General features: G+C 48.0%; 1 protein-coding gene across 5 annotated transcripts; it reads left to right on the top strand.

Moving 5' to 3' along the window:
• The first annotated feature begins 61,587 nt into the window (after positions 1-61,587).
• CIC (capicua transcriptional repressor) lies at positions 61,588-140,836 on the top strand. Of its 5 annotated transcripts, none has more exons than XM_073570731.1 (22): positions 61,588-61,700; positions 73,592-76,362; positions 116,515-116,664; positions 116,748-116,955; positions 117,208-117,337; positions 117,674-117,856; positions 118,077-118,242; positions 118,348-118,547; positions 122,898-123,093; positions 123,169-123,266; positions 123,349-124,489; positions 124,572-124,780; positions 128,140-128,303; positions 130,266-130,450; positions 130,600-130,893; positions 136,279-136,468; positions 136,583-136,853; positions 137,116-137,360; positions 137,473-137,627; positions 137,728-137,859; positions 138,202-138,333; positions 138,960-140,836. In XM_073570731.1, the coding sequence occupies exons 2-22, from the start codon at positions 73,623-73,625 to the stop codon at positions 139,235-139,237; spliced, it is 7,467 nt and encodes a 2,488-aa protein (XP_073426832.1). In that variant the 5' UTR covers positions 61,588-61,700; positions 73,592-73,622; the 3' UTR covers positions 139,238-140,836. The 5 variants fall into 5 exon arrangements, with proteins under 5 accessions (XP_073426832.1, XP_073426830.1, XP_073426831.1 ...); XM_073570729.1 differs by having other exon boundaries at positions 122,865-123,093; positions 137,476-137,627; XM_073570730.1 differs by having other exon boundaries at positions 122,865-123,093; positions 137,473-137,612.
• Positions 140,837-144,179: the final 3,343 nt, after the last annotated feature.

Raw genomic sequence — 144,179 nt, 5'->3', positions numbered from 1 at the left:
CAGCAGGCAGGATTTGCATCAGAGTGCAGTAGGCAGGATTTGCATCAGAGTGCAGCAGGCAGGATTTGCACTTAGAGTGCAGCAGGCAGGATTTGCATCAGAGTGCAGCAAGCAGGATTTGCACTAGTGTGTAGCAAACAGGACTTCCACTGGTATGCGACCTTACACAACATAGACTGTAGTAAACAGGAAGGTTGCTCAGGCACCTCCTCATTGGGGAGGAAGCAATATATACATAATGTCCCACAGCCATTGGCTGGGGAGGAAATAGCAAGAGCACGCGCTGACCCTTTAAGAGGGCGGGAGCGCACGTGCACGTGCCCTAAGGACATGACTATTGGCTAGTGAACCGGCTGGAAGCATGCAGAGCATGGGGAAAGGAAGAACTGTCTGCAGCATGGGTGAGTGAAGAGACATGCCGGAGACCCTGTCAAAGCAGGGATCCAGCGTGGTGCTAACAGTACGCCCTCCCCTTTATGCCCCCTCTTCTTCAGGCCATCTAGGAAGTTCTGGGGAAGAAACGGAGCGTGAATATTCTCCTTAGGCTCCCAAGATCTTTCTTTGGGACCAAATCCTTTCCAGTCGACCAGGAAGAAGACCTTGCCTCTCACCCACTTCATGGCCAAGATGTTCACTTCAAAAACATCATCTGAGGCAGTTGGCATGGGTTTGCTACTGGGATCCTTAAAGAAGGGGCTCAGGATGACCGGCTTCAGCAGAGATACATGGAAAGCGTTTGGAATCTGGAACGAAGAAGGCAACTTCAGTTTATAGGAGACCTCATTGATCCGCTTCATGCACCTCGAAAGGCCTGATAAAACGAGGACCCAACCTGTACGAGAGAACCTTCAGCCAGACATACCTGGACGAGAGCCACACCTTGTCATCAGGGCGGAAGCACTGAGGATCCAGACGCATTTTATGCTTCTAAAGTGGCTTTGGTCTCCTTCCACAACTTTACAAAATCCTTGGAAAGGATACCTACCCCAGGGACATCAGAATGAACAGTCACCGGTAGGGGAACCTCGGACTGCCGACCAAATACAATGTAGAATTGAGACTCTCCAGAGGTTTCACCAACGTGATTGTTGTAGGAGAACTCAGCCCAGGGATGTAATTTCACCCAATCATTATGGTGGGCATTGACAAAGTGTCGCAGGTAGTTCTCCAGGACCTGGTTGACAGGCTCCACTTGTCCATTGGACTGAGGGTGATAGGCCGAGGAGAAATCCAAGACGATATCTAGATGTTTCCAGAGCGCTCGCCAGAACCTGGAAGTCAACTGTGAACTTCGATCAGATACGATGTGACAACGAAATCCATGCAGACTGAATATATGCTTGATGAAGCTGTCAGCCAATTCAGGAGCAGACGGAAGAGCAGACAACGGGGTAAAATGCACCATTTTGGAGAAGCGATCCACAACTACCCAGATGATGGTGTGGGTCGCCCTCCCAGGGCTGTGGGGTACTCGGTACCGGGCCGGTGTCAGGGGAACTTGTCACAGCAGCGGCGACCCGGTCCGTGGCCCTGGGCACCCAAGTAATGGTGGAATGTGATGTAGTTTATGGAATGGAATAGTTCGTGACGCCACCTGTGGTGTTTGGCAAGCAAGATGTTAAGCCAACACTGCGTGCAGATCCTCTGGGGCTGATGGAGTGTTGCAGCATAGATGGTGTAGCTCCCCACAGGTGAAGCTGTAACCCCAGGGCAGTGTATAGGCGCAGGTAGTGTGAGGAATTTTGGTACACAGATGTAGCGGTGCTGACGGTGTTAGTGCACAAATGAATGGAGGACACCAGGGCTTGTAGTTCCAAAGCTTTACTCACAGTCCGTGGTACACACTGGTGCCTGCCTCCGTGCCGTGTCCTCCGGGGCAGAGACTCAATCAACCTCCCGGGCAAGTCAGGATTCTCCTCTCCAACACTCCGCCAACATGTACCTTTCCTGAACGACTCCTCTATTGCGCCTTACAGTGTGAAGAGCTCCAGTACCGTGGTACTCTGAAGTTCCTCCTGTCAGATGTTCCTAACAACTCTACTCGTATGGCAGACAGCTGTAGCCTCTCTCGGGGACTCCCTTCTCCGGAGTCCTGGCTCTCTATTCAGTTGCTGTTGTGCCCCGAGTCTTGGATGGGAGTAATGCATTTACAGCCAACTACTCCACCGGTGTCTGCTGCAGAACCATAAGTGTCCATACAACCTCGAGGACCGGGCCCCGGCCTTGCGCTGAGAACCTATAGGCAGGGTTCCTCTTCCAACCCACAACTCCTCTCTGTTCTCCTACTCCTTCGTTCCGCACTGTTCTTTCTCTCTCTTATGGAAGCTTAGGTTGCAGTTCTACGTCTCTCTCCTTCTGTTCCTTTCCCGTGCCAGCTGGCTCAGGTCACTGAGGTAGCTGCAGCACTCCTTCCTCCATCCCTTCTTCCAGAGATCCCCACTCCTCCCGAGTGGCTTCCTTCCTCGCTGACCTCCTGTCAGACTGACCTGTAATTCTAAACCTTCCCACTCTTTTATATGGATCTCCACTCCACCCACCTCCCAGCACATCTCGTGTTACGAAGCAAGGAGCCACGAAAGGTGCTCTGCTACCCTCTAAGCATGAGCCGCAATGTGGTCAGTGCTGAACTATCCTGTGTGTGGGGTGCAGGTGTTGGAGTGTGGAAAGGAGTTCCCAACTTACCTAGGTGGTGGGGCACTACACCTTAGGAGAAGGTGCAGTACCTCTGTGGTGACTGAACCTCAGGGGCGCCACAGTCAATCCTCAGAAACTAGCAAATCCGTAATGAAGTCCATTGCTATGTGCTGCCATGGACTAGATGGTATGGGTAACGGCAGGAGAGAACCGACAGGAAGTCGTCTAGGAACTTTATTGCGGTCACAAATCGGACAGGCAGCCACATAAGCATAGATCTCCCTCCTCATGGATGGCCACCAGTAGTGAAGACAGATCACTTGTAATGTCTTCCTTTGTCCCGTGTGACTAGCCACTTTGGACGAGTGGCCCCAAAACAAAATCCGCTCCTTCTCAGATTCACCCACAAGGGTCTTTCCTGGGGGAATTTGTGACAGGCTGACTGGGGCAACAGTAACCATCTTGGAGGGTTCGATGATAAATTGAAGGTCCTCCTCTTGGTCCCCTGACAGAAATGAGCGAGCGAGAGCATCAGCTCTGACATTCTTGTCACTGGACCTGATATGTAAAAGAGAGTTAAAGCAGGCAAAAAACAAAGACCACCTAGCTTGGCTAGGATTAAGTCTCTGGGCGGACTGGAGACACGCCACGTTCTTATGGTCCGTGTAGATAACTACTGGATAGACTGCGCCCTCCAGCAGGTATCGCCACTCCTCCAAAGCCATCTTAATAGCGAGCAACTCCCAGTCCCAAATGGAGTAGTTACGTTCTGGAGTGGAGAAGACCTTGGAGAAGAAACCGCAGGACACGCGGCAACCCGAAGAGGACTTCTGAGTAAGCACCCCTCCGGCCCCTAGCGAGGATGCATCTACCTCAAGGAAGAACTGTTTGCTCAGATCCGGTGCTGTGGAGAAGGACCGTTTAAGAAAGTGGAAGGCCTCTTCAGCCTCAGAGGACCAGTTCTTTGGATCGGCTCCCTTTCGGGTCATAGCAGAGATGGGAGCAGTCAGAGTGGAGAAGTGACGAATAAATTGCCGATAATAATTAGCAAAGCTAAGGAATCTTTTGATTACTTTGACTCCTATGGGCAGCGGCCATTTAAGGATGGATGAGACATTCTCAGGATCCATCCTGAGTCCGTTATCTGAGACAATATAACCCAAGAAAGGAAGAGAGGACTGTCCAAAAACGCATTTCTCATACTTGGCGTAGAGTCGATTCTCCCTAAGGTGCTGAAGAACTTGCCGAACTGCTCATCTATGGGAGGCCAGATCCGGGGAAAATACCAGAATATCGTCCAGGTACACCACAATGCATGAATAAAGCAGGTCCTGGAAGATATAATTCACGAACTCTTGGAAAACGGCTGATGCATTACTGAGACCAAAGGGCATCACGCGGTATTCATTATTTCCGTCCCTGGTGTTGAAAGCCATCTTACATTCTTCTCCGCGGCGAGTGCGGATCAGATTGTAGGCGCCCCTCAAATCTAATTTGGTGAAGATCCTGGCACCTCTTAACCGGTCAAACAACTCAGGAATTAATGGGATAGGGTATCTATTCTTGACCGTGATCTGGTTGAGGCCCCGATAGTCTATACAGGTTCAGAGTGATCAGTCCTTCTTCTTAACAAAGAAAATACCCTGCCCCAGCAGGAGGGAGGATGTTGTGAGTTCATTTTCCCCTTCATTACTGAGGCCCGAGGAACTCCCTCTTCTGGTAAAGAAAGGTAGTGAGCCTGATTATCAAACACCTGAGGCTGATGATGATGACTGGCTGAGTGGAGTTACTGACTGGATATAAGGCTGCCGACGCCCTTCTGCCCTGCGGGTGATTTCTCTGTGGGATCCTTGGAGACCAGTCTGAATTCCTGCTCCTCTAAAGCTAAGTTTGCTGCTCGGCCTTTTGCTTTTGTGCTTTGACTTTGTTTTGCTTTGTTTTTCTGGATTTCTGCCATTCCCTGCTGGGGTGTGCTGAATTCATTTAGCTCTGTCTTCTGAAAATACCTGAGTGCTGATTTAGTTTTTGAAGCCTAGCTGCTTCAGGGCCTTTTTCACATCAGCTTGTTGGCTCATGTCTTTGATAGGGTTTTGGCAGATTGCAGACAGCAGCCTTCCTGTCCTTTCCTATCTAGGTAGTTTTGGGCCCCGTCTTTGCTCAGTCTATCTTTCTGTCTGTGTTAGTATTTTCATCTTGCTTCACCGTCATTATATGTTGGGGGCTGCCTATTGCTTTGGGGTCTGCTCTGGGGCAGTTTAGATTTCCCCTTTCTTTCTTTAGGCCAATGTAATTCTCCGGCTGTGATCGAGGGGTCTAGGGCATCGTAGGAACCCCCCACGGCTACTGCTAGTTGTGTTGATAGGTTCAGGGGTCTGCAATCTGATAGTTGCCAACTTCTCTGGTTTTCTGAACTTAGCTTGTATTTCTGCTTTTGCCTCCTACGGTGACTCATTCATAACAGAATCACCCGCCATAACGCAGATTTTAGGGTACTCAATAGCAGGAAAGAATTGTAAAAAAAAAAAAAAAATGTGTGTATATTTTTTCCTCTATATCTCTGAGGCCGTAGGGGGAATTTTTTTTCTCTCAATGGAGATAAAGCAATTGTCTGATCGTGTGGAACAGCTCGCTGCGGAAGTGCGGGGAATTTCCGCCTACCTTGCTCATTCACATGCTGCTGAACCAAAGATTCCTACACCTGATGTATTTTTTGGGGATCGGTCTAAATTTTTGAATTTCAAAAATAATTGTAAATTATTTTTTGCCTTGAAGCCTAACTCGTCAGGGAGCTCCGCGCAGCAGGTTAAAATTGTTATCTCTTTGCTGCGTGGCGATCCCCAGGATTGGGCGTTTTCTTTGAAACCAGATGATCCTATTCTGACTAATGTGAACGCATTCTTTCAAGCTTTGGGGATGTTGTATGACGAACCTAATGCCATTGATCAGGCTGAAAAGACCCTGCTGGCATTGAGCCAGGGTCGTGATTCTGCAGAATTGTACTGTCAAAAATTCCGAAAGTGGGCTGTACTTACTACCTGGAATGATAATGCCTTGGCTGCTCTCTTTCGGAAGGGGTTGTCAGAAGCCGTAAAAGATACTATGGTGGGATTTCCTGTTCCCTCTGGTCTTGACGATTCTATGTCATTAGCCATTCAGGTTGATCGGCGTTTGCGCGAACGCAAAGCTGCACGAGAGGTGTTGCCACCTGTTGAACAAATGTCTGAACCTATGCAATGTGATAGAGTTTTTTCCAGAGAGCAGCGTCAGGAGTTCAGAAGGCGTAATAAGTTGTGTTTTTTCTGTGGAGATGCCTCGCATATTATTTCTGTCTGTCCTAAACGAGAGAAACGCTTTGCACACATGTTTTCTGTTGGGGGTGTTCAACCTAAGTTTCTTCTGGCTATTACTCTGATCTGCTCCCTGTCCACATTTTCCGCCAAGGCTTTTGTGGATTCGGGAGCAGCCCTAAACCTAATGGACTTGGATTTTGCTAAAAGTTGTGGATTTCCGATGACACCTCTGCAGATGCCTATCCCTTTGAGGGGGATTGATGCTACTCCTTTGGCTAAAAATAAACCTCAGTTTTGGACCCAGGTGGTAATGCGGGTCGCCCCAGACCATCAAGAAAATTGCAGATTTCTGGTGTTGCATAATCTGCATGATACTATTGTTCTGGGGTTTCCCTGGTTACAGATTCATAATCCAGTTTTGGATTGGAAATCTGTGTCTGTGGTGAGTTGGGGTTGTCGGTGTGCCTTTAGTGAGGCTCCGGTGTTTTCCACCTCTCCTCAGTCGCATGATGTTCCTGATTATTTGGCGGACTTTTATGATGTATTTAGTGAGAATGAGTCTGCGTCTCTGCCTCCTCATAGGAGTTATGACTGTGCAATTGAACTGAGCCCAGGGTGTAAATTTCCCAAGGGTCGGCTCTTCAATTTATCTGTACCCGAGCACGAGGCTATGCGATCCTATATTAAGGAGGCGTTGGAGAAGGGTCATATTAGACCATCCTCGTCACCCTTAGGTGCCGGGTTTTTTTTGTAGCCAAAAAGGATGGATCATTAAGACCTTGTATTGATTATCGTGCCCTCAACAAAATTACTGTTAAATATCAGTATCCGTTACCCCTGATTTCTGATCTATTCTCCAGAGTTAAAGGTGCTTGCTGGTTTACCAAGCTTGACCTCAGGGGGGCGTATAATCTTATTCGCATTAAGCATGGGGATGAATGGAAGACGGCGTTTAATACTCCGGAGGGACATTTTGAGTACCTGGTGATGCCTTTTGGGCTCACTAATGCCCCTTCTGTCTTCCAGTGCTTCATGAACGATATTTTCCGAGATTTTGTCGATAAATTTTTGATTATCTATCTGGATGACATTTTGATCTTCTCCAAGGATTGGGATTCTCATGTGGAACATATTCGGACTGTGTTCCGGATCTTGAGGGAGAATTCCCTGTATGTCAAAGGATCTAAATGCCTTTTTGGAGTACAGAGGATTTCTTTTTTGGGATTTATTTTGTCCCCGTCAACTATTGAAATGGACCTGGCCAAGGTACAGGCCATTCACGATTGGGTTCAGCCCACTTCTTTGAAGGCCCTCCAGAAGTTTTTGGGTTTTGCTAATTTTTATCGGAAATTTATAGCAAAATTTTCTAGTGTTGCCAAGCCATTGACTGATTTGACTAAAAAGGGTGCTGATGTGTTAAATTGGTCTCCGGAGGCTGTTTCTTCCTTTCAGGAGCTGAAGCGAAGATTCACCTCCGCCCTGGTTTTGCGGCAACCTGATGTCTCACTTCCATTCCAGGTAGAGGTGGATGCTTCTGAGATTGGTGCAGGAGCTGTTTTGTCCCAAAAGGATCCTGTAACATCTAAAATGAATCCCTGTGCTTTCTTTTCCCGAAAGTTCTCTCCATCTGAACGTAACTATGATGTGGGGAATAGGGAACTGTTGGCCATGAAATGGGCATTTGAGGAGTGGAGACATTGGTTGGAGGGAGCTAAGCATCAAGTCGTGGTCCTCACTGACCACAAGAATTTGATTTACCTAGAGTCGGCTAAGCGCTTGAACCCTAGACAGGCTAGGTGGGCCTTGTTTTTTACACGTTTTGATTTTGTGGTTTCTTTTCTTCCTGGAACAAAGAATGTCAAGGCAGACGCCCTCTCTAGGAGCTTCTTTGCTGATTCTCCTATGGTGACCAAGCCTGCTACCATCTTAGGCGAAGGGGTAGTTCTTTCTGCCATCTCGCCCGATTTGAGACGTGCTCTGGAAGAGTTCCAGGAGGACAAACCTGAGCGTTGTCCCAGTGGAAAGTTGTATGTTCCTGACCAGTGGAAGAAGAGAGTGATGTCTGAAGTTCATTGCTCTGCTTTGGCTGGTCATCCAGGTATTTTTGGTACTAGAGATCTGGTGAGTCGGTTTTTTTGGTGGCCCTCCTTGTCTCGTGATGTCAGGAATTTTGTGCAGTCCTGTGGGACGTGCTCCCGGTCTAAATCGTGTTCTCGCTCTAGTGGGTTGTTGATGCCTTTGCCTGTCCCCAAGAGGCCATGGACCCACATTTCAATGGATTTCATCTCTGACATGCCTGTCTCTCAGAGGATGACTGTTATTTGGGTGATTTGTGATAGGTTCTCTAAGATGGTTCATCTTGTACCACTCCCTAAGTTGCCGTCTTCCTCTGAGTTGGTGCCCCTGTTTTTACAACAGGTGGTTCGTTTGCACGGGATTCCTGAGAACATTGTATCTGACAGAGGAGTCCAGTTTGTGTCTAGATTTTGGAGAACTTTCTGTTCCAGGCTGGGAATTCAGTTGTCCTTCTCCTCTGCTTTTCACCCTCAGACCAATGGGCAGACAGAGAGAACAAACCAGACCTTGGAGTCATATTTGAGATGTTTTATTTCTGCTGATCAGGATGATTGGGTTTCATTTTTGCCCTTGGCCGAATTTGCTTTAAATAATAGAGCTAGTTCTGCCACTTTGATGTCACCTTTTTTTTGTAACTTTGGGTTTCATCCTCGATTTTCTTCAGGGCAGGTGGAGCCCTCTGCCTGCCCAGGTGTTGACACTGTGGTGGAGAGAATGCACCAGATCTGGGACCAAGTGGTGGATAAGTTATCTCTCTCCCAGGAAAAGGCCCAGCGGTTTTCCAACCGACATAGGACCATTGGTCCCCAGTTTAAGGTTGGTGATATGGTGTGGTTATCATCAAAAAATATTGCTATGAAGGTGGCTTCTCCTAAGTTTAAGCCTAGATTTATTGGACCTTACAAGATTGTGGAGATTATTAATCCGGTCTCTTTTCGTTTGGCTCTTCCTGTCACATTTAAAATCCATAATGTGTTCCATAAATCTTTGTTGAAGAGGTTTGTTGAACCTGTTGTTCCGGGGTGGCACCTCCAGACCTGTATTGGTTGAAGGTAACATGGAATACGAGGTAGAGAAAGTACTGGATTCCCGTCTGGCTAGACGGAGACTCCAGTATTTGGTTAAGTGGAAGGGTTATGGTCAGGAGGATAATTCCTGGGTCTCTGCCTCTGATATTCATGCCAAAAGATTGGTGCGTGCCTTTCATCGGGCTCACCCTGATCGCCCTGGTGGCGTAGTTGAGGGTTCGGTGACCCCTCCTCAAGGGGGAGGTACTGTTGTGAGTTCATTTTCCCCTTCATTACTGAGGCCCGAGGAACTCCCTCTTCTGGCAAAGAAAGGTAGTGAGCCTGATTATCAAACACCTGAGGCTGATGATGATGACTGGCTGAGTGGAGTTACTGACTGGATATAAGGCTGCCGACGCCCTTCTGCCCTGCGGGTGATTTCTCTGTGGGATCCTTGGAGACCAGTCTGAATTCCTGCTCCTCTAAAGCTAAGTTTGCTGCTCGGCCTTTTGCTTTTGTGCTTTGACTTTGTTTTGCTTTGTTTTTCTGGATTTCTGCCATTCCCTGCTGGGGTGTGCTGAATTCATTTAGCTCTGTCTTCTGAAAATACCTGAGTGCTGATTTAGTTTTTGAAGCTTAGCTGCTTCAGGGCCTTTTTCATATCAGCTTGTTGGCTCATGTCTTTGATAGGGTTTTGGCAGATTGCAGACAGCAGCCTTCCTGTCCTTTCCTATCTAGGTAGTTTTGGGCCCCGTCTTTGCTCAGTCTATCTTTCTGTCTGTGTTAGTATTTTCATCTTGCTTCACCGTCATTATATGTTGGGGGCTGCCTATTGCTTTGGGGTCTGCTCTGGGGCAGTTTAGATTTCCCCTTTCTTTCTTTAGGCCTATGTAATTCTCCGGCTGTGATCGAGGGGTCTAGGGCATCGTAGGAACCCCCCACGGCTACTGCTAGTTGTTTTGATAGGTTCAGGGGTCTGCAATCTGATAGTTGCCAACTTCTCTGGTTTTCTGGACTTAGCTTGTATTTCTGCTTTTGCCTCCTACGGTCATAACAGGAGGACTTCTGAATGAACCCCCGGGCCAAATTCTCCCGAATGTAGTCCGACATGGCTTGAGTCTCGGCTGGGAACAGAGGGTAAATTCGACTTATATGGGGTGTAGATCCAGGAATTAAGTCGATAGGACAGTCATATTGCCTGTGGGGCGGCAAAGTATCTGCTTCCTTCTTGTCAAAAGCATCAGCAAAGGACCAATATGCAGACCGCAAACCAAGCAGCGATGCTGGAGAAGATGGGACCTTAGCTGGACTTACTGGAACCAGAAATCTCTCATGACAGGAATTTCCCTAGCAGAGCACCTCTCCAGTTGCCCAGTCCAACACAGGTTCGTGTTGTCGTAGCCATGGCAAACTTAAGAGAAAGGAGTGAGACATGTGCGGAAGAACATAGAAGACTATCTTCTCTGTGTGAAGTATCCCAATACGGACCACAAGTGGCTCAGTAACCAGATGAACCGCCTCCCATAGAGTTCTCCCGTCAACAGATCAACAGAAGTTATGGCCAGAGGGTATTGAAGTGGACGGACTGGAATTTGGATACGATCCACTACAGCCTGGAGGACAAATTTTCCCGCTGCCCCGGTATCCACACACGCTATCTCAACAAACTGGGATTCACAGTTGTCACGGCCACAGTAAGAGTTAGGGGTTGAGAGGATTCTTTCCGTCTAGGAAGGCCTCTCCTACTGATCCTAGACGCTGGAGTTTTCCGGCCTGACCGGATAGGCGCGAATGAAGTGACCTGTGTCACCACATACAGGCACTGGCCTTTAGCACGGCAATCCTTCTGTCGCTGACTGGCAAAAGCAAAGCTGTCGACCTGCATGGGTTCTAGTGAGGCCTTGACAAGGGAGGGAGGAGGAACAAGCGGTCTCTGAAAGGACGGAGCCAGATGCCATGATCATCTTTTACGTGCCACCTCAGGGGTGCACTCTTGGAAACAAAGGTCTATACGCATAGCCAAGGAGACCAGGTCATTGAAGGTAGTTGGTAGGTCATGACCTGCTAGCTCATCCTTACCAGAGAGCCCCTCCCAGAATGTAGCCACTAACGCTTCATTATTCCAACCGCGCACGTTTCGCAAACAATACTTCTGTTAGGTGTTGGGTTCCTGCAGCTGCACAGCAGGAATCCAGAGCCTTGCATCCAGTGGTCTCCCATTCTCCACTGACCGCTCTTGAGCCTGCACAGCAATCGCGGCATCCCAGACACTCTGCTCAGACCAGCTCCATAGGACTGGTTGTTGCTGCCACCCCGGGTCAGCAATAGCAGCGCAGGCTGTCCTACAGCAAGCCACTCCAGAGGCTAAGTCCTCTCGTCCCGCTACTGGGCATGCTCACGAGACGATCTCCCATTGGAGATCGGGAGTCACGTGCTCAGGTCCTTCTCCTGATCTGATTGGTCCATCTCAGAAATCTGGAAGGTCCCGGCAGCGCACGGCTTTTAAAAGCCTGCATGGCCGCTCGGCCATGCGCTAGTATAGACTCTTCTTGATAGATGTGTGAATGATGATGGATGTATGATTCTGGTGACTGACTTATTAAGATTCCCCTCCCTCTGATATTACGCATGTGGGTAGGGAACCATAGAAAGAGTCAGCGCCAGTCAGTGGCAAACCTTAGGCCACTGTGCACACCGCACCTCTACACTAGCGTCCGGTGGTGTCACGTCTCTCACGGCACTATCGCATAGCGGCTGTGTCTGCCGCCGCGCTGCATTCAGCAGCACTTACCAGCGTCCGCAGTAGCGACGCCGCACGCATGGTAGGTCTAGATGGACACCGTCCCCTGTCTTGGACCCTGTCCTGTCACCTGATACCGTGCGTGTAATTTCGCTGAGACCTGTGAGTCTAACAGGCTCGGTGTTTATGTTTATGCTACAGCGCCTCTGTGAGTTAACAGAGTCCGCTCTGCACACATCGAGTGACGTTGAACCCGTGTGCATTATACCGCCATATAGCGCGTCTGCCATTGTCTAGCAGCGGTTTTAACACCTACTGCACGGTGGACCCCGGGCGGCGAACGCACTTTCTATTATTTAATATTTAGTGCGTTCCGCCGTCCCTAACATTATACTAGCGCCAGGGTCTGGCTAGTAATGGCGGACCAACAGCAGCTGCGGCAGTACATTCGGCAGCTGGAGGGCAGATTGGTGGCTCTTGAGAGTCCCAACTCAGCTGCGAATGCTACTGCGGCCGCTGTTCACGCAGTCGCAGAGGCTGTCTCACGTATGCCCACGCTCACACCGGCACTGATATTATGCCGCATCCCGCTGCCCGGCAAGTTTTCGGGTGACAGCGCCACCTGTAGGGGATTCGTGAGCCAGTGCTCTATTCAGCATGAGCTACTGGCCGCACGGTTCCCTACAGAGAGGGCTAAGGTGGGGTTTATTGTCTCTCTCCTGTCGGGCAGGGCGTTAGAGTGGGCTACGCCATTGTGGGAGCGTGATGACCCCGTGGTTCTGAGCGCCGCTCAGTTTCTCACACCCATTAAGCAGGTCTTTTTGGGACCACGGGTCACTCACGACACCTCTCTCCAACTATAGCCCTAACACAGGGGTCCCTCTCGGTCAGCCATTGCGCTCCATTTCCGGACATTGGCTTCTGAGCTGGAGTGGCCTGATAAGACACTCGTCCCTGTGTTTTGGAGTAGGTTAGCGGAGCATGTCAAGGATGCTCTAGCAACCAGAGAGGTCCCCACAACTCTGGAGGAGTTGATTGCCATTTCCCCCCGCATTGATCTCCGGTTTACGGAGCGCGGGCTGGAGCGTGCGCAATCCAGGCGATGGGTTATGTTGGCTCCCACCTTCTCCGAGCTGCTACAATTTCCCGCTCAGGAGCTGATACCTTCTGAACCTATGGAGGTGTCTCACGCTGGTTCCAACCGCGTCCGGTGCGAAGCTCCGCACGTTGTTACCAGTGCCGGCAGTTTGGTCACTCGGCTAACACGTGTTCACTGCGGTTGAAAAAACGATCACGTCGTAGGTGGGGGTCTATCAGATATGAAACCTTTCTCTCCCAAACCGGTATTCCGTGGGACCTTAGATAGCGGAGCTTCCACCTGGGAGGCAGAGGTCACCGTGGATTCCGGGGCAGAAGGGAACTTTATGTCCTCGTCCTTCGCCCAAAAGCACGCTATTCCGCTGGTGTTACTGCCCCAACCCTTGACCATCAGGGTGGTTAATGGTGCACCTTTACCATCTCAGGTTACCCACCAGACAGCACCACTCGGGCTCTCAATCTCACCATCCCACCGTGAGATTTTGTCCCTGTTCATTTTGTCAGATGGCATCGACCAGGTGCTTCTCGGAGTTGCCTGGCTCCGTTGCCATTCCCCTCATATTGATTGGGCTTTCGGGGAATATACTGGGTTGGAGCAAGGACTGTGAGGGAAGGTGCCTGAGGGCAGTGTTCAGGTAGCCTCCACTGAAGTGCCCGTGGATCTCTCTGCGCTTCCCAAACCATACCACCAGTACGCGGACGTCTTCTCTAAAAAATCTGCGGAGACGCTCCCGCCGCACCGTCCTTACGATTGTCCGATAGATCTATTGCCAGGCATGGAACCTCCTAGAGGTTGCGGGTATCCGCTATCACTCCCCGAGATGGAGGCTATGTCTCAATATGTCCGGGAGAACCTGGCAAGAGGTTTTATCAGAAAGTCGGTGTCGCCGGCTGGTGCAGGGTTCTTCTTCGTGCAGAAGAAGAGTTGGAGAGTTACGTCCCTGCATTGACTACAGAGGTCTCAACGCCATAACAGTTAAAAACAAGTACCCTCTTCTGTTGATCTCTGAGTTATTTGACAGGTTGCGAGGGTCCCGGATCTTTACAAAATTAGATCTACGGGGTGCGTACATCCAGATCTGCATTCGCGAAGGAGACGAGTGGAAGACAGCCTTTAATACCAGGGATGGCCACTATGAATATCTGGTCATGCCCTTCAGCCTCTGTAATGCGCCTGCTTTCTTCCAGGATTTCGTTAACGACGTCTTCCGCGATATGCTCTTTACCTCGGTGGTGGTCTATCTGGATATCTGGATGACATCCTCATCTTTTCGCCAGATTTGACCTCCCACCGGAGAGACGTCTGCAGGGTCTTCGACCGTCTGCGGGCGAACTCTCTCTTCGCCAAGCTGGAGAAGTGCCAGTTTGAGCAGGAGTCCTTGCCATTCCTGGGCTACATCATCTCGGCCCAGGGGTTGGCTATGGATCTGGCCAAATTGCAAGCGGTAATGGACTGGCAGGAGCCCCATTCACTCAAAACGGTGCAGCGCTTTTTGGGGTTCGTCAACTATTACCGCCAGTTCATTCCCCACTTCTCCACACTGGTAGCTCCTCTGGTTGCCCTCACTAAGAAAGAAGCTAATCCCAAGGCTTGGTCAGAACAGGTCTCCAAGGCCTTCTCGTCTCTGAAGACCCATTTTGCCGGCGCTCCCATCTTACACCGTCCCGATGTGGATAAACCTTTTATCCTAGAGGTGGATGCTTCTTCCATTGGTGCAGGAGCAGTCCTTTTTCAGAAGGATGCTCAAGGTCGGAAGCATCCCTACTTTTTCTTCTCAAAGACCTTCTCACCGGCGGCGGAGAATAACTACTCTATCAGGGACAGGGAGCTGCTAGCAATGAAGTTGGCCTTTTCAGAGTGTAGACATCTCCTGGAGGGAGCCCGGTTTCCCTTCCAGGTGTATACGGACCATAAAAACCTGGTCTATTTACAAACGGCCCAGCGCTTGAACTCTCGTCAAGCTAGGTGGTCGCTCTTCTTCTCCCGCTTCCACTTCACCTTGCACTATCTGTCTGGAGAGAAGAATGTCCGTGCGGATGCTCTCTCTCGCTCGGTGGTTTCAGTGGAGGAAGAGGAGGCTGAGCCTCGGCTAATTCTCCCTACTGAAGTTTCAGGACCGTGGCCCCAGTTGCTCTCGAGTCAGTGCCGCCGGGCAAGGCCTTTGTCCCTCCTCAGCTACGGCCGGAGGTTCTCGCGTGGGCACACGCGTTCAGGGTGGGTGGTCACTTCGGCAATAAGCGGACCACAGAACTCCCGGCAAGGTCTTATTGGTGGCCGCACATGGCCCGGGACACGAAGGAATACATACAGGCATGCGTCTCGTGTGCGCGGAACAGGTCCTCTAAATAGAGGCTGGCTGGGTTACTGTATCCTCTGCCGGTGGCAGACAGACCTTGGGAGATGGTTGGCATGGATTTTGTGGTTGGCCTGCCCAAGTCTGGTGGCAGTACGGTCATCTGGGTGGTCACCGACCATTTTTCTAAAATGGTGCATCTGGTGACACTCGCGCGGCTGCCTTCCGCTCGTGGTCTTGCCACACTGTTCATAAAACATGTATTCCGCTTGCATGGCATGCCGGACAAAATTGTTAGTGACCGAGGTCCCCAATTCGCGTCTCGGTTTTGGAGGGAGCTCTGCAGTCTACTCAGTATTGAGCTAAATCTGTCCTCCGCTTATCATCCCGAGACGAACGGGTTGGTTGAGAGAGCCAACCAAACTCTAGTCACGTACCTGCGACATTTTGTCTCTGCCAGGCAGGATGACTGGGCATCCTTACTACCATGGACCGAATTTGCCCTGAATAATGCAGTGGCTGATTCCACTGGTCAGACGCCGTTCCTTCTTAATTACGGCCAGCATCCGTGCGTCCCTGTCCCGATGCCAGTGTCCTCCACTGATTCTAGGGTGGCAGACTGGGCAGTGGAGGCTCGCGACATTTGGGATCACACCCAGGATGCTATTCTAGCCTCTAAAGAAAGAATGAGGGCGTCCGCCGACACAGATCGGCGCCCCGCTCCAACCTTTTCCCCCGGCGACTTGGTGTGGCTCTCTGCTCGAAATATCAAGCTGTGGGCCGAGTCCACCAAGTTCGCGCCGCGATACATCGGACCTTTTAAGGTTCTCGAGCGAATCAGCTGGGTGGTCTACCGCCTTGCTCTTCCACCACATTTAGCCATCTCTGACGTCTTCCACGTGTCCCTTCTCAAACCTGTTCACATGGCCCGGTTCTCCGAGTCATCTGCCGGGTCATCAGACTTGTCTTTGGATGAGTTTGAGGTTAACGCCATTGTGGGACGCAGGATTGTGTGTGGCAAAAAATTTTATATGGTGGACTGGAAGGGTCATGGTCCAGAGGCCTGGACCTGTGAGCCAGTGGAGAACATCCACGTCCTGCTCCTGATCGCGGCCTTTGAGCATAGCGAGGCACTAGGGGGGTAATGTTAGGCGTCGAGTTCCTGCAGCTGCACAGCGGGAATCCAGAGCCTTGCAACCAGTGGTCTCCCATTCTCCACTGACCGCTCAGGAGCCTGCACAGCAATCTCAGCGTCCCAGACGCTCTGCTCAGACCAGCTCTGTAGGACTGGTTGTTGCTACCACCTCTGGGTCAGCAATAGCAGCGCAGGCTGTCCTACAGCAAGCCACTCCAGAGGCTAAGTCCTCTCGTCCCACTACTTGGCATGCTCACGAGACGATCTCCCATTGGAGATCGGGAGTCACGTGCTCAGGTCCTTCTCCTGATCGGATTGGTCCATCTCAGAGATCTGGAAGGTCCCGGCAGCGCACGGCTATAAAAGGCCCGCATGGCCGCTTGGCCATGTGCTAGTATTGGCTCTTCTTGCTAGATGTGTGAATGGTGATGGATTTATGATTCTGGTGACTGACTTATTAAGATTCCCCTCCCTCTGATATTACGCATGTGGATAGGGAACCATAGAAAGAGTCAGCGCCAGTCAGTGGCAAACCTTAGGCCACTGTGCACACCGCACCTCTACACTAGCGTCCGGTGGTGTCACGTCTCTCACGGCACTATCGCATAGCGGCTCTGTCTGCCGCCGCGCTGCATTCAGCAGCACTTACCGGCATCCGCAGTAGCGACGCCGCACGCACGGTAAGTCTAGATGGACACCGTCCCCTGTCTTGGACACTGTCATGTGACCTGATACCGTGCGTGTAATTTCGCTGAGACCTGTGAGTCTAACAGGCTCGGTGTTTGTTACAGCGCCTCTGTGAGTTAAGAGTCCGCTCTGCGCACATTGGGTGACGCTGAACCTGTGCGCATTATACCGCCATATAGCGCGTCTGCCATTGTCTAGCAGTGGTTTTAACACCTACTGCACGGTGGACCCCGGGCGGTGAACACACTTTCTATTTAATATTTAGTGCGTTCCGCCGTCCCTAACAGCTTCCTCAGAAAGGGCTGGCACCAACCCTTTCTGAGGAAGCATTGTTTGCGAAACGCACGTAAAAGGGTGTGTATTGGTAAATATATGTCCATGCTTGTCATCTCATGAATACTATGTCTTTTGTTTCTTTGCCTCTGATATCTGCCCCTGCAAGTGAGCACATGCTCTAATGGTTGAAACACTGGGGGCATTTATTTGATATAAAGGAAACTTATTGTTCTTTATGTTGTGTGTTTTTTTATGCACTGCCACTGTATAACAAATATATATATATTCCTGATGTGATATATGTAGTGATGAGCGACGAGTATACTCGTTGCTCGGGTTTTTCCGAGCATGCTCGGGTGTCCTCCGAGTATTTTGGCGTGATCGGAGATTTAGTTTTCACCGCCTCAGCTGCATGATTTGTGACTGCTAGACAGCTTGAATACATGTGTGGAATGCCTGTTTGTTAGGGAATTCCCACATGTATTCAGCCTGTCTACAAGATGCAAAGCATGCAGATAAGACAACGAAAACTAAATCTCCGAGCACGCTAAAATACTCGGAGGACACCCGAGCATGCTCGGGAAAACCCAAGCAACGAGTATACTCGATCATCACTAGATATATGTATATTGATTTATTTGATATTCTCTTGTCTTATGCACTTTATTGGTAACTTTTATGCACTTGCACTTTATAGAATATAAATCTATGTATTTCTATGGTATCCAATATATTGCAGTGCTTCTCTCTTTTCTCCACATGGGCATGTGAGATGTTTGTAACCAATTGATCATGTGATTTTTGTGGTTACTAATTGTTATATTTAGCATTTGTTTCTTTTCTGTATGACCTCTACTTTTTACTTGCTTTTATATCTTATTGATTCAATAAAATATTTTGTTTTATAATGATTTTTGTTGATGGGAGTAATTTTTGTAGGTTTTATCGCCACCTATTGGAAGTAGCATTCCTAAAAGTCAATATTGGTCCTTTAACAAGACTAGCCATCAGGGCCGGTTTTAGACAAAGTGGGGCTCCAAATGCTAACATTGTAAAATCATACATTTAGGTTACATTACATGAACAGTTGGCAGAGGGGCCTGGAGCCAGTGCTGACACTGTGGCCTCCATATTCAGGGGCCTTATATCGGCCGACGGGTCTGCCACTATTAGCATTACACAGGAGTGTTGCTAGGGTCAGAAAAGATTGGGGGGCCCAAGCCCCAAAGACAAAGAGTTGTCCCCAAACCCCCTCTTAATTTTTTTTTTTAACACTGCAGAAACACTGCAGGGCTCCCAACCATCCCGGATCCAGCGGGACAGTCCCAATTTTCACACTCCCACCTGTGGGATTGTAGTTTTCCCACACTGAAAATCAGCCGCCACGCCCACCTGTCATTTCATAAGAGACTGTGTACCGATCGCCATACAATTCCCTCTATGCACAGCACACTCCAGAACAGAAACCCTCCCCGGCTCAAGTGAACCAGTCACATGACTGTGACCTCATCCTATGTAACACCAGAGATAGCAGTGATAACTCTCTGAGAACAGATAATATAGTAGATGTCACCTGCAGTCCTGTGTAACACCACAGATAGTCTTACTCTGAAACGCTATGGCTATGTTCACATGCATTTTTTTCAGTAGCCAAAACCTGTTCTATTGGCAGTAAAAATGTTGAGTTCAAAACACCTGTTTTTCAGCTTGTTTTCTGGTGTTCTTTACACTTTTTTCAGCTTTTTTTGAAAGTGAGGATGTTTGCTTTGTCTACAGTATGTTTAAGGCCACGTTCACACGTTGAGTATTCAGTCAGTATTTCACATCAGTATGTGCAAGTCAAAACCAGGAGGGTGAGAAATCCAGACGTGGTGACGTGTTTCTACTATACTTTTCCTCTGATTGTTCCACTGCTGTTTCTGCATTACAAATACTGATGTGAAATACTGACCAGATACTGACCTGTAAACGAGACTTGATTGTTTAATTCACCAAAAATTGCAGCGAAAAATGCTGTTGCAATATCTGCAGCGTTCTTTTTTTATATTCTTTCATTGCTTTCTACTGGTGAAAACACACGATTTCAGAAATCTCATATGTTTTGCTGGCTCTTTAAAAAGCAGCTTTTGGCCACGTTCATATGCAGAATTTTTGCAGCTTTTTCTTCTGCAAATAAGTTTACAGCATTTTATAGCAAAAGCAAAGACTGAGATTTTCAGGAATCTCCCGCACACCCTTTTATTTTCTCCTGATTGAATTTCACAACTGCAGCGTTTTTTAAATCTGCAGCGTGTCACTTCTTTCAGCAATTTTTTTCACCCGTAGAAAGTAATGAAAAAGTTATAGAAAAGCTGCAAATGTCGCAACGTTGTTTTTCGCTGTGTTTTTGGTGAATAAAACGAACTTTATTAAACATGTACTGTAGACAAAATGAATACTATACAAAAAAACCAGCAAAAGCTCAAAGGGTATGTGTGTCCACAATCAGTAAACTCTGGATGCTGCGTACATCCGCAGCATCCAACCCGCAGCGGACAGATGTTACAGCAAGATGGCAGCACTTTAGATGGAGCACATGTCCACTGCGTCCAAAGTGCTGCCATTTCCGGATCGTCTGCACATACCCTAAAAAATGGGCATTTTGAAAGCAGTGTTTTTACTTCCAAGAGAGCAGGCTTTGGCAGCAAAAAAAAAAAAAGCACCAAAAACCCTGATTCAAATGCACACCTGTACTATATATATGTATGGTTTACCCTTATTATTTCACATGGGAATTCTTTTATTTCTATAACATAAATCCCCTGATTCAGCAGACAATATCCCTGTCTTGTGTCATCCAGACAGTAGTGACAGGAGGTCACCCTGTCACATTACAAGCAGTGATTAGTGACTGTGGTCAGAGCTGATGCTGATCTCTGCTGTATGTGGCTGTGAATCCTGATGCTGCAGCGATCAGCACAGAGCTCTGGGACCACAGTGAGTAAATCACTGCACTCTGACCTGTTATAGCTGCTCTTACCAGGTTCTCCGGCTTCACTTAGGCATATCTATTCTCAGGTCAGTGCTAGGAGCAGCCATGATCAGGACTCAGGAGGAGACATACAGAGCTTCAGGCATCTTCCTTGCTATCACTGTGCTGTAATCGCCCCTTCCCCTCACTCTTAACTTTTAACCTAACTGCAGGGAGAAAGAGACAGGGGGGCTCAAGGGGCTTTGCGAGAGACACTCCAAGACTTCAGAGCATTGCACAGCATTATTCACTGCTGTACACCCTCTGGGCACTTGATAAATGGGCTGTAGATGCAGGGGGCCCCCTTTGTAGGTGGGGTCCCAGGCATCTGCCTGTCCCAAACGCCAGCCCTGCTAGCTATATACTTAGAATAAAAGCCAAACCAGAATCCTAATTTTCAGACACGTTTCAGGTTTGTTTCCCTTCCTTAGTGCAAAGTATGAAATCTGATTTAGCAGTATAAAATGCCTGACTGGGGTCTAAGGGGTAACATTTCTCCTCGTGGAGAGTGACATGCCTGACATACTAGTGTAAGGAGACTTAAAGGCCATAAAATGTTTCTCTGGGACATTGAATAGGCAATTTGAACACTTTTGGTATCAGCAATTTCATGTCCATGATGATATGTCCAGGGCTACAAAAATATTTGGCCACAGGTAGATCTATTCTTTTTTGCTTTTATTGTGTGACAATGAGAATTTATCCTTGTTCTAAGTTTTTGCCCTTTCTCTCCCACATACAGACCCCCAGTTGGACATATAATTAAGTACACCCCACTAGATATGGTGAGGCTGAAGGAATCAGGAATCTTGTAATCCTGATGTGAGTTGGATCTTTATCTTATCTGTTGTCATTATATACTCACAGGTTTTACTTTTTTTTTCTGGTTGCAGGGAAACATACTTGTTGTTATTGTTGTGGACAGAGAGATCCTTACATTCGTGCTTCTTAGATTTGGGGGCTGCATAAAACATGGAAGGGGGGGGTTGGAAATATGGATTTTAATTGTGCATCTTTTTGCATTAACAGTTGTAATTTCCGTGCAGCTCCCCTTAGATGTGGATTGTAGATGACTAGTAAAGGGACAAAATTGCTTTCTTCTTTAGTTTTGTCATGTAGAAGATGATGCTTTGATATCAGGTTGACTGTTGAATTCTGGTTTTCACTTTTTCTTGGATGGCAGCTGTTGTAACTAGGGACTGAGGTCACTTACCTGATCCCTCGAACTAGGGGGCGCCCTAGTCTATACCTGCCCCCCTGATTACCCCCGATGGTGGTGATGCCTGGGTCACGTAGTCACGTACCTTGCTATGCTCTGATCTTAGCCCTTATCTGTTCCCTCTCTCACCCAGGGAGATTTGAGGCCGAAGTGTATAGGATTACACTAACCAGACACACAGAGCTAAAAGAAAACTAAAATCATGCAAATACAATCACAAAATAACAGAGTAGAACACAGGAGAGGAATAGGTAGGAGAAACCAGGAGAATAGGTTAGGATAAAGATAAGCACTCAAATCAACTCCTTCAGCAATCTCTAGAACAACTCTCCAAACACCTAGACCAAACACGAACTGCTCTTCCAACATCAAACCAGGCAAAATGAACTATCACTGGCAAGGTCAGAGGCAAAGAGGAGGGTTCTTATACCTGCTGGGAGTAACGAACTCAGAACAGCTGATACCACCCAAGACAGAGAACTCCAGGAGTCCAACTAAGCAGGTTAACCCTCGCAGCGCCATGGCAAAGAATGCCAGAACTACTAATAGGACAGTGAAACCATTCTAACTACTGCAGGTGTATGCGCCACCTGACGATGCGATCGTCTGACTCCACTCGCTGTATCCCTGTGACAGTACCCCCCTCCTAAGAGGTGACTCTGGACCCTCAAAACACGGCTTATCAGGATGAGAGGTTTGAAAGGCCGGAACCAACCTGGTCGCATGAACATCGGACACTGGTACCCACATTCTTTTCTCTGGACTGTAAACCTTCCAGTGTACCACATATTGAAGAGACCGACGAACAAAGCAACAATCAACAATTTTAGCTATCTAGAATTCCAGACTTTCAGTAACCATGATAGGGAAAGGTGGTGGTAGGGTTGGTACCGAGGAGGCCACATATTTTTTAAGAAGAGAATGGTGAAATACATTATGGATCTTAAAAGTAGATGGTAGGACAAGGCAAAGCGCCACTGGATTGAAGATGGCAACAATCTTATAGGGACCAATGAACCTGGGTCTTAGTTAACAAGAAGGAACCTTCAAACTCAAAAATATTTACCGGATCCACTCATTCCTCAACCACGAAACCACAAAAACACTAGTGCATGCTCTTATCATCTCCCGTCTCGACTACTGCAACCTCCTACTCTCTGGCCTCCCCTCTAGCACTCTGGCACCACTCCAGTCCATCCTATACTCTACTGCCTGACTAATCCACCTGTCTCCCTGCTATTCCCCAGCCTCCCCCCTATGCCAGGCCCTTCACTGGCTTCCTATTGCCCAGAGGCTCCAATTCAAAACCCAAACCATGACATACAAAGCCATCCACAACCTGTCTCCTCCATACATCTGTGACATGGTCTCCAGGTACCTGCTCACATGCAACCTTCGATCATCTCAAGATCTCCTTCTCTACTCTCCCCTTATCTCTTCTTCCCACAACCGCATACAAGACTTCTCCCGTGCTTCCCCCATACTCTGGAACTCTCTGCCGCAACACATCAGACTCTCACCATCAACGGAAACCTTCAAGAAGAACCTGAAGACCCACCTGTTCCGACAAGCCTACAGCCTGCAATGATCCTCGGTCTACTGAACCACAGCCTGACCTGCTCTACCCTCTCCTACTGTATCCTCACCCATCCCTGTAGACTGTGAGCCCTCGCTGGCAGGGTCCCCTCTCCTTATGTGCTTGTGTGTCCCTTGTCTTACACATGTTTATTATACTTGTCTATATTTACCCTTTTCACATGTAAAGCGCCATGGAATAAATGGCGTTATATAAATGCATAATAATAATAATAATAATAATAATAATAATAATAATATTCTTTGAGGATCACCACACCACACCAAATAACCCACACACAGGTCAGGACCCACCACCATTATTACTGTGTTACCTGCCGACAAGGATACGTAATGTAGAAAACTTGGCATTCAGGTAAATGTTGTAAGCAGATTATTTTATTGTATGCAGGTGATCCAAAATAAAGAAGATGACCTTCATCAGTCAGACAGATTGCAGTGTGCACAGGGTTACAGGCAGAAACAAATGCTCAAGATCAGCAGAACAAAAGTCTATTCCTTTCGTGGTCATATCCAGAAAAGTCCTTGATGAACTTGCGATAGTATTTGGCGAAACCCAGAAACTGCTGTAAAGCTTTTTAAATTTTCAGGATGATCCCCCCAATCCAGTACAGCCCGGACGTTTGTAGGAGCCATATGAAAGCTGTAGGAAGATAATAGATATCCCAGAAAAGGAATCTACTGAACCATAAACATACATTTTTATGACTTGACATAAAGTTTATTTTCCCTGACTATTTTTAGGACCTGCCTGACATGTACCGGATATGACTCAAGGATTGTCACATATATCAATATATCATCCAAATAGACTATTACAAATCTACCTGCCAGATGACAGAAAATGTTGTTTACAAAGTGCTGAAATACGGCAGTTGCATTGGTAAACCCAAATGGCATAACAAAGTTTTTGTAGTGTCCCTCTGGTGTATTAAAAGCAGTCCCACTCATCCCACCCCTTAATAAGGATGAGATTATAAGCCCTTCTAAGGTCCAATTTAGAAAACCACTTAGCCCCGATGATCTGATTAAAGATATCTGAAATGAAAGGGAGAGGGTATGGGTCCGAAACAGTGATCCAATTTAGTTCCAGGCATGGGTGCAGCCATCTTTTTTTTTAACTAAGAAAACACCAGCCAGCACAAGATATGATGTAGGTCTGATATATCCCTTAGGGCCCATCACACACAGCGAGATCGCTAGCAAGATCGCTGATTTTGTGATGCATCAGCGATCTCTCCAGCGATATCGCTGTGTGTGATGGGGATCAGCGACCAGCCCCCCTGCCGGGTATCGCTGATTGTGCAGGATCGTCCTGGGCCATTTTTTGATCGTTGGTCTCCCGTTGGCCAGCACGTGTGGCAGCGAGAGACCAGCGATCAGCGACGCTGGACGCTGGTTTCCAACGTAAACATCGGGTAACTAAGAGCCGTGCGGCTCTTGGATACCCGCTGCTTACCCTAGATACCAGCGCACGCTGGTATCTAGGGTAAACAGCGGGTATCCAAGTGCCGCGCGGCTCTTAGTTACCCGATGTTTACGTTGGATACCAGTGTGCACGCTGGTATCTAGGGTAAACAGCGGGTATCCAAGAGCCGCGCTGAGCTTAGATACCCGCTGTTTACATTGGAAACCAGCTTGCTCACTGGTCCTGATCCCTGGAGGGGCTGTCTATGTGATAGCTCACCAGCGATCAGCCTAAGGATGTCCCAGCGATCCCATCCATGTCGGATCGATGGTGGGGTCGCTGGGACATCGTTATGTGTAACGGGGCCTTTAGTCAGGCTCTCTGTAATGTAATCTTTCATGGCTTGCATCTAAGGACCTGAAATATTACACAACCTGCTCTTAGGCAACTTAGCTCCATGAATCAGATTGACTGAGCAATCGTAAGAGCGATGATGTGGTAGTTCTTGACAACCTTGTTCCGAAAACACATCCTCGTAATCAGACACATACTCCAGTAGAGATCTGGTAGTTATCATGGATAAACGAGTGCTCATACAGTTATTTTGGTGGTAACTGCTTCACCTCACTACCTCCCGTGCCTGCCAGTCCACTACAGGATTGTGTAACATCGGTCAAGGTAGATCAAGAACCACTGGGGAAGGCAAGTCCTCTAACACAAAATTTTATGGATTCAGTGTGCATTGCCCCAGGACTGCCACCAGGAATTTCAAGACCCCACACTGGCAAAATTTTCAGGGCCCCTTGAGCCTCTGCCCAGGCTCCACCACAATTCTACCTCCACCACAGCTCTTCCTCCACCCCTGGAACCTTCCATAGTCCCACTGCCCACTCTTGGAAAGACTCCACTTCTACACCACTTCCTCAACAATCACACCACACCCTCAACAATCACACATTAACAGTTCCCATCGAACACCATATCCAGGGCCGGCATTAGGGGCAGGCAGACCAGGCAGCTGCCTAGGGCCCCCGCTCCTCCAGGGGCCCCCAGCCAGCAGCACATCACACAGCTGCTATGGGGCCCCTGTGAGGCAGGGGGGCCCGCCTGCCCCCAACACCGACTCCTGCCGCCGCATTGAAGGAGGCAGCAGTGATGGTGGAGGAGAGAGCGTCAGCTGACACTCCCTCTCCCATCATTTCCCACGCTGTCTTTGACACAGAGGGGGCGCGATGACGTCATCGTGCTCTCACTGTGTGTGTGCCAGACAGAGCAGGAGGAGACAGGAGCAGCCAGCAGCACAGGCACGAGGAGAAGGTGAGGAGTGTTTTTTTTGTTTTTTTTTTAAATCAGTGTGAGTACTGGACTGTGGGGCCACTCTGGGAGGACTATATACCATGCTGGGCTGTATTACACCATTCTGGGGGGGGGGGCTATATACCATGCTGGGCTGTATTACACCATTCTGGGGGGCTATATACCATGCTGGGCTGTATTATACCATGCTCGGCTGTATCATACCATGCTGGGCGGGCAATATACCATGCTGGGCCGTATCATACCATGCTGGGGGGGCTATATACCATGCTGGGCTGTATTATACCATACTGGGCTGTATTACACCATTCTGGGGGGGCTATATACCATGCTGGGCTGTATTATACCATACTGGGCTGTATTATTCCATTCGAGGGACTATATACCATGCTAGGCTGTATTATACCATTCTGGGGGCTATATACCATGCTGGGCTGTGTTATACCATTCTGGGGGGGCTATATACCATGCTGGGCTGTATTAGACCATGCTGGGCTGTATTATTCCATTCTGGGGGGGCTATATACCATGCTGGGCTGTATTATACCATTAAGGGCTGGCTATATACCATGCTGGGCTGTATTATACCATTCTGGGGGGCTATATACCATGCTGGGCTGTATTAGACCATGCTGGGCTGTATTATACCATGGTGGGCTGTATTTTACAGCCCACCATGGTATACAGCCCAGCATGGTATACAGCCTGTATATCATGGTGGGCTGTATTTTACCATGGTGGGCTATATACCATGCTGTGCTGTATACCATGGTGGGCTGGGCTGTATACCATGTGGTGCTGGGGTATATACCATGTGGTGCTGGGCTATATACCATGTGGTGCTGGGCTATATACTATGCGGCTGTGTTATATACCATGGGGGTACATTTTACATTATATTCTATAGGGGGAGGCTGTGTTATATAATATGGGGGGCTACATTATATTCTGTGGGGAGGTGGGCTGTATTATATTCTACTTGGGGCTACATTATATTCTATGGGGGGGCTGTATTATATTTATTATATTCGATGGGGGCTGCATTATACTATATGAGGAGGGCTACATTGTATTCTATGAAGGGGCTACATTATACTATATAAAGGGCTGCATTATATCCTATGAGGGGGTTGCCATATATTCTATGGAGGGGCTGCATTATACTATATGGGGGGTGTGGCTGCATTATATTCTATGGGGGGGTTACATTATATTCTGTGGAGTAGCTGCATTATACTCTGGGGTAGCTGCATTATTCTCTAAGGGGGGCTGCATTATATTCTATGGGGGTTACATTATATTGTATGGCGGGGCTGCATTTTACTCTGTGGGGTGGCTGCATTAGGCTCTATTGGGTGGCTGCATTATACTATATGTGGGCTGCATTATACTGTATCGAGGACTATGGGGAATACATTATATGAAGTGAATTGTACTATATAGGTGACTATGGCGGTGTATTATACTATATGGAGAACTATGAGGAGTGTATTATACTATATGGATGACTGAGCAGTGTATTTTAACATATGGAGGGCTATGAGGAGTGTATTATACTATATGGAGGACTGAGGAGTGTATTATAATATATGGAGGACTATGGGGCAGATTATATTATATAGAGGACTATGGGGCACATTATACTATATGGAGGACTATGGGGTGTAAACTGTAGATGTGCTGCTGATAATATGATACTGTATGGTGATCTGTTAGGGTGTGTGCACACGTTGCGGATTAGTCTGTGGCTTTTTCTGCAGAGAATCCATATATCTTGGTAGAAACCGCAGGGTAAAACATATGCATTTTTCCTGCAGATTCCTAGCATGTGTACAGCGGATTTGATGCAGGTTCTAGTGAGGTTTGGCAGTGCGGATGAGAGAGAGGGATTGATTTGTATGTCCCGGAACGTACACTGCAGCTGCGGTACCGCAAAAAATAACATGCTGCGGAAAATAAACTGCAGAAAATCTGCGCGGAATTTTCCGCAGCATGTGCACGGCGGATTTGGTTTTCCATAGGTTTACATGGAACTGTAAACCGCATGGAAACTGCTGCGGATCCGCAGGACCAAATCCGCTGCGGATCTGCAGCAAAAACCGCAACGTGTGAACACACCCTTAGTGTGCCATTAGTAATCGTTCTGTTCCCATCATTCTTTCCCATCATTCTTTCTTCAGTTTTGTCGATCACACTCATTTAGCGGCCTGAACTCAGCGCATGTAAATACAATCGAAATGCTTCTGTGATGTGCAATATGTTAGCATTTGGGGCCCCATTTTAAACTTTGCCTAGGGCCCCACTTTGCCTAAAACCGGCCCTGACCATATCACATACATAACAAGCTGCTTTTGTTTTGGCTAAAATACTTTTTAATCCGCCACCACAACAAGGTAGAGTTTTTTGGCAAGGCTTTACTCTACATTAGCCTGTTAAACATTTCTTAAAATACCCAATACTCTTTTTAGGTATATTATATTTATATTTCTTTAAGAGAATGAGTCAGATACATTTTTTGAAATGATCAATAATACCTCATACAAGGGACATATATCGTCACACCATGACCAGATCACATATTACCACCACATAGTGACCAAATAATACCTCATACAAGGGATTAATAAAGTCACACCATGACCAGACCACATATTACCACCACATAGTGACTGAATAATACCACATACAAGGAACAAACACCACCACACCTTCACCAGACTACATATTACCACCACATAGTGGCCAAATAATATCAAATACAACACATACAAGGAGCAGATCCCGCCACACCACGACCAGACTACATATTACCACCACATAGTGACCAAGTAATACCACATACAAGGAACAAATACAACCACGCCATGACCAGACCACATAATGACCGAATGATACCACATACAAGGGACAAATACCACCATACCATGGCCAGACTACATAGTACCACCACATAGTGACTGAATAATACCACATAAAAGGGACAAATTTCACCACACCATGACCAGGTCACATATTACCACCTCATAGTGACCAAATGCTACAATACTGACCATTAATAAAACAAAAAAATACTAATATTACCATAAGTGCCATTATATACAGCATATCTGTACATAGCGTATAGTGTCAGTGTATGTTAGGCGTCGGATTTCTGTCGCTGCACAGCGAGAATCCCAAGCCTTGCCTCCGACGGTCTCCCATTCCTCTCCAGCCGCAGAGGAGGTTGCTCGTCGGTCCCGGCACTCTGCCCAGACCAGCTCCGTTGGTTTGCTTGCTGCTGCCACCTCTGGCAAAGCTATGGCAATGCATGCTGCTCAGCAGCGACATTCTCCAGGGACTAAGTTCTCATGTCGGGCACTGAGCGTGCCCGTGGAGTGATCTCCCATTGGAGATCGAAGGTCACGTGCTCAGGTCCTGCTCGTGTTCGGATTGGCCCATCCGAGAAGCAAGGAAGGTCCCGGACGCTCGCGGCTATAAAAGGTTTGCATGGCCGCTCGGCCACGCGCTAGGATAGACTGTAATTTCAGACTATGAGGAGTGAGTGATGTATGCACGTATGAATGTCTCTGGTGACTGACTCATTAAGAAACCCCTACGCATGTACGCATGTGTTGTGCAGCCTAGCTTGCTAGCACCCAGGCTTAGGTGTAGGTAGGTCAGAGTTGGAGTCAGGCTTTAGTCCACACCAGTGACTCGGCACGCCTCAGTGCGAGTGCTCCACATTCCATAGCCAGTGTCTTTAGCGGCGCTCGTGGCAGCGACGCCGCGCGCTCAGTGTGCCTAGAGGGACTCTAACCCCGTGTCCTTGGGGTAGAGTTCTGTGGCCGTTCACTGTGCGCTCTTTTGGCCGGGCTCTGTGAGCTAACAGGCTCCGGCATTTACTTTCAGCGGTGGTGCGGCTCTGTGAGTTAACAGAGTTCGCTACTGTTCACATTGGGTGACGTAACCAACGTGTGACTGTTTTCACACCGCTTAAGTCTACCGCCATTATCTAGCAGTAGCGTACCACCTCTGCACGGTGGACCCCGGGCTGTGAACGCACCTACTACTATTTTATAAGTTGGTGCGTTCCGCCAGCCGTAACAGTGTACAGGTAATTCAGTGATCACATTACACACAGGAGCTCTGTATATAGTACATAGTGTATAGTGTCAGTGTACAGATAACACACTGACTCATCAGTGACATATACAGGAGCACTGTATATAGTGTCAGTGTGCAAGTAATATAATGATCACAGTGACATTATACATAGGATCTCTTTATATAGTTTCAGTGTACAGGTAATACAGTGTCAGTAATACAATGATCACCGGTGACATTATACTCAGGAGCTTTGTATATAGTGTCAGTGTACAGGTAATACAGTGATCACCAGCAACATTATACACAGAAGCTCAGTATATACAGTGAGGGAAAAAAGTATTTAGTCAGCCACCAATTGTGCAAGTTCTCCCAATTAAAAAGATGAGAGAGGCCTGTAATGGACATCATAGGTAGACCACAACTATGAAAGTCAAAATGAGAAAACAAATCCAGAAAATCACCTTGTCTGATTTGGCAAGATTTATTTTGCAAATTATGGTGGAAAATAAGTATTTAGTCATCAACAAAAGTTCATCTCAATATTTTGTTATATATCCTTTGTTGGCAATGACAGAGGTCAAATGTTTTCTGAAAGTCTTCACAAGGTTGGCACACACTGTTGTTGGTATGTTGGCCCATTCCTCCGTGCAGATCTCCTCTAGAGCAGTAATGTTTTGGGCCTGTCGCTGGGCAACATGAACTTTCAAATCCATCCAAAGGTTTTATATGGGGTTGCGATCTGGAGACTGGCTAGGCCACTCCAGGACCTTCTTATGCTTCTTATGAAGCCACTCCTTTGTTGCCCTGGCGGTGTGCTTGGGATCATTATCATGCTGAAACACCCATCCATGTTCATCTTCAATGACCTTTCTGATGGAAGGAGGTTTGCACTCAAAATCTCTCAATACATGGCCCCATTCATTCTTTCATGTACACTGATCAGTCATCCTGGTCCATTTGCAGAGAAACATCCCCAAATCAGTAGGTATGGTGTTCTTTGGATTCAAATCAGCATTCTGTCTCCTCCAAACACGATGAGTTTTGTTTCTACCAAACAGTTCTACTTTGGTTTCATCAGGCCATATTACATTCTCCCAATACTCTTCTGGATAATCCAAATGATCTCTAGCAAACTACAGATAGGCCCGGACATGTGCTGGCTCAAGCAGGGGGACATTTCTGGCACTGTAGGATCTGAGTCCCTGGTTGCGTAGTGTGATACTGATGGTAGCCTTTGTTACGGTGGTCCCAGCTCTATGCAGGTTATTCACTAAGTCCCCCAGTGTTGTTCTGGGATTTTTGCTCACAGTTCTTGTGATCATTTTGATTCCACTGGTTGAGATCTTGTGTAGAGCCCCAGATTGAGGGAGATTATCAATGGACTTGTATGTCTTCCATTTTCTTATTATTGCTCCCACAGTTGGTTCACACCAAGCTGCTTGCCTATTGCAGATTCAGTCTTCCCAGCCTAGTGCAGGGCTACAATTTTGTTTCTGGTGTCCTTCGACAGCTCTTTGGTCTTCACCATAGTGGAGTTTGGAGTGTGCCTGTTTGAGGTTGTGGACAGGTGTCTTTTATACTGAACAAGATGAGGACAGAGGAGCCTCTTAAAGAAGTTACAGGTCTGTGAGAGCCAGAAATCTTGCATATTTTTCGGTGACAAAATCCTTATTTTCCACCATAATTTGCAAAATAAATCTTGCCAAATCAGACAAGGTGATTTTCTGGATTTTTCTCATTTTGACTCTCATAGTTGTGGTCTACCTATGATGTCAATTACAGGCCTCTCTCGTCTTTTTAAGTGGGAGAACTTGCACAATTGGTGGCTGACTAAATACTTGTTTTCCCCACTGTAGTATCAGTTTACAGTGATCACCACTGACATTATACACAGGAGTTCTGTATATAGTGTCAGTGTACAGGTAATACAGTGACTCATCAGTGACATCTCTAGTTGAAGTCCTTCGTCTTCACATTTCTTTTTCATCCAACGCAAACCGCCATCACTTCTTCTAGGCAGGACACGTTTCTGCAGAAAATAACACAGTTATCTAGAGCACCATTTCCAGAGCACATTCCCCACTTTTTCCCCAACTTCTACAAGAAGATGATGAAAAAAGAGACATAGTGCTGCACTGCACAGTAACAGGACCAGGGTCAGTCTGGCCTGGCGGGGCATCAGGAAAATCCCAAGTGGGCCCTTGGCAGTGGGAAGAAGGAGAAGAGGAGAAAAAGAAGAAAAAAAAAGTGGGTGGTTTTTAGGGTCGCAGGCCCTTTAAAATCACAGAGAAGCAGGGACGCGCGCACGCAGCATTCATTACCTGAACCGCAGTGTCACACATCCTGATCGCATCTGTCAAGTGTGCGCCTGTTGTCACCGGCGTATGACGTATCATGCACTGCATGCGACGGGCGCACAACAGCCGCCGGCCTCTGCTAGGTCGGCGGCCATTTTACTATGTCCACGCCGGACCCGCAGGGTAGGAGGACGCCGCCCGGCGCTGGGAGCGCAGGAAAGTATGAGGAATATTTTTTTTCTCTCTCTCTCTCTGTCTCTCTCTCCATGAAGCTAGGATAAGGGGCCAGGATGGATATATGGGTCACAGGAAAAAAGGACCAGGATGGATATAAGGGGGGGGGGGAGGGGAATGGCAGGATGGATATATGGGGGCAGGAAAAAAGGACCAGGAAGGATATAAGGTGGGGCGGCAGGATAGACCTATGGGGGGCAGAACAAAGGACCAGGATGGAAATATATGAGGGGCCATGATGGATACCCATAGGTCATGGGGAGCCAGGATGTATACATATGGGAAGGCCAGGATATATATATAAATATATACTGTATATAGATATATATATATATATATATATATATATATATGGGGGCAGGACAAAGGACCAGGATGCATATATATTACAGTTGTGGCCAAAAGTATTGACACCCCTGCAATTCTGTAAGATAATACCTGAAAATGATTGCAATCACAAATTCTTTGGTATTATTATCTTCATTTAATTTGTCTTAAATGAAAAAACACAAAAGAGAATGAAGCAAAAAGCAAAACATTGATCATTTCACACAAAACTCCAAAAATGGGCCAGACAAAAGTATTGGCACCCTCAGCCTTATACTTGGTTGCATAACCTTTAGCCAAAATAACTGCGATCAACCGCTTCCGGTAACCATCAATGAGTTTCTTACAATGCTCTGCTGGAATTTTAGACAATTCTTCTTTGGCAAACTGCTCGAGGTCCCTGATATTTGAAGGGTGCCTTCTCCAAACTGCCATTTTTAGATCTCTCCACAGGTGTTCTATGGGATTCAGGTCTGGACTCATTGCTGGCCACCTTAGAAGTCTCCAGTGCTTTCTCTCAAACCATTTTCTAGTGCTTTTTGAAGTGTGTTTTGGGTCATTGAAATGCTGGAAGACCCATGACCTCTGAGGGAGACCCAGCTTTCTCACACTGGGCCCTACATTATGCTGCAAAATTTGTTGGTAGTCTTCAGACTTCATAATGCCATGCACACGGTCAAGCAGTCCAGTGCCAGAGGCAGCAAAGCAACCCCAAAACATCAGGGAACCTCCGCCATGTTTGACTGTAGGGACCGTGTTTTTTTCTTTGAATGCCTCTTTTTTCTCCTGTAAACTCTATGTTGATGCCTTTGCCCAAAAAGCTCTACTTTTGTCTCATCTGACCAGTGAACATTCTTCCAAAACGTTTTAGGCTTTTTTCAGGTAAGTTTTGGCAAACTCCAGCCTGGCTTTTTTATGTCTCGGGGTAAGAAGTGGGGTCTTCCTGGGTCTCCTACCATACAGTCCCTTTTCATTCAGACGCCGATGGATAGTACGGGTTGACACTGTTGTACCCTCGGACTGCAGGGCAGCTTGAACTTGTTTGAATGTTAGTCGAGGTTCTTTATTTCAACAATCTTGCGTTGAAATCTCTTGTCAATTTTTCTTTTCTGTCCACATCTAGGGAGATTAGCCACAGTGCCATGGGCTTTAAACTTCTTGATGACACTGCGCACGGTAGACACAGGAACATTCAGGTCTTTGGAGATGGACTTGTAGCCTTGAGATTGCTCATGCTTCCTCACAATTTGGTTTCTCAAGTCCTCAGACAGTTCTTTGGTCTTCTTTCTTTTCTCCATGCTCAATGTGGTACACACAAGGACACAGGACAGAGGTTGAGTCAACTTTAATCCATGTCAACTGGCTGCAAGTGTGATTTAGTTATTGCCAACACCTGTTAGGTGCCACAGGTAAGTTACAGGTGCTGTTAATTACACAAATTAGAGAAGCATCACATGATTTTTCGAACAGTGCCAATACTTTTGTCCACCCTCTTTTTTATGTTTGGTGTGGAATGATATCCAATTTGGCTTTAGGACAATTCTTTTTGTGTTTTTTCATTTAAGACAAATTAAATGAAGATAATAATACCAAAGAATTTGTGTTTGCAATAATTTTCAGGAAGAAACTGAGTATTATCTGACAAAATTGCAGGGGTGTCAATACTTTTGGCCACAACTGTATATGGGGGGCCAGGATGCAGATATATGGGCGACCAGGATGGATATATGGTAGAGCCAGGATGCATATGTGGCGCCCCCAGGAGTATGGTCGCCACAGTGGCATTGCCTTCCTCCAGGGAGGGTGATGTCAGGCTGGGAAGCAATGAAGGGTCTCTCTAGCAGTTAACCATAACATGCAACACAGTTCCCACTCCGGGCCAGCAGAGGGAGCTCTGAACCAGAATTGGGGGAGGAGTGCTCTCTGAGGGCCAGGAAGGGAAGTGAGTCAGTTAGTGTGAGGAAGCCGAAGTGCGTAGACGTGGAGAGAGAAGCTGGGAGACTGAGTGTAGTTGAGAGCTCGTTCCCAGCTGGAGCGCATGATCTGGAGCCTGGTCTCCAAGGTTATATGGATACTGACGGTTCTGCAACAGAAAGCAGAGGACTAGGAAGCTGTAAATGCTCTATTCCCATCTAAGACTTGGAGGCACAACAGTGACGTGTGAGCCAAAGGAGATAGAAGGCTACCGCTGTCTGCCATACGAGGTAGATCCAAAAGGGAAGAAGAAGGAGGAGCGTCAGTGTAACAAAGTACTGCATGTACCTCAAATAAGCGCTAGGAAGGAGACTACACAACCCATCTGCATAGAGAGATTCCTGAGTTGCTTCCAGGCTAATCAGCTCCTGTGCCATCTGTAATTGGGACCCTGGACTGCACTTACAAAGTAAAGGTAAAGAAACTGCACCCTGTTGTGTCCTTGCCTCCTTCCTGCAACCTCTTCAGCACTGCTACATCTCTGTGCCAAACACTGCACCCTCTTCCTAAACACCTATCCTCACTGCCCTGGGACTACAGCCCTGCCTGTGGAGGGCTACAACATCATTGCTGCACTACACCAGCTGTCCCAGAGGATCTGTTTGCAGCGTCGGCTTAACACCTCCCTTGCCGAACACCACAGGTGGCGTCACAAATCATCCACTCATAATCTTTATTCCCATCGCTCAACCCCTTTTACATTGGTGCCCAGGGCCACGGACCGGGTCACCGCTGCTGTGACATTCCCCTCTGAAGGACTGGCCCGGTACCGAGTACCCCACAGCCCTGGGAGGGCAACCCATTTTGTCGTCACAAACAGGATTTACGGAGCCCGGTGTCCCCGGGTCCTGTGTGCCAGAGACTGTGTTGTGTGCATTAGACTGTTTGTATTATTGCCGCCATTATCTCACTGCTTGGTGCGCGCGGGAAACCAAAGAGGCGGGCCGTCATGGGCGGAGCCGGCCGAAGAGCGCAAAGAAGTAAAGTGCCGCACGGGAAGAGGCCAGCGCGCGAGAAGTGGGAAGTGGAGGCCTGCAGCCCCGATCATCCAGCCTGCAAAGCTGCAGCCGCTAAGCCTGCTCAACCCCGGGGCGTGGCTAACGTTAACTAGGGGGGAAGAGAATGTCGGAGGCATGCGCCGATGCAGCGGCGGACGCCCCCGCCAACCCCTCAGCACCGCAAGATGCAGGGCCCAACGCGGCTGCGGCTCCAATAGCACCCACCGCAGCGGTCCCCATAATGCCGCTGTCTATGCCTTACATACCGGGAGCAGCATGGCTACTGCAGTGTTCAAGGGAGTCACATACCCTGAGTGACTTCAAAGAGAGACTGTGCAGTTTGTTTGAAGTGTATCCTCTGTCTGAAAGCCAGAAGGTGAACATCCTTATTGGGCAGCTAACAGGTGCAGCACAGAGAGAAGTAAAAGCCTGGCAGGACACTGATAAAGAGACTGTTAAAAAGATCCTGGCTAAGCTAAGAAGCACCTTTGACACCCGCACTGCAGCTGAAATCAAGATGAGATTCTTTGGGTGTAAGCAGAAAGCGCAGGACAGTATACGGGACTATGCTCTTAACCTGCAGGAGGCGCTGCGAGCTGTCAAGCAGATTGACCCAGACAGTGCGAAAGATGGAGACGGACTGTTAAAGGAGCAATTCATTGAGGGACTCCTATCCAGTACCCACAGAGCACAGCTGCGCATCATAGCCCTACAAAACCCTGACCTAGACTTTGTTGATTTCAAAGACAGGGCTATCCGGGTGCTGCATGAACCAAATGTCAGCTGTCCAGCGCCCCCTAGGCGCCCAGCGATTACATACCACAAGGAAGCAACATCTTTCCCTTCCATCCCTGTGGAGGCTGATGCACAGACTCTGGACAAAGATCCATCTGCAGAGCTGCGTCTTCAGGTCCAGGAGTTGACCAAGGGTATGGCTGCACTTGCTAAAACCGTGCAGTCCCTGCAGGTATCCTCCAAGGAGAAGATCAAGCTCGCCTCCAGTCCAGAGGATGTCCCGTGGCTAACGAAGAAGAGGATCCCGCCACTCCGAGGAAGGAACAACGATCGTTATGACCAGGACGGACGTCCCATCTGTCGTCACTGCCACAAGGCAGGCCACCTTGCAAGATTCTGCTATTTAAACGAGCAACCCCTGGGGCAGAGGGCCAACCCCCAGGAGTGGGACCACAAGGCCCAAAGAAATGGCGAGCCAGGTATGTTGGAGGGAGACCAGTCCTCCCATTGGTGATTGACAGTATCCTCATGAACGCTTTGCTGGACACTGGCTCCCAGGTGACAACTATGCCCTATATCCTTTACAAGCGGTATTGGGCTGATTCTGAACTTACTCGCGGCCCAAGTGATGAACTCACAGTAGTTGCCAGTAATGGTCAGTCTTTACCACAAGTGGGATGTAAAGAAATTACTGTTAAAGTGGGTCGAGTAGAGTTAAAATCTCAAGGTCTGATAGTTGTGGATATTGATCGACGAGAATGTAACCCAATGATGACTCTTGGTACCAATGTGATTGAAAATTGTCTTTCCGATGTTATTGTCTTGTTGCAACAGGTGGCTGAGACAGCTGGTTCCAGTGAACAACGAGTCCTGCAGAAGGAGATCAGGGCCCTGATGCAAAGACAGCAGGTAGCATTCTCTGGCTGAGAAATTGGCAGCATCAGAGTGAGTGATTCTTTCCCAATTGCAATACCCCCCAGATGTGAAATGTCGATTTGGTGTCGGGCAGCCATAGGCCTCAGAGGAAAAAATTACCAGGCAATGGTAGAACCAGTGTACTCTGATAGCAGGCCCACTGTCCTGACAGCCAGAGGGGTAGTTGATGTCCGCAAAGGGAGAGTACCTGTACGCCTCTTGAATTGTGGGGAGGAGGAGGCCACAATACCTCGGTATGCCACAGTTGCTAAGCTGCATACTGTCAGTAACAATGCAATGCAGGCAGCAGAGCCCTTGGTCTCATCCGACCAGGTGGAGGACAATGGATCTATAAAGCAGCTGGGGGAATGGTACCAGCAACTGCAAGTGGGGACTGACTCCACCCCTTCATACCAAAAGAATGGGGTTTACCGAGTGACTCAGGAGTATGAGCGGGTATTCAGTAAACACCCTCTAGATTTTGGGAAGGCAAAAGGGGTTTGTCACAGGGTCCTTCTCTGGTATCACACAATCAACAGAGCAAGCGAAGAGTGAATAATTCCAAGACCTTTATTCAGGCAAAAATATGAAAAGGTCCCTATTCAGTCCACCACACAAAGGATAAGATAGTCCAGAATAAGAATGCAGTCCAGTATCAGGATAAAATGTCCAGGGAAACGAGATTCCAAAACTCTAGCACCAGAGGATAAAATGGGTCCTTCTCTCTCTGAAGTGCTGTCTGTACGCGATCCTGTCCACACCGGAACTGACTTGTCCAGCTGCTGTTCTTCCCCCCACCCCCTTCCTTGTCCAGGGGTAGTCAAACAAGTTGAGTCGGTTTCCAGGCCTCCCAGAGGAGAACAAAGGGCCTTAGGGATTAATGCACTACAGGGGGTCATCAAGAGACAGATACAGTGAGGCTGTAGACTTACAATGTAATAAGAAAAACACTATGAAAATAACTGGAATTGTTAAAAATAGGAATATACAAAAAATGATATCCACATAACATATCACACCATCACAACCCCCCCCCCACCATAATAAGTGAGCACGCAATGAAGTCTACACAGACCTCTGGCCTGCTCACTTTAGTCCACATTGCTCAGTTATTTATAGTTCCTTGTACAGTGGCAGGGGTAGGTCGGCCTGGGGAGCCTATGGTTCTTCTTGTCGAGACAGTCCATCAGCGTTCTGGTGTTGGCTTCCCCGCTTGTATTGGATGGAGAAGCTGTAGGGTTGTAAGGACAAGCTCCACCGCAGCAATCTTCCATTGTCCCCTGATATGCGATTCAGCCATGTGAGGGGGTTGTGGTCTGTAACAATTGTAAAGTCTCTGCCGTACAAGTAGGGCTGCAATTTTTTTAGCGCCCATACAATGGCAAGGCACTCCTTTTCAATAGTGGCATAGGCAACTTCCCGATCCAGTAGTTTCCGACTGGCAAAAGCAACAGGATGTTCTTCTCCGGCGGCGTTCACTTGGCTAAGTACTGCCCCAATCCCAAAGGTGGATGCATCTGTCTGCACGAGGAACCTGCGTTTATAATCTGGGGCAGCCAAGACAGGAGCAGTGACGAGGGCAGTCTTTAACGCTGAAAAGGCATCCTCGTATGTCATCGTCCACGTCACATTCCTAGGCATGTTCTTGCGGGTCAGGTTGGTTAGGGGCTTGGCCAAGGTGCTGAAGTTAGAAACAAATTTGCGATAGTAACCAGCAGTTCCTAAAAATGCAAGTACCTGCTTTTTAGTCTGGGGTCTACACCAGTTGCTAATGGCTTCCACCTTGTCAGGCTCAGGCCTTAGTGTCCCACCCCCTACTCTATGCCCGAGGTACTGCACCTCAGCCATCCCTATTTGGCACTTATCAGGGCGAATGGTCAGTCCTGCAGTAAGGATACAGTCCAGCACTATGCCCAAGTGTTTAAGATGTTCCTCCCAGGTTGTGCTAAAAATGGCAATGTCGTCTAAGTAAGCACAGGCAAAGTGCTGACATTGTTGTAATAGTCGATCCACCTGTCTCTGGAAAGTAGTGGGGGCAGTTTTATCCCAAAGGGCATTCCCAGGAACTCATAAAGCCCAAATGGAGTAATGAAGGCTGAGCGCTCCCGAGCGTCCTCCGTTAGGGGTATCTGCCAGTACCCCTTGCTCAAGTCTAACGTGGTCACAAATTGGGCACTGGCCAGACGATCCAATAGATCATCAATCCTGGGCATGGGATAAGCATCACTCTTGGTGACATCATTTAGTCATCTGTAATCAACGCAGAATCGTGTTATACCATCCTTCTTGGGGACCAGGACGACAGGAGAGGCCCAAGAACTGTGAGATGGCTGAATAACTCCCAGTTGTTTCATCTCCTCCAGTTCGTTCTTTATCATGCCTTGAACAGCCTCTGGAACCCGGTAGGCAGCCTGCTGGATGGGGCGTTGTCCGGGGGTTTCCACATGGTGGCTGGTGAGAGTAGTCTTCCCCGGCTTTGAGGAGAAAGCAGCAACCCTCGGCCTTAGTACGGCGATAATATCGTCCTTTTGTATATCCGATAAATGGAAGCCCAGGGGCACTTGTTCCAGTGATCCTCCCGCTTGGGCAACCTGGAGGAGATCTGGGAGATACTCGTCGGCGGCGGTATCACTAGGGGGGTGGCAGACAGCTAGAACAGGCAGAGATCGGTCGTGGTAGTCTTTCAGCATGTTAATGTGGACGGTTTTCTGTCGTCGACCACTAGAGTCCAGGGCAATAACATAGTTAGGGTCATTAATTTTCTTGACAACCTGATAAGGGCCTTCCCACACTGCTTGAAGCTTGTTGGCAGGGGAAGCAGTAATCATGAGCACTTGCTGTCCTTCCATAAATTCCCAGTTCCTGGCATTACGGTCATACCAGGTTTTTTGTCTGGACTGGGCCATTCACTGATGTTCTTTAGCGAAGGTAGCTAGCTGGGCGAGACGGTCTCTGAGCTCTAAAACATAGGGAACGATGGGCATTCCGGTATCTGAGATGTCTCCCTCCAAATGTTCTTTCAGAAGAGTGAGAGGCCCACGGACCTTCCTGCTAAACAGTAGTTCGAAGGGAGAGAACCCTGTGGACTCTTGGGGAACCTCCCGATAGGCGAAGAGGAGATGTGGCAGGTACTTTTACCAGTCTTTTTCAACGTCAACAAAAGGCCTCAGCATATTTTTTAGGGTTCCATTAAAGCGTTCACATAGTCCGTTGGTCTGCGGGTGGTATGGCGTGGTGCGAATGGCTCGAACACCACAGGTATGCCATAGGGACTGGACCAGATCTGACATGAACTGAGTGCCTTGATCCGACAATATTTCACTAGGAAACCCTACCCGGGTAAAGATGGTAACAAGAGCCTCGGCTACCTTTACTGCTGTAATACTGGACAGGGCCACAGCTTCAGGATACCTAGTGGCATAGTCCACCACGGTCAGGCTATATTTTTTCCCCGACCTGCTGGGGTGGGCCAGAGGACCTATGATATTGACGGCTACACGTTGAAATGGTTCCTCAATTATGGGCAGGGATTGCAGGGGTACCTTATGTCGAGCTCCTGGATGCCGCATTCGCTGGCACACATTGCAGGTGCGGCAATAATGGGCTACTGACTGCGAGACGCCCGGCCAGTAAAAATTTTGGGTGAGTCTCTTTTCAGTCCTTTTTCTCCCTTGATGCCCAGCTAAGGGAATGTCATGGGCCAGTTGAAGTAGCTGTGCCCTGTACTTCTGAGGGACAATGAGTTGCCTGGTCGTTGCGTCAGGGTTGCCCTGGTCACTGCCCTTTGTTACACGATAATACAGTCCGTTTTCTCGAGTGAAGCCATCCCCATTATCTCCCATGTGCCCAGTTTCTGCTTTTCGCCTAAGGGCTGCTAAGGTAGTGTCACCCTCTATTTCTCTCCTAAACTCCTCTCTGTCCCAAGACTCTCCCAATGTAGTAGCAGCGAAAGTATTGCTTACCGACTCTGATGCGGTTCGTGGTGGTTGCTCCCCGGTGGGGTCCGGATGACGTAGTGCTTGAAGGGCCTGTAGTCGGGTGACTGCTCCCACAAATTGGCACTGTAACTCCCCAATGTCGTTCCCAAGGAGGATATCTGCAGGAAGTCCTCCCATAACTCCAATCCAACACAGTTTTTCTCCACAACCATAATCCAAACGCACAGAAGCTCGCTGTATATATTTGCGGGCACCGCCCGCCAGGACAATGGGAATTCCCGGACCCTGGTAAATTGCCTCGGGTTGAACCACACGGGGTCAGCGATAGTCAAGAATGCCCCCGTGTCTCTAAATCCTGACACTTTGTATCCATCAATAAAGACATCCTGCAGGTGGCGTTGCCGCTGCTCTGAGTAGCTAAAGGACAGAGGCCGGAGTCCGTACACTCCAGGAGGGTATCTATGGTGCCGTGGTCGGTGGTCCACTCTGGTGGGGGGGGTGGTAGCTCTTCCTCAGGTGTGGTGGAATGTACAAGATGCACTGGACGAGGTGGGGCTGCGTGGGGCTCCCTCCGATTCCTGGAGGGACAGCCAGACTGCAAATGTCCAGGTTGCCCACACCCATTACACCTCCTCTCTGTGATACCCCCAGGTCGTGGTCGGAACTGTTGGGGCCTAGGATTGTGAGGCGTGATGGTCATCGGCTTGCTATTAGGTGGAAGGGCAGATATAATTGGAGGGGGATGGGGCGCGGGAGCAGGCCGTGGTTCATTGTCCAGAAGCCTCCTCCATTGCAGCCGGATAGTAAGGGCTTCATCGGCCAGGGCTGCAGCTCTATCCACGGTACACGGCGTGCGCTCCCGGACCCATTCCCGTATCTCTGCAGGGCACTTGGCAAGAAATTGTTCTATAAGGAACGCCTGTATAACATCTTCCACAGTAAAGGCGTTTTCTGCTTCCAGCCATCTCCGACATGCCTCGGACATCTTATGTGCATACATTCTAAATGATCCCCCTGTGGTGCATGGGAGGTCTCGGAACTTGGCCCTATATGAGTCAGGGGTGATAGCATGGTAATCCAGGATAGTCCGCTTTACAATGTTATAATCCCGATTCCGGAGTGCATCAATGGTTCGGTAAGCCTCTGCCATGCTTCCGTTCAGGAGCCCCACTAACAAACGCATCCAGCTAGAGTGGGGCACCTCCATCACAGCACACTGCTGCTCAAAGTCTTTGAAGAACCTCTCCACATCTCCAGAAGCCTCATCAAATGGCTTAAACTCTGTCCGGGTGATCTGTACAGGCTCCCGGATTGTTGGGGTTACACTTCAAATTGCATTACTCCCTTTTTCAAGCTCCATTGCTTCCTGTCTCCGCTGTGCCCGGCGGGCAGCCTCCTCCTTGTACTCCTGAGAGACGCCGGGGCCCAGAACCGCCATCTCTTCTTCATACCACACCAACCACTGGCTTTTCTGGATGGGGATCCATGTCTCCAGTGCTCGTCCTTCAGACATCTGGGAGGAGGTGGCCATGCTAGCGCCCACCAGTAGATCGATTAAGGCCTCTTTAGTCAGTCCCTGGTAGTTCAGGCCCAGGTCTCTGGCTCTCTCCTGTAAACTGCATACAGTCCAATTTCTGTACTCACTCTGTGGGTGGTTCTCCATTGGGTGACGCTCGGTTGATCCCACTGCTGCCGCCAGTTGTCACGGGGTCCTTCTCTGGTATCACACAATCAACAGAGCAAGCGAAGAGTGAACAATTCCAAGACCTTTATTCAGGCAAAAATACGAAAAGGTTCCTATTCAGTACACTACACAAAGGATAAGATAGTCCAGAATAAGAATGCAGTCTAGTATCAGGATAAAATGTCCAGGGAAACGAGATTCCAAAACTCTAGCACCAGAGGATAAAATGGGTCCTTCTCTCTCTGAAGTGCTGTCTGTACGCGATCCTGTCCACACCGGAACTGACTTGTCCAGCTGCTGTTCTTCCCCCCACCCCCTTCCTTGTCCAGGGGTAGTCAAACAAGTTGAGGCGGTTTCCAGGCCTCCCAGAGGAGAACAAAGGGCCTTAGGGATTAATGCACTACAAGGGGTCATCAAGAGACAGATACAGTGAGGCTGTAGACTTACAATGTAATAAGAAAAACACTATGAAAATAACTGGAATTGTTAAAAATAGGAATATACAAAAAATGATATCCACATAACATACAACACCATCACAGGGTTCAACACCATATCCCCACTGGAGATCATCCACCCATAAAAGAAAGGTACCAGCCTATTCCCCCAACACAATACCAGTGTGCCAAAGGTATATTGCGGGAAATGAAGGAGACTGGGGTGATCAGAGACAGTTGTAGCCAATAGTCTTTGTGAAAAAGAAGTATGGTACCATGAGAATGTGTGTTGATTACAGAAAAATTAACAGCATTACACATAAAGATGCCTACCCATTACCCAGAATTGAGGAATCATTAGCTGCACTTAAAACTGCTAACTATTTTTCCACCTTAGATCTCACTAGTGGGTATTGGCAGGTTCCCATGGCAGAGGCAGACAAGTAGAAAACAGCGTTTACCGCCACAATGGGTCTCTGTGAGTTCAACTACATGCCATTCGGGCTCTGCACCGCTCCAGGGACATTCCAACGGCTAATGGAATGCTGTCTTGGGCACAAGAACTTCGAGACAGTCCTGTTGTACCTTGATGATGTCATTGTTTTCTCCAAGACTTACGAAGACCATCTGAAGCACCTGGCTGAGGTGTTTGAAGCCTTGTCCAACTTTGGCCTGAAGGTGAAGCCTTCCAAATGCCACCTCCTGAAGCCCAAGGTTCAGTACCTTGGTCATGTAGTGAGTGCAGAAGGTGTGGCACCGGATCCTGACAAAGTCACAGTCATCCGGGACTGGCAGAAGCCCACAACCTCCATGAAGTACGTCAATTCATTGGGCTGGTAGGCTACTACCGAAGGTTCATCAAAGGCTTCACTGAGATAGCCACTCCTATGCAAAATCTTCTGGTGGGTCAGCCCAGGAAGGCCAGAAAGCAGAGTTGGTTTGGCAAGTGGTAGTCCCAAAGAGGAAAGCATCAATGGTCTTGGAAGCATACCACAATGGAGCTGGACACTTCGGATGGAAGAAATTGGAGGCCTAGCTCCAAGAGAGATTCTACTGGGCTGGTATGAGGAAAGCCATTGAAAATTGGTGCCGAGAGTGTGGACAATGCAACCTGCGCAGGAAGGACCGTAGCAGCCAGCGAGCACCTTTGCAGCCAATAGTAACCAAACAGCCACTCGAGTTGGTCGCCCTGGACCATGTGAAGCTGGTCCCAAGCCATTCAGGCTACATTTATTCTCTTACCATCATTGACCACTACTCAAGATTCTTGGTAGTTGTGCTTGTCAAGGATCAAACAGCCAGGACAGCAGCCGGAGCCTTCCAACAGCACTTTTGTCGACCACATGGATACCCCGAGCGAGTGCTTACAGATCAAGGTCCAGCCTTTGAGGCAGAAGTGTTCCAGGAATTCTGTAACTTGTACGGTTGCAAGAAGATCAGGACAACCCCGTACCATCCACAGACCAATGGCATGTGTGAAAAGATGAATCAGGTGGTGATCGACCTACTGAAGACCTTGCCTTTGGAGAAGAGGAATCTGTGGCCAGAAAAGTTGCCAGATCTGGTAGACCTCTACAACCACATTCCTGTGAATTCCATCAACTGCACTCCAGCCTACCTAATGAGAGAGAGGCCTGGTAAGTTGCCTATTGATTTGGATATGGGAGTCCTTACACCTGAGGTAACATCACCAGATGCTGACTGGGACACAGAGAGTAAGCAACAGTATCGAAGAGTACAAGAGTGTGTAGAAAAGAGTCTAGCTCAGGCGAGACAAAAACAAGAAAGGCACTACAATCACCATGCACCTGCAGTTCCCTTGTCACCAGGAGAACAAGTCCTAAAAAGGAAGAGGAGGATGCATAAATTAGATGACCACTGGGAAGCTGAACCCTACACCATCTTACCATCAAACTTAGATAACACCAAGGTGTGCCTTATCAGTAAGGATGGGGGAGAAACCTCAGCAGCAGTATCAAGGGATCATTTGAAATTGTGCCCTGACCAGTTAAAAGAAAGAATGGAAGAGCAAAACAACATCCAACCCATAGAGGAAGAAGAAAAGGTCAGCACTGTACTTGGAGAATTCCCTGCTAATTGGACTAGAGCAAATAATGCCATAGTGGTGCCAGTTTTGACCTTTCCCCAACTGGTAGTACAGGAAGAAGTGACTCAAGAGAACTCTGAAAGTCAGGAAGTTCAGGTAGCAGATGCCACACCAGCAGTGGAGCCAGAGAATCCACGCCCTGCCAGTGGTGAATCTGTCATACCCATGGTGAGTCTAAGAGTCCGTAGACGGCTACTACCCAGTTTACCCACACCAGTGTTACGCAGGTCTGTCCGTAGTACCCAAGGCATACCACCCCTCAGGTTTTGCATCTAAACAAGTTATTCAAATAATGTAAATGTTAACCTGTACATGTATATATGTAACGTTTAAGTTTTTTGCCTACTCTGTAAGAAATCCCCTTTTTGAATTTTCCAGTTTGTTTTGATGGACAATTGGGCCAAAGGACTAGGTGTGGTCAAAAACTTCTTTTGTACATAGTTCACCATTTGCCCAGGAATGGACCATGGACATTGACGCATGAACTAATCATCACAGGACTATTTTTGGAGCATTTGTTTTTTGTAATTTTTCATTTTTCTTAAATCTTGCACATTTTTTATTGTTCCTTTGTTTATATGTTCATATTTTTTTTATCAGTCCAGGAGTACTGAATTGCACTAGGGGGGAATGTGGTGCCCCCAGGAGTATGGTCGCCACAGTGGCATTGCCTTCCTCCAGGGAGGGTGATGTCAGGCTTGGAAGCAATGAAGGGTCTCTCTAGCAGTTAACCATAACATGCAACACAGTTCCCACTCCGGGCCAGCAGAGGGAGCTCTGAACCAGAATTAGGGGAGGAGTGCTCTCTGAGGGCCAGGAAGGGAAGTGAGTCAGTTAGTGTGAGGAGGCAAAGTGTGTAGACGTGGAGAGAGAAGCTGGGAGACTGAGCGTAGTTGAGAGCTCGTTCCCAGCTGGAGCGCATGATCTGGAGCCTGGTCTCCAAGGATGTAAGGATACTGACGGTCCTGCAACAGAAACCAGAGGAATAGGAAGCTGTAAATGCTCTATTCCCATCTAAGACTCGGAGGTACAACAGCGACGTGTGAGCCAAAGGAGATAGAAGGCTACCGCTGTCTGCCATACGAGGTAGATCCAAAAGGGAAAAAGGAGGAGCGTCAGTGTAACACAGTACTGCATGTACCTCAAATAAGCGCTAGGAATAAACTACACAACCCATCTGCATAGAGAGATTCCGGAGTTGCTTCCAGGCTAATCAGCTCCTGTGCCATCTGTAATCGGGACCCTGGACTGCACTTACAAAGTAAAGGTAAAGAAACTGCACCCTGTTGTGTCCTTGCCTCCTTCCTGCAACCTCTTCAGCACTGCTACATTTCTGTGCCAAACACTGCACCCTCTTCCTAAACACCTATCCTCACTGCCCGGGGACTACAGCCCTGCCTGTGGAGGGCTACAACATCATTTCTGCACTACGCCATCTGTCCCAGAGGATCTGTTTGCAGCGTTGGCTTAACACCTCCCTTGCCGAACACCACAGGTGGCATCACGAATCATCCACTCATAAACTTTATTCCAATCGCTCAACCCTTTTTACCTGGGCGCCCAGGGCCACGGACCGCTGCTGTGACATTCCCCTCTGAAGGACTGGCCCGGTACCGAGTACCCCACAGCCCTGAGAGGGCGATCCACATATATATGGGGAGGGGCAGGATTAATATATGGGGGGCCAGGATGAATTTATGGGGGTCAGGACAATGGAACAGGATGCATATATATATGGGGGGCCAGGATGCAGATATATGGGGGAACCAGTATGCTTATATATGGGGAGTCAGGATGGCTATATGGTAGAGCCAGGATGCATATATATGGGGGGCCAGGATCGATATATGTGGGACCAGGGTGGATTTATTGGGGGGACAAAACAAGAGAACAGGATGCATATATATGAGGGGACAGAATGGATATATATGGAGGGCCAGGAGTATATATGGGGGGCAGGACAAGGATGGATATATATATGGGGGAGCCAGGATGGATATATATGGTGGTAGCCAGGATGCATATATATGGGGTCCAGGATGGATATATGGTAGAGCCAAGAGGCATATATATGAGGGGGCAGGATTGATATATGGGGGCAGGATGGAATTATGGAGAGGGCAGGACAAGGGACCAGGATGCATATATAGTATATATATGGAGCAGCCAGGATGGTTATATATGGGGGAGCCAGGATGCATATATAAGGGGGGCCAGGATGGCTATATGGGGGAGCCAGGATGGATTTATGGGGGGAGGCCAGGACAACGCACCAGGATGGATATGGGGTCCAGGAGAGATATATGGGGGGGGGGGGCAGGACAAGGGACATATGGGGACCAGTATGGATAGCTGGGGAGCAGGATAGATATCTGGGGGCCAGGCTGCACAAGGGACAAAGGGGGCCAATCTGGGGCATATTATAAAATAAGAGAGCCTGGCTGGGTGAGATTATTAAATAAAGGGGGCCAGGATGAGGGACTTAATTACTGTTTTGGGGCCAGAATGAGGAACATGCTATATTAGTATATGGTGATAAGAGGGGAGCATAATTTCTTTAGGGTCCAATTAGGGATATTACTACTGTAATATAATTTACTTTCTACAAAACTGTTTTCCATGGAGGGAACAAAAGGGGGATCCTATTACTGTGCAGGGTGGCACTACATCTCTTTTTCTTCATCTGACGTAGTGTAGAAGTCAGGGAAAAAGTGGGGAAAGTGCTCTGGAAGCGATCAGCTATTGATGACTGCGTGTTATTTTTTTGCAGAGATGAGTCCTGGCTGGAAGAAGTGATGGCTGTCTGTGCTGGCTGAAGAAGAAAAGTGAAGAACTTCAACTAAAGACCTCACAGGTGAGTCAGTGTATTCACACTATACACTATAGACTGTGTACAGAGTTCCTGTGTATAATGTCACTGGTGATCACTGTATTACCTGTACACTGACACTATATACAGAGTTCCTGTGTATAATGTTACTGGTGATCACTGTATTACCTGTACACTGACACTATACAAAGGAGCTCTGTATATAATGTCACCAGTGATCACTGTATTACCTGTACACTGACACTATACACAGAGCTCCTATATATGTCACTGGTGATCACTATATTACCTGCACACTATACACAAAGCTCCTGTGTATAATGTCACTGGTGATCACTGTATTACATGTAGCCTTAATCCATGTGGGGGTTGCCTATTTATTAGGAATTCCCACATGTATTCAGCCTGTCTAGCAGCCGCAAATCGTGCAGCTGAGGCAATGAAAACTAAATCTCCAAGCATGCCAAAATACTCGGAGACCACCCAAGCATGCTTGGGAAAACACGAGCAACAAGTATACTCTGACTACTGGGACCCAGTCGGCAGAATGTGAAATTTTATGCCCATTAGACTGGAGCGGTATGTCCAACTTGACCATTGATCCCATTCATTCACTCTGTGGCTGCTCTTGTTTTTTTTCTGGAATGAAAGAGAATGAATGGAGCTGCAGTCAGACATCTGAACAGCTGCTGCATTTTAAAATGGGGATAAGTGTCCTGTCATGGATAAAACTTCCCCATTCTTCTGATCGGTGCAGTTTCTAATGGTCGGACCTAAGCAATCACCTATCCTGTGGAGTCCATGGATCGGTGAAAACTTGTTTTAACCATAGAACCTTTAATGTAAAATACCGTAATTGTACATCCCAGTTATGGGGGCGCATAGTAGATATGCAGGAGCCCCGTGTTTTACAGTCGATGCTCAACTATAATGGGGATAACGACTTACAGATATTTGCATTGAGCTGTAAGTTGGGCCCCTAGAGTCCATTCCCTTGGTGAGCCCCAGACACCCCAGTTCGACCCTGAACAGAACCCCCCCTCAGTTCATCATTTGCTCTCCACACCCTTAAGTCATCAGTTGATGTTCTCCTTCCCCAATTCTCAATTCATGATTTGATGTTCCCCACCCCAGTCTCAATTCATAATCATTTACTCTCCCCACCTACAATACATAATCTGTCACGCCGGCACCTTGGCAGGCTGGCGCGAGCAGGGGGTTGTGGACCCACTGTGCCACAGACCAGACTACCCTGGAAGGGGCGTGACTAGGACAGCTACCTCGGTCTTCGCTAGAGCCTCTGATGGTGAGGTCAGGCTTGTGCGGCAGGTAGCTGCCAGGTGCCACTCTAGGGTGGTGTCTGGCTGTGGCTGATCCCACTGGGGAACAGGATGCTAGAACAGGTGCAACTGACAGACAGGCAGGTAAGCACGGCAGGCACGGCTGATACTCTGGCAGGCGGGCATGGCTGAGACACTGGCAGGCGGGCACGGCTGAGACACTGGCAGATGGGCACGTCTGACACACTGGCAGGCGGGCTCGGCTGAGACACTGACAGGTGGGCTCGGCTGAGACACAGGCAGGTGGGCACATCTGAGACACTGGAAGGCAGGCACGGCTGAGACACTGGCAGGCGGGCACGGCTGAGACACTGGCAAGCGGGCACGGCTGAGACACTGGGACATGGGCAGGAAGGAGTGGTGCATGGAATAGGTAGAGACCTGTTCACACAGCAGGTACTGGTACTGGCAGGAAGGAGTGGTGTAAGAAGGAACAGGTAGAGACCGGTTCACACAGCAGGTGCAGGTACTGGTACTTGCAGGAAGGAGTGGTGTATGAAGGAACAGGTAGAGACCAATTCACACAGGAGGTGCAGGTACTGGTACTGGCAGGAAGGAGTGGAGTATGAAGGAACAGGGTTGGACCTGTTCACATTGGAGGAGAACCGCAAGGCTGCGGAGAGGAGCTGCAGATAGCAGCAAGAGGTTCTGCAGCAGCAAAAGCAGAACAAAGCAGAACCACAAGAGTACGGAGCACAGGCAGAGCTGCAAGGGTGCAGAGCACAGGCGGAGCCGCAAGAGTGCGGAGCACAGGCAGAACCACAGGAGTGTGGAGAACAGGCAGAACCGCAGGAGTGCGGAGCACAAGCAGAACCGCAGGAGTGCGGAGCACAGGCAGAGCTGCAAGGGTGCGAAACACAGGCAGAGCCGCAAGAGTGCAGAGCACAGGCGGACGGAGAGGACACAAGGATAGACACTGCAGGGAAAGGAGCCACAGACAAGGAGACTGAGAGACAGAGGTTGGACAGAGTTCAGACAAGGTAACGGTACAAGACAAGGTACAGGAACAAAGACACAGAGACCCAGATATACTGCCTCCTGGTGGGCAGAGAGGACAGTTACGAGACAAGGCAAGGATCAATAGCACAGTAGCATAGGGACCAGGATATTCTGCCTCCTGGATGGCGGATGGACAGGTACAAGGCAAGCCAAGGAACACGGACACAGAGACCAGGATATACTGCCACCTGGTGGGCAGACAGACAGGTACAAGATACAGAACAAGGAATCAAGCCTCCAGAGAAGGCGAAATATAGGACAGGACCTGGCAACTCAGTAGCAAGACACTAACTAAAGGCTTTGCTCAGGCCGCTACCACCAGGTGGAGCTGCCCTTAATACTAGAGGCCTCTTGGTAATTGGCCAGGGACACATTAGACAGGTGCATCCTGATTCCATAAGAACCATAGAGTTTTGATGCCGCCCCCCTATGCACACAGCCAGGAAGCATGCAGAGAGCAGGCAGGAAGCAAGAGGCACACAGCATGGAGCCGGCAGCAGACAGAAGTCACAGCATGGCCTGGAGCAGTGAGTATTATGGTGTGTGGGGGATGGGAGGCCATGCAGTGATGCCGGCAGGGTTGTTACATAATCCTTTACTCTCTTTACCCCACCTCCCTCAATTCATCATTTGCACTCCCCCACCCCCAATTCATGATTATTTGTGACTTGTGATTATTTGTGCTCCCCCACCACACCCTCAATACAGCATCATTTACTGTTTCACATCTCCCAGCCTCAACGCAGCATCTTTTGCTACCCCCACACCATTTTAATTAATTTAATTAAAATAAAGTTTTTCTAGATTCGGGCCCCCCTCTCTACTTCTGCTCACCGGGCCCTATGCACCAGTAAGGGCAGTAATGCCCTGATGGCCCCTACCTGGAGTCTTATACCCTGAGTAAAATACTCTTGACTCAGGGGTGCATAATCTACAGTGATTATTGGAATTGGCCTTCACAACTCATGAGGAATAAGGCCCTGGATCTGTACGAACCATGCGTCAAGCAGGTTAAGCCCTGCTCTACTGTCCAAAGAGGCAAAAAACCTTTCTACCTCCCAAAATGATTTTGGCGGAGAAAAAGAATTTTGACTTACCCATGGAGAAAATATGTACACTGAGGTTGCTAACCTCCACTGTTGTGAGCTCAGCTGTTCATTCACCTTTTGTGTCCGAGGATCTCCCTCTTCTGGTGAAGGAAGGTAGTGAGGCTGATTTGGATGAAAGAAACCAAACACCTGATCAGGTGGATTGTGACTGGGTAACAGGAACTTCAGACTGGATATAAGGCAGCCGATGCCCTTCTGAGTGGCTGGTGATTTCTCTGCTGGATTCTTGGAGACCAGTCTGATTCCTGCTTCCCAAAGATAAGTTTTTGCTCTGCTATTGAACTTATTAGTTTTGGTTTTGCTTTCCTTGTTTTGGAGTTCAGCCATCCCCGGCTGGGGGTGTGCTGGATTCTTATTCCTTGATCAGTGTTCTCTTTTGCTCTGTTTTCAGAATATTCTGAGTGCTGATATAGGGTTTGAAGTCTAGTGACTTCAGGGTCCTTTTTGCTTATTAGTTGTGTTGGTAATATTTTTAGCAGGGTTTTCTCAGATTGCAGACAGCAGCTTTTCTGTCCTGTCCTTTTTAGTTAGCTTGGGCCCCAGCGTTTGCTCATCCTATCTATCTGTGTTAGTGTTTTCATCTTGCTTCACCGTCATTATATGTTGGGGGCTGCCTATTGCTTTGGGGTCTGCCCTGGGGCAGTCAGTTTTTCCCTTTTCTCTCTTTAGGCTTATTTAGATCTCCGGCTGTGACGAGGTGCCTAGGATCACCGTAGGAACACTCCACGGCTACTGCTAGTTGTGTGATAGGATTAGGGGTCTGCAATCCGCTAGTTTCCAACCTCTCTGATTTTCTGGGCTGAGCTTGCATTTTTGTTTTTTCCTCCTCGGTGACTCAATCATAACACTCCACGCAGCCTGGGCTTCTTAGTTTTCTGGTGGCTGTTTGTGGTTATGTATGGATAGGCAAGTACCAACAAAATGACCCATCCCCCCCAGAAAAAAACAAACACTCCCCTTTTTTTGCTGAATCGCTGGAGAACCGGTGCAATGAGTTGGCCCCCAATTGCATGGGTTCCTCAGTGGACTCAGGCCTAGGTTCATTAGACACATCATGACTCCTCCCGAAAATTGAGGTGACACTCTTTGTCTCTCTCTGAGACAGCAGTCTGTACGGATAGCTAGAGACATGGCCTCCTCAAGGAAAACTGGGGTCTCATACATGGCAAAGGGATCCTTTACCCTCTCAGAAAGTCCCTGAGAAAACTGACTATGGAGAGCGAGATAATTCCACCAAGTATTCGTAAACCACCTATGAAACTTGGAGCAATACTCCTCCACTGGCTGTTCCCTCTGCTGAACCTGACATAGTTTTGACTCAGCCAGAGAGACACGGTCGGGGTCATCATAGAAAAGGCCCTGAGCCTGAAAAAAATCCTTGACCGTCTGAAGAGGCTGGGAATCAGATGAGCGAGAAAATCCCCAGGCTTGAAGGTCACCCTGGAGAAAAGAGATTACAATACCCACCCGCTGCTCCTCGGTACCCGAGGAGTGAGGACCCAACCTAAAATAAAGCTTGCAGGACTCCCTGAAAACCCTGAACATATCCCGACCCCCAGACCAGAGAATCTGGCAGAGAGATCTTGGGCTCTTCCTGGGGTGGCCCGGGAGGCACGAGTCCTAAGCCTTTAGTTAATGGTCACTGTAAAGCAACTGAGCTCAAGTCCACCACCCCCAGGCTGAGTTATTGTAGCTGTCCTGCCAGGGCAGCCAAAAGATCCATAATTTACCCCCAAAAAACGGCCAGTGATAATGTCACATAGTGACTAGGAACTGTGGGCGCTAACATGATCCCTAGTCTAACCCTATTCTCCAGATAGCAGAGTCAGCGCGGTCACATACCTTGCTGTTCTCCGATCTTAGCCCTTATCTGTTCCCGCCTCCAACCAGGAATGTGTGAGGCCAAAATGTATAGGATTACACAAACCAGAGATAAAAGAAAAGTACAATCATATAAATACACTCAAAATACAATAGAGTGGAACACAGGGGAGGCATAGGTAGGAGAAATTAAATAGGGGAGGATAAGGATGAGCACTCAAACAAACTCCACGCAACAATCTCTAGTACAACTCTCCAAATGCCTACTCCAAGCACAAACTTCTCTCCAACACCAAACCAGGCAAAATGAACTATCACTGGCAAGTTCAGAAGCAAGGAGGAGGGATCTTATATCTGCTGGGAGTAATGAACACAGAACAGCTGATACCACCCAAGACAGATAACTCCAACTAAGCAGTTTAACACTTGCAGACCCAGAGCAAAGAAAGCCAGAACTGCTAATAGGACGGTGAAGCTGTTCTAACTACAGCAGGTGTATCTGTCACCAGACGCTGCAATCGTCTGACCCCACTCTGTTGCAGTATCCCCGTGACAGTAGCCTTGATTCAAAAAGGTCTTTTTGAGGCCACCAAGGTGTTTGTCTCTACTCTGTAGGGTCGAAACATATCTAATTGTATCTGTAGGCAATAAAAAATGTTATGTGTTTGGGATTAAAATTGTCCCATCTGAGGTATGTTGGACGGTCAATTGGCGTCTAATATAGGGAGTGGGACATCTCTATTTTATTGTCCTGTAGCTTGATGATCCCCGTTCATGGCAGCACCAGTTTTTCACACCATTGGAGCTTGTGTGCATCAGTGTTGTTGAAAGCCATGCTGTCAGCAGTGTATTTTTCCAGCCCAGACACAAAAGGTGGACAGGTTTCAACTATGGTGCCAGACAAATTGTACTATCCAGCGCCAGCAGAAGGACGTTGTGTGATGAGGCGGATTATATTGACAACATGCAAAGTTGATTCAATGTGGTTCCTTCATGGGTGCCACATTACTGAGAGGAAGAAAGGCTTCACAATCTACTTTTGCATTACGTCAAGAAAACTTGATGGAGACGACAATTATGCATCAAGAAGCAACAGTCCGTATGGAACATAGCATGGCTCAAAGTTGAGCGAGGCATCAGAGAAGGCCACATCTTGTCACCATTTTATTTCTTTAATTCATATGGAGATGCCATGTTCAGGAAGGTTGGACTTGCCGAAAATGAAGATGGAATTAAAATTGCTGGACGAATCATCAACAATCATAAATACGCAGATGATACATTGATAACAACAAGCGTAGATGGAATGAAGGATGTATTACTGAGTGTCAACATAGAATGTTGGAGCACGGGACTCCTACTCAATACAAGGAAGACAAAGATATTGATTAGTGCCAGGTACGACTGGGACATATTTGACGGTGACAAAATGGAAGTTGTAAAGGACTTCAACCTACTCGGATCAATGATCACTCAAGATGCAGCGACGACACCGGAAACCAATAGGAGAAATCTAAAATGAAGTCACTGGACAAGGCCTACAAATTGAGGATCATTTCACTGACAATGAAGACATAGTCTGGTATTTTCTTTGGTAATATATGGATGCAAAATCTGGACGAAAAAGAAACAAGACAGACGAAAAGTCGGAGGCCGACTGACACATGAAACCCAATGCAAGTCAATGGGGAAGCAAAGTCGGCAGGGAGTGTAAGACAGTAAACACACCTACAGTGCCCATTTCAATGCCAAAAACATCAATTCTTATAACTGAAGCTTGCCAACCTTAATTTACTTCCTAATAATAGCTACGCATTGAAAACCCGGGGTTATTTGGCTAAAGTTGTGGGGGGGTTGGGCTGGCTCCAGGTTTTCGTGTGCCCTGGGCCAAAGAGTGTCAGTGCGCCCCTTTAACACATACCACAACTCATGATGCTCTGATACGCCACAGAAATATAGGTATAGTACAATGACACATACTTCACTGCTTACATGACATGATTGATCTATTTTAAATTGTACAATAGCTCAAAAACAGGACAGTATATTACTCCATACAGTGTTATGGCCACCACATTGTGCGCCATACAGAATAATGAGCCCCATATATTTCTCCATACCAAATAATTAGTCACATATAATGTTCCATACAGTATCTGATGAACTCCACATAATGCTCCATATATAATGGGCGCCATTTGTAATGCTCCAGTGTATAATGTGCCCCTTAGATGCTGCTCCAGTGTCTGATCTGCCCCATTTACAATGTTCCAGTACATGATGGGCCTCATGGATAATGCTCCAGTGTATAATGGGCCCTAATAATGCTCCATATATAATAGGCCCCATTGGTAACGCTCCAGTGTATAATGTGCCCCTTAGATGCTGCTCCAGTGTCTGATCTGTCCCATTTACATTGCTCCAGTACATGATAGGCCCTATTTTTAATTAACCCAGGCATGGTATGTGAAAAGAGCTCCATGGAGTAATCTGAGGTGCGTGCTTCCACATCCTTCACTTTTGGTGTGGGTGAAGGACACAAGGAAAGGGGTTGCTCCTGACCAGAAGCCTGCAGTTATGACTCAGTGCTTGCATTTTTTACAACTTCAGAAGAGGAGGCAATAGAGCTGGAGGCTGTTTCAGCAATGTAAGCCACAAACAGTTCCTGATACTCCGGCTTTAAAAGCAGTCTACCTACTCCCAGAAAAGGGAGCCTTACAGGCCTCACAGAGCTACACCATGACGCTGGCTCAACACCTCCTGCCTTAGCTGCTATTGTGTTTTTGGCACTACCAGCAGATGCACCACCACCACCATCAGTACCAGGTGGCCCTCCACTCCCACATCGGTGTCCTCTTCCACCATACTTCCTCATGTTTTTGAAAATGGACCCAAAATACCAGCAGATATATGGTACTGTATTAGAAGCGTACAGCTCTATGCAGTCTATGGATAACAGTAAAGCTCCGTATATATTTCATGAGGCATACACAGACGCTCACAGGCTCAGTATGGATTACCCAATAAAATAACAAGTTGAAAAAGGGTACAGTATCACCAGATACAAGGTATATATAGTATAGTGTAAACATTCTGATTCTCCGTATACATTTCAGGAGGCAGACACAAATGCTCTCAGGCCCAGTATGGATTACACAAGAATATGAAAAGCTGTAGATGGGTTTTGTAACACAAGCGTACAGCTGTATACAGTGTTGGGGTAATCTTAAAGTTCCAAATATATTGCCGGAGTAACAGACAGACGTTTACAGGCTCATTATGGATTACACCAGAATCTAAATAGCTAAAAAGGTTATTATATCAGAAGTGTTCTGCTGTATACAGTGTTGGCCAAATTGAAAATATTGGTATATATTTCCGTATTCACCCTCAGACGCTCACTCAGTTTCGTTTTGACCATAATAAAAAATGTTGTAAAAAAGGTCCTGGATATCATGATAGCAAGTATATATTTTTTAGGGTACAATTGAAATCTCCGTATAAATCGTCCCGTAGTCACTCTCAGACGCTTACACAGTATGGATTTAACCGTAATGCTAAATGTCGAACAAAGGTACTGTGTAACAAGATACAAGCTATATCGAGTATAGTGTAAAAATTTGTTTCTCCGATTCATCGTATATATAGAAGGCATAACCCACACACGCTCATTCACTATGGATGATGTAGGGAAGGTGGACTGACAGACAAACCAGCCTGTAGTGAGAAGCAGAGGTGTAGCGCAGTGTAGGTGTGAAACCGCTAAGATAAAGAGAAAGGGTGCAGTGTTTTAGCTTGCCCATTGGAGGGCAGTGGAGAGTGTAGGAGTGGGACTGAATAACTGCCATTGGTCAGAGAAACTGTTAGGTGATGGTGGGCGGAGTTACCAGAACTGGAAGTATAAAAGGCTGAGGGAAGGTTCTGGAAGTCAGTCAGCGAAGGGAGCACAGTAAAGAGGAAGTTATGCTGAGGAAATAGAGACAGTGGAAAGGCTCCAGAGAAGACGGACAGTTGAGGCGGTCACGGGGGGGTGGCCAAGAGGACGGTAGCCACAGACGAAGACGGCCTGGGGCTATCATATGGACGGTGTGCTCAGACTGGTGCAGCGCTGTGTGTGGTTGGGCCTAGGCCAGCCACAGTGGAAGAGCCACAGAGGACGCTGCGATTATAGTTACAAAGGATGTGAAGGTACCGGGGCCTGTGTACAGAGAAATGTGAAATGGCTGTGGTGAATTGCTTTTGTCGACAGAAGGATGAGCACTAAAAACGGACCTGTTCAATACAAACTCTGTCTCAGTCTCATGTTTGTCTGCGGCAAGAAGAGGGTCCCCCCCCACAGTTGGTTATCCTACAGATGATACCTTAATACAAATATTGGAAACAAGGTACTGTATCAGCACATACCAGGTGTGTCCATTCTAGGGTTAAATTTCCGTCTATACTTCCGGAGTCAGACACAGACACTCACAGGCTCACTATGTATTACACCAGAATTACAAAAGTAGAAAAAGGGAAAGGTATTCATAGAGTACACCAGTATACAGTGTTGTGGTACTTTTAAATCTTTGTATATATTTCAATCTCAGTAAGCCAGTCAAGAATCTCCACTACTGGAAACTACATGGATACAAGTATAGATGCAAAGTCGAGTGTTAGCAGAAATTTTGGAATTACTCATCGTGGGAAAACCTCCCGGAAGATGTTGCAGAGGCGATGCAGACCCTCAATTACTGTGTCTGTGGAGAACGCGAAAAAGTTTCTATGTGAAGTAAGGATTGCTTTATCGCAGTAGCGTGGATCACATCACCGTTACTCATCTCCATCAAATTGTGATCACAGGGAGAGATGTAGACATGGTCCTCACAGCCTATCATGATGTGTCTGGTCATTTTGGAGTGCAAAAGACAGAAGCCACTGGCCGTAGGCAATTCTATTGGATTGGCATGAGAGGAGACATTGAAAAATGGTGGCAGGAATGTCACACGTCTGTGACTATCACAACTGTGAAAGGTGATCATAAACCACCACTGCATCCGCTTGTAAGTTGACGTCCATTTCAAATAGCCATTGATCATCTAAAGGTAGAGGCCAGCAGGACAGGCCATAGCTACATCTTAACCATCATTGATCAATACACCAAATTTCTAGTGGCCGTCCCTGTGAAGGATTTAACTGCCCAGACTACACAGCGGTGGAGCAGGGAGAGGTAAGAATTGCAACTTGCAAGTGCTGTGGCCATGACCAAGCAGGGGGGGCACAATCGTGGTCGACGGTACTGGCACAGGGCCCCTCATAGTACGCTGGTGTGTCTGACAGCGAGTGGGCCCTCCTACCGTCTGAGACACTGTATTGTACTATGAGGGGGCTCTGTGCCATTGACATCGGCCATCAGTGGGCCCATCCACCTGTTCAGAGCAACGGCACTTGCCCGGGTGCGCCAGGTCTTGACTCCAGCCGTTGGGGGAGGGGTGGGCAGCCCAGTTAGGGAGGTTTAAAAATTGGCATATGTAGATGTGTTGGCTGTACATTCAGCTGCTGCAAAGGGCGTAATTGGGCAAGTCCGAGGAAGAGGAGGAAACAACCGGGGCACTTTTCTGGTAACCTATGTGTCATCAGGGGAAGGTGGGACAAAATCCTTTGAAACCCATGCATGGTTCATTTTAATGAAGGTTAGATCATCAACATTTTGGGTCAACAGACAGGTCCTTTTTTCTGTCAGGATTGATCCAGCAGCACTGAAGACTCTTTCAGATAACACACTAGCAGCAGGGAAAGCGAGCTCCTGTAAGGCATATTGTGCCAATTCAGGCCAGGCGTCCAGTTTAGAGGCCCAATAGTCAGAGTGGAATGACCTGTGAGGGAGAACATTGATATGGGAGGAAAAGTAGTTTGTAACCATAGTTGACAATTGCTGCCTCCTGTCACTTTTAATCGATGCAGTATTACCAGTCGTGTGAGCGGTACTTGAGAAATCATTCCACAACATGGTCATTAAACCCGTCTCCAACGCCACTTCGGCTGTGTACACCACGAACACCTCTTCCATTGTGCCCACTACGGCTCGTGGGAGAACCAGCGCCGCTGCTGTGTGCTGGGAAAGCCTCAAACGGTTTACCAGATTTGCTTGTTTGCCAATATTAGCTCTAGGTGCTCCTGTGGCATGATGCTGTGTAATTTGCCTTTGTAGCGTGGATCGAGGATGCTGGCCAGCCAGTAGTCGTGATCCCTCATCATTTTGGCAATGTGGAGGTCCCTTTTTAGGATCTGCAAGGCATAATAGCACATGTGGGCCAATGTTCCAGGTGTCAATGATGCACTGCGAGTGCTGGGTGGAGGAGCAGTTTCTGGCAAATCCACATCCCTACAGTCATGCACAAACACTGTCCCTGACCTTGGAACGCCAAGAGATGGTACTGTATGAGGAGCGTCCAGCTGTGTAAGGTGTATTAAATCAACGTATATATTATGTTAGTCACAGACGCTCTCACAGTATGTATTGGACCATAATCCAACAAGCAGATATACGGAACTGTATCAGAAGTATAGAGCTGTATACGATTTTTGTGCAACTAACAATCTCCGTATATGTATTTACAGAGTGTCACACACACGCTGACTAGGTATAAAAGTGACTGTAATGCGAACGGCAGATATACAATACTGTTGGAGAATCGGACAGCTCTATACGATGTGTGTAAGGAAAATTGTCAAGCTCCGTGTATTTGTATACGGGCTGACACACGCTGTCTCTGTCTAGTTTTGACCGTAATCAAACAGCAGATATACGAAACTGTTTGAAAAACGGACAGGACTCTAAGGTGTAGGTCTGGAAAAACGGACAAACTCATCGGCTTTTTCTTCCAGAGTCACACCCAGATAGCTTCAATTTGTCCGTGATACCAGCTGGTACATGGAAGTGTGTGAGGAGCGTACACCGCTAGACGGTGTGTGAAAAAAAGAATGTTTAGCAACTCACCAGGACAAAATAATAAAAGTTGGAGTGCTTTGAAAAAAGCAGTTAGAACAGCAGTGTGCACACAGCAATGCAGCTAGCCGGTAGCCTTAAGAGGCAGCCTAATCACCACCAGCGCTGCTGCACACAACAAAAATCCTCCCCTATCACTGCACACTAACTGTACAGTGAAAAGCGCTATCAGCAGAAGCAGTTTTTTTTCTTCTTCCCTGCCTAACGCTCTCCCTGTTCAGAATCAGCAGCAGCACCTCTCCCTATTCTAAGATCGGCAGAAGTAAGATGGCGGTCACAGCCTTTTATAGCCCGTGACGCCACACAAAGCCAGCCAATCACTTCAATGCCCTTCTCTAAGATGGTGGTGGCCGCTGCCTATGTCATCGCGTTGCCCACAGCGTGCGTCCTCCATCATTGGGTGAGCAAAGGCACTGGAAGCATTATTTAAAACGCGACTTTGGTGCGCTGATCGGCGACCTCATGGCTGACCTCACGCTATGGTGAGGTTTTGATCGACGAAACCCGACTTTGGTGAAAGTCGGCGATTTTTGAATCTGACCGACCTGTTTCGCTCAACTATTCAGGAGGAAAAACCGACACTTGTACCAGTACGCAGGCCTGTAGTTACTCTGTGGTGGCACAAAAAGTTAAAGAACTCCTGAATGCCACAAAGTATCCACCTCTCCCACGCCCATTGGCTAAATGTTCACTCGCTGCTCAGTGATTGGCTGGGCTCGCCACGCCCCTCTGTGTGTAACAAGTCTCTTACCGCCGGCTGGGCCACGCCCACACCTTCCAGTTTGATGGCAACACGCTGCCAGACGTCACCTCTACCCCTCGCTATTGGCCGCAGCGACAGCCAATGGATGGCCGCTGAGGTGACGTCAGCTTAGTAACTAACCCAAAGCACGCGCCGACAGAAGGGGGAGTGGTCGAGCGAGGGGGGCGGGGACTTTGATCTCCTCTAAAAGCGGCTCCGCCTTCTGAGCCATGACGTCATCGCCAAAACCGGAGGTGATTGGTCAAGCCTGACGGGCTCTTGCTGTTGCTGTGTGGGGAGAGACGGCTTTGGAGCTGCCGGTTTCTGATGAAGAGCCGGGAGAGGGGAAAGAGGGGTGAGTCACTTAGAGCCCGCTCTCAGCACCTGCTCCAGTTCTTTCTGTCATAGAAGGACTTCACTTCCAAACTCCGATGGCCGTTTCTCAAGGAGCGAGAGGGATTTCTGCAGCTCTTCAACAATCCAAGCTACTTCACGCTGTACTTGCTGGTAGTTGTAGTTCTCTATCGCGTAGTTTATGCTTCCTGTCTGGGCGAACCTTTTCCATGTCGAACTACAACTCCCGGCAGGCCCTGTGGCAGAATCGGCTCTTGATAAACAAGGCTCTTCATCTCGCGTTATGGTTGGAGGGCTATGGCCACACCCTACCTGATTTCCAATAGGCTACTGTACCAGCCTGTTACCTGCTTATTAGCATGTCACCGCCTACTTTTCACAGTTAACCACCAGTGGTTGGCTACTGTATGTGTCGCTCAAGCTTTTTTCATTTTTTGCCGCCCACTTGTCATTATGCTCCGCCTCCTGTAGCTTCCCATTGGCTGAGGACTCTGTCACTGGGCTAGTTGTGGGCTGTGATTGGTTGCCTTCTCCAGCTGTTCCTGCTTCATTCACCATTTTGTCTCCTGGAGTAAGGGGGCCAGGCAGCAGTGTGTGGATGTCCGTGAGTGAGGGCCAGGTGAGTGTCCGCGGCTCCCCTCCGGTCACCTAGAGCTTCGCCTTCCTGGACATGTGCACAGGACGCCCCGCACCGTGTGTTCCTCCCCGTGTCTGCTCGCTGCTTCAGCCTCCTATTGTGTTGTGCAATGTCCCGGCTGCAGCTTCTCTCTGTGTGTGCTCCTGTGTCCTCCGCTCTCCTGCCTGCCTCCCATATGTCCCTGCACTGATGATGGGGCAGGATTGCTGTCCTGGGACTTGTAGGCATGACTATTACACATGATATATCCGCACCTCACAAATCATGTCTGAATACCGCCATAAACTCCCTGATCACATCATCACCAGGGCGTACAATGTATCTGCATAGTGAATACCGCCATATAACCCCGATCATATAATCACCGGGACATACAGTGAATGCATCCATATACACCCGATCACATCACCAGGGCCCAGTGTATCTGCATAGTGAATACCGCCATTTACCCCCTGATCATATCATCACTGGGACATATAGTGAATACCGCCATTTACCCCCTGATCATATCATCACTGGGACATATAGTGAATACCGCCATATACTCCCCAATCACACCATCACCAGGACACAGTGTATCTGCATAGTGAATACCGCCATATACTCTCTAATTACATCATCACCAGGACATTCAGTGTATCTGCGTAGTTAATACCGCCATATACCCCTGATCACATCATCACCCAGACATACAATGTATCTGCATAGTGAATACCGCCATATGACCCCGATCATATCATCACCAGGACATATAGTGAATGCATCCATATACACCCGATCACAACATCACCAGGACACAGTGTATCTGCATAGTGCATACCGCCATATACTCTCTGATCACATCAACACCAGGACATACAATGTATCTCCATAGTGAATACCCCTATATACTGGTCACACCTTCACCAGGACATACAATGTATCTGCATAGTGAATACGACTATATACTCCCTGATCACATCATCACCAGGACACACAATGTACCTGCATAGTGAATACTACCACATTCTCTCTGATCTCATTATCATCAGGACATGCCATGTATCTGCATAGTGAATATAATAATAATCTTTATTTTTATATAGCGCTAACATATTCCGCAGCGCTTTACAGTTTGCACACATTATCATCACTGGCCCCAATGGGGCTCATAATCTAAATTCCCTATCAGTATGTCTTTGGAATGTTGGAGGAAACCAGAGTACCCGGAGGAAACCCACGCAAACACGAGGAGAACATACAAACTCCTTGCAGTTGTTGTCCTTGGTGGGATTCAAACCCAGGACTCCACCACCATATACCCCTGATCACATCAACACCGGACATACAATGTATCTGTGTAGTGAATACCGCTATATACCCCTGATCACATCATCACCAGGACATACAATGTACCTACATAGTTAATACCGCCATATGCTGGTCACATCATCACCAGGACATACAATGTATCTGCATAGTTAATACCGCCATATACCCCTGATCACATCAACACCAGGTCATACAATGTATTTGTGTGGTGAATACCGCCATATACTCCCCATTCACACCATCACCAGGACACACAGTGTATCTGCATGGTGAATACTGCCATATACCTCTGATCACATCACCACCAGGGAATACAATGTATCTGTGTAGTGAATACCGCCATACACTCCCCAATCACACCATCACCAGGACATACAAGTATTTACATAGTGAATACCGCCATATACCCCCTGATAATATCATCACCATTACTACCGATTACTGTGGCGTCACATTTCCATGGTGTGTCTGTAATATACAGTGTGACACGTGTCACCTCGTGTGTATGTTACATGTAATGTGCTGCATAATTGACCTGTGTATATAACTTGTATATCCCGTACAGACATGGCATGTGTGTGTGTAAATATATATATATTCACATAAGTTATATGGTGTGTGTGACTATTATAAACCGCACACTGTGTATCTACGTCCTGTCCTACATGTATATGACGGGTATGTCATGCGGATCCTGTATTATATACTGTACGATGTGCCTGTTACATACTGTATATTACTGCACACATCGTGTACTACACCGTCCTCACGTGCACATTATATCTATACGTGTGCGTGGTATTATACATGTGATGTGTATCTCATGTAGATGGCTGTAGTTTTTGCCCTTGCTGCACACAGACATCGCATACGTCGTGCACACTACATTATAGCCATATGTCTGTACTCGATATGACGCACAATGCACACATATGGCGGTACATTGCTCCTTGTATCTTTACACCATCACGACTGATGTCTCCGCGGTGAGTGACGACTTCCTTCTTACAAGTCTGGGCATGTGTCCTCTTATGTCTCCCTCCTCACCATGTATGTGCCAGCTTCTGCGTGTCGGCACAGGGGGATGGCGGCACTTTGGCGAGGAGCATACGTACTTTCATGGACTGTCTCTCTGATCGGTTGGAAACCCAAACTTATTAAAAATGATGTAGAAAGCCCTTATTGGCAGACGGGGCGCCTCTGCTGTGCTAGCTTGGAAACAGTTTGGAGTCGCCCATCAGGGTTTAAGAAAAGTTGGGTCCATCCGTTATTTCTGATGATGTGATCGGCCCCCCCATCCCAGTCACTATAATATACCAGTGTGTGACCCTGCCCACATCCCGGACAGTGGCCGTGCCATGTGGCAAAGAATGTGGGTGTTGCCCACTCGGCCGTCTGACATCCTCCGAGTTATTATTACCCAACTGCGAGGAGAATAAATAAATCTGCACAGCGCCCAGTGCACACACGGCCTTTTGTCTCATACAGGAAGACAGAAGTGCTGCAAGATGTAAAGGGTTAAGTTCTGGATTCCGACACCCGGAGTATATCCCTCGGGTCCCAGGGTGATTGCGCCATCCTCCAAAGATGTAGTGCGTATACGACACTCAGCGTGTGGAATGATGCAGCAGAGACCACTCTGTTCGTTCGACGCCTGGCGCAACTTATGGCGACATTACAGTTCCCTATAGACTGATTTACATAGGACTGCAGGCTGACTATAAACCTATAGACTGTAATCGCAGTGCACATTTAAAAGGCACAGTCAGCTCTGCTGTATCTGCAGGCAGGGAGTTCTCCCACGTACAGAGAGGATGTGGTGAGCAGTAGCGTAGCGCTGGGGTAAGGTGTGGGGGGGTGTAGTGACAGAGTGGGGTGCGCCTGCCACCAAAATAATGCAGTGGACATGAGGGCAGTAGTAATGGGGATCACTAGTGTAGTGTATAGTAGATGTGAGCATGAGGCCGGTAGTAATGGGGATCACTAGTGTAGTGTATAGTAGATGTGAGCATGAGGGCGGTAGTAATGGGGATCACTAGTGTAGTGTATAGAAGATGTGAGCATGAGGCCGGTAGTAATGGGATCACTAGTGTAGTGTATAGTAGATGTGAGCATGAGGGCGTTAGTAATGGGGATCACTAGTGTAATGTATGGTAGATGTGAGCATGAGGGCGGTAGTAATGGGGATCACTAGTGTAGTGTAAGATGTGAGCATGAGGGCGGTAGTAATGGGATCACTAATCTATAGTAGATGTGAGCATGAGGGTGGTAGTAATGGGATCACTAGTGTAATGAATAGTAGATATGAGCATGAGGCCGGTAGTAATGGGGATCACTAGTGTAATGTATAGTAGATGTGAGCATGAGGGTGGTAGTAATGGGATCACTAGTGTAGTGTATAGTAGATGTGAGCATGAGGGCGGTAGTAATGGGATCACTAGTGTAGTGTATAGTAGATGTGAGCATGAGGCCGGTAGTAATGGGATCACTAGTGTAATGAATAGTAGATGTGAGCATGAGGGCGGTAGTAATGGGGATCACTAGTGTAATGTATAGTAGATGTGAGCATGAGGGCGGTAGTAATGGGGATCACTAGTGTAGTGTATAGTAGATGAGGGTGTTAGTAATGGTTATCACTAGTGTAGTGTATGGTAGATGTGAGCAAGAGGGTGGTAGTAATGGGATCACTAGTGTAATGAATAGTAGATGTGAGCATGAGGGTGGTAGTAATGGGATCACTAGTGTAGTGTATGGTAGATGTGAGCATGAGGGTGGTAGTAATGGAATCACTAGTGTAATGAATAGTAGATGTGAGCATGAGGCCGGTAGTAATGGGATCACTAGTGTAGTGTATGGTAAATGTGAGCATGAGGGCGGTAGTAATGGGGATCACTAGTGTAGTGTATGGTAGATGTGAGCATGAGGGCGGTAGTAATGGGATCACTAGTGTAGTGTATAGAAGATGTGAGCATGAGGGCGGTAGTAATGGGATCACTAGTGTAGTGTATAGAAGATGTGAGCATGAGGGCGGTAGTAATGGGATCACTAATCTATAGTAGATGTGAGCATGAGGGTGGTAGTAATGGGATCACTAGTGTAATGAATAGTAGATGTGAGCATGAGGCCGGTAGTAATGGGGATCACTAGTGTAGTGTATAGAAGATGTGAGCATGAGGCCGGTAGTAATGGGGATCACTAGTGTAGTGTATAGAAGATGTGAGCATGAGGCCGGTAGTAATGGGGATCACTAGTGTAGTGTATGGTAGATGTGAGCATGAGGGCGGTAGTAATGGGGATCACTAGTGTATGGTAGATGTGAGCATGAGGGCGGTAGTAATGGGATCACTAATCTATAGTAGATGTGAGCATGAGGGTGGTAGTAATGGGATCACTAGTGTAATGTATAGTAGATGTGAGCATGAGGCCGGTAGTAATGGGGATCACTAGTGTAGTGTATAGAAGATGTGAGCATGAGGCCGGTAGTAATGGGGATCACTAGTGTAGTGTATAGAAGATGTGAGCATGAGGCCGGTAGTAATGGGGATCACTAGTGTAGTGTATGGTAGATGTGAGCATGAGGGCGGTAGTAATGGGATCACTAATCTATAGTAGATGTGAGCATGAGGGTGGTAGTAATGGGATCACTAGTGTAATGTATAGTAGATGTGAGCATGAGGCCGGTAGTAATGGGGATCACTAGTGTAGTGTATGGTAGATGTGAGCATGAGGCCGGTAGTAATGGGGATCACTTATGTAATGTATAGTAGATGTGAGCATGAGGCCGGTAGTAATGGGATCACTAGTGTAGTGTATAGTAGATGTGAGCATGAGGGCGGTATTAATGGGATCACTAGTGTAGTGTATAGTAGATGTGAGCATGAGGGCGGTAGTAATGGGGATCACTAGTGTAATGTATAGTAGATGTGAGCATGAGGGCGGTAGTAATGAGATCACTAGTGTAGTGTATAGTAGATGTGAGCATGAGGCCGGTAGTAATGGGGATCACTAGTGTAATGAATAGTAGATGTGAGCATGAGGGCGGTAGTAATGGGGATCACTAGTGTAGTGTATAGTAGATGTGAGCATGAGGCCGGTAGTAATGGGGATCACTAGTGTAATGAATAGTAGATGTGAGCATGAGGGCGGTAGTAATGGGGATCACTAGTGTAGTGTATAGTAGATGTGAGCATGAGGCCGGTAGTAATGAGATCACTAGTGTAGTGTATAGTAGATGTGAGCATGAGGCCGGTAGTAATGGGGATCACTAGTGTAGTGTATAGTAGATGTGAGCATGAGGCCGGTAGTAATGGGGATCACTAGTGTCGTGTATAGTAGATGTGAGCATGAGGGTGGTAGTAATGGGATCACTAGTGTTGTGCACTAATGAAATTGTGCTCACAAGTAAAATAAAAGTCCTGCGTGTGGTACCGCTGGGACACAGTGCGATACAGTATTATTGGGGTCAGCAGTGGGGACAGAGAGCTTTGGGAACTGAAGATTAATGTAACCTCACTCTCATTTACTTCCATTTTAGTTGCAACTATCATTAGAAAAGCCCCCCCCCACCTCCCCTCCCACGTTACCGAGGGCGTGGACGGCGAGTAGGAAGCCATGGCTTTGCCGGGTATCGTACGTTGGCACTGCACCCTCCACAAGCATCGTTGGCAGCGAGATTGTGATGTGACTTGAGGGGGTGAGAACTTGTGAGTGAAACGCGTAGGTGTGCATGTGGGAGAGAGTCTGGATGTCTCGGTCTGTTCGTGAATTCCCTGCGTGTCGTGTGTTTTCTGCATGAGCGCGTTTTGCATGTCTGTCTACGGGCTTAAATACATGCCAGTGCTTTTCCGGACATATGATGTTCACGGCGTGTCCACCTCTTCTGCAGTCTGTGTGGGTGTCTGTGCTCAGCCGCGGGTTGCGTGGGTACGTGTACCCATTTGCATATTTGTATGAAGATGTGCCTGAACATGTCCTTTAAGGCATATGTGTGCTAGCACGTCCTCTTCGGTACAGGCACATATACACTCAGGTTGGGGGCATTGTCGTGCACCTTCACCACATTAGATGACCAGGTATTACGGGGGGAGAGGGGTCCTAGCTTACATTCATGCTGCGGTTCACTATATACTCCGATGGCCGAGATCTATCAACTTGGTGACGTTTGTGAGCCGACATCGTCAGACAGCAGGGGGTAGAAGAGCAGACCCCCAGTATGGTAATCTTCGTGCGTTTCAGACAAACGGCTGCCAATCGGTTGCTTGAAATGCGTCGGTCTGGGTCCAAGAAGTCATTTTTGGCGGTGGCGTACGGCATACCTATGTGAAAGCTTAGGCGGCCGTGCTCAGGTATACCTCCATGTTTGTGTGTGTATGCCGGTTGCACGGTGGATACGTGTCGGGACATGTCTGCATGCTTCGTCGTGTGTACGATTAGCCGACCCATGATGCCGATAACATATGCACCCTGCCATACGGTGCCGTGCATCCTTCATAAGAGCCCTTAACCCCTTCACTGCTCCTCATTGCCATTCTGCCTGGCAGAGAGAAGGTTGGGGGGGAAGGGGATGTGTATGTGTGGGGGGGGATGGGCTATCAGAGTCCTGTCTGCTCATGTCCCTCTATAGACATCGGGGCACCATTATCAAATGTAATGCGGCGGCCATAAAGTACGGCGTGAACGACGCGTGCCGCATTTATGGAAGACGTGTGCTATTATTAATTGGGTGCTGCGACGTGACGCAATTTATTATTACGGATCGGTGATTTTTATTTTTTCACTGCAAAATATCATCCGAATCATATACACAAACGCCGCCACTATTTGCACCAAGTTTGCCACCAAATTGCACCTCGCTCTGTCCACGTGACTCATTAATAAATGTGCCCTTGTAAGGTTGTGGCCGGCAATGATGGGGGTAGTTGTCCAGACACGAGTAACCATGTTTACTCAGGGTTTATGCAACTGAGTAACAGCCGAATCCTTTTCGCTTTTGATTTTTTTTTTTTTTTTTTTTTTCCCTCTTTTTTTTACCCTCTAGCTCTGTTTTATTTTTCGGTATAACGTTCTATCCGGACTATTTTTGTCTTTTTTTTTATTTTTATTTTCTTTCCCTTTCTCTGTTTTCTTTGGGGGTGGGGGGGTTGAGAGACAAAGTGCTAAAAAAAAATTACAATAATATATATATATATATACACACACACACACACACACACACACACACACACACACACACACACACACACTTGTGGCCAAAAGTATTGACACCCCTGCAATTCTGTCAGATAATACTCAGTTTCATCCTGAAAATGATTGCAAACACAAATTCTTTGGTATTATTATCTTCATTTAATTTGTCTTAAATGAAGAAGCACAAAAAGAATTGTCCTAAAGCCAAATTGGATATAATTCCACACCAAACATAAAAAAGAGGGTGGACAAAAGTATTGGCACTGTTCAAAAAATCATGTGATGCTTCTCTAATTTGTGTAATTAACAGCACCTGTAACTTACCTGTGGCACCTAACAGGTGTTGGCAATAACTAAATCACACTTGCAGCCAGTAGACATGGATTAAAGTTGACTCAACTTCTGTCCTGTGTCCTTATGTGTACCACATTGAGCATGGAGAAAAGAAAGAAGACCAAATAACTGTCTGAGGACTTGAGAAGCCAAATTGTGAGGAAGCATGAGCAATCTCAAGGCTACAAGTCCATCTCCAAAGACCTGAATGTTCCTGTGTCTACCGTGCGCAGTGTCATCAAGAAGTTTAAAGCCCATGGCACTGTGGCTAACCTCCCTAGATGTGGACGGAAAAGAAAAATTGACAAGAGATTTCAACGCAAGATTGTGTGGATGCTGGATAAAGAACCTCGACTAACATCCAAACAAGTTCAAGCTGCCCTGCAGTCCGAGGGTACAACTGTGTCAACCCGTACTATCCATCGGCGTCTGAATGAAAAGGGACTGTATGGTAGGAGACCCAGGAAGACCCCACTTCTTACCCCGAGACACAAAAAAGCCAGGCTGGAGTTTGCCAAAACTTACCTGAAAAAGCCTAAAAAGTTTTAGAAGAATGTTCTCTGGTCAGATGAGACAAAAGTAGAGCTTTTTGGGCAAAGGCGTCAACATAGAGTTCACAGGAGGAAAAAAAGTGGCATTCAAAGAAAAGGACATGGTCCCTACAGTCAAACATGGCGGAGGTTCCCTGATGTTTTGGGGTTGCTTTGCTGCCTCTGGCACTGGACTGCTTGACCGTGTTCATGGTATTATGAAGTCTGAAGACTACCAACAAATGTTGCAGCATAATGTAGGGCCCAGTGTGAGAAAGCTGGGTCTCCCTCAGAGGTCATCGGTCTTCCAGCAGGGCAATGACCCAAAACACACTTCAAAAAGCACTATAAAATGGTTTGAGAGAAAGCACTGGAGGCTTCTAAGGTGGCCAGCAATGAGTCTAGACCTGAATCCCATAGAACACCTGTGGAGAGATCTACAAATGGCAGTTTGGAGAAGGCACCCTTCTAATATCAGGGACCTGGATCAGTTTGCCAAAGAAGAATGGTCTAAAATTCCAGCAGAGCATTGTAAGAAACTCATTGATGGTTACTGGAAGCGGTTGGTCGCAGTTATTTTGGCTAAAGGTTATGCAACCAAGTATTAGGCTGAGGGTGCCAATACTTTTGTCTGGCCCATTTTTGGAGTTTTGTGTGAAATGATCAATGTTTTACTTTTTGTTTCATTCTCTTTTGTGTTTTTTCATTTAAGACAAAGTAAATGAAGATAATAATACCAAAGAATTTGTGATTGCAATCATTTTCAGGAAGAAACTGAGTATTATCTGACAGAATTGCAGGGGTGTCAATACGTTTGGCCACAACTGTGTATATATAGCCTTATTAAGGTTTTGCAATTTTTTTTTTTTTTTTTTTTTGTTCATTTTGCTCCTACATTATCCTGCGATTTCTCATATAATATTGCCATACATTGTAAAGTTACCGATCTATGAAGCTCAGGCTGGCGCATGTGGGTGTACATACATGGCGGACATGGGGGGGGGGGGGGGCTTTCAGTAACCCCCTGCGCTGCTGTGACAACCCCATTTCCAAGCTCTTAAATGCGACTTTCCCAATTGACTACAGCATCTGAGGGGTTAACCTGCTGCTCGACTGCAACAATAGACCCCCGGCTGCCGGCTGTGCAGCACAGGCGGCCCCTCCACCATCCGGAGCCTGAGCCCGCTCCATATATATGCAGTGTGCACAGGGCCCAGTAGGTCCCCCCCCCTCTGAACACCAACCTTGTCTTTGTTTTTGACCAAAAACTTATAATTTTAATTTTTCCGTCGTAAATCTCACAATTATGGTTGGTTGTTTCTAATTTTACACAGACGATATAATCTACTCGAAACGTTGTGCGACGCTCAGCTACTCTTGACTTTTCAGTTCCTCGCTGTACGAGAACTCTTGCGTGTGTCAGTGAATGAGAACATCAGGCCTGGAAGAAGAGCTGGTTGTGTTACCCATAGCAACCTATCAGAGCTCAGCTTTCATTTCTTACACCCCTCTGGAAATATGAAAGCTGGGCTGTTATTGGTTGCTGTGGGCAACACGAATAGTTGAGCTTCCATTTTTTACAATGCTCTGGTAAAATGAAATCTGGGCCGTGATTGGCTACTATGGGCATCAATCACAGGTTGGGTTTAATTTTATGGGTGAGGGGCGTGGCCAAGCAGCTGAAGGGAAAACAGGAGTAGACACGAGCGGATGTAAAAGAGCTTGTAAGCGCTGCACTCGCTCTGCAGTGGAGCAGAGATGGCTGGTCTCCAAGGCAATGAGCTGAAAGCAATGGCAGAATTAATATATATATATATATATATATATATATATATATATATATATATATATATATTATATATATATATATATATATATATTTTTTTTTTTTTTTCCTAATTTTCCAGTATTTTTTTATGGCACTGTTCGAAACTACAACTCATCCCATAGTAACGAGCCCCAAATTCTTCTGATTTGACGGAAAAATTAAAAAAAAAAAACCAAAAACTTATGGCCTTGGAAGAAAGGCGGAGTAAAGAAAGCACAAAAAAAAATGTGAAATTTGGCTCCAATAGGAAAGCGAGTAAAGCCTGTGTACCTTTTTTCTTCAGTAAGTGCCCGTGTGTTAACTTCAAAAGGGTCCCTTAAAGGGGTCTTAATCAAGGGTGGATAGGGTACCTTAAAGGGGTCTTAATCAAGGGTAGGTAGTTCTGTCGTCTGGTAACATTACTTGAATTTCTTCTAATTTTACTACATTTTATTTGCTTTATTTTTTTCATTTACGAGTCTCCGGGGAAATGTGTATCACTCTTAGTATGTATTTGGACATACAGAATACATATCACTTTTCCAACCTACAATGATCATATAGCTCTACTAATAATGGAGGGCAGGGTGCATGGCGGCGAGATCCCATCCTATGACCTGTGTGACTGTACTTGTCACTGGGGTGCTACCTCGACAGTCTAATTAAAGCTTATGTGGCCATTGAGGTTAATGCTGGAGCCACACAGCGCGGTCCGAGTACAGACTGATAAATATGGATGTGTGAATCCGACCTTACGGTAAGGATCGGTGAGGTTCCCAGAGGTCAGACACCTATTAGGATACCTGAAATGAAAACCTTTAAATAGATGTTGACTTTGAATGCAAAAGGATTGTGGTGGTTGCCAGTAACTTTGTCCTGCCGTCTCGCACAAATGTTCAGGAAGCTCAGCAATTCTCGTGGCGCTGCTAATTTCTTTACTTTTTTCTAGTGTTTGGTTATATCTGGACAACCCCTTTAAGTCCTATTTTTAGCATTGTGCTGTATGTGACATTGATTTTTTTTTTTTTTTTAAATTTTTTGTACATTATGTACTGATCATTTCCCTTTTTTTTTTTTTTTTTTTACAGGTGCCATCTTTCGAGAAGAGATCCCCCGAAGATGAAACCATCAAAGAAAGCCTCAAATTCCACCCGCAGCAAAAAACCAAAAAGAAAGGTGGAGGAAGAAAGGCAGGAGGAAGAGGCCACAGAGGAGGAGGCTACGGAGGAGGTAGCAGAGGAAGCGGGACACCACCTGGCGTTTGTAGATGCAAGGAATATGCAGGTAAAAGTGGAGTCTGCGGTGACTGACCTCAGCGGGACCAGGATAAAAGAACAGGAACTGCCACCTGAACAGATGATGGCGGCTGAGACGCAGGCGGGCACCTCTCAGTTTGGCACAGAAGCCCCTAACAATGACCAAGTGATGAGTAAAGGTGTGTATGAGCCACCTCGATGGGAAATGCCTTCGAGCAGGAAAACTGCAACTTTCAAGTCTAAAGTGCCCAAAAGAAAGTGCGTGGAGGGCCAAGGATCTCAAGAAGATTCCTCCAGCAGCAGTGAAGGTCCTCCAGCACCACAGGAGTGCATGCTGGAGCAGTCCGCAGCCACCGCACCTTCCATGGAAGCAGAGGACATCTGTCCCTCTGTCAGGTCCTCTAGCACAGACACGGCCAGCGAGCACTCCGCTGATTTAGAAGAAGAAACTGAGAAAGTCCAAACGGAGCTGGAACCACCTGCCGCATCTTGGCCAGAGATGGACATGCGAGGTCTCTTGCAACCCCAGAAGGTCCTGGCCAGGAAGGAGGACGTTTTTCATCTTTGCCAAGTAAAGCAAGTCCGTAGGAACCATGAACTTGGGGTGCTGTTTCCTGGCTCACAGACCATTACATTTCTGGACATCATGCAGGAACCCGTTCTTTTAGACCAGATCCCGGCACCGGGTGAAGTTAAAGTGAGTTCGGCGGTGTGCGCGTGTGTTGGACCCGAGAGCACAACTTTTCGGGAGGGGACAGTTGTGGAAACCATTGAGAACCCGCTGTCTTATAAAGTTTGCTTTCAACAGAGTCCTGGGCGGCGGGATCGGGATTACGGCTGGGTCCCCCACAATAGTATCCGTCTGGTGCGCTTCCCTTGGTGTAAGGAGCCAATATTGATGGTTCCCCGTGTGGCAGAGGAGAAGCTGCCTCAAACGCTTGGAAGATTCTCCAGCACACATCCTCCTGAGTTGCAGTCCAGTGGGGCCATGGAGATGCCGGCATCAGAACCAAAGCATCTTGAGGATGCCGAGGTCTCAAAGATCAGCTTTAGCATGCCCGTGAGTGAGGAGAAGATGTCTTCTGTCCAGCACTGTATTCTCTCTCCACCCAAGTCACCGGCGTACGGGATAATGAGCCGTCTACCGGAGCAACCCTCCCCGCTGCTAAGTCCAGATGCGGGGAGCCGCAGCAGCTGCAGCAGCGTGTCTTTAGATAAGTGCAGTACACCAGGATCCCGTTCCCGGACCCCGCTGACAGCAGCGCAGCAGAAGTACAAGAAGGGAGACGTAGTCTGCACCCCGAACGGGATCCGTAAGAAGTTTAACGGGAAGCAGTGGAGGCGACTGTGCTCTCGAGACGGCTGCATGAAGGAGTCCCAACGTAGAGGCTACTGCTCCCGACATCTGTCCATGAGGACGAAGGAGATGGAGAGCTTGTCCGAAGGCCGTGGCGGCCGGGAGGGGAGTGCGGAATTTGAGTGGGATGATACTTCGCGGGACAGCGAGGTCAGCAGCATACGTACCGACTCCCGTCCCCGCCTGGTGGCTGCCGCGGATCTCTCCCGCTTTGACTTTGACGAATGTGAAGCTGCAAATATGTTAGTGTCTCTGGGAAGTTCCCGCTCGGGGACACCATCATTCTCGCCTGTCTCAAACCAGTCTCCATTCTCCCCAACTCCGTCTCCTTCACCTTCTCCACTTTTCGGCTTCAGGCCTGCCAATTTCAGCCCCATCAATGCTTCCCCCGTCATCCAGCGAGCTCGTAGCCGTCACGTAAGCGCAAGCACCCCCAAAGGGCAAGCAGTATTGACCCCAGAGATGCTTCACCACCCTCACCACCGAGATAGGCAAGCGACTGGCATCCTACCCTCATTCCAGACCAACCTCACCTTCACCGTACCCATGAGCCCTAGCAAGCGGAAACCAGAGTCCCATCATGGCAGCTCCAGCTCGGCTGCTGACTTTCAGAAGACTGATAGTATGGACTCCGGGGTGGACTCTGTCTCTCACACCCCGACCCCATCCACACCTGCCGGTTTCCGATCGGTGTCACCCGCCATCTTTTCGCGATCTCAGCAGGCCTCCCCATCTTTGCTCCTGTCGCCTCCCGCTGGCCTGACTTCAGACCCCAGCCCCACTGTTCGCAGGGTCCCAGCCGTGCAGAGAGACTCGCCCGTCATTGTACGTAACCCAGATGTCCCTCTACCCTCAAAGTTTGTGGAAAAGCCTTCCGATGGTGGATCTCGTGGCATCGGCGGAGCAGTCGTGGGAGGAGGCGGCAGTCCCAGACACCTTGTTAAAGTGTGCTCCAAGGAGCATCCCTCTAAGACTCCGCTCCAGATACCAGTGCCCATCAATGCCACCCAGATACAGAACGTGGCACGATCGCTGCCATCTTGTCAAACGAGCGTCGGAGAGTCGACCACCTGCACCTCATCCCGGCCTTCGGATCACCCTCCGGCCATATTCAGCGTCTCTTCTCCATTCCAGCCTGTCGCCTTCCATCCGTCGCCCGCCGCTCTGCTACCCGTTATCGTGCCCAGCGACTACAGTAGCCATCCCGCTCCTAAGAAAGAGATCATCATGGGACGGCCGGGCACAGGTAAGTGACTGCTCCGCATCCATGCTGTTATATACCACTATCACTGCATGATCCCTCAAACTGAAAAACTGCCAGAAAGGTGGAGCTTCCCTTTAGAGGTGATTAGAAAGATGAACAGTTCTACACTTGTCCGCAGGTCAATTGTGGTATTGCAACTCGACCCCTTCTCTTTCTTTTGGAGAAAGTCGGCCATCTTTTTGTAATCCTGGATGACCCCTTTAAAGGGAATTCCACCATTCGAGCAGCTACACCATGGAGTTATCATATAGTCGCTATAGATGTTACTTTAAAAATCTATTTTTCTTGGGGGCATCGTGTGTGTGTGTGTGTGTGTGTGTGTGTGTGTGACTCCCGCCAGGGTAACAGTCGTGTACTTTGGGTCCTGGATTGTCCATGCAGTGGGTCGGTGTATTGGTTTCTGTTATCAGCCGCTTCATATCTGGCTGGAGTGATGCGGAACGTCACTTGTTTCTCTGTATACCAGCCCGCACCGACCTCGTATACAGTAACGTCCCAGACCTTGGTCTAATGGAGGAGCAGCTGTGTGTTTGGAGTGGGGTGGTTTGTGGTTTTCTTTGCTCTGCAGGCTTCCTGTCCAGCGCTCCCTCGGAAGTTCGTGGCCTCGGCCTCTCCCCAGCATGGAATAACTGGACAGTAAGCGGCGGCCCACGCTCACAGGCACTGATACTAGGGGAATTCTCATCATTTCTGCAGTGCCGCCCTGGTTATGTTCTCACTGTTCATAGGTCATCCTAGTCTTCTTTAGCTTCTGGATATTCAGATTTCTATGAAGCCCCTACTCTTTGTGTCACCAAATTCCGTTGTCAAATTCTTTTCCTCCCCTCCCCCGCTCACATCATATATTACAAAACCCCTCCCCCATCCAAATGACCAAGATGAAAAACCCTGGGTAGGACAGCCCATTTTAAGAATGGTGCTTAAACATTTGCACATGCATGACTGCTGACTTCCATCTCACCCAGCTCCTCTATACACATGCACGCTCACCCTGGCCGCCTGCCATCTCTCCCGACTCCTCTATACACATGCACACGCACTCAGGCCGCCTGCCATTTCTCCCGGCTCCTCTATACACATGCACACTCACCCTGGCCGCCTGCCATCTCTCCCGACTCCTCTATACACATGCACGCTCACCCTGGCCGCCTGCCATCTCTCCCGACTCCTCTATACACATGCACGCTCACCCTGGCCGCCTGCCATTTCTCCCGGCTCCTCTATACGCATGCACGCTCACCCTGGCCGCCTGCCATTTCTCCCGACTCCTCTATACACATGCACGCTCACCCTGGCCGCCTGCCATCTCTCCCGACTCCTCTATACACATGCACGCTCACCCTGGCCGCCTGCCATCTCTCCCGACTCCTCTATACACATGCACGCTCACCCTGGCCGCCTGCCATTTCTCCCGGCTCCTCTATACACATGCACGCTCACCCTGGCCGCCTGCCATCTCTCCCGACTCCTCTATACACATGCACGCTCACCCTGGCCGCCTGCCATCTCTCCCGACTCCTCTATACACATGCACGCTCACCCTGGCCGCCTGCCATCTCTCCCGACTCCTCTATACACATGCACGCTCACCCTGGCCGCCTGCCATTTCTCCCGGCTCCTCTATACACATGCACGCTCACCCTGGCCGCCTGCCATCTCTCCCGACTCCTCTATACACATGCACGCTCACCCTGGCCGCCTGCCATCTCTCCCGGCTCCTCTATACACATGCACGCTCACCCTGGCCGCCTGCCATCTCTCCCGACTCCTCTATACACATGCACGCTCACCCTGGCCGCCTGCCATCTCTCCCGACTCCTCTATACACATGCACGCTCACCCTGGCCGCCTGCCATCTCTCCTGGCTCCTCTATACACATGCATGCTCGTCCAGGCTTCCATAACCAGGCAGGTCTACCATTCGGGCAGCCAGTACAGCTGGGTGTGATTGTGTGATAGGGACCATATTGGGGTCTCCCAGTGTTCCCCATGTTGGGGAAGTTACCCGTTTTTCTTCCGCAGTGCCGTTGCAGTTGTCTGTGCTTGCCTCGTAGCACCAGCTTCACCCATCTCCGCTTTTCTCCTGCACCATCTGCTCCTACATTCCTTTTTTTTCCCTGTGACCCTGAGCTGTGAGTGTGACTTGACGGCGCCTGGAAGTGTGAATGAAATGTCTCAGCTCCCCGAGCCGTAGCGGAAGTGTGTGCGCGGGCGCCATGTACCGTGCTCATTACCGCCGTCAGATCTATTTATGTCCGCAAGGAGTAATCACTGCACTGCAGAGAACGGAGCTGGGGGGGGGGGGGGGTAAAAATGTGTGCCATGCACCCCTATTCCTCATGTCAGTTGGTACGCAGCCCTCTATTGTTTATAGTGGTGGGCGGGGCTACCTTTTGATTGACAGTTATGCTCTGCAGCTGTAGTGGGTGGCGCTACCATATGATTGACAGTTCTGCTCTTAGCCATAGTCCTGTGCTGGGAGTGAATTCTGCCACCTCTCCTTTTGCAGCGTCGGTCGGTGCAGAATTGTCCAACCCATCTAGAACGGCTCCTGATGCCAAGTACTCTGACTGCCAATATGGCCGTCAAAGTAAGGGGTTGCTGCCGGTGTTTATCTCTCCTTCCTCCTGAGTAGTTGGAGCGCCCGCTGTGACTTGTCCTTGCTGCTGGCATGTTGTTAGCTGCTCTCTGTACGGGCCTGTGCATGAGGACCGCCTCTGAACAAAACACCCCCCCAAGTCTCTTGTCCAGACTGGAGTGTAATACAGGCCCCGCTGGAGCCAACCTGCACGTGTGTATGCTACCCCGCCCGGCACTCGTATCGAATGGTCATTATTTATTGGATTATAGCAGTGGTCTGCAACCCGGGGAACTACAACTCCCACCATCTGCTTTACATCACATCCAGTCGCCAATATAAAAAGCCTTATAGGGATTTCTCACTTTTATGTAACGACATCAACATCTCCTAATGCAATTTTTTAATGTACATTTTCAATATGTCTGCTTGCTGCCAGCGGATGGAAACCATATACCCGCTAGCTGGGAGTTGTAGTTTTGCAACCACTGCAAGAGCCACAAGTGAATGCGGATGAAGAACGTGTCGGTGCCCGGATCTGAGCCCCTATAGTGCCCTGGATACGTGGAGGGCAGCACGTAGCCGCGTCCATAGCCGCCACTGTCTGCTGCCCTCTTCTTCTGCTCTAATTGCCGCCGAGCTCACTGAACGTTCCTCCTCGCTCTCTCATGCAGAGATAATGCCTCCATCTATAATAGGCATCTTCCGCCACCGCGCGGTTTTCCCCGTGGGTGTCTTCTGCTCGGCTGAGCGGGGGTTAAGGGAGCCTCGTCCCCCTGTCATCAGTGACACAAAACCGTTTCTCGGCAACAGGTAACCGGGGCGACCGTTTTCTAAAAAAAAAATAAAAAAGCCTGAAAGCGAGAACCATCCCTACCCGTCCTCCGCTCCTATTAGGCTGTGTGCACACGCTGCGGATTATGTGCGGATTCATCCGCGCGGATTTTTTAAAATCCGCAGGTGAAACCGCAGGTCAAAAGACCTGCGGTTTTACCTGCGGATTGCTCTGCGGTTTTGCCCTGCGGTTTTTCATCTCCTCAATGGAGGAGATGGCAAACCGCAGCAGAGTCCGCAGAAAGAATTGACATGTCAATTCTTTCTGCGGATTGAAAACCGCAGATAATCCGCGCGGAAAATTCCGCACCGTCTGCACTGCGGTTTTTGATTCCCATAGGGAATCATGGTACTGTACACCACAGCAGAAACTGCTGCGGGTCCGCAGCGGCCAAAACCGCTGCGGAACCGCAGCAAAATCCGCAGCGTGTGCACACAGCCTTTGACTCCAGTGTTAATATTCCCTTCGGTCGTGGCATTAAATTCCATAATTGCCCATTTTGTCGAGCTGAATTTTTTTTTTTTTTTAAGTTACTGTACTTTTTTGTTTTAATGAATTTCCAAACTTTTTTATAAAGTGTATTTAAAGAGACACAGCATTTTTTTTTTTTTTTTAACAAGCCTCCTGATTTTGCTGACGGTGAGTGAGTTGGTGGGGAGGAGGGGAAAGCCACTGCGGACTCTTTCTGATGAGCTCGCACGTTTATCCACCCGCAAGAAGAAACGCTCTGTGACATTTCTGGTCCGGCTTTTCAAGATCTCCGCTTGCAGTCAGTGACTGTAAACAGGAAAGATCAGGGGGGATGCAAAGATGGGCAGAGATTTAGGCTGTTGCGTTTGACTGGATGCAATACTAACAAACCCTTAGGATCGAGCCTAGAATGTCCCAGTTCACAGACAACAAGCAGAGGTATTGAAAGAATAAGAAAATAATGGAAAGTCGAAGGTGTCGCTTGTACTTCATGTCAAGTAGATACTGCATATAGGTGTTTAATATGGTGATCTTACAACGTCCCCCTTCCCTGTCACTCGATCATGGCATTGCTTCGGTGTGCTCCGGCCTGGGAGTGGAGGGGTTAATGCTGCACTCCCACACACTTCCTTCTCACATTAGAGAATCCCTTCCCTGCTGTCTGCGCAGATTGCCTGCCACGGTCACATTCAGCTCGGATGAAACGCGTGGTAGTGTGCCGTCAGCTCGCTGCGTTGCAGGATCGGAGTGCGATACCAGCAATGGCCACTACTGGATGTATGTCGCTGTGCAGGATTAGCAATGAAGAAGATCTTGTGATCATCGATCCCTTTAGTCAGATAAACTGAGGATTGACCGACAATTTGATATGTATCGGGGGGGCCCAAATGTTGGGAAAAAGAAGGATCAGGCACGTTGGATTCTAATATGCCCAATCCGACTTATTCACCCAGTGGAGCCGTGATAACAGACATAACTCATATGTATGGCCATGTAAATTCTGCTCATAGCTGAAGATTTGTTACAGTTGTAGCCAGCCAAGAAAGTACTCTTGTGAGCAAAAACAGGCAACACCAATCCTCTGCATCATGTTAGTTTTGTTAAATGTATCAGTCTATCCTTGGCTCGTGATTGGTCAAACAAGCAGCTGATGCCCAATCAGATGTATATCCATTAGGCTCTGGATTAAAGCCACACGAGTCGGGAATATGACGTCCCCCCACCCCCGTGTATTGTAATCTGCAGGCGGCCATCACTCTCCAGTGCAATGCTTTATCGACAAGAGGTCAGCGAAGATGAGCGGGATCAATATCTGCCAGACGGGAGTGATTGTTAATCCCACACCAGCCTCCGACATCACAATTAACAGTCCATGAATCCTTAAGAGTTTTCTGCTGTACAAGTGCAACATGGCAATAGTTTTTTTTTTTCCCTCCCCCCACGGTGAGATCATAGTGGCGGGAGTTGTCCTCAATCACTCCCACAGAGTGAGTTGTAATAAGTAGGGGGCGATGTCTATCCCCCTAGAGTGAGGTCATAGTCGGGTGGTAGCTGCAGACATCGATCCCCCTACGATAAAGTCAGATGGTGGGGTTGATGTTGATCCCTCTATAATAGTCGTAGTCGGATGGTGGAGGCTGATGTCAATCCTTTTACAATAAAGTTATAGTTGAGTGGTGGGGGCTGACCTCGATCCCTCTACAATAAAGTTGTAGTTGAGTGGCAGAGGCTGATGTTGATCCCTCTACAATAGTTCTAGTTGGATGTCCAGGATGATGTTAATCCTTCTACAATAAAGTCGGATGGTGGGGCTTATGTATAATAAAGTCATAGTTGGATGGTGGGTTCTGGCGTAGATCCCTCTATAATAGTCCTAGTTGGATGGTGGGGCTGATGTCAATTTCTCTACGGTGAGGTGAAGGTCAGGCTGGCGGAGGCAGACGTCGATCCCTCTATGGTGAGGTCAGGCTGGCGGAGGCAGACGTCGATCCCTCTATGGTGAGGTCAGGCTGGCGGAGGCAGACGTCGATCCCTCTATGGTGAGGTCAGGCAGGTGGAGACAGACGTCGATCCCTCTATGGTAAGGTCAGGCTGGTGGAGACAGACGTCGATCCCTCTATGGTGAGGTCAGGCTAATGGAGACAGACGTCGATCCCTCTATGGTAAGGTCAGGCTGGCGGAGGCAGACGTCGATCCCTCTGTGGTGAGGTCAGGCTGGTGGAGACAGACGTCGATCCCTCTATGGTAAGGTCAGGCTGGCGGAGACAGACGTCGATCCCTCTATGGTGAGGTCATGCTGGCGGAAGCAGACGTCGATCCCTCTATGGTGAGGTCAGGCTGGCGGAGGCAGACGTCGATCCCTCTATGGTGAGGTCAGGCTGGCGGAGGCAGACGTCGATCCCTCTATGGTGAGGTCAGGCTGGCGGAGGCAGACGTCGATCCCTCTATGGTGAGGTCAGGCTGGCGGAGACAGACGTCGATCCCGCTATGGTGAGGTCAGGCTGGCGGAGGCAGACGTCGATCCCGCTATGGTGAGGTCAGGCTGGCGGAGGCAGACGTCGATCCCTCTATGGTGAGGTCAGGCTGGCGGAGGCAGACGTCGATCCCGCTATGGTGAGGTCAGGCTGGCGGAGGCAGACGTCGATCCCGCTATGGTGAGGTCAGGCTGGCGGAGGCAGACGTCGATCCCGCTATGGTGAGGTCAGGCTGGCGGAGGCAGACGTCGATCCCGCTATGGTAAGGTCAGGCTGGCGGAGGCAGACGTCGATCCCGCTATGGTAAGGTCAGGCTGGCGGAGGCAGACGTCGATCCCGCTATGGTAAGGTCAGGCTGGCGGAGGCAGACGTCGATCCCTCTATGGTAAGGTCAGGCTGGCGGAGGCAGACGTCGATTCCTCTGTGGTGAGGGTGGCGGGGGCAGACGTTGATCCTTCCGTGGTGGGGTCAACGTCCCTCAGGATTACTGCTAAGGTATAATATTGGATTGCTGTCTGGTCATCGTAACACTGGACACAAGGTGGCGGTCTCTCTGTCTGCTCTGTGACGACTTCGGCACCAGGCATATTGTGCTCTGATCATCTGATTCAGTGTATAGAAAGTGTGCAGTGAGTGAACGACGAGTGTTCACTCTCACCATGCACACTCCTCCTCTGTGTGCACCGTCTCTTTTCTCCGCATTCTTTCTTTCGCTTTTTCTTTGTTTCTTCTTGTGCTCGTTCTGTTTTTCTAATGCTTACTCTTTTTTTCCCCTCTGCTTTCTTTTGCTCTTTGCCACTTTCTCTTTAGGTACTCTTGCTCTCTAACTTGCTCTCTTTCTTGTTCTCCCTTTTATTTTTTCCCCGCTCTTCTTTCCCCTTTCAGGCGAAACTTCTCTCTTTCACTTTTGCTTTGTCTTTCTGATGTTTGTTCTTTCTCTGTCTTGCTCTCTCTTTCCTCCTTTCTTATTCTTTCTTGTGTTGTTTGAAAAACAGGGATAGAACCCACACAACAAAAGATGACCATTGTATGAGGCCTTACTCTCACTCTGTCTAAGGCCGGGATCACACAGGCGAGAAACATGGCTGAGTCTCGCATGTTAATATCCGGCACTGTCGCCTGCACTCGGATTGAAGCGTGCGGCCACATAGCAATACATGCAGCTGAACGCTCCGCTCCTGAGTGCCGGCGGCATTGCCGGGTATTAACATGCGAGACTCGGCCATGTTTCTCGCATGTGTGATCCCAGCCTAACTCTTTTCCTGCTCAGTCTCTTGCTGTCTTACTAGCTTTCTCATTCTTTTTGTTGCTTTCTATTTCTGACTATTGTTCTCTTTTTCATTTTGTTTTTCTGCTTTATTCTTTCGCTCTTTTTCTCTCACCTTCTTTCCTCCTTCTGCTCTTTTTCTCTCGCCATTTTTGCCTGCACTTTCTTTCCAGCTTTTTTTCCTTTGTCGCTATCTTTCTTCTGCTCTTTTTCTTTCTCACCATATTTCTTTGTTCTGCTGTTTTCCTTTCTTGCACTTTCACTTTCTTTCCAGCTTTTTTTTTCTCTGTCTTTCTTTCTTCTGCTCTTGTTCCTGCTCTTTTGTTCTCACCATCTTTCTTTTTGCTCTCTTTTGCTCTGCTCTTTCTTCCTAACTTTCTTTCTTCTGCTCTTGTTCCTGCTCTTTTCCTTTTGCCATCTTTCTTCCGCTCTTTCTCTCTCTCGCCATCTTTCTTTATCGGGCTCTGTCTAGCTTTCCTTTATCGCTATCTTTTTCTTAACCTTTCCTGTTTCGTGCTTTTTCTTTCTCCCTCACCCTGTAGTGGCATTCCACTCTCTTTGTGAATGCTGAGAGTAGTAGTTGTGTCTGCACTTTGTGACGTAGTGCTAGTATTTTTGTCGTGTGGCTGTTTTTTTTTTTTTTTTATTTTATATCTTCTCAGACGCTGAGTCACAGTCACACAACCTCATGAGACACCATATAACTGGAAGGGTCACACCCAAAAGATGTGGGGAGGAGCGGCGGAGGGACTTCACGTGTCAGGTGCTCGCTCTGAGAGTCCTAGATTCCAGGAAGGAGCACTGAACATTCTTCTGTAGTAAATTCCTCCTATATCCCGGATATATACAGATCAGAAGTCTCGGTGCACCCTCTAGTGGCCGATAGTGGAGTGTGACCTGAGAGATCCGCACAGGCCTTCACAGATGTAGCAGAGCCGACACTGTCATTTACTATTAATTATCATGAAGTAACGCGTCAGATTCGTCATCTGTATTTGGCTCTTCTGGATGGAATATCTGCTGCGTAGCCGATACCCGTGGACCCGAAATAAGTGTCCATTGTGCAAGCTAATTAGGGTGATGAGTATCTGCTCGTCCTCCGCAGAGCCGGAGCCATTGGCATTTGAGTAGCGATCATTTTAGAATATAGATTAGTGTCAGGCGCAGCTGGCGCACATCACAGTACACGGGGCTGATATCACCACATCGTGCTATAGGGCATAGACGGCCGGATGTGTCTGTAGGTGGCCATACACATTAGATTTATGTTGCCCTGAGCCATGTACGGGATCGGATGAGCGTGTAATGTGTATCGGGGGTCCATAATCCACAAAGGCAGATGGTAAGGTTGTGTGCACACGTTGCGGATTTGCTGCAGATCCGCAAGTGATTTACAGTACAATGTTATTCTATGGGAAAAAAAATTTGCTGTGCACATGCTGCGGAAAAATCAGCGCGAAAACGCAGTGTTTTTTTTCCCCGCACCATGTTAATTCTTTGTGCGGATTCCGCAGCGTTTTTACATCCATCCCATTATAGGAATCCGCAGGTGTAAAAACGCAGGCGAAATCCGCACAAAATCCACAGGAAATCCGCATAAAGAACACGTGGATTTTGACCTGCGGATTCTGCCAAGAGATGCAGATTCCGTGCAGAAAATTCCGCACACACTAGGGATTTGGTGCAAAAATTTCTGCATCTCGTTTCTACTTGCGTTTTTGGTGCAGATATTTCCCCACTCATTATTATGGGTGCAATCTGCAGCAAAAACCCTGAAAGGATTGGCAAGTGCAAGTCAGAAATAAGTGATGTGTGCGCGAGACTTCAGGATTCTCACTCGCATTGCTGGGAACAAGGAAATCATTCAGGTTTTGTGACAAATCTGGACTACAAAACAATGCAAGGTGTGAACACAGCCTAAGATGATCCTTTCCCATGAAAAGTGCCCAGCGTGTGTGTTTGTGTGTGTGTGTGTGTGTGTGTGTGTGTGTATGTGTATATATATATATACACTCACTGGCCACTTTATTAGGTACACCTGTCCAACTGTGTGTTAAGACTTAATTTCTAATCAGCCAATCACATGGCGGCAACTCAGTGCATTTAGGCATGTAGACATGGTCAAGACAATCTCCTGCAGTTCAAACCGAGCATCAGTATGGGGAAGAAAGGTGATTTGAGTGCCTTTGAACGTGGCATGATTGTTGGTGCCAGAAGGGCTGGTCTGAGTATTTCAGAAACTGCTGATCTACTGGGATTTTCACGCACAACCATCTCTAGGGTTTACAGAGAATGGTCCGAAAAAGAAAAAAAATCCAGTGAGCGGCAGTTCTGTGGCCGGAAATGCCTTGTTGATGCCAGAGGTCAGAGGAGAATGGGCAGACTGGTTCGAGCTGATAGAAAGGCAACAGTGACTCAAATTGCCACCCGTTACAACCAAGGTAGGCAGAAGAGCATCTCTGAACGCACAGTGCGTCGAACTTTGAGGCAGATGGGCTACAGCAGCAGAAGACCACACTGGGTACCACTCCTCTCAGCTAAGAACAGGAAACTGAGGCTACAATTTGCACAAGCTCATCGAAATTGGACAGTAGAAGATTGGAAAAACGTTGCCTGGTCTGATGAGTCTCGATTTCTGCTGCGACATTCGGATGGTAGGGTCAGAATTTGGCGTAAACAACATGAAAGCATGGATCCATCCTGCCTTGTATCAACGGTTCAGGCTGGTGGTGGTGGTGTCATGGTGTGGGGAATTTTTTCTTGGCACTCTTTGGGCCCCTTGGTACCAATTGAGCATCGTTGCAACGCCACAGCCTACCTGAGTATTGTTGCTGACCATGTCCATCCCTTTATGACCACAATGTACCCAACATCTGATGGCTACTTTCAGCAGGATAATGCGCCATGTCATAAAGCTCGAATCATCTCAGATTGGTTTCTTGAACATGACAATGAGTTCACTGTACTCAAATGGCCTCCTCAGTCACCAGATCTCAATCCAATAGAGCATCTTTGGGATGTGGTGGAACGGGAGATTCGCATCAGGGATGTGCAGCCGACAAATCTGCGCCAACTGTGTGATGCCATCATGTCAATATGGTCCAAAATCTCTGAGGAATGCTTCCAGCACCTTGTTGAATCTCTGCCACGAAGAATTGAGGCAGTTCTGAAGGCAAAAGGGGGTCCAACCCGTTACTAGCATGGTGTACCTAATAAAGTGGCCAGTGAGTGTATATATAACACATATATTTGTGTATAATATGTGCAGTGCTCAAAAAAATAAAGGGAACACTTAAACAACACGATATAACTCCAAGTCAACTACACTTCTGTGAAATCAACCTGTCCAGTTATGAAGCAATACTGATTGTGACTCAATTTTTCCTGCTGTTGTGCAAATGGAACAGACAATAGGTAGAAATGATCAGCAATTAGGGAGACACCCCCTATAAAGGAGTGGTTCTGCAGGGGTGACCACAGACCATTTCTCTTTTCTCATCCTTTTTGGCTGTTGCTTTGGTCACTTTTGCATTTTGTCATTGCTCTCATCCTTAGAGGTACTGTACAGTAGCATGAGGCAGTGTATACAACCCACAGAAGTCGCTCAGGTAGTGCAGCTTATCCAGGATGGCACATCAATGCGAGCTGTGGCAAGAAGGGTAGCTGTGTCTGTCAGCCTAGTGTCCAGAGGATAGAGGCGCTACCAGTTGACAGGCCAGTACACCAGGAGACGTGGAGGGGGCCGTAGGAGGGCAACAAACCAGCAGCAGGACAGCTATCTCAGCCTTTGTGCAAGGAGGAACAGGAGGAGCACTGCCAGAACCCTGCAAAATGACCTCCAGCATGCCACAAATGTGCATGTGTCTGCACAAACGGTTAGAAACCGACTCCATGAGGATGGTCTGAATGCCCGACGTCCACAGATGGGGGTTGTGCTCACAACCCAACACCATGCAGGACGCTTGGCATTTGCCAGAGAACACCAGGATTGGCAAATCCACCACTGGCGCCCTGTGCTCGTCACAGATGAAAACAGGTTCACACTGAGTACATGTTACATATGTCTGAAGACTCTGTGGAGAGCGGTCTGCTGCCTGCAACATCCTTCAGCATGACCAGTTTGGCAGTGGGTCAGTATTGGTGTGGGGTGGCATTTCTTTGGAGGGCTGCACAGTTCTCCACGTGCTCGACAGAGGTAGCCTGACTGCCATTAAGTACCAAGATGTGATCCTCAGACCCCTTATGAGACCATATGCTGGTGCAGTTGGCCCTGGTTTCCTCCAAATGCAGGACAATGCCAGACCTCATGTAGCTGGAGCGTGTCAGCATTGAAGATATGGACTGGCCCCGCCCATTCCCCAGACCTGAATCCGATTGAGCACATCTGGGACATCATGTCTCGCTCCATCCACCAACGTCACGCTGCACCACAGACTGTCCAGGAATTGACGGATGCTTTAGTCCAGGTCTGGAAGGAGATCCCTCAGGAGACCATCCGCCGCCTCATCAGGAGCATGCCCAGGCGTTGTACAGTGGGGAGGTCATGCAGGCACGTGGAGGCCACACACAATACTGAGCATCATTTTGACTTGTTTCCACTTGCAAAGTATTCAATGAGAATATTTCATTCATTCAGATCTAGGATATGTTATTTGAGTGCTCCCTTTATTTTTTTGAGCAGTGTATATATGTGTATAATTATATAATGTAAATGGGGCGTCCGAGGAAGTCCTTGTAAGGCTGGCGTCACACTTGCGAAAAACTCACACGAGTCTCGCATCTCATTGCCCATCACTGCCGCCGGCACTCGGGACCGGAGTGTGCGGCTGCATGTATTTCTAAGCAGCTGAACGCTCCTATCCGAGTTCTGGCGGCAGTGACGGGTATTGAGATGCAAGACTCGTGCAAGTTTCTCGCAAGTGTGACCCCGGCCTAAGGTGTATGGCCGCTATAACATCAACATGGAGTCTCTCTCTTTCTCTTTTTTTTTTTTTTTCTCCTCCTTCCTCTGATGCTAAAGCTCCTTTCACACTTGCGTTTTTTTGCGTTGCGCTGCGTGCGCAGTGCAAACGCGCATAAAAAACGCATCATGCATTTTTATGCGTTTTCTTGTTTTTTTGCGCATGGTTTTTACCTAAAAACGCATGCGTTTTTAAATGCTGACGTGCGCATGATCATGTGCACGTCAGCGCTCCCATAGACATTAATGTGTTTTTGGGTGAATTGCGTGCGCATGCGTTTTTTTTTTGTTTTTTTTTAGACAGGTCGGACGCACAAAAAATGCAGGCGCACACTACAAAAAAACGCATGCGCATACAAGCGCGTACAAACGCATAACAGTGCGCACCCATGTTAAATATAGGAAAAAAACGCAGGCCCATGTTTGCGCAAAAACAGCGCAAAAAAACGCAAGTGTGAAACCTGCCTTACCCCTTTGCTTCTTGGTCCATGCTCTTCCTCTGCTCTTTCTCTAGCGCCCGCGCTCTTCCTCTGCTCTTTCTCTAGCACTCGCGCTCTTCCTCTGCTCCCTTCTCTCTCCCGCTATTAAAGGATACCCTTATACTATCAGGAAAAAAGAGGGGGAGAAGCCAGCGCTGCTTGTGGTCAGAACGTAATACATAAAGTGTGAAAACACACATTGGTTTCTATCTGTATTCAAAAATGAGACATTTAGCAAAAAATTGATCAATTGTTTGAGCTACCCCGCCACGTCAAGGCAGTCTCGTATGGGGAGTCCTACTCTACGTTTTTTATGTTCGCTGTGCCATTGCGGCCTCCTAAATGTATAAAAGCAAGACCTCATTACATGCACACTGTACCTCAAGCATTTCAAAATCGGGGTAGCTCAAACAATTGATCAATTTTTTGCTAAATGTCTCATTTTTGAATACAGATTGAAACCTATGTGTGTTTTCACACTTCTTGTATTACGTTCTGACCACAAGCAGCGCTGGCTTCTCCCCCTCTTTTTCCTTATACTATCAGGATCTGCCATGTTTTGTTCCTCTGCCCCTCCCATATCAAACCTAATGCAGAGAATTGAAGGAAAACCTAAAAAACATCATAACGGGAAAATTAAGGAACAGCTAGGACCGTATCCCTTTTGCAATGGCGCTAGATGACTAGTCACAATGGCAGTGGGAAAGCGGTGTTATCGTACAGGAAACCACGCCGATGCGCCACCTTCGAGACAAAGCGCGGAGCCCGGTACTTCTCTGCTCCGCGAATATTGGGTGCGGTTTCCCTTTACATTGTGTTGCGGTTGACAGATCCTTTTTTTGGTTGCGCTGATAATAACGTGTGGCAAATCTTACCAATATTTTGGATTTATTATTCTTTGACCAGAAGGGGGAGCTCCCATTTAGAATTTACACCCAGGTGTCCAATCAGTGGCATCGATCACCAAGCCTGGTAATGGGGAGAGGGGAGTGAGCCTCCGCCAGCCGATCTGTGACGAGCTTTCTCCTCCATGACGGGAAGGAACCTACAGAATATCTATATCCATCTCTACATACCAGAAAGTCCCGGCCTCATTATCTCTGCAGCATAAGTGTCCCCAGAGAACGGCCCGAAATGGCTTAACCCTTCCATTCCTATGATATCGCCCCGTTCAGCCCTCGCTGGGCTTATTGTCTCTGTCTCTGTGTCTGCGGCTCTGATTGACCCTAATGGAGGTTAATCTACTGATGTGATCTGCAGTATAGTATTGCTCATCCTGACCTCCTGATTCATGAATCTTATACTGAAACATTTCCAGATCTACTACTGTGACCTGCAGTATAGTATTGTTCATCCTGAGCCGCCTGTTTCTTGAATCTTGTACTGAAACATTTCCAGATCTACTACTGTGACCTGCAGTATATTATTCTTCATCCTGAGCCCCCCTGGTTCATATATACAATAATGAAAATCTACATCTTACAGTGTGACGATCAGCTTCAATATAGAATTGCTCATCCTGAGCCGCCTGATTAATGTATATAATGCTTAAAACTTCCAGAACTACCATCAGGTGCAGTATATTATTGTTCATCCTGCGCTTTCTGTTTCATAAATAAAATACTGACCCTTCACGACATCCAGTAGCGCTAACCGCCACTCTCTCTGCCACATTACAGCTCTTTTCAGCCAGGGCTTCCTGGTGTGTGTGTGTGTGTGTATATATATACAGTGGGGCAAAAAAGTATTTAGTCAGTCAGCAATAGTGCAAGTTCCACCACTTAAAAAGATGGGAGGCGTCTGTAATTTACATCATAGGTAGACCTCAACTATGGGAGACAAACTGAGAAAAAAAAATCCAGAAAATCACATTGTCTGTTTTTTTTTCATTTTATTTGCATATTATGGTGGAAAATAAGTATTTGGTCAGAAACAAGCAATCAAGATTAATGGCTCTCACAGACCTGTAACTTCTTCTTTAAGAGTCTCCTCTTTCCTCCACTCATTACCTGTAGTAATGGCACCTGTTTAAAGTTGTTATCAGTATAAAAAGACACCTGTGCACACCCTCAAACAGTCTGACTCCAAACTCCACTATGGTGAAGACCAAAGAGCTGTCAAAGGACACCAGAAACAAAATTGTAGCCCTGCACCAGGCTGGGAAGACTGAATCTGCAATAGCCAACCAGCTTGGAGTGAAGAAATCAACTGTGGGAGCAATAATTAGAAAATGGAAGACATACAAGACCACTGATAATCTCCCTCGATCTGGTGCTCCACGCAAAATCCCACCCCGTGGGGTCAGAATGATCACAAGAACGGTGAGCCAAAATCCCAGAACCACGCGGGGGGACCTAGTGAATGAACAGCAGAGAGCTGGGACCAATGTAACAAGGCCTACCATAAGTAACACACTACGCCACCATGGACTCAGATCCTGCAGTGCCAGACGTGTCCCACTGCTTAAGCCTGTACATGTCCGGGCCCGTCTGAAGTTTGCTAGAGAGCATTTGGATGATCCAGAGGAGTTTTGGGAGAATGTCCTATGGTCTGATGAAACCAAACTGGAACTGTTTGGTAGAAACACAACTTGTCGTGTTTGGAGGAAAAAGAATACTGAGTTGCATCCATCAAACACCATACCTACTGTAAAGCATGGTGGTGGAAACATCATGCTTTGGGGCTGTTTCTCTGCAAAGGGGCCAGGACGACTGATCCGGGTACATGAAAGAATGAATGGGGCCATGTATCGTGAGATTTTGAGTGCAAACCTCCTTCCATCAGCAAGGGCATTGAAGATGAAACGTGGCTGGGTCTTTCAACATGACAATGATCCAAAGCACACCACCAGGGCAACGAAAAAACATCACTGCTCTAGAGGAGATCTGCATGGAGGAATGGGCCAACATACCAACAACAGTGTGTGGCAACCTTGTGAAGACTTACAGAAAACGTTTGACCTCTGTCATTGCCAACAAAGGATATATCACAAAGTATTGAGATGAAATTTTGTTTCTGACCAAATACTTATTTTCCACCATAATATGCAAATAAAATGAAAAAAAAACAGACAATGTGATTTTCTGGATTTTTTTTTCTCAGTTTGTCTCCCATAGTTGAGGTCTACCTATGATGTAAATTACAGACGCCTCTCATCTTTTTAAGTGGTGGAACTTGCACTATTGCTGACTGACTAAATACTTTTTTGCCCCACTGTATATATATATATAATTTCCTTACCTACTATCTGCCTCAGTATAGAATATAGCATTGTTCATCCAGGGTCCCTGGTTCATGTAGATAAAAAAAAAAATCTGCAGCTTCCATTGCTGCTACTATCTACATTATATAGTATTGCTCATCCTGAGCCTCCTGATCGCTCCAGCTTTAGAACTCCTATAAATACTATCAGCAGCGGGAGAGCATAGTTCATTCTGTGCCTCCTGGTTCATAAATATGCTGAAATTATAAAACTTCAAGTAAAGAATTGCTCATCCTGGGCTTGCTGGTTTAGGAATACTGAAAATATAGAAATGACAGAACTACTCTGGACAGCAGTATATCATTATTCATCCTGAACCCACTGGTTCATGTATGTGGCAGAACTACTATGAGCGGTGGTGTTTCATTAACTGTTCAGTCAGGGCTTCCTGGTTCATGTGTATAATAGAGGAACTGCGGTAGTGCATTCATTATTCAGCTTGAGCTTCCTGATTATTAGACTGACACTGATTTCCAGAATTACTATATTCGTATTCTAATCGGGAACCAGGCAGCACAGGGTGAACAATTCTGGAAGTTTCATAGTATCAGCCGCAACATATTCATCCAGAGCCTTCTGGTTCCTTGGGGGAAGTAGGAGGAGAGGAATGTGTGATGAGACAACAGCCTTTTACACTGCCAAGTGTGTAGGAGGGGGTCGGCGCCCTTTATCACCGGGATCTCTCCACCCACCCTAAATCCAGCTGATGATTCAGCCCTGAGCGCCCCCTCTGCTACAGAGAGCGTCCGTGCAAGCGAGCAACGTAAAAACAGAAGTGGTCACACATCGGGGGGCTATTTCCAGCCATTCGGTGATGTGACATTCGAGGGAAGGGGAAAAGATCTAATTTACGTCCCTAGCTGGCGAGATTGGGATTACGTATGCGTCCCTATGACCAGTGACTGCAGCAGCGGTCATTTTGATGAGCTCTTCTGTAGTGAAAGGGGGCTATTCCCATCTTCATAAATGGGTATTGTCGGATAGGACTTGTAAAAACAAGCAATTTACTGCTTTTTAAAATTTTCAGCCGTTCTTGAGATAACAATGCTTTTCTGTGTGTTTATAGCTCGTTGCCATGGAGACCGACCACCGCTGCTAAACTGCAAAACGGTTAGTGCTTATAAGCTCTTTTGTATAGAGCTAATAACCACAGTTTTGAAGCTGGAAAAAGGATCACTTTTAAGCTCGCCAGCTTCAGCACAGTACAGCGTAGCCCTTACAAGCCAGACAGCAGAGGTGGTCGGTCTCCTAGGCAACAAACTGTAAACTAACAGAAAAGTGTTAATATCTCAAGAACGGAATTTTTTTTAATGATCAGTAAATTGCAAAAGTGCTTGTTTTTACAAGCTCTATCCAGCAATACACATTTATAAAGATGGTAAATAATGCCTTTAATTATCTAGTGTTCAATAGCCTAAATTTGTGCTGCTATTGGACAGAATAAGTCTCCTTCCTCCTCTGGCAGCTGACAATATAGTGTGATGAGAGTGACCGAGCATGTGTGACCACCAGCGCTGAGATGGACGTTCACCTTGCTGCACACTATGACCACCAGATGGCCCCATACTGTGTAAGAAAGTAATTACTGGATCAGTTTAATTACAGACGGTTAATCTTATTTCTGGTCGTCCTCTGCCTAAGTTCCCTCCAACATATATACCCCCCACCCTCCCAAGATCTTTACATTCTCTTTAGATTCTTGCAAGACCAAACTCCCCTTTTCTCCTCCCTTCCAAGTAATTTCTTGCATCAGCCTTTGTGTAATGTCTCTGTCCTCCAGCAGAGGACAGCAGTGAGTGCTCCAGCACTTTTTATCTCCAGATTGCAGCGTGTTTTTCTGCCAGCTTTTGTCATTTCTGGCACTTGTGGTTTCTCTCGGCCCCTCCTTTTGCCGGTTTCACACTCTTACAATACACGACTCGTGTATTGTATCGTACCTAGCTCCTTTTAGGTTTGTATAGGAGAGCGCCGTGGGTTCCTTAAAGAGGTGGCGCAACCCACAAAATGCTTTGTATTTGCTGAGTGTTTGTAGACTCTCCTGTCCCCCTGATCTTCCTTATGTCTTAAAGGGTCTTTCCGTTTTTTATATAGCACCATTAATTCCACAGCGCTTTACAGACATTATTGGCACTGTCCCCGATGGGGCTCACAATCTAAATTCCCTATCACTATGTCTTTGGAGAGTCCATAAATGCTATTTGACAGCACCAACCCTGATGTGATAAATTTACGGAAGAAAGGTGCTCACCATTTAAAGGTGTTGTCCATAGTACCGAATCTGAGGGGGCCATCATCTGATTTGTAGGTCTCATGGATGTCGACAGGTAGGAGGTGTGGATGGGTGCCGTGTGCTTAGTTGACCCTGGAATGGATGCCCATGCGTTTGGTGGGCCTGCTTGCAACTGGCCGGCCCCAGGATGGGCGAACACACGACTGGCTGGCCCCGGGATGAATACTTGTGCGTTTGGTGAGCCCCCTTGCGCGAACACACACTTGGCATGCATCACTCTGTAAGGATGTCGGCAAGTAGAAGATGGGGATGGGCGCCCATGCGTTTAGTTGGCCCTGGAATGGATGCCCGTGCGTTTGTTGGGCCCTTGAGACTGGCTGGCCGTGGGATGGGTGAACATGCTCCTTGCCGCCACCAGGATGAGCTTCCATGTGGTTGGTGTGCCCTTCAATGAATGCCGTGTTCTAGGTGGGCCCCCGGGATGGCCAAATGTGCGAATGGCCAGCCCCGGGATGGGTGAATGCGTGACTGGCCGGCCCCGAGATGGGCGAACATGCACTTGGTGGGCCCTGGAATGGATGCCTATTCATTTGGTGAGCTTCCTTGGGCTTGGCCGATCCCAGGATGGGTGAACACAAACTTGGCCAGTCCAGGGATAGGCGAACATGCACTTAGTGGGACCTGGAATGAATGCTCGTTCACTTGCCAGTGTCTCTGCGCGACTGGCCGTCCCCAGGATGGGTGAACGCGCGGCTGGCTGTCCTCGGGATGGGCGAACGCACGACTGGCTGGCCCCGGGATGAATACTTGTGTGTTTGGTGAGCCCCCTTGCGCGAACACACACTTGGCATGCATGCATCACTCTGTAAGGATGTCGGCAGGTAGAAGATGGGGATGGGCGCCCATGCGTTTAGTTGGCCCTGGAATGGATGCCCGTGCATTTGTTGGGCCCTTGAGACTGGCTGGCCGTGGGATGGGTGAACATGCTCCTTGCCACCACCAGGATGAGCTTCCATGTAGTTGGTGTGCCCTTCAATGAATGCCGTGTTCTAGGTGGGCCCCCGGGATGGGCAAATGCGCGAATGGCCAGCCCCGGGATGGCCGGCCCCGAGATGGGCGAACATGCACTTGGTGGGCCCTGGAATGGGGATCCCTATACATTTGGTGAACTTCCATGTGCTTGGCCGATCCCAGGATGGGTGAACACAACCTTGGCCAGTCAAGGGATAGGCGAACATGCACTTAGTGGGACCTGGAATGAATGCCCGTTCACTTGCCAGTGTCTCAGTACGCCAGGCCGGTCCCTGGATGAGCGAAAGCACGCTTGACCGCCATCGGGAAGGGTGCCCAAGCGCTTGGTGGACCCTGGAATGAATGCCGTGCATGTCGTGGCCTCACTGCGCTTGTCCGGCCTCGGGATGAGTGCTCGTGCTCTTGGTGGGCCCTGGAATAAATGCCCATTCACTTGCCAGAGTCTCCGTACGCTTGGCTGGCCCTGGGATGGGCTAACGTGCGCTTGGGGTATGTCTGCACCTTACATTTCTCTCCTTGAATGGAACCATGCATACTTGGCTGAATCAAGCGTGCATGAGCATTTTGGCAAACAGAGTGTATATTCTTCACAGGCCGTGCGCGCTCCACGTCTTTCTCCATTTTAGGCTGTGTTCACACACAGCGTTTTTTTCACGGTTTTTCCCGCGGATTTGCAAAAAAATCCGCGGGAAAAACGCGAAAAAGAAGCTTCCCATTCATTTCTATGCATTTTGCACTTTTTGTGCACATTGATGTGTTTTTTACTGCGAAAAAAACGCATCGCGGTAAAAAACGCAGCATGCTCATTAATTTCGTGTTTTTTTTCCGGGTTTCTGGCTTTTTCCATGTGTCTAGAAACCACGCGGAAAAAAAAACGCGAAAAAACGCACGGAAAACGTGCAGAAAAAAACGCACGGTTTCTGGGAAGGGAGTCCTGTTTTTCAGCAGAAAATTTCTGCTACGTGTGCACTTAGCCTTACTAGCCTCTTCCCGTACAGAACACACACTTTGTTGATCCGAGCGTGCACGTATGTCGTCGAGTGTGCACGTACGTCGTGATGTGTATGGCCACTTTGATACATACACCCCTCCCCCCCTATTCATTGAGGATCTGGATCCTTAGTGTCTGGATTTGATGAAGGTACATTGTGTTCTCTGTGTGTGTGTGTGGTTGTTACTCTCATATCTGCTGTTCCTCACCTCCACGCTTGGTGCATTATTTTTTTTATGATCCCCCCCCCTTTCTCCTGCAGCCGCACTCCCCTCCCCTCCCCCTCAGCCTTCCCTCTCTGTCTCTTGTTTACTATGGTGAACTGATTTGACTCCTGTAGGCAGTAGTGGGAGCGGATGGGGCTCTGCTGCTCCGCTCATTGGTGGCTGCCCCTGCCCGCCCGGATTGGTTGGCACCAGAGCCTTGCTCTTCTCTCTTCTGCCTAGGAGTTTAACACTTTAAATGCCTTCTGGGAAATCACCGCCGCCTCCGCAGCGCAGTCTCATCTAGTGTAGGTGGATTACTACGGGGCTTTGCAAATGCATACAATGAAAACGCAGCCGATACGTAAAAACCGATACGATCGCAAAACCGAAAACCTGCAGGGGGTAGAACAAAAAAAAATAAGTCACAAACAAACAATAGACTGATTGTTATCACTCCTCAACCTCCCGAGTCTGAAAAAGCCGTCGCTGTATTTATTTTATGTCGGGAGTTTCCATTTAAGGTTGAATTTGGTCGCCTTGATTTTCTGAAATCCCCATAACTGCAGTTATGTGGCCCCCCGGTGCCCCCGGAACATGACGATAAAAGATTAGCCATTAGAGGAATCGGTTACAGCAGCGCGCGTGCTACCTGCGTACGCGAAACGAGGCTTAATCGTGAAAAGCAATCTGCTTGTAGGAATAATGCCCTTTGTGTTTTGCCAAAAGTGAAGTAGCCATAAAATGGTGTTTATCCCCGGGACAATAGTCCTTTCATGCAGGAGAGGAGGTCAGTATGGAGCCAAGCGGAGCAAGCCATGATGCTCCGTCTCTCGGGACACACAATCCACAGGTCGAATCTCAGGAGATAACATCAATCCAAGTGATGCTTTTGTTTTAACATTTTGTAAATATTTTACAGTTTTGTTTTTTTTTCATGTTTGTTTTTTTTCTTTAAGGAAGTGGAAACCGTCAGCAAGCAGGTGCATTATTTTTGACAGATCTGTTCTTATGCAGAGTGCAGCAGTCAAGCTGAGTTTATCACCGGCGGCTGCACTCTGCACAGGTAGCGACTGAGACAACAAAGATCACTCCGTTATACTGAGAGCTTTCTCATCTTGGTCACTGCTTATGCAGAGCGCAGAAGCCAATGACGAATTCAGTCTCAGCTGCTGCACTCTGCATAGGCTGCGGCCGAGATAACAAAGGGTGCAGTCTGCTCTCAATTGAAATTTTATGAAATGGGACATAGAGACCTGCTGTGCGTGTCCTTACTCCTATATATCCTAGCTGCGATGCTCTGTGTGTCCAGACTCCTTTCTATCATAGCTGCAATGCTGTGTGTGTCCATACCCTTTTCTATCATAGCTGCGATGCTCTACGTGTCCAGACACCTTTCTATTATAGCTGCGCTGTGTGTCTGGACACCTTTCAAACATAGCTGTGTTTCTCTACGTGTCCAGACACCTTTCTATCATAGCTGCGATGCTCTGTGTGTCCAGACACCTTTCTATCCTAGCTATGATGCTCTGTGTGTCCAGACACCTTTCCATCCTAGCTGCGATGCTCTGTGTGTCCAGACACCTTTCTATACTAGCTGCGATGCTCTGTGTGTCCAGACACCTTTCTATCCTAGCTGCGATGCGCTGTGTGTCCAGACACCTTTCTATCCTAGCTATGATGCTCTGTGTGTCCAGACACCTTTCTATACTAGCTATGATGCTCTGTGTGTCCAGACACCTTTCTATCCTAGCTGCGATGCTCTGTGTGTCCAGACACCTTTCTATCCTAGCTATGATGCTCTGTGTGTCCAGACACCTTTCTATCCTAGCTGCGATGCTCTGTGTGTCCAGACACCTTTCTATCCTAGCTGCGATGCTCTGTGTGCCCAGACACCTTTCTATCCTAGCTGCGATGCTCTGTGTGTCCAGACACCTTTCTATCCTAGCTATGATGCTCTGTGTGTCCAGACACCTTTCTATCATAGCTGCCATGCTCTTCGTGTCCAGACGACCCCTTTCTATCATAGCTACGATGCTGCGAGTATGGACACCTTTCTATCGTAGCTGTGATAGTCTGCATTTTCTGACACCTATTTATCGTAGCTGCAATGATCTGCATGTTCTCACCCCTTTCTATCATAGCCAGAAGGGACTTTTTGAGGTTGTCACTTGTCAAGACAGTTCGGACCACCTGGGCTCTCCACCCATCAATGAGCTTTGGGAGCCTATAACCCACTCACCTGTTGAAGAGTTATACTTTCTTGTACCACTTTTGGTACTGCGATACACCGACAGTGCCCAGCAAGACCTGCCATTAAGGAGAAGTTTTGACCCAGTCATGTAGACATCACAGTTGGGCCCTTATTGGGATCGCATTTGACTTTTGACGTTTGCCCATTTTTCTTGCTTCCAATACATCAACTTCATGAGTATAATCAGTGGTGATGAATGCAGGGAGGAGCAGTAACAGAACATAGAAGCAGGTGAGGGGTCTTATTGATGCGTTGTGCTAGTGTAGGTTCTGCAGAGGCGGAACGTGACACATGGATTATCTCATTGGTATAATGCATAGTTGCAGGGATGGAGCATGACACGGGTTATCTCATTGGTGTAATGCCTAGTGCAGGGGAGGAGCACAATCCAGGGGTTCCCATTGGTGTGATGCCTAGTGCAGGGGTGGAGCACGACACGGGTTCTGATTGGTGTGATGTCTAGTGCAGGGGCGGAGCAGGACACTGGGGTTCTCATTGGTGTGATGCCTAGTGCAGGGGTGGAGCACAACACTGGTGTGATGCCTAGTGCAGGGGTGGAGCACGACACGGGTTCTGATTGGTGTGATGTCTAGTGCAGGGGTGGAGCAGGACACTGGGGTTCTCATTGGTGTGATGCCTAGTGCAGGGGCGGAGCACAACACGGGGGTTTTCATTGGTGTGATGTCTCGTGCAGAGGTGGAGCAGGACACGTGTTCTCATTGGTGTGATGCCTAGTGCAGGGGCGGAGCACAACACAGGAGTTCTCATTGGTGTGATGCCTAGTAGGGGCGGAGCACAATACAGGAATTCTCATTGGTGTGATGCCTAGTAGGGGTGGAGCACAATACAGGGATTCTCATTGGTGTGATGCCTAGTGCAGGGGCAGAGCACAACACAGGGGTTCTCATTGGTGTAATGCCTAGTACATGGGCGGAGCACAATATAGGGATTCTCATTGGTGTGATGTCTCTTGCAGGGGCAGAGCAGGACACATGGGTTTTCATTGGTGTGATGCCTAGTGCAGAGGTGGAGCAGGACACAGGGGTTCTCATTGGTGTGATGTCTCATGCAGGGGTGGAGCACGACACAGGTTCTCATTGGTGTGATGCCTAGTGCAGGGGCGGAGCACAACACAGGGGTTTTCATTTGTGTGATGCCTAATGCAGGGGCAGAGCACAACACAGGGGTTCTCATTGGTGTAATGCCTAGTGCAGGGCGGAGCACAATACAGGGGTTCTCATTGGTGTGATGCCTAGTGCAGGGACGGAGCAGGACACAGGGGTTCTTATTGGTGTGATGCCTAGTGCAGGGACAGAGCAGGACACAGGAGTTCTCATTGGTGTGATGCCTAGTGCAGGGGCTGAGCACAACACAGGGGTTCTCATTGGTGTCATGTCTCCTGCAGTGGTGGAGCAGGACACGGGTTCTCATTGGTGTGATGTCTCTTGCAGGGGCAGAGCAGGACACAGGGGTTCTCATTGGTGTGATGCCTAGTGCAGGGGCGGAGCAGGACACAGGGGTTCTCATTGGTGTGATGCCTAGTGCAGGGGCGGAGCAGGACACAGGGGTTCTCATTGGTGTCATGCCTAGTGCAGGGGCGGAGCAGGACACAGGGATTCTCATTGGTGTCATGCCTAGTGCAGGGGCGGAGCAGGACACAGGAGTTTTCATTGGTTTGATACCTAGTGCAGGGGTGGAGCACAACACAGGGGTTCTCATTGGTGTGATGCCTAGTGCAGGGGTGGAGCACAACACAGGGGTTCTCTTTGGTGTGATGCCTAGTGCAGGGGCGGAGGACGACACGGGTTCTCATTGGTGTGATGCCTAGTGCAGGGGCGGAGCACAATCCAGGGGTTCTCATTGGTGTGATGCCTAGTGCAGGGGCGGTGCAGTGTAGCCTGGGGTGGAAGCCCTGGTACTTGCTCTCCCCACAGGTCTAAGGCTGAGTTCACACGTGGCGTTTTTTTCGCATTTCCACGGAAAACGCGAAAAATAAGCATCCCATGCATTCCTATGGGATTCCGCAATGCTGTGCTAGTGCTGCGGTTTTTACCGCGGCGGAATAGCTTCGCGGTAAAAAACGCAGCATGCTCATTAATTTCGCAGATTCGCAGCGATCCCGCACCCATAGGAGTGCATTGTTCTGCTTACTTTCCGCATGTGGCTGTGCACACCATGCGAAAAGTAAGCAGAACATTTGCGGATGGTACCCACGATCTGGAGGAGAGAAGACTGTCCTCCGGGCTTTGGGTACCATATCCCTGTAAAAAATAGAATTTAAAATAAAAAAATATTGTTATTCTCACCTTCCGGCGTCCCGCGCAGCCTTCCCGCCTCTCTCCACGCTCCCGGTCCCAGTAAGCCTTTGCGAGCGATGACGTCCGTTCTAGCAGGATCGTGAAGTCTCGCGGTCATTCGCGTGACGTCATCACGAATGACCGCGAGAACAGACGTCATCGCGGTAATTGTCGCAAAGGATTACTCTGACCGGGAGCGTGGAGAGAGGCGGGAAGGCTGCGCGGGACGTCGGAAGGTGAGAATAACAATATATATTTTTTTTTTATTATTATTTTTTACATTCTATCTTTTACTATTGAGGCCGCATAGGCAGCCTCAATAGTAAAAAGTTGGTCACACTCGTCAAACACTATGTTTGACGAGTGTGACCAACCTGTCAATCAGTTCTCCAAGCGATGCTCCAGATCGCTTGGAAAACGCTAGCAATTCTGCAAGCTAATTACGCTTGCAAAATGCTAGTTTTTCCGCTGGAAAATAGCGGGAATTTAAAATGCGATTTTCCCACGGAATGGAATTCCGGAATTCTCATGGTAATTTCCGTGAGAGTTCCGCTACGTGTGAACCCAGCCTTACACTTGGAGGTTGCTACATCCAATCCTATTGTACCTTTCCAGAGAAGTGGCGCCTTCAGATGCTTATCTTTGTGAGTCAGGTTCACCTTTTCCCATTTTGTTTATGGTAACCCTAAACACTCGCATATCTGTTGCCGGATCTCTGGGGGAAGTTTGGCTGTTTTCTTTCTGTTTCACATTTTTGCAGCGATTGCTCATAGGGAGAGTGGTAATTTCCTAAGAGCAGAGCGGTGACTGCGGCACACGTGACTCAGCCGATGTATAAATAATGAGATTTCTGAGCTCATCCTGGAGTCATCCTCTCATAAAGAACACAAGACCTGATCGTTACCGCTACAGAAACTGCTCAATACATGACGCACCAGGTTATGGGACATGACTGCTATGTACAGAAAAAAAACATGTAATCGAGATCTGGGAAAGCAGATACAAATGTGAGGTTTTCTATTCACTGGCAGGAAGCAGAGATCTGGAAAATGCTGAGGATTTGAGATATTTTTATTCAATACAGACGTATCTGTGTCAGCACGTTTTTAAAAGCCTTTTCTGGACCCTTAATTGGTTGACCGTTTCTGTGGCACGATGTCCCACTCGCTCTGGATTCTCTTTTGGTTGGATGACAGTTTCTGTGGTATGATGTCCCACTCGCTCTACATCTTCTTTTGATTGGATGACCATTTTTATTGCACGACGTCCCGCGCGTTCTGGATCTTCTTTTGGTTGGTTGACCGTTTCTTTTACACGATGATCTGCTCTCTCTGGATCTTTTGGTTGGTTGACTATTTCTGTTGCTCCAGATCTTCTTTTGGTTGGTTGACCGTTTCTGTTGCTCCAGATCTTCTTTTGGTTGGTTGACCGTTTCTAGTGCTCTGGATCTACTTTTGGTTGGTTGACCGTTTCTGTTGCTCCAGATCTTCTTTTGGTTGATTGACCGTTTCTGGTGCTCTGGATCTTCTTTTGGTTGGTTGACCGTTTCTTTTGCTCTCAATCTTTTTTTGGTTGGTTGACCGCTAAAGTGGCTCGACGTCCCATTCGCTCTAGATCTTATTTTTGTTGCACGATGTCCCACTCGTTCTGGATCTTTTGGTTTGTCGACCGTTCTTGTTGCATGACGTCCCACTTGCTCTGGATTTTTTTTTATTTGTAAGTTATTCGACCATTTCTGTGGCATGACATCCTGCTCACTCAGTATTTTTTTTTTTTTTTTACTGTTGGGGGAGGGTTAGTTGACTTTCTGCGACATGGCGACCCCCTGATTTTTTTTGGGTGGCTAATTGAGTGTTTCTGCGGCACGGCGTCCCGCTCGCGCTGGATATTTTTTGGGGTTAATTGTCCGTTTTTGCTGCATGGTGTCCTGCTCACTCTGGATTTTTTATTTTTGGATTGTTTGTTTCTGCAGCACGACATCCCGCTCGCTCTGGATTTTTTTGGACTTTCTTGGACTCGCTTTCGCCTGTGACTCCGCGTCTCGTTCAGTGTATGTGCCTCATGTGTGACTCCCTGCTCTCCGCAGCACAAATAAACACTTACACAGATAGTACAACTGCGGGAGCTCAGGCCAACCAATCGCGTCGTGCTGTGGTCACCGTGGGAACATGATGTGTGGGAGGAGCATTTAAAGGAGACACGTACTAATTTATACATATGTAATATAAATATATGAAAATTCTGATATTTTTTTTGAAAGTCAGGATTTGATTCTGTCTGATAATTTAAGGGAAGTCGCAACCTTGCTGCTTAAGCCACGCTCTTCCTTGCGGCCCCGTGCTAGTTTGCACTACCTCCATCATTTGTCTATTGCGAAATCAGCCTGCCGATGTTCCACATACTCTGAAGAGCTGCAGTCGGCTAGTCGGACCCTCACATTCTCTAGATCAAATTGAAGGGTGACCACCCGCCGATCAGAAAGTGATTATCATTGCCTTGCAAGATGATAGAGCCCCTTTAAGCAGATTAGAGATCACTTTACGACATGTTGAAATACCTTTTTAGTGTCCATTTACTGACAGCAAGCAGGAGGCGGCTTTTAAGCATTCTTTTTCGTCTCCATTCACTGACAGCAAGCAGGAGGCAGCTTTTAAGCATTCTTTTTCGTCTCCATTCATTGACAGCAAGCAGCTTTTAAGCATTCTTTTTTTTCATATACATTTCCATTATCTCAAACTCCCCCTCCCCCCATTCTTTTTCTGTCCATTTGTCAGTTTTCCAGGCACGCGGCCCAGTGGATTCAACGGGAGGCCCCCCGGCCCTTGCCCGCCCGCCACATATGTGCAGCTTTTCTTTCTGCACAGATTGCAGGCTGGCAAAGAACATGACATCAGGTCGTACACTGAGTCCCCCCCCCCCATCACATACACTGAGGCTGCCCCCCACCTCCTCCCTGAGAGTAAAAAGCCAAATGCCGTAACACCGGACAGACGCCGCCGCAAAACGCGGTGCCAACTGGTTTGGAAACGTGATAGCGCCATTAGTCTGTCATCCACGCAATTATCCCGTCGGCTCCGCCACTGTAATGTTGTCCTGGCCTACAAGGAAGAAACACCCTCCGTACAGTCTGACCGTCATTACAACGTGCTCCCGCTGCAGCGCCCTGACTGTAGAGGCACGGCCTGTAGGGTGTGGGTAGGTTGGCAAACAGAAACCAGTTGCTCTATTTCTTTTGCTCCGCAGTTTATAAGGCACCTTCTGGAGTGAGGTGGGTAGAGTCTACCCACCTACAGTGCCCGCTGCGTACAGTAAATTGCCGCATATGTCCAGGAGTATAACCCCCCTCCTCCTTGCCTGCATATTGTAAGCCCCGGCATCACATTACATGCACTGTCCACGGATGGGAATGATGGCTTCTAACTCACTGCCTATTACTGCTCTGCTTGTGAAAGCACAACGTAGTGATACTTAAAGGAGTGGTCCACTAGACAATCCCTTTTATTAGAGGGGTCCTCTAGTATGCTGCTGGACCCCAGTGTATATGTCCTCTGCAGCACCTCATCAGTTTTCAGTGGGTCTTCCACCTAGTGTCCTCTCCTTTACACCTTTTATAGTTTTTAACTGAGAAGCAATTTGCAGGGTTTCTTTTTTTTGCTCCCATGTCTCTCAGTATGAGCTGGTAGGGCTCCTTTCCCCTCTGGCAACTTACTACATACAGCCTACTTCCCCTACACAAGCAGTATTCCCAACTATACTTCTGTGTACTTCAACTGGCTTTATACAGAACAAGTCTCCTTCCCCATCTGTAAACTGACAATATAGTCCTTTCTTACTCTGCCCTACAGAGCTCTTCTCAAATGTACTGCAATGTAATGCAGTGGGTTCTTACTAGAATCGGTCTCCTTCCTCATCTGGTAGCTTACAATATAGTCCTTTCTTACCTTCCTCTACCTACAGAGGTCTTCTCAAATATACTGCCTTTTATTGCAATGGGCTCAGACTGTGAACAGTCTCCTTCCCCCTCTGGTAGCAGATTATATAGAACTTTCTTGCTTCAGCTACACAAGGAAAGTCCTTAACTATACTGTCTTGTACTGCAGCAGGCTCTTCTTTCACTGGAGAGATTTGGTCCGTTTTCCACTTCAGACTGAATTGATTTTCTTCCACCTCTAGCAGCTGACAATCTAGCCCATTCTTACCATCGCTAAGAAAAATTTTCTCAGCTATACTGCCATATAATCCAGGAGACTCTGGACAGAGTCTGTCATTTTCCTACTCTGGACAGAATTTCTCTCCTTCCCTCTCTGGCAGCTAACAATATAGCTCCTTTTTACTAACTTCCACAAAATTCTTAACTATACTGCCATGTAATGCAGTGGACTCTGGATACAGTTGGTCCCTCTCTCCCCCCTCTGGCAACTGACACTATAGCCCTTATATGTTACTACATCACATTCTGGAAATAATCTGTTTCCTTCCCCCTCTGGCAGCTAACACTATAGCCCTGCTTACTTCCCCGCAGATGGCGTCTTCTCGGTTATACCGCCATGTTATTTAAGGTTATACTTATGACTGCATTTTGATGGTGCCACCTGTAAGTTGCAGTAAAAAAAAACAACTAAAAGTGACCATAAAAATGTCTTCACTGTTGGCCCAGTGCGCTCCACTGCTGTGAGATTGTCGTAATGTATTTTACCACTTTATTTGTCAGTGTTTGTGCACATGGGGCAGATCACTTATTGAGGGCACAGAGGGTTACACTGTCAGCTTTATTTATGGCGAGTAATTGTATATATTGCTGGCACTGTTGTGCCTCCGGGGGGGGGGGGGTACTGTTCCTAAGGATCTCAATCCCCATGATCCTGTTTCTTAGGATCTGCCCCCTTAACATCCTATTCCATAGGATCTGTCCCACCCCAGTATCCTGTTACTTAGGCCGGGGTCAGACTTGCGAGTACAATGTGAAAAACTTGCATGAGTCTCTCGCATCAATACCCGGCACTGCCGCCCGGAGTGTGCGGCTGCATAGAAATACATGCAGCCGCACACTCCGGTCCCAGTGCCAGCGGCAGTGCCGGGTATTGATGCCAGTTTTTCGCATTGTACTCGCAAGTCTGACCCCGACCTTAGGATCTGTCTCACAGGATCCCACCCTCCCGCCAGGATGCTGTTCTTTAGTATCTGCATCCCTATGGTCCTGTTCCTTGTCTATTCCCTAGGATCTATCCCCAGGATCCTGTTCCTTAGGATCTGCCCCCCTTTGATCCTGTTTCTCAGAATCTGCTCCCTTAGGATCCTATACCCTAGGATCTCCCCCCCCCCCCCCCATCACACTAAGATCCTGTTCATTAGGATCTGCTCCCAAGCATCCCAAGCATGCTTAAGATCTGTCCCCCTAGGATCATGTTCCTTAGGATCTGCCTCCCTTAGGATCCTATTCTGTAGGATCTGTCCCCCCTGTTCACCCAGATTCTCTTCCTTAGGATCTGCCTCCCCCCCCGGGATTCTGTTCTTTAGTATCTGCATCCCTATGATTCTGTTCATTAGGATCTGTCTCCATAAGGATCCTATTCCCGGGGAGCTGTCCCCCCAGGATCCTGTTCATTAGGATCTGCCACCCAAGGCTCCTATTCCCTAAGATCTGCCCCCCCCCAGGATGCTGTTCTTTATGATCTGCATCCTTATGATCCTGCCTCCTTTAGGAACTCATTCCGTTGGATCTGTCCCCCATATTCAGCCAGGATCCTGTTCATTACGATCTGTTTCCCTTAAGATCCTTGTAAGGAAAATACCTGCACACACGAGAGGACTGGGGGGATACGAATATCACCCCGCCATCGCCAATCTGTGACGGAGCTTACACAGTCACAGCTCTCTGGAGCCCCCCTTACCCTCAGGACAGTCAGGGAACTGCAATTAGGATAAGTAGTCACCGGAGAGGCTTCCCTGTCACGTACTGGTTATCGGGGCACACTGCAGTGAGGGCGGTGTGTGTGTGTGTATGTATATGTATATATATATATATATATCACCAGTCCCAGACTAGCACAAAAGACAGCAAGGGGTCCTAGCTCTGCTCCTCCTTAAGATGTGGCTTCTAATTCACTGACCATTTGGCAAATGTTCCATTCTTTGGGAATTGTGTAATTCTCCCAAGGGTGGGGGCCTGAATTCATAAATCCAAAATGGAGTCTCCCTTGTCCTTCACAATCCTATTCCTTAGGACAGCGATGGCGAACCTTTCTGAGACCGAGTGCCCAAACTGCAACCTAAAACCCAATAATTTATGACGAAGTGCCCCATCAAGATCACCTTCATGCAGAAATATGCCCCATCATGATCCCCTTCATGTAGAAATGCCCCATCATGATCCCCTTCATGTAGAAATGCCCCATCATGATTGCCATCATGCAGAAATATGCCCCGTCATGATCCCCTTCATGTAGAAATATGCCCCATCATGATCCCCTTCATGTAGAAATATGCCCCATCATGAACACCTTCATGCAGAAATATGCCCCATCATGATCACCTTCATGCAGAAATTGCCCATTCCACCACCTCCATCATTTCCTCCTCCCCATCACCCCATCGCTGGCCCTCTCCCCATCACTGGCCCTCTCTCCATCACTGGCCTTCTCCCCATCAATGGCCTTATCCCCATCACTCCAATCATTGGCCCTCTCCACATCATTGACAAACACACACATACCACAGCGGCCACACTCACCACATACATACACACACACACACACACACACACACACACCACAGCGGCCACACCCACCACATACACACACACACCAGCGGCCACACTCACCTCTCCACGCGCCGGCAGCTTCCTCTGCTCTCATTTCCTCTTGCCATTGAGAGGCGCGGCCGCAGCTGGATGACATCATCATTCAGCTCCGTGGCCGCTCCGCTCAATGTGTGAGAAGCAGGAAGCTGCAGCTCCGGATCAGTGAGGCGAGAGGCCGCGTGCCATAGGTTCGCCATCACTGCCCTAGGAACTGTTCACCTTATTTATCCAGGATCTTGTTCTTTAGGATCTGCTTTCACAGGATCTGTCCACCCCCCTGGGATCGTGTTCGTCAGGATGTGTCCCTTTGTTAGGATCTTATTTCAAATAACCAAAAACAAAATAAATAAGATAAGGTCTGATATTTTATCACAGAAACCAAAAAAAAAAATCAGGCCTAAAGGATAACTGTTATTAATTCCTTTTAAAAAAAAAAAAATCTCAAAAAGTATAATGGATTAATACCAACATGGTGAGAGGATCAGACCGAAAGAAGCGCAAAGTAACATACCAGGTACAAAAAATGTCTCAATTACAAGAAGGATGTGAGCCAGGGAATAGATCTGATGCCGCCTATTCTCCCTACCTGGCAGCGGAGGTTGGCACCCTAGGGGGAGACGAAATGGCGCCCCCGCTCCACGTAGACCAGACTATCTGACCCCTGAGGGAATCCCTCACCAAGCCAACGCCATGAAAACAAGAGTGCTTCATTAATTACCATCTGGGACCTTCCCTACCTCCTGCAGACACATGTGCCCTCCTCAGACCTGCTGCTGGCACAGCTCCTGGATCTGGAGGAGACACATATTTCTATAACTCTGTCAAGCACTGTAATTTTCACTGTTTGCTCAACACTCACTGAGCGATCACTTATGAACTGGAATCGCAAGGGGATACCGTATATACTCATGTATAAGCCGACACCCCTAATTTTGCCACAGAAAACTGGGAAAACTTATTGACTCGCGTATAAGCCTAGGGTGGAAAATGTAGCAGCTACTGGTAAATTTCAAAAATAGATACCAATAAAAGTTAAATTAATTGAGACATCAGCAGGTTAAATGTTTTTGAATATCCATATTGAATCAGGAGCCCCATATAATGCTCCATACAGTTCATGATGGTCCCCATAAGATGCTCCATACAAAATACACCCCATATAATGCTGCACAAAGGTTAGTAATGCCCCCATAAGATGCTCCATAGAATAATATGCCCCATATAATGCTCCATAAAGGTTATGCCCCCATAAGATGCTCCATAGATTATGCCCCCATTTGCCGCTGCTGCAAATAAAAAAAAAAAAATGACATACTCGCCTCTCGTTGCTAGGGGCCAGGTGTTGGTGTACTGAGCAGGCTGGGACAGGTGCCGGTGTCACCGCTGGCTCAGGACCCCCACACTGGCGATATTCACCTGTCCCCGGTCCATTGCTGCGCTCGCTCTGTCTTCCGGGTCCCTCTGTCAGTGACTGTTCAGGCAGAGGGCGTGGCGCGCACTAACGTCACCTCATTCTCTGACCTGAACATCACAGCCAGAGGACGCGGAGTACAGAGCGGCCACAGCGGTGGACTGGTGAATATCGCATATACTTACCCCCTCCTGGCGCAGTCTCTACAGCCTCGTTTCTCCCGGTCTCAGGCTCCTTCCTTCAGCGGTCATGTGGTACTGCTCATTAAAGTCATGAACATGCGCATATTCATGACTTTAATGAGCGGTACCACTCGACCGCTGAAGGAAGGAGTCTGAGAATGTGGGAGAAGCAGGGGGACTGCAGAGACCGCGCCGGGGGGGGTCAGTATGACCTGACACCCCTGCTCCCCCTGGTATATGACTCGTGTATAAGCCGAGAGGGGGACTTTCAGCCTAAAAAAATGGGCTGAAAATCTCTGCTTATACGCGAGTATATACATTAAGAAAAGTTATCTTTTAAGCCTGATTCTTTTTTTGGTTTCTATAGGATCTTATTTCTTAGCATCTGTCCGCCCCCGGGATCTTGTTCCTTTGGATCTGCCTCCCTAGGATAATAATAATAATTTTATTTCTATACCACTGACGACATATTCCGCAGCACTTTACATTATAGAGACTTGTACAGACAATAGACATTACAGCATAACAATAATCACATAGAGCATAACAGATACCAAGAGGAATGAGGGCCCTGCTCGCAAGCTTACAATCTATAAGGAGAAAGGGGAGACACGAAAGGTGGGTGGTAACAATTACTTTTATTGTTCGGAGCAGCCATAGTGTAAGAATCGGATGTTCCTGTGATGCTGCATGAACCAGTTAACAGTCTAAATATGTAACAGTACAGACACAGAGGGCTATTAAATGCATAAAGCATGTGAGAACATGATGCGAGGAACCTGGTTATGGTAAGAAATATTTTTGAATGATCCTGTTCCTTGGGATCTGCCCCCCCAGGATGCTTTTCTTTATAATTGCATCCCTATGATCCTGTTTCTTAGAATCTGCTCCTTTAGGGTCTGTTCACACGTTGCAGAATCTGCTGCATTGTACAGTACCATTAAAGTCTATGTAAAATGAAAAACGCTGTGCACTTGTTGCGGATTTTTCCGCGTGGCTTTAAATCCGCAGCATGTCAATTCTTTTGTGTGGATCCGCAGCAGTTTTATACCTGCTCCATTATAGGAATCCGCAGGTGTAAAAACGCAGGGAAATCCACACAAAATCTGCAGAAAATCCGCACGGAAAAATCCACAGCCAAATTCGCAACGCTAGCACATACCCTTAGGGAGCGGGGGCAGATCCTGCGGAATAGGATCCTATCATATCAGGATCCCGTTCATTAGGATCTGCTCCCCAGCATCACCCCCATCAGAATACCATTGCTTAGGATCTGTCCCACTAGGATCTCTTCCCCCCCCCCCATACACCCAGATTCTCTTATCTGCTTTCCTTGGGATCCTATTCCCTACGATCTTGTAGCCCTATTCACCCAGGATCCTGTTCCTTAGCATCTGCCTCCCTAGGATTCTGCCCCTTAGGCTGAGTTCACACGTGGCGTTTTTTTCGCGTTTCCGCGGCCGTTTTAACCGCGCGATTTTGCCGCGAAAAATAAGCATCCCATGCATTCCTATGGGATTCCGCAATGCTGTACTAATGCTGCGGTTTTTACCGCGGCGGAATCGCTTCGCGGTAAAAACCGCAGCATGCTCATTAATTTGCGGAATCGCGGCGATCCCGCACCCATAGGAATGCATTGTTCCGCTTACTTTCCGCATGTGGCTGTGCACACCATGCGGAAAGTAAGCAGAACATTTGCAGATGGTACCCACGGTCCGGAGGAGAGGAGACTGTCCTCCGGGCTTTGGGTACCATATCCCTGTAAAAAATAGAATTTAAAATAAAAAATATTGTTATTCTCACCTTTCGATGTCCCGCGCAGTCTTCCCGCTTCTCTTCACGCTCTCGTTCCCAGTAATCCTTTGCGAAAATGCCCGCGATGGCGTCCGTTCTCGCAGGATCGCGAAGTCTCGCGGTCATTCGCGCGACGTCATCGCGAATTACCATGAGACGTCGCGATCCCGCGAGAACAGACATCATCGCGGGCATTTTCGCAAAGGATTTACTGGGAACGGATGCGCGGGACGTCGGAGGGTGAGAATAACACAATTTTTTTTTTTACATTCTATCTTTTACTATTGATGCCGCATAGGCCACCTCAGTAGTAAAAAGTTGGTCACACTTGTCAAACACTATGTTTGACGAGTGTGACCAACCTGTCAATCAGTTCTCCAAGCGATGCTACAGATCGCTTGGAGAACGCTAGCATTTTGCAAGCTAAATACGCTTGCAAAATGCTAGTTTTTCCGCAGGAAAATCGTGGGAACTTAAACTGCGATTTTCCCGCGGACTGGAATTCCGGAATTCTCACGGTAATTTCCGCGAGAGTTCCGGTACGTGTGCACTTAGCCTTAGAATTATCCTATTCCCTAGGATCTGCCCCCCCCCATATCACTAGGATCCTGTTCTTTAGGAGCTGCCCCCCCAGGATACTGTTCTTTATTATCTGCATCCCTTTTAGGATCCTTTTCTCTTTTATCTGTTCACACAGGATCTTGTTCCAGGATTTGCCTCCCTGGGATCTGCTCCTGCCATCACTCGGCCCCTTCCCTCCTCCCGAGGTTGTAGCAGGACAGTTTCCCCCTCCCCCCACCATTGGTTCAGTGACCCCTCCCCCTGCCCTGTGTCACCTCCCAGTCACAGCACTGCAATCTGACCCGCTTCCCGTGCTAGGCTCCACCCTCTTCCCGCTGCCACCAATCCACGCCCAGCAATCCTGCAGCATCATCTCATTACCATACCATCCAGAAAAGATGAGGGGGGAGTCAAGTCCTGACCAATCGGCGCTTCGATAGCACGTAGTCCTCATTTGCATATGACTGACATTCCTGTGCCAGCCAATGAGCAGACAGAGCGGGTGAGAGTGCTGATTTGCATGTGAATGACAAGGCTGAGGCGGCCAATCCCAGGGCAGAGCGGTAAATGGGCATGCGTAGGGGGGCGCAGGCTTCCCTCCCGCTCCCCCGCCCTCTGCTATTTCTCTCAGAGAGGGGAGAGTGAATGGTGCCTGATACAATGTTACAGGCCGGAGGGAAGGGACGCGGGGAGCGCGGGGCTCCGAGCAGCTGACACCGCGGCGCACGGCCGGCACACAGCCCCCCGAGCACGGCCCCGACACCGCCACACCGGGGACCGAGGACGAGCGGGGAGCCCCGAGCGTAGCCTGCATCCGAGCTGCGCAAGGCGGCACTCATCACTCCGCGGGCCGGCTGGAGAGGGACCTCCGACAACCGAGAGAGAGGAAAACTGTTCCGACAACCGAGGGAGAGGAGAACGGCTCCGACAACCGAGGGAGAGGAGAACGGCTCCGACAACCGAGAGAGAGGAAAGCTGCTCCGACAACCGAGAGAGAGGAAAGCTGCTCCGACAACCGAGAGAGAGGAAAGCTGCTCCGACAACCGAGAGAGAGGAAAGCTGCTCCGACAACCGAGAGAGAGGAAAGCTGCTCCGACAACCGAGGGAGAGGAAAGCTGCTCCGACAACCGAGGGAGAGGAAAGCTGCTCCGACAACCGAGAGAGAGGAAAGCTGCTCCGACAACCGAGGGAGAGGAGAACGGCTCCGACAACCGAGAGAGAGGAAAACTGCTCCGACAACCGAGAGAGAGGAAAGCTGCTCCGACAACCGAGGGAGAGGAGAACGGCTCCGACAACCGAGGGAGAGGAGAACGGCTCCGACAACCGAGGGAGAGGAGAACGGCTCCGACAACCGAGGGAGAGGAGAACGGCTCCGACAACCGAGGGAGAGGAGAACGGCTCCGACAACCGAGGGAGAGGAGAACGGCTCCGACAACCGAGGGAGAGGAGAACGGCTCCGACAACCGAGGGAGAGGAGAGCGGCTCCGACAACCGAGAGAGAGGAGAGCGGCTCCGACAACCGAGAGAGAGGAGAGCTGCTCCGACAACCGAGAGAGAGGAGAGCTGCTCCGACAACCGAGAGAGAGGAGAGCTGCTCCGACAACCGAGAGAGAGGAGAGCTGCTCCGACAACCGAGAGAGAGGAGAGCTGCTCCGACAACCGAGAGAGAGGAGAGCTGCTCCGACAACCGAGAGAGAGCTGCTCCGACAACCGAGAGAGAGCTGCTCCGACAACCGAGGGAGCGGAGAACGGCTCCGACAACCGAGACAGTCCAACAAGTGGGAGATAAGAAAGATCTGACAGCCAAGAGAAAAAAAGGGGTACACCTCCGACAACTGGCAGAGAAAGGAGGGGTACACCTCCGACATGTGGGAGTGAGACATTCCAGAAGAGAGTGAGCGAGACACCTTTCAGAACTGTGAGTGACCAGGAGAGACGCGGCCAACAACAGGGAGATCAAAAACAGCTGACATCCTGAAAGAGACAGACTTGCTGAGAGAGAGCCCGCCATCAGGCCAGTGTGGCAGAACGAGAGTGAGACCTCCTGATATCAGGGACAGCCTGAAGGAGGGAGACCTCCAGAAAGAGACACTTCCTGGAAGAGAGGGAGGCCTGGATCGGGGCTGCCCAGTTCTGTACACCCGGAGCAGCAGGTGATGGGGGATGCCCGGTGGCTGCCGTGTGGCGCTGTAATGTGAAGGTGGCAGCCCAGCCCCTCCTCTCTGGCAGCTCTTCTACACATTTGTTATTGTTTTCCTGCGCTGCCCCTCGTGGCTCCTGGAGAGGGCACACTACACCGCAGCAGCATCGTCCCTCTGCCAGCATCACCCGTGCCCTGTTCTCCTGCGTTGTGCCCCCCGGACCTGCAGGCTATGTGAGAACATGGCACAGGCACCCAGGAGATGTCCGTGACTGCTCCCAGGGCATCGTGACCAACCTGTGCCCAGCATGTTCTCCGAGAAGACGCCCAATACCCGCGGCCTCAGCATGTTCGGTTAGTTCCCTGCTCTACAGGTGTCCTCTTCCCTCTGTCCCCTGGTGATGGGCAGTGCCCGCTCAGTGTAGTAGCGACATGCTGGCATTTGTAGATCTGGGTCAGGTTTGTGTGTGTGTGGTGTGTAGGGGCAGTGGGGAGCGAGTGGGAGGACTCCGCTTAGTGCAGCAGCCCCCCCGCACCTCCCTGACACATTTTTTTGCTCACTGGTCCAACCCCTGGTAGTAAAGGATTTAATTAAGAGGCGCTTCTAAACCAGGAGATTGCAGAGCTGGCAGCGGGGCACTGGATCTGGATGTTGACGCAGTCAGTGAGCTCCAGTCTGATCAATGAGTTAATTAACCGCATCTGTTCCTTTTTTTTTTCCCTATTGCATGGTGGGGTAGTGTACTGTATCTGCTGCGCTTGGCATGCAGGTATATAGGTGATGGGTAATGCTTGACCTTGCTGCCCAGTAAGGAGTCGGGCAGCTTTCCTGTGTACCTATGCATTTTCTATGGTTGATGCGGTTGGCAGAGACATCGGCTTATCCATAGGGGGATGGTATTGGCAACAGGGTCACCAAGATGAAAGATGATCGCCTCCCGTCAAATCACTTAAAGGGACGGCAACCTAAATGATTCTCCCCTGAATACACTGACTGCTGCTGGAGAGTTATCTACTGCTTGCTGCTATCAGCCATTCAGGTGATAGTATTCCTCAGCAGGAAGGCAGACACATGCACTCTGGCTTCCCGTAGTGTCGGTGCGGATCACGCCTCGCGTGCTGGCACAGTGCATAGCAGACAGCTTGTGTGTACCGCTGTCATCTTGTTTTGGCAGGGTACACGTGTGGCGTACATGTATCCTGCAGTGACAGAAGATTCCCTATGGGGAAAGGGATGTTAAGGCATGAGACGTTTTATTTCCATTGAAAGTCCCTTTAAGTAAAGTTGTGCACCACAAAGTTCAGGGTGTTTGGTGTTTCTTCTGCCGCCGGAATTTTTAAAGAGGTTCTGCATAATCTGTTCAGCCTGAGCCTCTTGATTCATGAGATTCCAGTCGGCAATTCTCCATGATGATCCTTCCGTTTTTCCCGGCAGGGTCAGATTCATTATCCATCAATCCACTGGACATGCACTGGTGGCTGCTGCTATAAATCTAGTGTCCCCCTTTAAACCCCAGCTTGAATGTGCCCCCCCCCCCCCCTTGGCCGTCTCTCCTCCCTCTACGTCTCGCATTGTTTGTGGCCGCTCTGAGGTTGTACGGAAGGTCACAGCGAGTCTGAGAAAACAGGAACGAGAACAAAAGGAGACCTTCCTGAATCTAGAGTGCGCGCCCAGCTCTGCTACATACTGCGTCAGCAGGGGCCGGTCACTGCCACAGGGGCCCCACTACCCAGTCAAATATCTGGGGGACGGTGGTAATGGACATCAAAAAGCTTCTGTATTGCATAGATAAAAGTTCGGCACATCTTTGTTAAATCTCTGCTTCCTGTCAGTGAATGGAATTGTATCTGGAGGCAGAGATTTTATAAATCGTGATGATCAGAGATATTAATCTTGTTTCTTCTTTCTCCTAGTCTGGACTAACGTGGAGCCGCGGTCCGTTGCCGTCTTTCCCTGGCATTCTCTAGTCCCGTTTTTGGCCCCAAGCCAACCAGACTCTTCTGTCCAGCCCACCGAGGGCCAGCAGCCGGTCAATCACCCCGGGGCCTCCAGCCAGAGCAAAGGTACGTTACGTCCTGTACTTATGTGCCCACACACTACGTTGGCGAGTTTAATATGAAGGGTTAATTTTACTCTGCTCCTTCAGAGCCTCCTGAATCTGCATCGGTGGCAAACGAGACTGTCCCTGTGCCAAGAGCAGAAGATGAGCGGTGCGGAGTGACCCTGACCGATACAGCGCCCCAACTACCCAATGAGGAGCCTGTGAGACAGTCCCAGCACCAAGAGGTCACCACACAAGTCACTATCACCGACCGGAGGGCTGATAGCGAGACAGAGAGCGACCACGATGACCCGTGAGTAGGGCACTAACCATGCAGACATCAGCTGTGCCGGCCCCGTCCGCTCAGCTGTGCCGGCCCCGTCCGCTCAGCTGTGCCGGCCCCGTCCGCTCAGCTGTGCCGGCCCCGTCCGCTCAGCTGTGCCGGCCCCGTCCGCTCAGCTGTGCCGGCCCCGTCCGCTCAGCTGTGCCGGCCCCGTCCGCTCAGCTACAGCTCTGGATTTCGGCACATTGGAATAGTTTTCATCTGTGCTCTATTTCCTTGCAGGTTCTTTACGATCGGTCCCTCTGAGATCCCTCTCCAGGTGCATTGTGGGAAACGCCGGACCCAGTCTCTCAGTGCCCTCCCCAAGGAACGAGATTCTTCCTCCGAGAAGGACGGACGAAGCCCTAACAAGGTAACCCTTGGAAAATTCTGGTGACAGTAAAGTGGGGAGGCTCAGCCTTGCACCTACCTCTTCAGTGTCCCCAGCTATTCAGTATTCTATCAGATGGGTGGTTTGGATACCCCTTTAAGGCCAGGGTCACACATGCGTGAAACTCGGACGAGTCTCGCACGTCAATACCCGGCACTGCCGCCCGCACTCGGGAGCGGAGCGTGCGGCTGCATAGAAATACATCGCTCCCGAGTGTCGGCAGTGCCGGTTATTGACGTGCGAGACTCGTCCGAGTTTCTCGCATGTGTGACCCGGGCCTTATACGTGGTCCTTTGTTTTATTTATTTTTTTGTACAGAGGGAGAAGGATCACATTCGCCGTCCCATGAACGCCTTCATGATCTTCAGTAAGCGTCACCGGGCCCTGGTTCACCAGCGCCACCCGAATCAGGACAACCGCACTGTCAGCAAGATCCTGGGAGAGTGGTGGTATGCGCTGGGAACCAAGGAGAAGCAGAAGTATCATGACCTAGCCTTCCAGGTACCCATAAGGGGGCAAACTGATTATTGTAATGGGTGGTGATGTCACCATGTTGGGTACACCACCTTAAAGGGGTTGTCCAATTTATGGCCAGTCTGCAGGATAGGTCATCATTATGTGATATCTTGCTGTTGTGATTGTTGGGGCTGAATTGAGACAACGGTGGGGTACACCCCGATATTTGCACGGTCACTAGCATTACCCGGATCTTCTCTACCAGGTGAAGGAAGCACATTTCAAGGCGCACCCCGACTGGAAGTGGTGCAACAAAGACCGTAAGAAGTCCAGCTCAGATGTTAAACAGGTGATGCCCGGTCCCTGGGGTGTGCCCAAAGAGATGAGGGAGAGGAGTATGTCTGAGACTGGCACCACGGCCGCCCCAGGAGGTGAGACCACCCCTCTTATCGGCATTCTGCCCCTATCTATATGTGTCAGCTCAACACATAAGTAAATCTTATTTAATTTTTTTTTTTTTTTGTCCATTTATTAAGTTTCCTCAGATATTGCTCCGTCTGGTCTGATGCTGGAATCCAAGCTTGGGGCTCCTTCATCTACTATTCCAACCGGGGATCGCTTACCCACTACCTCCACTGCAGCAACCCAACTTTCTCGTCCCCGGGCGTTCTCCCACAGCGCCGTGCAGAGCATGGAGCATCGGGAGGACAGCCAGGCCCTGCAGGAGCTGAAGCAGGTACACCGCCGACATTGCCAAGGAACTCATATAGGGTGAATTTCTGTGGAAAATTCCTCTGACCGGTCAGGAACTGGGACATATGAGGCTACATAAATGCATATTTATATTACACTGTATATGGAACCAGAACAGGAAGCAATGGGGAGAGCTCAAAGAGTACCCGCAACTCATTAAAGCCAACTGTAAAAGGGAATCTGTCTCATTGTACATGCACTCTGATCTGCTGGCAGGACCATGGCAAGGGTGTCACGTCAGTAGACTGTGGCTACCAGAGCTTTGTGAATCCCCTGCAATATCCCCATCCCTGCATCTCTTATGACGTTGAGGGGACCAACATGTGTCATGCCTCAACATAATGACATTGCAAAGCCTGTCAATCTGATCCCGCAATCATGGTCTAGCGACATGACCCCAACCCAGGCCTTGGTCTGGTGATGTGACCCCCCCCCCCCCCCCGGGTCAATCGTCTCATGATCAAGCGACGTGACGGCCATAGTCTTTCAATTTTTTTGCTAAACTCTAGTATTCATTTACATCACTGCTGATTGTACGTTTAGGAGTCCAGTGGGCGGTCTTACTTGGCGCTTGACTGCCTCCACTGTATGCATTCATAAACTGTCAATCACTTGCGTAGATCCACCCACAGGGCTTTAAGGAAAAATACAGGTTACGCAGAATTTTTTCAGTGCTGTGCTATACTATATCAGATAACTTGATGAGTCGTGTGACGCCTTTTTAAAGAGTTTTTCTGGCTAAATATTAGATGAAAAAAATATCTAAGCAACTTCTGCTAAAGGCCACTCTTACATTCACCACTTCTCTGCTTTTACAGTAAATAAGACTGCCACTGCAGGAGATTAGAAAATCGGGGTAGAAAGTGTGCAAACTGTCTGGCCCAGTAGAGGTTGATAGCCTGTGATTATTAAGGTTACTGCCCCCTCTCTGCAGTACATGCTGTCCTGAGTCCCAGATGCAAGTGTAGTGTCTGGGTCTGATTGTTCTTGTTAAAATGTAACCTGTCTGGAGCTCAGGCGATCACGTCCATTAACCAGAGAGCATTGAATAAGGTGCCACCTGGTGCTCAAACATAATCAGTCACCTAGTTGGGGCCTCTGCATAATGGTCCTCGGATCACTGCCGGGCGGCCAATAGGAATGTCTTTCTTCCTGCCTGTTAGGAAAGGAGTAGATCTACGGATGCCTGGCTCTAAAGCTAAAAATGTTATCAGCTACCAGAGGGGAAAGGATACTGATCCTGTCTAGACCCATTTGCATTGTATAGCAACATTTTGTTGGGGTTATATGGACAGCTTCCAGAGGTGGAAGGAAGAAGACTGGCCCTGTCAGTGTCCCCCAGCATTACTTGGAAGTTAGTTGAAAATACTCCTTCTGTAAGGGGGAAAAAAGGATTTATATTGTCAGCTGCCAGAGGTGGAATGAGACTGATCTTGTCCAGAGCCCATTGCATTAATTGGCAGTAGATCTGAAAAGTCGTCTTCTACAGAGGAAGTATGAAGGAATTTCATTGTCAGCTGCCAGAGGGGGAAGGAGATATGTCCAAAAATAGCATATAAAATAAATATATAGTTTTGCTCAAAAGTTTACATACCCCGGCGGAATCTTTACTTTCTTGGTCTTTTTTAAGAGAATATGAATGACAGCACCAACACTTTTTCTTAACTCATGGTTAGTGGTTGGGTGACGCCATTTATTGTCAAACTACTGTGTTTTCTGTTTTTTAAATAATAATGACAACCCAAAACATCCAAATGACCATGATCAAAAGTTTACATACCCTGGTGATTTTGGCCTGATAACATGCACAGAAGTTGATACAAATGTGTTTGACTGTCTACTAAAGGCAACATCCTCACTTGGGACCTTTTGGCTTGTAATCAGTGTATGTGTGCATAAAAGCTGAGTGAATTTCTAGGATCCAGACTGATTTGCATCTTTCATCCAGCCACTGACATTTCTGGATTGGGAGTCATGGGGAAAGCAAAAGAATTGTCAACGGATCTACGGGAAAAAGTAGTTGAACTGTATAAAACAGGAAAGGGATACAAAAAGATATCCAAGGAATTGATAATGCCAGTCCGCAGTGTCCAAACTGTGATTAACAAATGGAAAATCAGGGGCTCTGTAAAAACAAAGCCACAGTCAGGTAGACCAACAAAAATTTTGTTCCCAACTGCCAGGAAAGTTTGTTCGGGATGCAAAGAAAAACCCACAAATAACATCAGCTGAAATTCTGGACTCTGAAAACTATTGGTGTGGCTGTTTCAAGATGCACAATAAGGAGGCCCTTGAAGAAAAATGGTCTGCATGGTCGAGTCACCAGAAGAAAGCCATTACTGCGCAAATGCCAAAGTATCTCGCCTACAATGCACAAAACATCACAGAAACAAGCCTCTAAATTTCTGGAACAAGGTAATTTGGAGCGATGAGACCAAAATTGAACTTTTTGGCCACAACCATATACTGTTATGAATGAGTCACCGGAGGAGGAGAAAACAAAAATACAAGCTAAGTCCAGAAAACCGGAGAGGTTGGTAGCTATCGGATTGCAGACCCCTGATCCTATACAGCACAACTAACAGTAGCCGTGGGGGGGTTCCTACGGTGCCCTAGACCCCTCGTCACAGCCGGAGAACTACATAAGCCTAAAGAAGGAAAGGAGAAATCTAAACTGCCCCAGAGCAGACCCCAAAGCAATAGACAGCCCCCAACATGTATTGTCGGTGAAAAACAGATGAAAACACAAACACAGACAGAAAGACAGGCTGAGCAAATGATGGGGCCCAACTAACAAGATAAGACAGGACAGAAAAGATGCTGGCTGCAATCCGCAAAAAACCCTACCAAAAATGTCCCAACCGTCTGATAGGGAAAAAGGCCCTGAAGTCGCTAGACTTCAAAATCACTATATCAGCACTCGGGTATAATCTGAAAACAGAGCAAAGAGATCAACTGATCAGAGACAAAAATGGAATTCAGCCAGTCACATCCAGGACTGGCTGAATACAAACACTAAGGAAACCAGACAAAATCTCATGGAATAATAGCAGGGCAAAAACTTAGCTTTTAGTAGACAGGAACAAAGCTGGATGCAAGAGCTCAGAGCAGAAAGGATCACCAGCAGCCCTGCAGGGCGTCGGCTGCCTTATATCCACTCAGAAATTCCAGATGTCCAATCGCACTCCGCCTGTTCAGATGACAAGTTCTTCCCATCCCAATCAATTTCACTACCTCTCTTCACCAGCAGAGGGAGTTCATCAGACATCAAAGGTGAAGGGGAGAATGAACTCACAACAATATACGTTACATTTGGAGAGAGGTCAACGAGGCCTATGATGAAAGGAACACCATTGCTACTGTAAAGCACGGAGGTGGATCACTGATGTTTTGAGGATGTGCGAGCTACAAAGGCACAGGAAACTTGGTCAAAGTTGAAGGAAAGTTGAATGCAGCACGTTATCAGTAAATATTGGAGACAAATTTGCATTCGTCAGCCTGGAAGCTGCACATGGGACCTACTTGGAGGTTCCAACATGACAGCGATCCAAAGCACAAGGCCAAGTCGACCTGTCATTGGCTACATCAATACAAAGTGAAGGTTCTGGAGTGGCTATCTCAGTCTCTTGACCTCAACATCATGGAGCCACACTGTGGACATCTCAAGCATCCAGTTCATGCTAGACAGCCCAGGAATTTACAGGAACTGGAGGCTTTTTGCCAAGAAGAGCCGACAGCTTTACCATCTGAGAAAATAACCTCATGAACAACTACCACAAAAGACTTCAAGCGGTCATTGATGTTAGAGGGGGCAATACACGGTATTAATAAATAGGGTATGTGAACTTTTTATCTGGGTCATTTGGATGTTTTGGGTTGTCATTTATGATTTAAAAAAAAGAAAACACAGTAGTTTGACAATAAATGGCTTCACCCAGCCACTTACCATGAGTGGAGAAAAAGGTTTGCTGTTATCATTCATATTCTCTGAAAAAAGGCCAAGAAAGCAAAAATTCTGCCGGGGTATGTAAACTTTTGAGCAAAACTGTATCTCTTTATCTATGTCTATGTATATCTATATCTGCTAGAAACATGGGTAACTACCGTAAACCTGCTAGTATTAACTTTTAAGGCGATGTCTATATGCAACATTTCCATTCACTGACCCGAAGCAGAGATTATAAAAACAATTTTAGAAATTGAAAGATGACTTATATTGTAAAGTTGCAGAACTTTTACTTGCACATGAGTGGAGTCCATACGTGTAGTGATATACTGCAACGATGGCCATTATTCACAGATGTGCTCAAGTCGTTCTCCATATTCTAACCAGAAGGCCACGTTTGGCGGCCCAGAGCCCACAGCGTTCCCAATGCCTACACACAGCGAGAGCTCTGTCTGCCCGACGTCCCGCGCCTGTCCGACCCTTCCGGGACCTTACCGCCCGCCACGCACTGCCAGTGAGGACATGACCAGCGACGAGGAGAGAATGGTCATCTGCGAGGAAGAAGGGGACGATGATGTCATTGGTGAGTTCCTTGCCAATGTCTCATTACTTTTCCGATTTCTCCACCTCATTCCCTAATATATCTCCTCCCCGGCAGACGACGGATTTGGCTGTGCGGACATAGACCTGAAATGTAAGGAACGAGTCACAGACAGCGACAGTGAGGGCGTATCTGGAGACGAGGCAGAAGGCAAGGTGAGTCGCACAAAGGTATTTGCCCCCAAATCCTTCACTGTTAGATTACTGCAGTTTAACTCCATCATTGCTGTTTCTCTAGGGTCCCCCACAAGGGGTCTTCTCGCCAGTTATTCGTTCCGCCTCCCTGTCCGGGAACTTTCCACTTTCATCCGATGACTTGAAATCTGATAGGCCAGTCAGTATGGTTCAGTCGCCCAAGCCCAGCGATCATCCACAAGCCGCTTTCCCTCGTGGATACCCCCCACCTCCTCCAGCCAAACCTCCTCCTCGTCAGCCCAGCCAGCACCAAGCGAAAAGACCACCAGAAGTGCGTTTTACCATGGTGGACCCAGCGGCCAGCTACAAGAGGAAGCGCGTCTCTGAAAGCGGGGGGAAGAAGGTTTTAGGAGAGGCAGCCCCTCCTGTCAGTCAGTACACCACTCAGTCCGTCATCTCACTGAGTGCACCCCAAACTCTCGTCCTGCCCAGTTTCCCTTCCCCCAACCCCTCAAGCACCATGTATTCTTCAGTGTCCAGACCCTACGATCTGCAGCGGGGGACCCTGGAAGGCCGCTCCATCGTACCCACATTAGGGACTGTACTGGTGTCAGGACCACAGGGACTCGGGGTCATTCCCCAAGGCTTCAAACAGGCATCCACAGAGGTGACTAATGTGGTGAAACCAGTAAGCAGCACACCGGTGCCCATAGCCAGCAAGCCGGTAAGCCGCAGCAGCGAGCTATGTGATGGGCGCATACCTGGTTCCCCTGTGGGCATCGGAGTAGTGTATGCCCATGACCGAAAACCAGTGCAGCAATTGACGTCTCCAGCATCTTCCCCACTTCCACAAGGAAAACCGGCTGGTGGGCTAGTGACTAACCTCCTGGTAGGGGCACCTAGCTATGGGCAGCCCGGTCCCAGTTCTGGAAACGGTACCGGGCATGCTCCAGTCACGGCTCTGCAGTTTATTACCCAGAATTCTACAGGTAGTCCGAATGGAGCCGTGCCGCTAGGAATCCTCCAGCCACAGCAACTGCTTCCTGCAGCAGCAAACAAGCGGGGCGGCATCACCCAACTGCAGTATATCCTGCCCACCATACCCCAGCAGTTACCGGGGGGCATCCAGTTCACACTTCCACCTGGAAATACAAAAGTGATCGCCACCCCTCAAGCTGTCCCAATCGTCCAGCCTGGCCCTGCTGCCAGCCCGTCACTGGGTATTGTTTCAGCGGGTGGCAAAGGTAAGACGCCATTACGGCTCTTCCCGTTAATTTTTATTTTCTGTGTCTTCAGTCCCTTGATTATGTTTCTCTTCATTCACAGCCCAGTCTGTTTCTCCAGCCCCTTCACCAGGGAGTTGTGCGCAGCTGCTGCCCGCTCCGGGAATCCTGGCACCCAGTACTCCTGTCCAGGGCAAGATGCTGGTTCCTGTGACCGCACCTCATATGACTGTGCGGTCCAACCCTGCAACGCAGCTACCACTAGTAACGTCTCCTTTCCCAGTGCAGAACGGTGCTCAACCAACCAATAAGGTACACAGCAGAAAATCCGGAGCCAAGCAACATAGTGCGCTCTCAGCCCTCTCTCCTGTCTGCAGCTGCAGACAGGAGAGTGGGATAGAAGCACAGCCGCAGACAGAGCGCAACAGAAGTATCCCTGCGCTGATCCAGTGTGGTGTACCCTCACTCACTGGGATCTTGCAGCGTCGGGCACTTGAACCTGCTATATGAACTTGTATTTCGATGACTTGTGTCCCATCTCATTTCTATTCACCCCTATCTTTCTCAGACTAGGAGAAACTACCGCAATCCCTCACACTTAAAACCTGTGCCACTGACCCCCTCCCTCCCGCACCCTCTTTCTGGAGCACTTTGGAATGCTTGCTCCATCTGCAACAAGCTCCACGTGATCCACGACCTCTTTACCTCCCGCAACCTTTCCTTCCTGGCCCTCACTGAGACCTGGCTGACACCCCCTGACACGGCCTCCCCAGCCGCACTGAGTTATGGCGGCCTCCACTTTACCCACACTCGTCGCCCTGGCAACAGACATGGTGGAGGAGTGGGTTTCCTCCTCTCTAAAAACTGCTCCTTCAACCCTATCCAACCCCCACCCTCCCTTATCCTCCCTTCTTTCGAGGTTCACTCTGTCCATATCTACTCTCCCTCTAATCTCCAAATGGCTGTCATATACCGACCACAGGGCTCAGCCACTACCTTCATTGACCAATTTCCACCTGGCTCCTCCACTTTCTCTCTGCTGACATCCCCACCATCATCATGGGGGACTTCAACATCCCCATTGACACCCACCAACCAGCAGCCTCCAAACTCCTGTCACTTACCTCATCCTTTGGACTTACTCAGTGGTCCTCCACAGCCACCCACACAGATGGACATACATTAGACCTCATCTTCACCCGCCTCTGTTCCCTATCTAATCTCACAACCTCTCCCTTCTCCCTATCTGACCACCATCTACTCACCTTCTCATCCTTGTCCTTCTCACCTGCCACTAGCACATCCTCGCACACCTAGACATTCACAGACTCTCAGACTCTTCTACCTCTGTCCTCCATATCTTCACTCCACAACACGGACAGTGCCACCGCTTTCTACAACGCCACCCTCACATCAGCCATAGACTCAGTCGCTCCTCTCATGCATGGCATAGTGCGACAAACGAATAGGCAACCCTGGCACAACAACCTCACCAAAAAACTTCGACAAGCATCCAGGGTCGCAGAGCGGCGTTGGAAGAAAACACGCCTGCCAGACGACTTCACTGCTTTCAAACAAGCTACACTTGCCTTTAAATCAGCCCTCACATCTGCTAAACAGACATATTTCACAAACCTTGTATCTTCACTATCCCACAACCCAAAACAACTGTTCAGCACATTCTATTCTCTCCTCCGCCCACTACTGCCACCTCCAACTCCCTTCATCTCTGCTGAGGACTTTGCCACCTACTTCAAAAACAAGATTGACCAAACAAGGCAAACCTTTACAGTTCCACCACACCAACCGCTCCACATACCAGACCTCTGCCCTTCCCTAATAACCTCCCTCTCCAACATCACTGAAGGAGAGCTTACTCATCTCCTTTCCAAATCACGCCTCACCACCTGTTCACTTGACCCCATCCCTTCCCACCTGCTCCCCTACCTCACTAACATGATCATTCCAGCCCTAACCCATCTCTTCAACCTATCCCTAACTTCCTGGTACCTTCCCCTCTGCCTTCAAACATGCCACCATAACACCCATCCTCAAAAAAATCAAACCTTGACCCAACTGCTATGCCCAGCTATCGCCCCATATCACTGCTCCCATTTGCTTCCAAACTCCTTGAAAAGCATGTCCATGCTCAACTTTCCTCCCATCTCTCATCTAACTCCTTGATATCCTGCAATCTGGCTTCCGCCCTCACCACTCCACTGAAACTGCCCTGACCAAAATTACTAATGACTTACAGCCAAAGCTAACAGACAGTTCTCCATCCTCCTCCTTCTTGACCTGTCCTCTGCCCTTGACACAGTTGACCACTGCCTACTGCTACAGATTCTTTCTTCCCTTGGCATCAAAGAACTTACCCTATCCTGGATTGCCTCATACCTTTCTGACCGCACATTCAGCGTCTCCCACTCCCACACTACCTCCTCATCCCGCCACCTCTCTGCTGGAGTCCCCCAAGGCTCCGTCCTGGGGCCCCTACTTTTTTCCATCTATACTCCTGGCCTAGGACAACTCGTAAAGTCCCATGGCTTCCAGTACCACCTGTATGCAGATGACACTCAGATCTACCTCTCTGGCCCATATGTCACCTCTCTGCTGTCTAGAATCCCGGAGTGTCTATCAGCCATATCCTCCTTTTTTACCTCTCGCTTCCTAAAACTCAACGTAGACAAAACTGAACTCATTATCTTTCCTCCAATCTCACGTATCTTCCCTACCCGATCTATCTGTTATGGTAAATGGCATCATGCGCTCTCCCGCACCTGAAATCCGCTGCCTCGGAGTAACTCTCGACTCTGCCCTGTCCTTCAAACCGCACGTCCAATCTTTTGCCACCTCCTGTTGCTTCCAACTCAAAAATATTTCCAGAATCCGTCCCTTCCTCAGTCCTCAATCTACTAAAACTCTTGTACATGCCCTCATCATCTCCTGCCTTGACTACTGCAACACCCTCCTCTGTGGCCTCCCTGCTAACTCTCTTGCACCACTCCAGTCTGTCCTCAATTCTGCTGCCCGACTAATCCACCTCTCTCCTCGCTTACTCCCCTGTCTCTCCCCTCTGCAAATCCCTCCATTGGCTCCCAATTCTCCAACGAATCCAGTTCAAACTACTAAGACTGACCGACAAAGCCATCCACAACCTTTCCCCTCCCTATATCTCTGAACTAATCTCCCAATATCTTCCCTCACGTACTCTTCGATCCTCCCAAGACCTCCTACTCTCCTCCACACTTATTCGTTCCTCACACAACCGCCTCCAAGATTTCTCCCGAATATCCTCTGGAATACCATGCCTCAACACGTCCGATTATCCACCACCCTCGGATCCTTCAAACGGAACCTGAAAACCCATCTTTTCAGGAAAGCTTACAGCCTGCAATAAACATTCTGCCGCCTCACCATTGCCTGAGCTACCGCCTCATCACCACCAGAGCTGCTGCACCCCTGACCTTCTGTCTCTTCCCCACTATCCCGTAGAATGTAAGGCCGCAAGGACAGGGTCCCCTCCCCTCTGTACCAGTCTGTCATTGTAAATTTGTTTCCTGTTAACGATATCTATAACTTTGTATTTAACCCCCTTGTCATGTACAGCACCATGGAATTAATGGCGCTATATAAAGAAATAATAATAATATTCTCCTATCACCTTGCAGATCATTCAAATCACTCCGATGTCTATGGTGCAGCCGCCAGTCCCTTCCCAGAGTGCCTTAGTGCCCTCGGTTAATTCAACACTCCAGAGCGCAATTCCCGTCACCATGGCGACGGTTGTGGCAACGACTTCTCAACCACAGAAAGTCATTTTACCGTCTACCCGGTAAATGCAGCAAACAATTATTCTTGTTCTCGGCCTCATATATAGCAGGTGGCTCTTGTAGGAAAGCTGCTGAAGAAATCAGATGTAAATGCCATTCTTTTTATCGTTATTATTTTATTTTATTTTTTACTAATTTCTTGCTTGCCTTTTTCAGGCAGGAGAATTACCACCTTTTTGAGCTGTTATTATTATTATTATTATTATTATTATTATTATTATTATTATTATTTATTTTTCTAATTTCATAAATGCTTGTAATTGAGGTTGAAAATAACTTATGCAATTGGGTTTCATTAAATATTTTGCATTGTTTGCCACCTCTAGCCTCTGTGGTGCTCCAGCTGCAGGATGAGTTTACTGAAAACCCATCTGTGAGCTCCTTCTGATGGTCTTATAGGCAAATTTAGTAAATACCTATGACCGCACAAAAAGCTGGAAAGCCATAACACCATATTTGAAAAAAAATCAAAGGAGTGAACACGTCAGCTCATTACAAGGACAGTGCAGGACACACTGCAAATATAAATATAACCCAGAAGAACAAGCAATGAAACAAAGTCCAAAGTCATATGGTAAAATTACCAAATCTTTATTAACAAACCAGGTAAAGAACAATGTGGCTAAAAAGTGACATGTGAACAAGCAGTAGCGTGATGGTACACAATGAGATGTATACTAAAGCAGGTAGAAACCTATACCACATAGTTAGAATGGTTAAGCCTACATTCACAGGGTTATATCATGGGTTGAGTGACCAGCATATATATTAAGTATAGGTGAAAGTCCCCAGCCGGCCAGAAAAGCGTAATGGTATATCCCTTATAAAAACCATGTGAACGGTATAAAATAGGTTAAACGCATACCAGGATAGGGGGCCAGCGGCGTGGGTGCACAGTGCCCCCCTATCCTGGTATGTGTTTAACTTATAAAATCCATGTGAACGGTATAAAATAAGGGATATACCATTACGCTTTTCTGGCCAGCTGGGGACTTTCACCTATACTTAAATAAATGTGCTGGTCACTCAACCCATGATATAACCCTGTGAATGTAGGTTTAACCATTCTAACTATCTGGTATAGGTTTCTACCTGCTTTAGTATAAATCTCTAGGCATTGTGTACCATCACGCTACTGCTTGTTCACATGTCACTTTTTAGCCACATTGTTCTTTACCTGGTTTGTTAATAAAGATTTGGTAATTTTACCATATGACTTCGGACTTTGTTTCATTGCTTGTTCTTCTGGGTTATATTTATAGGCAAATTTGTAGCTCTTTTTAGATGTAACTGAATTGCAAGAATTATATTTAGTCCCAAATACATGTGTTTTGAGCGAAAACAGTATTTATCAGGTTAATTTTAAATTTTGATGGGACTTTTACCTATAACCGTGTGGTTTTTTTTTGTTTTTTTTTTTTAATATTTTAAAAAATATTTAAATAAATTTTATATTTTTACTGAAGATAAGGTGGTTAAAAAAAAAAAGGGTACAAATACTGTGGTATTTAGTACAAGCGAATGGATGATTATAGGCTCAAGTCCCCAAGGGGAACTTATGATATATTTTGTGTGTGTGTATATACTGTCTTTCCCCAACCTTGGGGACTTGAGCCTGCGATCATCCATTTGCTTATACTAAATTTCACAGTATTGCAGGATATAGTGTAAATTGTGGTCTCCGAACCTTAGCATTCAGATTGCGGCACTAATGGTAGCCAACGCCGGCTTTGATGTGAATTAAATTCTGCAGTCAGAGACTGAGGCTTCTAAATGGTTAACAGCCACGGCCAAAACTCTGCTCCACTTTCATCTGTCAGAGACTGATACCGGGTATTTAATATAGTGTGTGGAGGGAGCACAGCTCCGCACTCAATATAGTTACGCCTATGTGCCCAAAGGGGTTAAAAGGTGCCAAGTAAATCCATAGATCTGCTTTTCAGCTAAACTTCTCTCTCGGCCAGGATCACTTACGTCCCCTCCGCGGCGGGCCCCGCACTACCTCTGGTGACCACCAGCTCGCACTCCCAGGCTGCCGCCCCCGGCTCTGCCCCCTGTATGCAGACCACACTTGCGGCCGGCTCCATGGCTCTCGGCTTCACCACCATAAGTCCGAGCGGTCAGACCATTGTACAGCCGCTGCTCGCAGGTAAGAGAAAGGACACTATCCCAGGTGGGCTGCATCTGCACAAAGGGGTCTGAGCAGCAATGCTGGGCATTCGCCATGGATGATGCTGAAATTAGTGTTTCCTCTAATTGTTTTATTTCTAATGATATATTCTTTTTCTTTGATCCAAGGACAAAGCCAAATTCTTGCCTCAGGGCAGGTTGGTGTGTCTCCTGCCTCCACGCCTCCTGTGCCCCCGAGCAGCAGCGGCCAGGTCTTAACAGCTATATACCCCTCAGTTGGCTCCAGCACACTGGCTGTGCCGGCTGCTCCTTCTGCACAAAACCTGGTGTATACGGTGGCAAGCACCAGCGTCGTGCCTGCTGCACCCACCACCATACTGCCTAAAACCGTCACATCTCCACCGACAATCAGCGCACCGCCATCCACAGGGGGCAGCGCCTCACACGTCACAACGGTTACCGGTAGGTCATGTGCGACCATGAGTACACACGGCCATCAATGATTGTTCTGAAATTCTGCATGAATGAACAATTTACAATGTGCACATCTTTTAAGGCCATCATTATGCAAATTGTCTCTTCAGAGATGAGGAGACAGTGTCGCAATGCTCCTCTGGGAAATATGCAAATTGTCTCTTCAGAGAGGAAGAGGACTTGAACTCTAGTGCCACCTATTGGAAGTAGCAATCCTAAAAGTCAATGTTGACCCTTTAACAAGCCTTGTCTCACACTTTGCACTGATGAGGGGCAGTACCCTGAAACACAGTCTCTGCAAATTGCGATTCTGCTTTGGCTTTTATCCTAAGTCATGTGACAAGGCTCGTTAAAGGGTCGACATTGACTTTTAGGATTGCTACTTCCAATTGGTGGCACTAGAGTTCTAGTCCTCTTCCTCTCTGAAGAGACAATTTGCATATTTCCCAGAGGAGCATTGCGACTTTGTCTCCTCATCTCAGCATGCTTAGCATGTCAGTCGCTGCAAGGAGAAATAAGGCCATCATTATAAAGTTAACCCATTTATTGTACATTACCAGTCAAAAGTTTGGACACACCTGGCCGTGCAATGGTTTCTTTTGAACAGTTCATTTGTAGAATCGCTGGCTTTTGGAAAGTGCAACCTGATGGTTGTTGTGTTGGTACCCAGAGCCCTATTCCACAACTGTTACTAGTCAGAATATGGTAAGAAACACTCAACTAAGGGTATGTTCACACATCAGTTTTTTGCCATCAGTCACAATCCGTTGGCTAGCTGATCCGGCGAAAAAACGGATCCGTCGCATCATTTTTTCCATCCGATTCTTCAGTTTTTCGACAGATCCGTTTTTTAAAAGCCAGCTATTCTGTGTGCTGTACAGTAAAATCACACCGACCTGTTGGAATCTAAAGTATATGTATGTGTATAATATATTATATAGTTCATAGAGTTCTACATAGCATAATAGCCGCTAAATCAATTGCCGGCTTCTGTAAAATCAGTCCCGAACCCGACATATGACACATGGTTTACAGATATATAAATCGTTTTGATAGGACACGGTTTACTACGTCAGTGTTTAATCAATTTAGTAGTTTGTGTTCGGAAAAATTTGGAACTCTAGGGATTAAATTTTAAGGCTATAATTGCGGAAAAAAAATTGTGTGGGCTCCCGCGCAATTTTCTCTGCCAGAGATTGAAAGCCAGTGAGTGAGGGCAGATATTAATAGCCTAGAGAGGGACCATTGCCCCCCCCCCCCCGGCTAAAAAAAAATCTGCCCCAGCCACCCCAGAAAAGGCGCACCCATATGATGCGCCTTTTCTGGCACTTAACTTCACTTCCCATGGCCTTTAGCAGTTGTTCATGGGTTAATAAATGGGTTAATGTCACTTTGCTATTGAAAGGTGACATTAAGCCAGGTTAATAATGGAGAGGTGTCAAGTAAGAGGTAAAAAAAAGACACACATTAAAAATTATTTTAATGAAATAAATACAAAGTTTTTGACCAAATTTATTATTCTGCCAATCCAACAAAAGCCCTTGTTCTGTAAAAAAAAAAAAAAAAAAAAAAAAATTAAGAAAACAACAATCTACCATACCTCTCCGCCTTTCAGTCAGGTTCCCCGCTGCAATCCATCACAAAGAGTTAACTAGTTTACAACAGGGACCGGTGGTTATGCTACCGGCCCTGCTGTAAACCACTGCAAAATGAATGAAATCATGTCTGTGCAGGCGCCCCGGCTGACTGGAGATGAACTGATTAGCATGGGAAAGTTTCTGAACTTTTTCCCACGCTCCTGAGTTCACCTCAGGTCAGCCAGGGACTCCGCAGCCTCACTGACTACCGCTGACGTCACCTGAAGTGAACTCGATAGCGTGGGAAAGTTTCTGAACTGCTGTCAGATCACCTCAGGTCAGCCTGGGACTCCGCGCAGCCTCAGTGACGTCAGTGAGGCTGCGCGGAGTCCCTGGCTGACGTGAGGTGAATTCAAGAGCGTGGGAAAAAGTTGCAAAACTTTCCCACGCTAATCAGTTCATCTCCGGTCAGCCGGGGCACCTGCGCAGAGATGATTTCATTCATTGTGCAGTGGCTTACAGCCAGCCCGGTAGCATTAGCATCGGTCCCTGTTGTAAACTAGTTAACCCTTTGTGATTGCAGCGGGGGGACCTGACTGAACGGTGGAGAGGTATGGATATTGTTGGTTTTTTATTTATTTATTTTTTTACAGAACAAGGGCTTTTTTGGATTGGCAGAATAATAAATTTGGTCAAAAACTTTGTATTTATTTCATTAAAATCATTTTTAATTAATGTCTTTTTTTTACACTTTACTACTATAAGATTTATAATGGATAGGTGTCTTATTGACACCTCTCCATTATTAACCCGGCTTAATGTCACCTTTCAATAGCAAGGTGACATTAACCCATTATTATTAACCCATGAGTCACCGCTAAAAGCAATGGGAATAGAGAGGCTAAGTGCCAGAAAAGACGCATCTTATAGATGTGCCTTTTCTGGGGTGGCTGGGGGCAGATTTTTTTTAAGCCGGGGGGGGGGCAAAACAATGGTCCCTCTCTAGGCTATTAATATCTGCCCCCACTCACTGGCTTTCCCTCTCTGGCGGAGAAATTACCGTGGGAGCTCATGCAATTTTTTTTCCGTAATTATAGCCTTAATTGTAACCCCTAGAGTCCCATGTGTGTACAAGTCTATGAGAAAAAAACTGATCCAGCGGCATCAGTCACCGGATGCATTTTTTTCATAGAACGACGGATTGTGACTGGCAAAAAACTGATGTGTGAAAGGGGCCTAAGTAAAGAAAAACAGCCCACAATTATGGTACTTTTAACACATGGCGGTCAGACAATCTGAAAATTGCTAGAGTCTTGGCGGTATCCTCAAATTCAGTCATGAAAACCATCAACCGCTATGATGAATCTGGCTCTTGTGAGGACTGTCCCAGAAAAGGACTAACAAGAATGACCTTTGCTGCAGAGGATAAATTCATCACAGTGACTTGCCTCAGAAACCACAAATTGATAGCACCCCAGATAAGAACCCTCGTAAATGATGCACATACAACAAGCAGCCAAGAGGTGCTCAGCACCTCTGGAAACTCCTTCACAACTGTGGGAGCCATTCTAGGTGGCGGATGCCAAGGAATCTAAAGTGTAACACATATATTCTTGTTTCTTGCACTTCTTGATTCTATGCGTGTTTGTGTTTTTTTGCTGAATCTACAATGTACAAATTGCAGTAAGAACAAGGAAAACCAGGTGTGTCCAGACTAATGATGGGTACTGGATATAAAAAGTTTGGAGACTTTGTAAAATTACATTACTTATACTGTACTGATCCTGAGTTACATCCTGTATTATACTCCAGAGCTGCACTCACTATTCTGCTGGTGCAGTCACTGTGTATATACAATACATTACTGATCCTGTACTGATCCTGAGTTACATCCTGTATTATACTCCAGAGCTGCACTCACTATTCTGCTGGTGCAGTCACTGTGTATATACAATACATTACTGATCCTGAGTTACATCCTGTATTATACCCCAGAGCTGCATTCACTATTCTGCTGGTGCAGTCACTGTGTATATACAATACATTACTGATCCTGAGTTACATCCTGTATTATACTCCAGAGCTGCACTCACTATTCTGCTGGTGCAGTCACTGTGTATATACAATACATTACTGATCCTGAGTTACATCCTGTATTATACCCCAGAGCTGCATTCACTATTCTGCTGGTGCAGTCACTGTGTATATACAATACATTACTGATCCTGAGTTACATCCTGTATTATACCTCAGAGCTGCACTCACTATTCTACTGGTGCAGTCACTGTGTACATACATTACTGATCATGTACTGATCCTTTACAGATCATGCATTATACTCCAGAGCTGCACTCAATAAAATTAAAGTGGGTGTCTGGAATTTTATAAAAAAAAAAAACGTGCCTATGCACTAACAGGAAGGTAATTGCTACTTGCTTGCGTGTTCTTCCCCTGGCACAAAATGATCACAGACTGCTCCTGCCAGGGATTCAGCTATCTCTGCTGACGCAATGGGGTGTAATGTCCGACATTTTGATTGATAGCCAGCTCCCCCAGTTAGGCATCAGGGATCCGACTGTCAGAATGATATTGGAAGTCCCGCCTTGTCAACAGAGCGGAAAAGAAGTCTCCGCTCTGTAGATGTGACGTCAGCAGAGGCTTCTGAATCTCCAGCAGGAGCGTCTGTTACTGCTCTGTGCTGGGAAAGAAAGGCCCTGTGCACAACAGGCAGGTATATTGTAATTGCCTGCCTGTTAGTGCTTAGGCCTGTTTCACACATGCAATTTTCTGCTCAGTCTAAATCCGCTAAAATGGCGGAAAACGGATCCGCAGGCGGATTGACATAAACGGGTGGCACCGGACCGTTGTTTTGACGGATCCGTGTCTGAGAGTGATTTTTTTTTTTTGGCCGCCAGAACTGGGTTTAGGGTTAAATTTCTGCCAAAGGTAATTCTTCCGGGCATGCGCAGTGAAAAATGCGGATCCGGCCAGGCAAAAAAACGTTTCATGGTCCGTCCACTCATGTCAGCGGACGCTAAAATTTTGGCTGATCCGTAAAAAACGGATCCAACAGATGACCATCTGTCAAGATCCGCCGATAATGCAAGTCAATGGGGAAAAAAACGGATCCACCAAAAAAAATGGCGGATCCGTTGTTTTTGCAAAACGGCGGATTTTGACTGATGGTGACAAACGTATGTGTGAAACAGGCCTTAGGTTGTTTTTTTTTTTTTAATAAAGTCCTGGATACCCCTTTTAAAAATCTTGCCATATATCAAGCTTTGCTTGCTTCTTCCCTCCACTTTCTCTCAGGCTCCTCCAAGCTATTTAAAGGCAATGTGTCCCAGGTTTTTTCTGTGTAATCTGACAGCACCATGATGTAGGGGCAGTGAGCCCAATTCCAGTGATATCACTTACTGGGCTGTGTGCTATAGATTCTAAAAAAATTGTTTTATCAGCAGATTATCACTGCAGGACTGGATCTCGCTTGCTAGGCAGTCCTTCCACCACTGCTGATTCGCAGCTTACTAACAGTGTATACAGGAAGCTACCAACCACTGGTGTTTGGGTGGGGTTTATTCAGGACTCAGCATTCTGAACACTGCTAGATCTACAGCAGAAAATAGGGATTCTGTCTAAAAGGCACCAAGCAGTCCTGTAAGTAATACATCACTGGAATCAGGATTTCTAGCCCTACATCATGTTGCTCGCAGATGACTATTCGTATGTATAATACATTTATACCACTATGTGACCGGTTATTATCACTAAACTCCACTTCTGTCCCTTTTTGTAGCCTCCTCGGTTACATTCAGTTTAGTGACCCCCAAGCCACAGAGAAACCTCCCAAAGCCTCCTCAGAAGGTAAAGGCCACCCTCGCCAGTATCCCGGTAGGATCTTACGAGGCCACCTCTCCTTCCCCCTGTGGGCGCACCATTTCCCGCCCCGCACCTTTGCTGCTGCGTGAAGAAACACCAGAACCAAAGTAAGAAACTTAAGATTCCAGGAAATGGTAAATGGAAGTGATAGAAGTGGGGGTCCCCTGCTCCGGACCCCCTATAGTGATAGTTGGTCCTAACAGTGTGTGTGTGTGTATCAGGTACACTTCAGAGTCTCGGGGAGCACCCATTGTCCGAGAAGCTACAGCGGAGCAGTCGTCTTCTTCATCGAGCCCCTTTCCGCCTCGAGAGCTTGCTCCAGGGAAACCAAGGTTGCCCGTTTCTGAGGAGCGACCGTCCCGAGAGATGTGGGCAAAGAATGTAACGGAGGAGAAATCCGTCGGGTCCCCACTGCAGAGCGGCGGAGCCTTTGGGATGTCTGATGTGAAGAGAGAACCTCCACCATCACCTACTGTCAAAAATGAATCAACGGTAAGTATGCAGATCCCTGGTGGTAGTTACTTCTCATGCTCCTGCATGGAACCCCCTGCTGGCTCAAGGCTGCAAACACATTTATATGATTTAATGCTTGTCACTTCTAGCTTAGATCTATGCTATCCATGTCCGGCCGGAGTGGTCCAGGACCCCCTTTACCTTTTACGGATGGATTCCTTCCTTCACCATTCATCTCCATTCATTCAACAAATGCCCAAATAAGATGACTTTGTGTCATGTCTTCTTCTCTCCCATACAGTATCCTACAGAATGGAAAGTCACCGTACCAGAGAGCCGCCCTGACACCACTCCAACTCAGCCTGCCCTTCCCCCACCTTCTTCCCCGGTGGCAACTGCTGCCTCAGCTAGTGTTAGTGGGTCTCCTGGAGAAGCTGGCAGGTCCACAGGACCCCCTTCTGAGGTTCCCGACCGTAAAGATGGACCTGTGAAAAAGCCCAAGTTGCGTCCTCCACCCTTGAAGAAGACATTTGATTCTGTTGACAAGTGAGTCTTTGCCTTTGCATGCTTCCTTATCTATCCATCTCTTATTTTTATTTTTTTTTAGGGCAAGGCGTCACAAATCCTGAGACACTCATGTCTCTCGCTCTAACACCAGCAGGGTCCTGTCAGATGTGGATTTTGAGGAACGTTTTGCTGAGCTTCCCGAGTTCAAGCCAGAGGAGGTGCTGCCTTCGCCCACCCTTCAGTCCCTCGCGACCTCCCCACGAGCGATCCTAGGCTCCTATCGCAAGAAACGTAAGAATTCTACTGGTATGTGGCCCCCGGGTGGGAGGAGTACGACTATCGAACCTCCTCTACCACTGGTGATTACATTGGGCCACTTTTTATATTCATTTTTTTTTTTTTGTAGATTTAGACTCCTCCACCGAGGATCCCACGTCCCCCAAGAGGAAGATGCGCAGACGTTCTAGCTGCAGCTCAGAACCAAACACCCCCAAAAGTGCCAAATGCGAGGGCGACATCTTCACCTTTGACAGAACAGGTAAGGCCTGTTTCACACTTCCGTTTTTTCAAATCCGTCAAAATCCGTTGGTTTCCGTAAAAAAACGGATCCGCCATTTTTTTGCAGGATCCGTTTTTTTTGTCCCATAGACTTACATTAGTGGTTACCGCGGATCCGTCAAAAAAACGGATCCGTTTTTTTAAAAACGGATCCGTCTGCATCAGTTTCCGTCAAAAAAACGGAAACGGATCCGTTTGGCGGACACAAAAACGGAAGTGTGAAACAGGCCTAAGGTGTCCGACCGAAGCTCACATGTCCATCTCCTTTTGTGTTTATATATCTTCTCTCCCACTTCTGATCTCCTGGATTATCTTATTAAAGGGACGGAGGCAGACGACATGTTGGCTGAGCTGGAGTACGATAAAGTCCCTTACTCTTCTTTACGCCGGACCCTCGATCAGCGGCGAGCCTTGGTCATGCAGCTTTTCCAAGAGCATGGATTCTTTCCTTCTTGTGAGTAGCACAGAAATTACCTGAATAAGATGCTGATAACTAGTGCTAAAGGATGGGTGACCGATAAAAACTATTTCAAGGGGTTGTTCAGAATTACAGAAGCATGGCTGCAGTTTTCCAGATTACTGGAAGACAGCGGCTTTCCCCACCGCTCATGGGATTTTACTCTCTTATCTCAGACAATCCCTTAAAAGGGAAAATGTGTCAGCTGGGTTTCTGCTATATCATTGGATACCAGCATGATGTAGGGGCTGCAAACCTGATTCCAGCGATGTGTCGCTTGCTGGTCTGCGTGCTGACAAAATAATTTTAGAGCTCGGAAGGTGGAGCCATGTATGACTCTACCCACACCGATTGGCCACTTGCTGTGTACACTGACAAAAGGCTGCCAATCAGTGTTGGGGGTGTGGTTGGACTAGGAGGCATGAGATAACTAGTCCTGTAGTGATAATCTCCTGTTAATAAAATGCTGTATTAAAACAGCAAAACACAGTCTAGTTAGTAAAACATCACTGGAATTATGGTCTTTGTCCCTACATCATGCTGCTTTTAGATTCTCTTTTAAAGAGTTAACCATCTGATATCCTTTTCACTTTTGATTCCTTACAACTGTCTTATTTCTTCAGCTCAGTCTACTGCTGCTTTCCAGTCCCGCTATTCTGACATCTTTCCGACTAAGGTTTGCCTTCAACTAAAGATTCGGGAGGTGAGGCAGAAGATCATGCAAGCTGCAACACCGACAGAACACCCTCCGTTCCCTGAGCATTCTTCTCCAAGCACCTCCGAGACCGGACCTTCAGAAATGCAGCCCCCGTCGCAGGATCATGCACTGCGGCCCTCCGAGCTCCCCGATTCTACTTGGGAGGGAGGACAAGAACCGCCTGATCCTTCAAGCAGCAGATGATTCCTCAAGGGTGCTGGGGAGGCCTTGTGTATGGTCTCCTTATAAACTGAGGGAATTTGGGTGGGGGGGGGGGGGGATACAGGGGTTATCTGCTCTTTCCCCTGCACCAGATTTTGCCCCTTCATTCACAGACAATCCATTGGGGGGTGGATTATCCATGGCACTTCAAGATCTCTTCTATTGACTCCTAGTTGTGGGCACAGAGAGGGCGGTGGGTAACCTTGGAATTGTCCCATACGATCAGTGGGTAGCGTATGAGCAGGATTATGACAGGACGCATAGTGATGTGGTGTCGTCATTGGCGTGTATGTCTGTGTAGCAGCAGGTCAATCCGATGGGAAAGCACGATGATTGAATGCGACTAAATCATGGTCAAATGTGCGACTCCCGTCCTACATCTATGGACACAAGTGCCGTCATGGGAGCAGGAGGGGGTTAAAAAAAAATCCTATTTTCTTATGACACTTTAGTGAGACGCAGCTGCACTATGGGGAGCTGTATAAATATATTATATATAATATTATATATAGGCCTTTTTATGCAAAGATGAATGATGATGTGAAAAAAAAAAAATTCCTTCTGATTATATCTGGAGTGAATGTCAATCGTCGGCCTCAGTGTATATATACCCACACGCTCCTATAGATACATATATATACACTATGTGTATGTCTGTATTGTACACGTGTGTGGATATATCCGGCAAGGTACAGACTGCACATTTAACATTTCATATGATGCTGATTTTATTTTTCTAAATTTTACCCCTAATCTGCAAAAACAAAAACTTTTGGTAAACATTAGATGTATGGAAGGAAACTTTTTTTTTTTGTGTGTGTGTGCAGTCTGTACCAAGGGTGGTAAACAGAGGTGAACCCTGCTGTCTATAGATTATTTTTCTTTTGTTAGTCTGCTGTGTATGTATATATATATGGGGAGTATATGCAGTCGGTATACCAGGATGCACATGTATACCGAGTGGCCGTATAGTCTCCTTGCACACTTCTGCTCTATTCATAGAGGAACGGTCTGAGCTGGGGGGGGGGGGGGGGGGGAACTGTAGGGTCTGTGTGTATACAGCAAAGTGCCCGGTCAGGGATATATGTATATTTGATGCATACAGCTTGTGGGGCAATGGCGCCGTTTTGGAAAGAAATGCTGCTAGGTACAGGCAGTAGGGGGACGTTTTATTAAAATGAATGCACATTACAAGAAGGAAGAAATCATGTCTGATTGCTGTGAGTACCACCAAAATGTCCCTGGAATGTTGGGTGGGATTGTCCCCTTACAATCATGTGATGTATTCTGAATTTATGGGAGGTATATTACCTGCTAATCACATTTCTATGAGTTTTCGATGCTGTATTTGCATGGGTGACCTATCTGTCCCTCCCGAAACATGGACTCCGACTCACAACTCCCCCCAATAGTCCCGGTCTGCATTCGGCAACAAATAAACAGCGCATCCCCATCCAGGGTTAATTATATCACGACATCGACGCACGTTAATGAACTGCTTCCATGTGGCGCTGCCCCGAGGAAGAAGCAGGAAGCGGCTGCCGATCAGACCTCTTGCGTTTCCAATTTTTTTTTTTTTTTCCCCCTTCGGTGTGTTCGGCGAGAGAGAAGACAGACAGAACAGACATGTTGATCATGTGCAATATTTCTTACTGTAATAAAGTTAAAAAAAAAAAAAAGTCGCGCCTCATTCACTCGTTCAATATCCAGCAGTAGGTTTATTTCTTTGAAAAAATTGGGAATTCTGGCCACTTCACTCCTCCATGGTTAATTTTAAGCCCTCTTTTTTAATGGTTACATTTTTTTATATTTATATGTATTTTTGCAGATGGAGCGCCACCTGTGGCCTCTGGTTGTGACTGGTATTGCAGTTCTCAATGTAAAAAAAAAAAATTTTGTTCATCTCGTGCCCACAAGTTGGGGGTCATACTGCCCCCCCCCCCCCATCAATTCTGAAAACTACCTTCTAATTGGAGGCAAGGTAAATTGTAATTCTATTAGTCTGCAATACCAATCACAACCCCTAGACAAGAGTGGTGCTCTAAACACTAGGGAAAAATAAACACTTGTCTTGGTGATGGCATATTGGTAGGGAATGACATCAGCGTGGATTCTTCAAAAGTGAGACCCCTTTATAGTTTAAGTGAATGGAGCCAGTAGAGGTTCCCACACATCAGGTGCCCCCTTGGTCACAGAGTGATGCTGTCTCCTACTTTCAGCCCTTCATGTCACCTCTATACAGCTGTGGTCTTAACTCTAGAAACCTTAAAAAAAAGAATTAGACCTACCGATAATTCTGTTTCCTGTAGTCCCTCACGACAGCACCATGGAGGAAGTCCTTCTTTGACCTATAGCAGGACAGGATCACAGGTTAAAAGGCCCCTCCCACCTCCACCCACCAGTGTTTTTTCAAAGTACCACCGAGGATGGATGGAAATGGTCTAAATGCGCCCTTACAAACGCGTATGTAAGACACTTTAGTGGCTCCATCCCAATCTTGAGCCACGATGACCTGATGGATGAACAATCTGCTGGACGATCGATCCCATGCAAGCCTAAAGACAAACATAAGGGAGGGAACTAAGGGTGCTGTCCTGAGTGACTACAGGAAACAGAATTACCGGTAGGTCTAATTCCCTTTTTCCCTTACGTCCCTCCGGACAGCACCATGGAGAATACCAAAGCAAAGGTCCCAGGGTGGGTACAGAAGCCCCCAGATCAAAGTTCTAGGTAAGAACCAGGCTAGATATAGAAATTATCTATAAGATGAGAAGAAATATAGATATCAAAAGGGATCTACAAAGGTGATCACCGTGAGTGTCTGATATGTCTATAATGGCCAATTTCAGTATGAATGTGGCAAACAAGATCTGCAGTTGAACAAACCTGTTGTACCCCAATACTACTAATGAACCGCAGTGAATTACAGTTATTGTGATAGATACTTATGAACACCACAGTCACAGAATAGGTTTAAACCCTTATTGCCCAGCAAAAGGTATGGTGATAACCACAGTCACAATACAATGAGGACCAGTAATTCGCTGTATGTGCTTATAACACAGGATAGTTCCTTCGTCGGTCCTCCTGGGCTCGGCTTAAACCTTGGCTAGAGACCACCTTACCATACTACAAGGAGACCTGCAGGCCAGAGACCCTGCACCGCTGGAAAATCAAAGCAATAACAGTACATGGAAAATAGCGGAGCATTGAGACGTATGTACCCTGCTCATCCAGGAGATCATGTGTATTCTGAATCCTTTACATGTTTAAACCCCAAGAAAGGGTTGGATATTATTTGAAACTAAGGAAATACTCCATCTGGCAAGTAACATCTCCTGCTCCTACCAACATTGGGCTTCTCATTGGAAGCATTGAAAGGGAAATGTGGATCCTCACTCTTGTTTTACTGATGTTAGACACAGGGAGTCTGAACTCTGGAATTCAGGAGAGTAAGTGTGTGTGTGGGGGAAGGGGTGTTGGTAAGAATCCTTTGACGCAAGATATTATTTGAAACTGCCTCTATACAAGTCATTAGCCAGACATTGTAAATGTGTCAACTTATTTATCTATTATATCCTAAAAGGCAATCTTCTTAGAGATATTTATACCTCTGACTGCCATGGAGGGAGGAACCATTCTCTATAACTAGATGGAAGTAAGTTTCCTCCCATCACAGAGGGTACTGTCTACTGCGAGGCAGAGGGACTAGGGGTTCTCGACTGAGAGTCCTGGATACAGCTTCTTTACCTTAGGAGCCCTGACTGCTGTAAGAGCAGCGAGTATGGGATCCTCTGACACATGACGCAGAACTGCTGATTCGCCACCAGGTACAAAGAGCAGTGATGTCCGTAGTGACCATAATACAACGGATTTATGGGACAAGAATCTGTCTACCGGGTGTCTATCAAGGAAACTAGTCCGACTGCTCTATGTGGAGTCGGGAAGAATTGTTTTCTTCCACCTTATGGGATTTCCTGCAGAATAGTATGTCCACTTAAAGGGTTAACCCCAAAGACGTATGTCTCCCTTTAAAAGCTAACTATGAGAGAGACCTGCCTTTAGTACTCAAGGCAGTAACTCACTTGAGAGTTCTGTTCCAAATAGAAGAAATGCTAAGTTACTAGGCCAATTCAAGCATAACTGTTCGTCTGGCTAAGCCCAGTCGCAAAGGATGAAGCAACAGAAGCTGGATCTGGGTCCCGAAACACGAAGACCGGAGTTGGGTCCTGAGACAAAATGTGAAGTGGTAGGCCGACTGTTATGATTGGGTCACCGAGGAGAAAAAAAACAAAACAAGCTAAGCCACAGAAAACCAGAGAAGTTGGTAACTATGCAGATTGCAGATCCCTGATCTTACCACACAACTAGCAGTAGCCGTGGAGCGTGCCTACGATGTTCCTAGACGCCTCGTCACGGCCGGAGGACTACATAAGCCTAAAGCAAGAAAAGGGAAAACTGCCCCAGAGCAGACCCCAAAGGAATAGATAGCCCCCACACATGTATTGACAGTGAAACAAGATGAAGGCACAAACATAGGCAGGAAAATAGGCTGCATGTTGCATTTCGGCGTGCACGGCGCATCTTCAAAAGTGCGCAGCGCACGCCAAAATCCTACTAGCGCACGGCCAGCGCACCCTATGCTAAAGATAGGGTGCGCAGATCGCAAGCGTCCATGTGCGATAGCAGGCGGCGATGACCGGATGGGGCGGGCAGGGAGCGTGACTAAGGCTGGTTTCACACTTGCGTTTTTTTGCGCTGTATTTTAGCGCTAAAAAACGCATGCGCTTATGTGCGCATACACATGCGTTTGTATGCGTTTTTACGCACATGCGTTTTTTTTTTGGTGTGCGCTCGGGCGCACAAAATGCATCCTGTTGCATTTTTTGGGCGTCCGACTTGCCTCAAAAAAACGCATGCGCGC

Source organism: Dendrobates tinctorius, unplaced genomic scaffold, assembly GCF_039654945.1.
Source record: "Dendrobates tinctorius isolate UK_male_01 unplaced genomic scaffold, ASM3965494v1 ptg000028l, whole genome shotgun sequence".
Taxonomy (NCBI): domain Eukaryota; kingdom Metazoa; phylum Chordata; class Amphibia; order Anura; family Dendrobatidae; genus Dendrobates; species Dendrobates tinctorius.
This window is presented reverse-complemented; position numbering and strand designations above follow the sequence as displayed.

What these genes read in the sequence shown, in the direction of transcription:
- CIC (XM_073570727.1), top strand. Translation starts at nt 73,623, where the DNA reads ATGAAACCATCAAAGAAAGCCTCAAATTCCACCCGCAGCAAAAAACCA. An exon ending in CTGTCAAAAATGAATCAACG is followed by an intron (nt 136,854 to 137,115) that starts GTAAGTATGCAG and finishes TCTCCCATACAG; the next exon opens with TATCCTACAGAATGGAAAGT. An exon ending in GAAACGTAAGAATTCTACTG is followed by an intron (nt 137,628 to 137,727) that starts GTATGTGGCCCC and finishes TTTTTTTTGTAG; the next exon opens with ATTTAGACTCCTCCACCGAG.